Source organism: Mustela putorius, unplaced genomic scaffold, assembly GCF_011764305.1.
Source record: "Mustela putorius furo isolate JIRA1106 unplaced genomic scaffold, ASM1176430v1.1 tig00000228_pilon_pilon_pilon, whole genome shotgun sequence".
NCBI classification, from domain to species: Eukaryota; Metazoa; Chordata; class Mammalia; order Carnivora; family Mustelidae; genus Mustela; species Mustela putorius.
The window spans coordinates 4,894,908-5,003,029 of record NW_025421322.1 but is presented as its reverse complement, the minus strand read 5'-3'; the positions used below and the strand labels follow the sequence as shown (position 1 = coordinate 5,003,029).

The window sequence follows — 108,122 nt, the reverse complement described above, 5'->3', positions numbered from 1 at the left end:
ATTAAACCAACCTCCTGGGATAAACTCCAGTATCAGCGCTTAAGATTGGAATTACATCTTTTATGAATGCTTAGTAGAAATTGCTGTTAAGGCTGTGTGGGCCTTCTGAATTGTTTTTTAATATTACAGAAAGCCAGGTTTTCAGGGTTGAGAAGCAGTTCATCTTCGTAGATATAATATGAGCAGTAAGGAATGACAGCCCCTTTCCCTCTGTAAGAGTTTCCTAATCCTAGAACGTGTAAATTCTCCTAGGTCTATGGTGACAACATAGTTTTCCTCTTACTCTTTTTCTTTTTCTGTCAAGCGTTTTGCCTAATAATTGGAACACCTATTTCTACTACCTTTTATCCAGCATAGAGGAGGTTTAAACTTAGATTTTACATGCCATGTGCACCAGGTGCCTCCAAATTCAGAATTCAGGATACTGGAAAAAAATCTTAGAAAGAAACTTAAGGCTCTTAGGGCAAGGACCTTGTCTTTTCTTTCTGTAAGTATGTACCAATATGTATATACCAAGAAGAGATTGAGGAGGTCCTTGCTATGATGGGACAGAATAACTGAGCCACAGGAATAAGAATGCTTGTGGACTCAGGCCTCAGATTTGGAGCCTAGTCTCTTCATTACACTGTGCACTAGAATAAGCTGTTTGAAACAAGACAGTGACTAAAACAGTCCCTTTTGGTAAGGTTTAATGCCACATATGTTAGGTCATAAATATTGTAGAATGTGTGACAGCCACCGGCACATCATTTTTCAGAGTTGATTTAGCCAAGGCATTTTAATTTTGGTTTTGGGGGGCTTTTTGTTGCATGTTCATTTCAAGGAAATGTGGTACCTTAAGCTAGTAAAGAAATTTGCTTTAGAGAGATAACATGCAAACATGTTTAGAGACAATTACTATTGATAGTTTATAAATAGAATACAAACAAAAGAATTTACTCCCCTTCCCCCTTTTTCGCTTTCTATCCCTTTTTTCTATGCTCCACCTTTTCCTAGACCCTCCTTCCCACCTTAACTTCCTCCATAACCGATGCAAATGAGTATGTACGTATGCTAGCATAGTTTTCTCCGTGTTACTTAGTGACACATGGTGCATATATACATGAATCATTTTCTCAGTTTTCTCAGTATCTTACAGAAATTAATCCAAGTCAAGCGGTATAGCTCCAAATCATTCTTATTTAATGACTGCATATGATGGGCATTCTCTTGGTGTCACTTTTGCGTTTTTTTTCCCCCTACTACAAAACAGTGCAGGAAACATCCTCATATATAAGTCCTATTTTCTGGTAGTTTTCATTACAGGAAATAGTTTCACGGATATCAAATGGCTAGGTTGCAAAGTCTATATAGTTTTAAATTGAATAAGGTTATCAGATTGCCTTTTGAAAAAGGCTGTCAACATTTAGAGTTCCACTAATAATGCATGAGTCCCCTTTCTTCTGCATCCAGCCAAGAGCAAATATTAGAGCTGTACCGTTTTTACAAGACTGATATAATATGTATCACCTGATTTGGTATTTATGCATCCCTGACCATTAGTGAATTTGTACATCTTTTTGTGTGGTTTTCTTTTTTAGAGGAGGAGGGGAATTGGTATTTGATTTGCTGTTTTCTAAACCGAGTATTACATCTTTTGCTTATTTTGCAGGGGGGATTCTCCTTGTGCAGTTTGAAAGAGATCTCTATTGTGGCTATTATATATTAGAACTATTAAATTTTTTAAGGTTTATTTTTAGAAAGAGGGACAGGCAGGAGAGACAGAGGGTGAGGGAGAGAGAATCCCAAGCCGACTCCATGCTGAGCCTGACGCGGGATTCAGCCTCAGGACCCTGAGATCACTACCTGTGCCAAAACCAATGCTTAACCAACTGTGCCACCCAGGTGCCCCATTTTGTAGCTATTATCATAGATATGCATTGTAGATATCATAGTACATGTGCTGCCGAAGCCAGCACAGTTATTATTAGTTGTTTTTTCTTATATTTTTGTTCAAATCCATTATTTGACCATTGACTTTATTAATTTGTTCTGCATTTTATTCTAAACTTTATTTGAAATATTTTTAGACTATAAAGTTGCAAAGATAGTTCAGAAGCTTCCCGAATACACACACACACACACACACACACACACACTCTATCTCACACATTTTGCTATATGAAAACTCTGTTGTCAAATGTATCTGATTTTATAGTTCAGACCTTCTAAGTCATAGTTAAGGTCTGTTTTGTTCCTAAATTATACTTACAGTCTTGTAGGTTTCTTATGAGATTTTTATTTAATTTTTTATATTTGCCTTAATCTGTCTTGAATTTGTTTACTACAATGTAGAGGTCCAATCTTACTTCTTCCAGATGGTAAGCTGTTTGTGATGGTACATTATTTTTAAAATAATCTATCCTTTTCCACTAATGAATGCTGCCCTTATACTGGAATTTCTAGATTTCTGTCAGAAAGCCCACTGGGATTTTTATTGTGATTCTATTGAATCTACAGTAGATCTATTTGGGGGAAATTGGCATTTTAACAATAATGAGCCTTCTGATCCATGAATATGGTGTATGTATAAATGCATACATTTATTGGGTTTTTTAATTTCATAAATGCTTTATAGTTTTCAGTATACAGATACTTTTTAAAATCTCAATTTCTGATTATATAGAAATACAGTTGATTTTTGTAGATCTTGAGTCCTAGAAACTTGTCATTTACTAACTCTAATAGATTCTTAGTAAATCTAGAAGATTTTTCTGCATAGACAATCATGTTTCTGAAAATAGTTTGATTTCCTTCTTTCTGATCTGGATGCCTTTAAGAACTTTTGGAGTGGGGGCTCCTTTTGTACTGACTTTGGTTTTGATACAATCTTAAATAGAGGTGATAAAAGAGACAACCTTACCTTGTTTCCAATCATGGTGTGTAAGTATATAGTCTTTTATCCTCAGCTTTTATTCCTTCTGCTAAATTCTTGACAAGCTTAAAGTGGTTGCCATTTTGGCAAGTAAGTTATTGTTTGAGTTGGGTGGTTTGCTTTTTTTTTCCTTCGGTTTTTAAAGTTGAGATATAGTTCACATATTGTAAAATTCGCCCTTTTTAAAGTGTAAAATTCAGTAATTGCTAATATATTTACAAGGTTATGCAACCATAACCATTACCTAATACTAGAACATCTTCATCACCCCAAAAAGAAACCCTGTATCCATTATCATTAATTCCCATTCCCCTGCCTTCTCAACCCCTGGCAACCACTTACAGCTATTTTCTGTCTGAATAGGTTTGTCTATTCTGGGCATTTTATATAAGAAGAGTCATATAATATGTGTTTTTTGTGTGTGTGTATGGCTTCTTTCACTTAACAGTTTTCAAGGTTCATCTGTGGAGTAGTGTATATCAGTACTTCACGCTTTTTATGGTTCAATAGTATTCTGTTGTATGAATATACCATTTTTATTTATTCATCAGCTGATAGACATTTGGGTTGTTCCCACAGTTTTGGCTATCATAAATGAGGTTGATATCAACATTTGTGAACAGGACATTGTATGAACATATGTTTTCAATTTTATTGGGTATAATGCTAGGAATAGAATTGCTGGGTCATATGATAACACTGTTTACATTTTTTGAAAACTACCAAACTGTTTTCCAAAGCAGCTGCATCAATTTACATTCCCATCAGCAATATGTATTTTTTCTAATTCCTCCATATCCTTGTCAACATTTGTTTTTGTCCTTTTTTAAATTATTACACCCATTCTAGTTAAATCTTTGCCCTTGTTGTAGCACACATGTGAATTAGGATTAAAATTGTATTTGTTGAAGTCTTCCCAACCCACTGCTTAATTATAGTAAATACTTGGTCCTATTTTCGGGTGGGAAACAAATTTTAAAAAGGTCAAATGGCAGCCAGTAAGATTCAATTTTTAGCAATTTGGGGATTTGACAGGTCACTATTAAAACTCTAAGGAAAAAATAGATAACCCAGTTTGTTATGTTCCTGTCTGGTGTCTGCCTGCTACACAGCGAAGCTTACAGTACCAGCATGATTACTACTAAGTTTCTAGTGCGTTGTGATAGTGGAAATTCCATAGTTATTTAATTATACTGAGCTCTCCCATCTCATCCACTGAAGTCTGTTTAAAAACGTGACTTAGATTTTACCTTTTCCTGAAAACATTCTTGATATATTCTACTTGATCCTTTTAGTAACTTTGACAAAAGTTTCACTGATGCTCCCCCCCCCCCACACACACACACTAGAGTCTCTCTCACCCTTTTTTAAAGATGTATTTATTTTAGAGAGAGTGAGCATGAGCAGGAGGGGGAGGAGGGAAAGAGTATCTCAAGGAGACTCGCGCTAAGTGCAAAGCCCAGCATGAGGCATGATCTCACAACCCTGAGATCATGAAACCGAGGGTGGGAACCCAACCAGCTGTGCCACCCAGGTGCCCCCTACTAGAGTCTCTTGAACTTGGTTTTATTTTCTGTTTAAGTTAGTTGTCAGCTCATGAAAAGCAGGAACTATCCTTTTTATCTCTTCCCCATAATACTTTATTCAGAAGGTCATGAATAGTTGAGTTCACTTACAGTGCTTATCAACTCAGATACTAGTTACTGCACACTCGCCTTCTAGGACAGTGGGTCACATATTCCAACCTAAGAATAAAAGAGATATTTTAAAAGTTAGATTCCTAACCCCTGGGACTCAAGATTCCCAAGTGATTCTGATGCTGATATCCTAAGAACTATTTGAGAAATATTTGGGTTTTTAAAAAATATTTTATCTATCTCATAGACCAAGCAGTTGGGAGAGGCAAAGGTTGAAGCAGGCTCTCCATGGAGCAAGGAGCCCAGTGTGGGGCTCATCCCAGGACCCTGGAATCCTGACCTGAGCCAAAGGCAGACGCTTAACCAGCTGAGCCACTCAGGCATCTCTATGTTCCAGGTTTTAAAAATATAGTATCAAAGAATACAGGTGTAGCCCTCACTGCTAAGAAACCAAGTTAAAAAAAAAAATTGTTATAGACTGTGTTAAGTCCTTTTAAGGAATCAAACTTTTATTTCAATCTAAAATAAATTGGCTTGAAATACTCAAAAAAAAGGTCACCACTTCCCAGGATCATGAAGGGAGTTTTCACCAAAATGCATTTCAGAAGTGAAAACGAAAGCTTTCCTGACAAGCATCAAATTATCAGCATGTCCACCCTGTTGTAGTGACAACTTAAAGAGCCCTGTGCTTTCTGAGATCTTGCTCATGAAAGAGTTACTCTCTGAAACGGCCTAGAAACATCGTCCATCATTCTGAGCAGTCAGAGCTAAGATAGCCAATTTAGATTCAGTCTTACAGCTGCTGTTAAGGTTTTTGCTGTTTTCACCTTTCACGTTTCATTTTCTTTGCCCACAATCTCAGCAGAAGGGCAAAAACAGTACAGAGTTTATCAGCATTTCTAACTGCATAGTATTCTATTTTGTTCTTAATTTGGGCTTCAGTATAAATAAAGGGAGTAGATTTAGATGAGATGATCTCTAAAACAAAAGCTTTTTGGGCCACAGTATAACCCAATTCTGTGACTAAGTAAAGGCTTCTGGATTTGACCAAGATTGTTGAGAGTAGTTTGAATACTGATGAGAAATAGAGGTCAAATTTCTTTATTAAAAAAGAGGATTCAGGAGGTGGGAAAAATAGAAAAAGTTATTTTTGAAAACATGATGTAGGAAAGGATGGAAACTTGATTGAAAGGAACTTTTAAGTGGGGAAGAGTTGAGTAGGTTTGTAGGCTAAGAGGAAGGTGGTAATTGAGAGGGACATATGCAAAAGATGGTATTATCGTTGGAGGAAAGTCCTTATAGAGGGGATAGGATGAGGGATCAGCCCTAGTAAGGAGGGGGAAATTACTCTCTAAAAATGAAGGGCAGGGAAAATGTGATGTCAGTAGGAAAGGATGCTGATTGGAGCAGTTGTAGGAGATGGCCTGTTACTTCAGTTAAGGTCAAGAGCTGAGAGTGCTCACAGCTAGTGGCACTCCCATGGCAGTGGACTGTGCGATGATGTAACAGCTACAGAGACTGGACATTAACTGATGGGCCGTAGTTAGGAGATGTTCTATACACGGGAAGTTTTCATAGTGTCCATGAACCAGAAATACTGTATATAGCTTAGGAGGCATTTTCATATGTTGTATCACAACAAAATGCTATCATCCCAGGGGATATTTATCATTTAAAAATATGCAAACTTAAGCCCAGGATTCGTAGATTTCCCCAGGTGTTATACATCTAGTAAATATTGCCATGTTTGCTTTTCATTTGAAAGGCTTTGGGCTTTCCCCCCTTTTTCTGTTTTAATATTTTGTCTTTCATTCTTATGTCTAGAAATTTCCTTATTAGGTCCCTAAGGCATAAGGTCAAACTTTAATGATAAATCACCCTGACTCAGTATAGAATTACTTTCTTTGAGACTTGGCTACTTCTGGATGCATGATTTATAGCAACCTATTAGGTTAAATAAGTGCTCATTCTATTGAAGTATTTTAATATATGCACCCAAAAATATGTTAGTAATGCTTTTTTTAAAAGATTGTATTTGAAAGACAGAGCACGAGCTGGGGAGGGGCAAAGGGAGAAAGACAAGCAGACTCCCTGCTGAGTGGGGAGTCCGACTCAAGGCTCCATCCCAGGACCTTGGGATCATGACCTAAGCCAAAGTCAAGATGCTTAACTAATTGTACACTCAGGCACCCCAGTAATTCTTACTCATTCATTGAGGAGGTATTAAATCTCTATTGTGCCATTTTGCTGAGCGACATGGGGAACAGAACTAAACCAGACATTTTCTGTCACAGACAAATCAACTCAAAATACCAAAACAGTGGGGGTGCCTGGGTGGCTCGGTCAGTTGAGTGTTCAGCTCTTAATTTCAGTTCGGGTCATGATCTTGGGGTCATGGGATTGAGCCCATGTCAGGTTCCACATTTGACACAGAGTCTGCTTGTCCCTCTCCCTCTTCTCCTCCCCTTACTCCCACTCTCTCTCTCTCTCTAATAAATAATCTTAAAACAAAACAAACACACACACACACAAAAAACCAAAACAGTGGTTAGAGCTATGATAGAGCTGTGCACACAGCACTTTGAGAAAATGAAGATCACTTAACTCAGCCAAGGCAGGTAAGGAAGAGCCTCTAGGAGGTGACATTTGAACTGGATTATATTTATTTATTTATTTTATTGATATTATTTATTTACTTGCAAGAAAGCATGAGCTGGGGGTAGGAGTAGAAGGAGAGGGAGAAGCAGACTCCCCACTGAACCAGAAGCCCAATGTGGGACTTAATCCCACGACCCCAGGGTCATGACCTGAGCCAACAGCAGACATTTAACCCACTGAGCCACTGAGGTGGCTGATCAAAGACATGATCAAAGACAGATTGCCCAGGTTTGAATCTGATCAACCACATGTAATATTTGTAATCAGGATTTAAGTTTTCTCTATCTTTTCTGTGCCATGGTTTCCTCATCTATAACAGTGTTGTTATAAGGATTAAATTACACAGCGTATGATAAACTGTGCAGTCAAAACCACTCTCAGTTGTTTAATTGAAATGTATTTGACATATTGTGTAAATGTAACATGTACATCCTGGTTTGGTACACTTATTGTGATATTGTGATTGCCAATTTTGTGCTAGGTAGCATCTTCATCACCTATTTTTTTGTGGTAGGAGTAATTAAGATCAATCTCTTAGCAAGCTTGATGTTTATAATGCCTTGTTATCTATAACCATTAAGCCATGCATTAGATCTCTAGGACTTAGCTTATCTACTAGTTGCTAGTTTGTACACTTAAACATTTCTTCTATCCTCCCAACCTGCAGCCCCCTGGTAACTATTATTTTACTATTTTTAGGAGTTTGGCTTTAAGGTTCCACATATAAGTGATATTATACAGTATTTGTCTCTCTTTGACTTATGTCACTTAGCTGTCCTCGAGGTCTATCCATGTCACAAATGGCAGATTTCCTTATGATTGAAAATATTGCAGTGTGTGTGTGTGTGTGTGTGTGTGTGTGTGTCTTTTTTATCCATTCATCAGCTGACAGGCATACTGAAGCTGTTTCTGTTTCTTGGCTATTGTGAATAATGCTGCAATAAACATGAGATTGCGTATATCTCTTCCATATCCTGTTTTCATTTCCTTGGGATATATACCCACAAGTGGAATTGCTGGATCATGTGGTAGTTCTATTTTTAGGTTTTTTGAGGCGCCTCCATACTGTTTTCCATAGTGGCTGCACTAATTTACATTCCCACCAGTGTACAAGGGCTCCCTTTTCTCCACATCTTCACCGGTGCTGATTTGTTGTCTTCTTGGTGAGAGCCATTCTAATAGGTGTGAGGTGGCATCTCATTGTGGTTTTGATTTGCAGTTCCCTGATTAGTGATGTTGAGCATCTTTTCATGTACCTGTGGGCCATTTTGAGGTCGTCTTTGGGAAAAGGTCTAGTTCCTCTGCCCATTCTTTTAATCAGATTGGTTTTTGTTATCAAGTAGTATGAACTGTTTATATATTTTTACATTTATTTAACAGATTTTTTTTTAAAGATTTTATTTATTTATTTTTCAGAGGGAGAGCGAGAGCGAGCACAGGCAGACAGAGTGGAAGGCAGAGTCAGAGGGAGAAGCAGACTCCCCGTGGAGCAAGGAGCCCGATGTGGGACTCGATCCCAAGACGCTTGGATCATGACCCGAGCCGAAGGCAGCTGCTTAACCAACTGAACCACCCAGGCGTCCCTATTTAACAGATTTTAATCCACTTTATATTTCTTGTATAAAACTATGTACTAGCACAGCTGGGGCCTGGGTCCGTCTGCCTTCAGCTCAGGTCATGATCCAGAAGTCCCAGGATTGAGGCCCACATCAGGTTCCCTGCTCAGCAGGGAGTCCGCTTGTCCCTTTGCCTCTCACCCACTCATGCTCAAACTCTCTCAAATAAATAAAATTTTTTAAAAAATGTTTTACTTCTGGGGTGCCTGGGTGGCTCAGTGGGTTAAGCCGCTGCCTTCGGCTCAGGTCATGATCTCAGGGTCCTGGGATCGAGTCCCGCATAGGGCTCTCTGCTCAGCGGGGAGCCTGCTTCCTCCTCTCTCTCTGCCTGCCTCTCTGCCTGCTTGTCATCTCTCTCTGTCAAATAAATAAATAAAATCTTAAAAAAAAAAAAGTTTTACTTCTTCCTATTCAATTGGATGCCTTTTCTTTGTTTTGCCCAACTGTCCTAGCTAAGATCTCCAACAATTGTATTAAGGTGATGAGAGTGGGCATCTTTGTCTTGTTCCTTATCTTAGAGGAAAGCTTTTGATTTTTCACTGTTGAGTACGTTATATCTATATTTATCAGAGTTATGAGTCTTTAGTTTTATTGTAGGTCCTTATCTGGCTTTGATAGCCAGGTAATGCTGCCTCACAGAATCAGCCTGGAAGTGTTCCCTCCTCAATTTTTTGAGAGTTTGAGAATTGTTAACTCTTCACTCTTTGGTAGAATCTGCCAGTAAACCATCTGGTCCTGAAGTTTTCTGTCTTAGAAAGTTTTTGATTCAGTCTCTTACTGGTCTGTTCAGATTTTGTGTTTCTTCCTGATTGTCTTGGTGAGTTCTGTTTCTAGGAATTCATCGATTTCTTCAAAGGTACCTAATTTGTTCGCATGTAACTATTCATGGTGTAGGCGCTTACGATCCTTATTTCCATAATGTCTCCTTTTTCATTTCTCAATTTGAGTCTTAGTCTAGTGAAGTCTTATCAATTCACTTATTTTTGAAAAAAGTTTTGTTGATCTTTTCTATTTTTTTTTTTCTGGTCTCTATTTTTGCTCTGTTTTATTTCCTTCCTTCTACTAACTTTGAGCTTAGTTTGTTCTTTCTATAGTTCTTTAGGTATAATGTCAGACTGTTTGAGATCTAACCTTTAATATATGCATTTAACCACTATAAACCTCCCTCTCAGAACTGCTCTTGCATAGGTTTGATAAATTTTATTTCCCTTTTAATTTCTTCTTTGACCCACTGGTTGTTCAGAAGTGTTGAATTTTCACATATTTATAGATTTTTACAGCTTTCTGCTTGTTGTAGTTTCATACCATCGTGGTCAGAAAAGATGTTTGGTATGATTTCACTCTTCTTAAATTTGCTTAAGACTTGTTTTGTGTCCTATCATATAATCTATCCTGGAGAAAGTTCCTTGTGTTCCTGAGAATAATATATTGTTGGTATTGGATGGAATGTTCTGTATGTTCGGTCCATTTGGTCCAAAGTATGGTTCAGTTCAAACATTTCCTTACTGATTTTCTGTCTGGATGACTTCTCCATTGCTGTAAGTATAAAAGTCCTCTGCTATTATTCAGTGGTCTGTTCCTCTGTTCAGGTTTGTTAATATTTGCTTCTGTTTAGGTGCTCTAGTGTTGAATGCATACATACCTTTTTGCTGTACTGATCTTCATTATGTCTGAAGGCTTAACAGTTTTGGCTTAAAGTTTGTTTTGTCTGATGTTGAGTATGGCTATCCCTGCTCTTCTGGTTTTCAAGTGCATGTAATTTCTTCTTTCCCTTTACTTGGAGCCTGTGTGTGTTCTTAGAGCTGAAGTCTCTTGTGGGGAGCATATAGTTGTCTTTTTCTATCCAGCCACTCTCTGCCTTTTGATTGGTGAACTCAGTTTACATTTAGAGTAATTATTGATATGTAGGGATTTACAACAACTTAAAATTTCCATCTTACTGATTGCTCTGATTGTTCTGTATTTCCGTTCCTTTTCCCAGGTCCTTCCTCCCCCTACCCCACCCCTTCCTTTTTCCTTCCTGTTTGTTTCACCTTTGTGATTTTCCATGGTGGGTATACACCATGTTTATGTTTCCCCTTTTTAATCTCCTGTGAATCTAGATTTTTGCTTTGTGGTTAACATGAGGCTTACATAAAACATTTCATACATGGAATAGTCCATTTTATGCTGATAGCTTATCTTCATTTGCCTATAAAAGCTCTACTCTTTTACTCCTATATTTTTATTACAATTCATCTTTTTATATTGTGTCCTGTTAGCAAATTATAGTGGTAAGTTCTTTTTAATACTCTTCCTTTAACCTTTATACTATATAGTTAAGTGGCTAATATACTATTCTATTATAGAATTGGAGTTTTCTAAATTTATTTTTCACCTTTACCAGTGTAAAGATGTTTTCATGTCACTGATTAGCATCTTTTCATTTCAGCTTGAAAAACTCCTTTCAGCATTTCTTGCGAGGCAGACCTCGTGGTGATAAATTCCCACAGCTTTTGTCTGTTGGGCAAGCCTTTATAACTCTGGCTGGCAGTTTGTTTTTTGATACTTTGAATATGTCATTCCACTCTCTCCTGGCCTGTAGGGCCTTTTTTTGCTGAGAAATCTGCTGATAGCTTCACGGGGGTTCCTTTGTAAATTACACTCTTTTTACCCCCAGCTGCCTTTAGGATCCTGATTTTCGGTAGTTTCCTTGTAACCTGTCTGGGAGAAGGTATTTCCACATTGAGGTAATAGGGTGATCTACAAACTTTGTGAATTTGGATGTTCAATTCTTTCTCCAGATTTAGGAGAGCTTTCAGTTTTTTTTTTTTTTTTTAATTTCTGCCGCCTTCTTGTCTTCTGGATCGTGGATTCTTTCAAAATTCCTATCTGCTAAGTCATTTATTCTGTCTTCCACCTGCTCTATTCTACTGCAGAGGCTAATGTATTCATTTCATTCACTGAATTCAACTCCAGAATTTAGTTATGTTTTTTCTCTCTCTGATAAATCATTTTGTTTGGGACGCCTGGGTGGCTGAGTCAGTTGAGCATCTGACTCTTGGTTTCAACTTGGGTCATGATCTCAGGGTCCTGGGATCAAGCCCTGCTTTGGGCTCCCTTGTCAGTGAGGAGTCGGCTTTGCCCTGCCCTCTGCTCCCTCACCCCTGCTTATGCACATTCTCTAAAATCATTTTTTACAGAAGTATGTATTATTGTATGTAGTTCCCTTCCTAATTGTATGTATTTTCCTTCCTAATATCATTTTTTTCTTAGTAACTAGTTGTGTCCTTCAAAACAGTTATTCCGAATTCTTCATCAGCTAGATTCGCAATATTGTGTGTCTTTAAGATGAATTGAATTATTGAGATCTTTTGGGGGTGAAAGTTTTGATTTTCGTGTTTGTGGATTTGCATTGCTGTTCTCCCATTTCAAGTCGCCGCCGGCTCCAGAGCCTTTACTGATTACCTTCTGACAGGAGTGCTGCTCCCAGGCCCTGCTACCTTCACTTTTCAGCCACTCCACTCTTCTTGCTCCCTCTAGTGGCAGAATTCTTAAAACTTTATCTTTTCTTATAACTCACCAGGCTGGCTGCTCGACACCTACTTTCCGGAAGGTGGCGCTATAGCTCCAAGGCTCCAGTTGGCGATTCCTCCCTTGCCCACAGACCCTGGTCCCTTTTTCTGAGAACACTGTGATCAGCACACCTGTTCCCACTGCCCCATCAGGAGCATGCACGGGCACCCAGCCACATAGTGGGAGCTGCTGTGAGTTTAGCACTTAGGGCTGCGGGGTGCCTGTGGACCCGGTGGGGCAATGTGGTTGGGAGATCCTTGAGTGGGATACTTCCAGAGGTATATGGGCTGACTTCCTGCTGAAGTCTTGAAGCAGTCCGCAGCAACTGCGTTCTTTTAATGCCCTTTGATATTTTATCTGCTTCCTTCCCTTCCCTTCCCTTCCCCTCACAGTCATGGCGGTCCCACTGCAGTACCCTGGCTGCTGCTGGAGACAAATGGGATTTCTCCCACCATGACCCACAACAGGCACTCACTGCTTTGCACCTCCTCTGAAGGAGAGGTCTGCCACCGCCAGACGGCTTGTGCAGCTAGGTGCTGGGTATGTAACTGTGGACAAAAGAGAAGGTTTCCTTTTAAGGTCTCTGAAGTTTACTAAAACTTTGCTTTGCTTGAAGACTAGAGTCACAGATTTTCATTAATGAACAAAGAACAGTTAAAAAGAAAAATGCCAGAGCTTGAAAATTATCATTTACCCACAGTGATTCTTAAAAATTCTGTAATTCTGAAAGATCTGATACTGAATATGAAAAGAGAACTGACTCTAACAACTACAGGAATAAAGGACAGTACATTGATACAGACCTGAATGTTTTATTTTAAGAAATGCCTTTACTTTGACCAAGTTAACAAAGGAATTTTCAATATGATAAGATCTCTTCACTTCAAGGGAATAAATACGGTCATGCTTAAAGGAGGAGGAAAAGGGACATTTAAACTTGGAGGAAAATGTGGAGGGGACAAAATGCAGGCTTAGTCTGCTTTTATACAGTAGTGATTTTGTTATTTACATAAGCAAGATATTTAATTTAAAATCTAGTAAAAAGTAGTAGAAATTTTTGCCAATTTTTGTTCTGAATGTTTCCATGTTAAAAAATAAGTTCCTCTTAAAGCTCTTAAATTAATAATCACTATTAATCATTTATTATAAGACTTAAGTGTTGCATTTACTCTAGCTTACTGTAATATACAACTAGTACAAAAGGGATTTATATATATATATGTATCATAGCAGGAAATAAAGGTAATATAATAATCACTGTTAATGATTTTTAAAGAAATACATTTCTATCACACTTTAGAGGAATCCTTCATAGTCCAAAGAAATGTAATTCAACTCAAATTTTCAACGAGAGTAATTAAAAGAAAATGTGTACTACAAATTAAAATGTACTTTAAACAAGTTCCAAATATAATTGTTAAATATAAAGATGTTAGGTCTTGGTACGTAAGAAAATATTTACAACTGATAAAAAGCATATTGTAGAATATACATGTTCTATGTATAAAAATAAGTAAAATACTTTATACTCCAGATCAAAGGATCTTTTCTAAACCAGGTTTCATCCATGCAACTCTATTACAATACCATCCCACTAGCATTACTGGAACACATACATGCATGGAAGAAATCTAACAACAGTCTTGACTTAAAGCTCATAGTTCCTTTTTAGGGCCTGTACATCTTCTAAAGTAAAATGCTTGTTAGGTGTGCCTGAGAGGTCATCAAAGAGCTGTTCAATTTGCTCCTTTTGGCCCTTGCTAATTAGTGTCAACATCATCTGGAAGAAAGAGAAAAACTTATTAGCTTAATTAAGAAAAATGAACATTTTTGAGTTACAGAAACCCTGGAAGAAAATCAGGTATTATTAAGTTATTTTGCACTTACCTTGAACCTCTCTGCTTTACTCAGATATAAAAGATGCTGATACACCAATGAGGGATCTTTACCAATAAGATTATTTTTCAGAGACTGAATAAGGAGGAGGAATGTATCCCCTTCAAGTTTGTTACTCAACAACACTGGCAAATCTTTCGGTTCAGTGAGGGTTAAAAGGTGTGCACAGGCTTCTTTATCGTTCCGCATACTGATAGCATTTATAACCTGACCAAACTCATAGGCGTTGTTAGGCTTGGTGATGGGTAGTTTTTCATAGAATTCTGGTGGCCCACTGGTTGTGTCCCCGTTCTCAGAGACAGGGCAGTCAGTGGAGAGCTCCTCCGAGGTCCTTCCAGGCTCCTCTTCCTGGCCTTCGCTCACCTTCATGAAGGAAAAAAATGAAACCGTGACATAACAGCCACTGCACACATCCCAAGATACAATTATTAAAATGGGAAGGAGCTGGAAAACACTAGTAAGCTATATTTTAGTCAAATTCTAAGTGAAAAGTGTGTAATTTATAATAGTAAAATCTACTCATTTTAGGAAAACGTTTTAAATATCCATTCATGAAAGTATTTTGAATTTTTTTTATAGTTTTCCATGAAAGAAGACCCATAACAACTTTATCTTTTTCATGATAAATTTTACGCTTAATTATTTTCTTACATTTAACAGAGACATGAACATGAGACTTTTTTCTTTCCTCCTTAGAGGGACAAGATTTCTGGTTTCTCTCACTTTTTGGCTTTTACTCTATAATGGAAATATAAGGTGATAAATGGGATGATATCAGCATTCGTGAATACACAAGAATTCAGGAACTGGCTTTTTTTGGGTGGAGCGTGCGCGTGCGCACACCCATGGCAGGGAGGAGAGAGCAGCAGAGGGAGAGAGAATCCTAAACCAGACTCCACGATGGCTCAGAGGCTGACGCAGGGCTTGATCTCACAATCCTGAGATCATGACCTGAGCCAAAATCAAGAGGCAGACACTTAACCCACTGAGTCACCCAGGTGCCCCATGAGCTGACATTCTTCAACAAAGGCAAAGCAAAAATCTAGAGCACAAGAAACTGAGTCTGATGAGGCCAGTCCTGTTTCTGAGTGCTAACAAGGCCTAAATCAATCTAAAAATCCCTATTGTGTATGGCAAGGCCACTGAAATTTTCAGGATTTCAGTCCTATCAGGATTCTCCAGGTCTACCCTGAAGCAAAGTTCAATGGCGACAGGTCCCCAGAGCAATCCGGGTGGAAAACCACGCAAACTGTAGGCCAGAGTAGGGGGGAAGGCAGAGAAAGGAGGAACTGCAGTAATGCAGAATCCCAATACCCTCCGTGGACCCAAGCTGGGAAATACAATGGCTAATTATGGCAACGGAAAATTCTGTCTCTGTAACTGGTTAAAATTTCTTCATTGGAGATTAGAATAAAAACAAAACTGAGGACATTTTTTGCTGAACTCCTAGGAATCTGAGTTTAGAATCCAATATAAAATCCCCCGAAGAGTACTTTCAAAGATTATCAAATACCTCTTGAATCTCAATTTTCCTTCTCTCCTTTTCTTTGCTGAATGATGTTGTATTGTCCTTAATGTTAAGGAATCTGGTTACTTCTTCCAGTTCCATCTTTGCCTCAATAATACTTGAATCTAGTAGAAGAACTTTATTGAGATCATTTAAACTTTTCTGATAATCCTGAAAAGAGGAAGGCAAAGAAAACCATTTTCATTATGAAGCACAGATGAGCTCAAGTGGGATTGAGAATGATTAAGCTGAGTAGCACAGAACGTGTGCAGGGGTTCCCTTTAGTAGCCGGAGGATGACGTCAGGCCCACACAGTAGTCTTGAACTAAAATATTAACACCCGTAACACAGAACATCCTCCAGAGAAGAGCGAGCACAGAATCTGGAGCTGGAAGACTCAAGTTCAATTTGGGGTCACCACAGCCTTCACAGTCCTTGGTATACAAGAGGCATGTGTTGCTGCTGAGTGCAGTGAGTGGAAGAATGAAGACCCTCAGGTTAGCAACTACTAATTATGAAACGGGAACAAAATCCTACTTCATCTTTTGAGTTTCTGTTTTCTCATCTTTAAGGATAACAAAAGCTTATCTACTCTGGTTTTCACAAGGCTTGTACCAAGGATAAATGAATTAATAAGGAAAACTTTAAACCTATGTAAAGGCTGCCCAGATGTCACTTGTCACATAATACTCTGCACTTGTGTCAAACCCTTCAAAGTCGTATGCCATTCCAGCGGCTGGCAGCAACATTTGTTCTTCCAGAGAGTCAGACAACACATTGGGAAGGCTGACGGAAAAGAAAAGGAGATCTGAGCTTAACAAAACATAGCAAAGAATCTGGTATAGAGAGAGATACCACAAAATCACAGTCTGATGTGACAAGCCATTTAAGAATTAGAGACTAGAACAATGTTTTGATTAAACCAAAATTAATTCTGTAAGGAGGCAAAGAATTCAGTGATGTGTAGCCTCCCTAAGTATTTACAACCCACTGATCAAGAACACGCACTGGAGGCCGAGGCAGCGAGTGCTTATGGGGCGTTCCTGGGGCGCTGGCCATCAGGCCGCATCCCTCCCCCCCTCCACCCAGCAGGACACAAGAGCAAAAGTGACCTGTTTAAACAGATAAATGTAGATCTGCTCTCGTTCAGTAAAAAAGGTAAATTATTTACAAACCGTAGTCCATCACATTCTATTAGTCACAAACCACATACCTCTGTGCCACAACAGTGCAGCTGGAACCGACTACAGAAAAACAATGACACTGTATGTCCAGCCCAAGTGTTCATCCCAGGAACCAAACTGGAAGGCAAGGAGGAGGGGCAACGGGGCAAGCTACGGTCGTAGTAACTCTGCACTCTTCCCATTCTCTGCATTTAGTATTAGTTTACCCCCAATAGCCCTATACATGCTAACTGCTATCCCCATTTTTAAAAAAGATTTTATTTATTTATTTGACAGACAGCGAAATCACAAGTAGGCAGAGAGGCAGGCAGAGAGGGAGAGAGAGAGAGGGGGAAGCAGTCTCCCTGCTGAGCAGAGAGCCCGGTGCGGGGTTCGATCCCCGAACCCTGGGATCATGACCTGAGCCGAAGGCAGAGGCTTAACCCACTGAGCCACCCAGGCGCCCCTGCTATCCCCATTTTTAAAGATAAGGAAACTGAGGCACAGAGAATCCTTGGGACGATCACGGCAGCAATGCCCACCAAGCGAATGAGAACACAGCTGTGGAATCCCAGTGAGAAGCCTGGAAACAGATTTGTACACTATGGCCTTGGAAATGGAAGAAGTCCCACATCACAGGGGACTTCAACTTACATTTTTGTTTTGTATTTAAAAAAAATCTGTGCCAAAAGAGCGATCTGTCCGGAAGAGACTTAAGAAAACATGAAATGACACTTTGCTAAGAGTTGCAACAGGGGCAAGTAAATGTAAAGAGAGAACGAGAGAGAAGAGTGCGGAGTCCCTCTGCCAGATCCCAAGAACGGTCAGGCAGCTACGGCCCCGTGGAAGCTTCTGTCTTAGGAAGAGAAACAGTTTTTTAAAACGTAAATGAATAAAGTATGGACTAGCACTAATGCAATTAAGAAAGCCAAGGTTTTCCATGGATCCTAATGATGGGGAAGGAGTCTCCTTTTGCTACACTTGTCAGGGAACACAAGCGCTGGAGAGACACAGCGTGCGGCAGAGGGAAGAGCAGAGCCTACACAGAGCAAGTGTGACTCCAGCAAAAAGAAGGAAAAGTTGAAGTCACTAATTACCTCATTAGGCCTTAAAGAAAAAAAGTATAATCCCACATGTTTATGTAAATATATACTTTTTTTTAAAGATTTTATTTATTTATTTATTTGACAGACAGAGATCACAAGTAGCCGGAGAGGCGGGCAGAGAGAGAGGAGGGGAAGCAGGCTCCCTGCTGAACAGAGAGCCCGACGCGGGGCTCGATCCCAGGACCCTGGGATCACGACCTTGGCTGAAGGCAGAGGCCCAACCCACTGAGCCACCCAGGTGCCCCTGTAAATATATACTATTAATAGGTGTGCTTCAACTGTAGTAACAATTCCATTACCATCTGCTAGTCTGGGCCTTACAGCACAGCCCAGTTAATGGGTGCAAATTCCCTACGGGCTCTTCACCACTGCGAGCCACAGCCAGCACAGGAGCGGCACTCGAGCAAGAAAGTCTGAGACAAATACCACCGGACTTGACTCACACGTGAAGCTTACGAAACAAAACAAATGAACATGGGGAGAAAGAAGGGGCGAACCAAGAAACAGACTCTTCTACAGAGAACTGCTCCATCCGGGAGGGGAGGTGGGGCAGGGGGAGGGGCGCCTGTTGGGATGAGTGCTGAGTCCCCGAATTCTCTACCGGAAACGACTAGTGCACTGTATGATAACTGGAATTGATACAAAAATTTGGAAGAAAAAAAAGATTTTAAGTGAAAGCCCTATGATTTTCAAAGTTGCACACAGTTAAAGTCATCTAGAGAACAAAAGACCTAAGAAAGCGGGTGCTGGGCTGGGAACTAGCGGCAGGACACTGGGAGCCTCCTCCCGACAGCCACATGAAGCGGATCCGGCTGTGAGTCCTGACGCATTTTATAGGCAGCTGTCGCCTTTGAGGATCCTGAAATTGTATTTGCTTGGCACATAACTCCAATGACAGGATATATAAATGAAGCTACAAAAACTTAAACCAGAAAAACCAACTGCCAGCCTCAGAACCTAATGGGATAGGATTACTCCAATTTGGGATTATCTTTCTGCATAATACAATTTCTAGAATTCATGCCAAAGAGGTACTTTCATTAAGTACGCCTTCTGCCTTTACGTCAGGGCAACATGCTCCAAGAACCAGGCAGCCAGCATGAGGGAAACCTGCTTTCAGTCTGGACACACCCAAGAGTCGCAGATCTACCCTCACCGGCTGGAATCCACACAACTCCGAAAAAGCGGAGGAAATTTTGAAGCAGCCTCTCTTACTTCAGGGTGCCACACACCAGCAAAGAAACCTTTACTTGAGGTTTAGGAAGGAGCGTGTTGCTAACAGAAGGTGGGGGGGGGCGGGCGCAGGGGTCAGGTCACAAGGGGAGCCAGGGGCCTGCTGGGTAGACAGTAAAGGCCCCCACGCGCAGGGAACGTGGTGCCGCCAGCCTCGCGCGGACGGAGGCTCCCGTGCTCAGGATCCGATTACGTGTGTTCCCGACCCGATTACGTGAGTTCACTCGGCTCTGGATCTGTGTCCTTTACAACATCCCTGAGAACACGCCGGGCACCCCCTCCCCTTCCTGCCCCCCCCGCCCCCGCCCGGCGTGTTCCTGCAGCGCGAGGGCAGCTGGAGCACCACCTCAGTGGATCTAGGATCTAGAAAACAGAAAAGTCTGGGCCCTGGATGTGCACAGCTTGGACTCATTGGCTGTATTACGTAGAAAAAGGGCTGTCCTCTCGCAGCAAAACCCAGGTTTTGTAGAAGATATTTTTAGATATTTCCCTGTCAGTGATGAGTGATGGGCATGAAACTGAAAGAATTCTCTCAAACTCGGTAAGGTTAAACTGAACTATCCCTCTCCCTCCTCCTGAACACCCCCATTATTGCACTGCACCCCTCAGTCCCCAAGCCAGGAAGCAGGGAGCTACCCACTTTGCTCCTTCCCCGGGACATGTTATTCTCAGGTGTTTACCGTTAAACACCTTTGAATTAGCCCCTCACTTCCTGCTACGGGCTAACCTGTGTCCCCCTGAAAATTCTTCTGCTGGGAGGCTTCACCCACAGCACTTCAGAATGCACCACATTCTGAAGAGACAGATTCTTTGAAGAAGTAATCAAGTAATCAAGTTACCATCAGGTCGTCAGGGTGGACCCTAATCCAGCAGGACCAGTGTCCTTACTAGAAGAGGAAGCTGGCAGACAGACGTGTACAGAGAGACGGCAAAGTGAAGACCCGGGGAGGAGACAGCCATCCACAAGCCAAAGACAGGGGCCAAGAATGCGTCCTTCCCTCACAGCCCTCAGAAAGAGCCATCCCGGCTGACAACTTAATCTTAAAATTAAGAACTCTAAGAACCGTAAGAAAACACATTTCTGTCATTTAAGCCACGATGTGTGGGGCTGGAAGTTCCGGCAAACTAATACTCTTCTCTCTTCCCCCATCTATTTGTTACCTTCCTTCATGAAGGCAGGTAACCCTGCTGGGCCCCCGGTGATCCAGCTTTGGCGCTGCGGCCCAATCTGACTCTTCATGTCCCCTTGGCCCTCAGGGGTTCCCACCACCTTCAGCATCAAGCCTGTCCACCACAGCGAGACCTCCCGGGCCCTTCATGATCCGACCATCTCGCCCCATCCCCAGTCCCACCTGCACCTGGCCTCTCGCTGTACCAGTTCATGTGCAACTTCGTAAAAAATGTGGGCAGGAATAATCACAGCACCTTGATTCTTAACAGCCCCAGAATGGAAACATCTAGAAGTAATTAACTGGTAAATATGTGTAAAAAAAAACTGTGATATATTCAGTAATAAAACTCAGTAATAAAAAGAAACAATTCCAGGTACAGAATATAGATAACTCAAATGCTATGCTGAGTTAAAAAAAAAAAAAAAAAGCCAAAGAATACAGTACATTCTATACAATTATACTGTTACCGCCAAAAAGAAGCAAAACTAATCTACAGTGATAGAAACCAGATGAATGGCTACCTGGGGGTGGGCAGAGAAGGAGGGAAATAAAGGAAAAATGGGCACAGGGAACTTTCTGGAAAGATGTGAATGTTATTTACCTTGATTGGAGTGGTGGCTACATGGGGATATATACATTATTCAAAAATCAAAAACTAAATTAAGAAAATTCTACTTATAACTATCAAAAAGAATAAAATATCTCACAATAAATTTAACCAAAAAAGTGAAAGATTTGTACATACTATATATAGTGAAAACTGTAAGACACTGACGAAAGAAACCAAAGATGACAGAAATTAATGGGAAGACAATTCATGCTCATCAGTGGAAAAATTAATACTGTTAAAATGTTTATACTACATGAAGCATCTACAGATTCAATGCAATCCCTATTCAAAATTCCAATGGCCGTTTTCACAGAAATAAAACAAACAATCCTAAAACTTATATGAACTTGGCAACACCCCAAACAGCCAAGCAATCTTGAAAAGGAACAAAGCCGAAGGCATCACAATTCCTGGTTTCAAGATATATTAAAAAACTATAGTAACCTAAATAGTAGAGTACCAGCATAAAAACAAACACAGAGAACAATAAAACAGAATAGAGAGCCCAGAAATAAACCCATGCATATGTGGTCAATTAATTTATGACAAAGGGATCAAGAATTCTCACGGGAAAGGACAGTCTTCAATAAGTGGTGTTGGGAAAACTGGACCACTCTCTTATACTGTACAGAAACAGCAACACAAAATGGGTTAAATCCGAACATAAGACTTAAAACCATAAAAGTCCTAGAAGAAAACATAGGCAATAAATCTCCTTGACACTGGTCTTGGGCTTTGGATTTGACACCAAAAGCACAGGTAACAAAATCAACAAGTCGGACACACCTAGTCTAAAAAGCTTCTGCACAGTGAAGGAAACCATCAACAAAATGAAAAAACTACCAAGTAGGAGAAAATATTTGCAAATCACATATCTGATAAGTAGTTAATATCCAAAATACACAAACAACTCCTATAACTCAGTATCAAAAAAAGAATCCGGTTAGTAAAAGAGCAGAGGAACCGAACAGATTATTTCTCCAAAGATGACACACAGATGGGCAACACGTACATGAAAAGATGCTCAACATCACTGACCATCAGGGAACTGCAAATCAAAGCCACAATGAGTTATCACCTCACACCTGTCAGAATGGCTAAATTCAACAAAAAAGAAACAATGGGTATTACTGAAGATGTGTAGAAAGGGGAACCCTTGTGCACTGGTGGGAATGTATGTTGGTGTGGTTATTACAGAAAACAGCATGGAGGCTCCTCAAAAAACAAAAAATAGAACTACCATCTGATCCAGCAATCCCAGCTCGGGGTATTTACCTGAAGGAAATGAAAATACTAAATCGGAAAGATCCCAGCACTCCCATGGTCACTGCAGCAATATTTACGACAACCAAGACGTGGAAACCACCTAAGTGCCCATCAGTAAATGAACGGATAAAGAAAATGCAGTGTACCTACACAATGGAGGATTATTCAGTTAAACAAAAGGAAATCTACCATTTGCAACAACACGGATGGATCCTGAGGGCATATGCTAAGTGAAATAAGTCAGAGAAAGGCAATTACCATATGACTTCACTTGTACAAGAAACGTAGGGAAAAAACAGAAAACAAAAACAAAACTGAATTCACAGGTACTAAGAACAAACTGGTCATTGTCAGAGGCAAGGCAGGGGGTGCGGAGTGGGTGAAATGGGTCCAAAGGTACAAACCTCCCATTAAAATATTAAGTCATGGGGACATACAATAATGTACTGCACAGTGACAACAGTTAACAACAGTTAATAACAACAGTACTGTAAATGAAAGTTGCTACAACAGAAGAACTTTAAAAGTCCTCATTACAAGAAAAAACAACAGTAATGATGTGCGCGGGTGAGCTGCTAACCAGACTTACCGTGGTGAGCATTTTGCAAATCGATCACTACTCTGTATACCCAAATACCATGCTACATGTCAATTATACCTCAATTTAAAAAAATCTCTGACAGGCTTACAACATGTGAAGTGCACTGTTTTAGACCCTAAAAAAATTGGTTTTAAAGAAATACCATAATTTCAAGAAATGCCAGAGCCCCCTATGTTCTAATTTTTCCTTGTGATGTCATTTTCTACAAACATTAACATTCATTCAAATAGTTCCACACAGAAGAATCAGCCTAAGTAAAAGTGTAACTATACAATACTTCCTCTGGAAATAAGGATGTGGTTCTCTATCACTCTACAGTCACACTGATGACCAGCCAGTTGAAGGCCCAAATCACCATGAGCCTCCCAATCTCCACTATGTCTCTACCAACTTCCACTGAGTCAATCAATCTTCCATTCCAACGCCTTCCTCCCACCCCCATAGACAACCCCAAATCTTTGGTGGAGGAACCAGTGACACCGCTGGTTGCCTTCAGTGATTCAATCTTCCTATTCCTTCAAGTAGACCTATGATAACTAAAAAAATTCCTTAGAAAATCAGGAAATAAATCCTCATTTTTGAGCTGGAAGGAAATCTTAGAAATTACCTAGTTCTACATCAATGGTAGGGGAAATGTGAAGTCTCTTCCAAGGTCGTAAGCCTGATTCGCACAGAACCAGGATTAAATCCAGGATTTATGTTCATAAAATCCACATGCTATTTTCAGAGCGGCAATTTACAGATGAAAATGAAGCTTTCCTCACCTTGAGTCCTTTATAAGCCAGAGCTCGTCTATAGCATGCTTTCACGTTCCCATCATCGATCTGAAGTGCACGATCACAGTCCTGCTTTGCCTCTTCAAACTGGCACAGTTTCAAGTAACAGAGAGCTCTGGTAGAACGTAATTATGAAAGTAATGATGCGTTATGAACAGCAAAAACAACGTATCTGAGAATTCAGACAGCTCATAAAAACCAGAACATAGCTCAGCTTCAACACCACAGCTGTCTCACAGAACCCTAACATTTTACTCCGACCGTGGCATTTTCATGCAATACATGTAATTACGGCATTGGGGATAGAACTGCCAACAAAATAACAGTCCGGGCCCCTCAAGGAGGCTACAGTCTAGTGGAAGAGAGAAACCAGTAAATCGTGCAAACACACTAATATCTAAAACAGAATGCTCTGGGAGCACACAGCTGAGAATCTCACTGCATCTGGTGGGGCTGAGGCAAGGGCAGGAGTCGTCCAGGAACAATTCCCAGAAGAAGTTACATTCAAATTGAATTCCAGAGTAGGAGGTGAGAATTATTCAGGTCCAAGGCACTGGGCTGAGAATTCAGATGTAGGACGGGAGAGTGGTGGCCAAGGGCCCAGCAATAGCAGAGTCTCACAGTGAGAGTGAGAGAGAGAGAGAGAGAGAGAGAGCGCGAGAGCGCATCCGCATGCAGTGCTCTTGATGGGCTAAGAAAAGTGCCATATGGCTGGGTGCAGGGGTGAGGTAGAGGGGAGGCCAGGCCAGATGGTGAAGGGTCCCGTAAATCATGGAAAGAAGGCTGAGCTTTCTCCTGAGCTTCATGGAGGTCCACCGATGGGTTCTCAAACGGGCTAACATGTTTACCGGGTTTCAGAATGATGGCTCCAGCTGCAGCTTGGAGAACGAGACGGAGGGAAGACGACATGCGGGGTGCTACGGAGGGTGCTGCACACATTAGGAGGAGACGTGGTGGCCCAGGACAGCGGCAATGGTGAGGGCGGAGAGAAAGGCTCCCACCAAGGAATTTGGGACGAGGACATCCAAGCTCAGGGACAGCCGGGGAGAGGGAGGAGTCAGTCAGGAGTGCAGACCGGAGTGGACTGCTCAGGTCTGGAGCCCAAGGGGAGGTGGAGGGGGGCAGGGGTTCCCACGGAAAGGCGGTAGTGGGACTGCGGAGAAGATGGACTGGCTCAGAGAGCACGCGGAGTGAAACAGGGATCTACACCTCAGAAGCCTGAGAAGGGCAGGGGAAGGCAGGCCGGTGGAGGGAGGACAGGACAGCCGGGCGGTGAGCTGTCTGCACTGACGCCGAAGGGAGAGACGGTTTCAGGCCCAACTGAGCGGCTGCCAGTGCCCCCCAGCCCGCGCACCGCATGCTGTCAGTCTCTCTGAAAAACACTCACTTAGGACAATATGCTATATAAATTGTCAAAATGATGGGAAAAAAATACTTTGGCAATTAATTTGTCTGTATTTTTTAACCAAAAAAATTAACGTAAGAAATACATAAAGTTACAAAGAACTTGCCTGTTTGTATAAATGGCACATTCCTTGTTGTTAATCTTTAAGCATTCACTGTATTTACTAAGGGCATCTTTATAGTTTTTGTCCTTTACACATTGATTTCCTTCTTCTTTAAGGGTTTTAAACATTTTTTCATCTATGGGACACCCCCCAAGGGGGAAAAGAAAAGAAGGATTCACATAAGCACCTCCACAACATCTTCAGTACATATGTAAGCAGATATTCTCTTGCAAGTTAACCTGACCACTAACTACGCAGAGCTGAAGTTGAAGTGGAATGAAGCTTTGTATACAAATTAAAAAGACAAACTGACTATAAGTAAAAATCATACAATTACAACAATATTTTTTTCAAATTGGAAAATAAAACCTAAGTAATCACATCACTTTACCCATATTGGTATGTCTTCTCTACTGGAGATACAAACATATACAGTGTTTGGTTTAGTAACTATTTCACAAAAAATGCACAAACGAACCTGTTCACAGCTGAGATGGACGTCTGTCCAGTACCCCATCTCCTTGGAAAAACCACACCACACCTCCCTCGTTCTCCGTCCTGCAGTTTAGGTAAAGCGAGCCCTACCCTAGCCCAACTCTTTGGAGTAATCTTTGTGTTACCATCAGCACATTATACTTCCTTGGCCACAGTAATCTAACTCGTCAGGGATGGGCCTATGAGAGCCAATAAGCTACAACCAGATTTTTGTGGTCACTTCTGGTATCACTTGCTCTTTCTCCTAGAATATGAGAAGAGGAGCTACCCTGCCATCTGGTGATTACAAGGGGAGACTCTGTATTTCTAAGATGGGGTCAAAAAAAGCAAGAAAGAGGCCAAGACGGAGAGCTAAAGAAGAACCTCTGAGTCCTGAATCTAGCCATCCATGCAGCTACTCTACCTGCGGACGTTTCCATGATAGGAGCCAAGAGACCACCATTTTCCCTTATACCATAAAAGGCTGGGTTTTCCGTTATCTGCAGTGAAAGAGTCCCAACTATTAACATTTCCTGCCTTGCTCTCCTGCAGTGACCACAGCCAACTCTGCTTAGGGTTCATCTCCCCTTCCTAATGGTGCCTGTATGTCCACTCAGCTATCACCCCCCTCCTACTCAACTTAGGGGTTCAGGAGAAGCTGACCCCACCCATCAGGAACACAGGCCTCAGCCAATCGGGGCACGGCATATCCTTGTCATAGGGACGGCTCAGGAATGGGCACGTGACCCATTAAAGAGGTACCAACAGAACAGGAGTCAAGAAAGTAACAGCATAGATAAAAAAGCTAGGGCTTGGTTACCCTACCCAAAAAGCTAGGGTAACATAGTTTCTCACTTTTAAATTAATGCCACCCAAAGCAGTGGTGTCTCTCTCCCTTTGGACATTCACAGACCTCTACCCACAAAGCCTACAACTGCTAAGGTTCTATTATTTTCAGTCAGGACTGGAGCCCTGCTGAACCTTCAGTTACATGAGCCAAGATATTCCTTAAACCATATTAAGTCAATAGATTTTCTGTACTTGCAACAAGTTTTCTATGACACATAAAGTACGAAAACCTGAAGTTTTAAACCTATGTAATGAAATCTACCTAATGGAGTAACTTGATAGAAAACTGGAATCCATAAATTAAAATTTCAAATATACCTTTAAATTTCCAATCTAAACATCTTGATATCTGAAACTTATAGTATAAACTTGGAATGTAAACAATAATCTTATTTGTCCCCAGCACAAGGGCATAAAATAGTAACTTTTTGCCCTTTATTTCAAATCACAGAGTATTTCTAATGTTTTGTGTTTCAAAAGACCACACGATGGGACCAAATGACACTCCCCATACATCCTGCTGTATGTAGGCCCTAAAATAGAGTATCACAGGGATTCCTCCCTGCCCATTTGCTGAAAAGCTTTCCTTAAGCTTTTCCTCTCCCACTGTATTTAAGCTTTTGGCACCTATTCCAATAACCACATAAATCTGGAGAGAAAGCGCTGATTATACTCATGCTTGTGATTAGCTGACACAGATCTGCAGTGTAGTTAGACGTGCTCTTTGTTAATAAACAACTACACTTAACTGAGCAAATGCTTTGTGGGAGACTCCACTGATAGCCCGCTCTAGAAAACCAGAGAGCTCCAAGGTTTTCTAAGAACTGCCGAATAATCTTAAAGCCTTAGTAGATGTTCCCTGCATTTCCCTTCTATTCAATGAAGAGGATGAGGGTCTAACGGGAGCCACATGATGACTCAGGAATCTCAGGGTCTCTACAAGATAAGCCTCAACCAGGGACCCACATGGAGTCCCTAAGCAGGAAGGAAAAATGGGGCCTCAACCGGCTTTTAGCAGAAAGCAAGAGTGGGGTCCCATTTATTAAAGACTTTGCACAAAGCAATGAGGTAGGTACTATGGGAATGTAGATATGCTAACAACAATGATATAAGGCAGAAAGAAATACCTGCTAGATATTTATGTGGTAGAGCTTTGTTCTTTTATTTCAAACACACCAATCTTATTACTTTAAGCCCTGCCACATACAGGTGTAGGAAAGAACTACATGCTACTTCTTTTTAAAAATAATACTGTTAACTAAACCTTTATTAAGTATTTTGTATGCAAATCTCCATTTATTCCTGAGAACAAGCCACAGGACAGTTATTCTAATCCTCCCCTTTCATACACACTAGACAGTGGATGTGGTAAGCAACTTCTTACAACTGTAGAGGGCAAACAGGGTCTTAACTTAAACCTGGGTCTGATGCCCGAGTGCATGCCCTTATCCTTCTGCTTTCCTGTGAAAACAGACACGCAGCTCAAGATAACTTCGAAAAGAAGGATGTGTAGGCTTCCCCCACCTGCGATGCTGGGCTGGGGCCGGCTGCAGGAATCTCCCCCTTGGTTGGGGGGCGTCTTGGCCACAGGCTGCCAGGCTCGCACATGTGCAGCAGTGGGCACAGCAGGAATGGGTGACAGCTTCTCCCGCCAGCTTGGTCCATCCAGATTCATTAAAATTCTTGTTATTCTAAAAAGAAAAGGAGTTTTCTCTATTGATCATGTCATTTTTTTATATCACTGAAGCTCAAATCAACAGTAAGATTTACAGTGCTGCATTTGTGTACTTCCCTACAGAAAACACAGTCTTAAGCTATCTGCTGTCCCCATAAATGGTCTTTAAAAGGATTTTTAAAAGTTGCCCAAAACTATGTTAACTTTAGATCCTTTTTGTATCAAAAGAAAAAATGAAGGCATTTCTAATTGGTTTAAAAATTTTTAAATGCATATGTGATGTGATAAAAAAGTAAAATATAAAGGTAAAATTTAGGAGGCCTAGCAGAAATGTCCCACATGATTATCTAATGTAATTACTAAACTGATAATGCATTACTCTTGAGAATAATCAAAAACACTTAGAATGTCTATGCCCAAACCATACACCAAAGACAGGTATACAAGACCGCATGAGGGCAAGCTGCTGTATGGAACACTGTTTTTTGTTTCCTTTTTGGAACATTATTTTTTCTTAGAACATTTTTTACATATGAAATAGTCTTACCTTGAAATTTTTTTTGTCTCTACAATTATCCAATTACTGTGCTTTCATATACACAATGATGAAAGGCAGGATACTGGAAGGGCCCTTACGTTATTAATTTACCTAATGGCCATCATCAAGTTCAGATTAACATCCCTGATTACCACTTTGTCATCATTTTAAACATACACATTGTCATATTTAAGTTTAAAGACAAAACTGAATTATGTCTTTCAAATGAAACTGGTTTAAAAAAGGTGTTCCAAGACTGAGAAGATTTACAGGTAATTAGTAGAACACATTCAAGTTAGCTAACTCAGCAGTACTTTTTGTGTGAGTAGTTTTTATATTTATACAGAGACAGATACAACCCACATACTTTTTTTACAGTTTAAACTAAAATTTCAATAGTGATCTTTGGTTATGCAAACCAAATCTCATACATCTTAGTGTAAAGAAACTAATTTCAAAAATAATGTAAGACCACCCACAACTGCAGAAGAAAAAAAAAAGCTTTAGAAAAGAGAATTTTCAAGCAAAACTTGTATTACCAGCAGAGAGGAAGGAAGAAGCAGCTGAAAAGAGATGATGTGTTGCCAGGGAGTAAATAAGTATATGCAGGGAAATTTAACATATAAGATTCCTGGAGAGGAAGAGAGGAATATGGTTAATGGAAGACAGAAACAAAATAAACCCAAATGTTTAAATTAAAAAAAAAAAAAAAAGCTGCTGTTGCTCACATGGAAAAGCAAGCATAAATATGGGATTCATGAAAAAGAACAGTGAAATTTTATGGGTATTGTATAGAAAAATATATATGGCAAACCAGACAAAGCCTCCTCATCTTCTTATACAGTAACAGAAACACTCAATTAAAAAATGAAAGAATCTTAAAACTCAATCTGTATAAAAGAACCTAAGTACATATTAAAAGTGCAACACAATCCTCAAAAAGCTAAACATAGAATTCCCATATGACCCAGCAATTCCACTCCTAGATATACCCCAAGAGGAACTGAAAACAGATGTGCAAACAAAAACTTTACACAAATGCCCACAGCAGACGATTCCCAATAGCCCAAAGACGGAAACAACCTCAACGTCCATCACTGATGAACGGATAAACAAAACGTGCTATCTCCATACAATGGACTGTTATTCAGCTACAAAAAGAAACAAAAGCACTCACGGAGTCTACATACAACATGAACCTTGAAAACGTCACGCTAAGTGAAAGAAGCCAAGCATGAAAGGCACGGACTCTAGGATTCCACTCACAGGGACCGCCCAGGGCAGGTAGAGCCGCAGACAGAGAGCAGATGAGTGGCTGCCAGGGGCTGAGAGAAGGGATGAGTGGCTGTTCATGGGATACAGGGTTTCCTTTGGGGATGATGAATGTTCTGGAACCAGAGAGAGGTGGTAGGTTGTACAAGTGTACGTGTGAACTAAAGGCCACTCACTTGCGTACTTTAAAATAGTCCATTTTATGTTCCGTGAATTTTACTTCAAAATACATAGTGCAGAAGGTTCACAGATAGGAGTAATCACAGCCTCTCAGGTAACTACCCCTCCCTTCAGACCTTCCCGCCTATCACTGTGAACTCGCTTTCCTACAACACCTCCCAAGAGGCCCTTCCTCGCTGTCGGCTACTTCAGCTGTCTTCCCACTTCGTTTCATAGGAAGCCCAAGCTCTGTGAGAAGATCCTTCTTTCCCAATTACCTTGGAGATGACCGGACAGATGATGGCCAAATTAAAAGCCAACCAGAGGAGTGAAGAATGTGTTGAAGAATGAATGAATGAATTCATTCAACACATCTTACTGACGTTATCTACTGTATGAAATACTTCAACTACACAGACGGATAAAACACAATTCCTGACCTCAAGGAACTTCCAGTAGAATGACAGAAAAACAATTTTACAAAAAGGGAGGGACAGAGAATTTACAAATGATATGGAAGCAGGGTAATTAAGAGAAGGCACCGTGTTCCGGGGGAGCTGGGAAAGGCGCCTGAAGTAATGTACACTGGAGTGTAGGTGGGTCTATCGGGGAAAGTCATTTCCTGGAGGAAGCAAGTCCTCTCCTAAAGGACAGGAAGGAATTAACCGGGCCAAAAAGAAGAAAAGTGTCTCCAGGCAGCCGATGACATTTCAGCAAGGCAGCTGTGCCACGGGGCAAATGGTTGAGACTCCCAGGTGACGCTGTCCAAATTTTACAAGCTCAAGATCAAGAAGGTTGTGAAAGCCCAAGGCTCGATGAGGCCCCATTTCAGGTCCAATAACCAATGAATACCCCTTTCAGACATGGGTCAGACAGGTTCTGCGGGATCAGACCAGAACAGACACTCCAGGAAATGGCTGTTGGCTCTACATACAGATCTTTCTAACAGTCCTCTACAAAGTGCAGTGGGACTATGGGGGAGGTAAGGTGTATTTCATCAAATGAATTCATCCAAAACATGCCATTCTCCTCTTGCACAATTTTGCTCAAGGTCTCCTCCTGTCCCAACAGTCCTCTTCAAAGACCTCGTCAGGCGCTCGCTCTCCAACAAATGAAGCCTACACAATGGGGCCCGGCCTCCCTGTGATCTCCCCACCTTACTAACATATTTTCACTGCTGGGGATAATCTGTCTTCTATTTTTTTCCCCTAGCTATATTTGGTTTGCTTAAATACAGAAGCTAGATTATTTTTTCCTTTTTTGTCTTGGGGGGGAGCAGGGCATGGTACACCAGACCAACACAGGGCACAGTGTAACGCACAGAGTAAGGTATATTCTGGACAAATGGGATCAGAAAATAGAAGACATAACTAGCAATATTATCCAACTCAAAATTTTTTAATTTCACTTGAAAGCAATTTATGAAGTCTGGAAATTCTTACCTTCCCATGCTCACTCAGGGGGCAAATAGATCATAATACAAATTAGATCCAAATTCTTTGCTATTTCACCATATAAATTAATACTCATCCTATGATGAGTGTCTATTTAAAGGGCACAGAACACAAAATCTAGCAGGCTCATGAAGACATCCACTCTCCTGAGGAGAAACAATAAGCGGCTATGTTTCCACTGACAGATGTGGTGCAATGAGCATGTGCAAAACCCTGTAGGAGAAGAAGATTCGATATGGCAGTTTTCACTACATTCCTGGATCTTGTCCTAGAATTACTACTGATTTACAACATCACTGAGGACACCTTCCTAATGCCACAGATGTTTACAAATACTGTAAAATTAAATTCTGTGCATTCCGAACAGCAAAGATCTATATCCTAAGCTTAAAAAAAATTTTACTGTAATTAATGGACCAGGACGCAAATATAAAGGTGTCACAGGACAACTCAAAGTGGATTATAGGACAGTTAGAAATTAAGCTAGAGAGAGAACCCTCTGGTTTTGATGGGAGTGAAAACCATGCATACAAAGTGAGTAACTGAGGACATGTCTACACTCTGACAGTGTTCTCAGAGGGGAGAGAGAAAAACATGTAATTCCAGTACAGAACAAGACGCGAGACACCGCCTCAGGCTGGCTTACCTGTTAATACTGTCGTTTGCCAGCTGGATTCTGCAGTCTATCTGCAACACTGTTTTATAATCCACATAAGCTTTCTGATACTGCTCTAAAGTTTCATAGGCCATTGCTCGACGAAGAAGAGGTTTGACTGAGAATGGATGAAGTTCCAGAGCCCTAAGACAAAAACATTATGTCATTTGTTTTGAAAATTACTCAGCTTCTAGTAACTAAATATACACTATAGTACTAGACTTTCAGAAAAGGGTACAGTTGGTATTTCACACCAAGGACACAGGAATACACCAGAAAGACAAACTCAGGGCTAAAGAACAATCAAACTTGCGGTTATTTCCTTTATTTTATTTACTTTGGGTGGGGGGAGAGAGAGAGAAAAAGTCCTAAGCCGGCTCTACTCCCAGTGCAGAGCCTGATGCAGGGGCTTGGTCTCACAACCCTGAGGTCATGACCTGCGCTGAAATAAAGAGTCGGATGTACCAACTGAGCCACCCAGGTGCCTCCAGTTCCTTTATTTTAAACCTGTAGCAAAGCACAGTAGCATTTACTCTTCCCCCACTGAGACAGAGCTCCCTGGCAGCAGAGAGTGCGCCCCACCCTCTCCAATGCCCCATCCCTTCCCTCTGCCCTAACAGAGCCGACCATGGCACCAAATACAGTCAGCTTTCAACAGATTCTTGTTACCTACTGATGGATTAAAAGGAAAATTTTTATTCACACCTGTGTTTAATAAGGCACAGAACAGAACCACAAAAATCTGCATTACATTTTGAAAATCAGCTCCCTTAATTTCAGTTTATTATGATTTACTTGCTGGCAAAGGGCTTCAAAAATGGACCAGAGGGAAGGAAGTAAGTATACGATGATTTCTTGGAAGTCATGAATTTTCATCTTGCATTTTTTTAGGCTATGAAGTATTTCCAACATCACCAGAGATGTATTTCAAAGTTATGTTCCTTGGTTTTGTTTGAAGTAACTGTTTAAAGCTACTTCACAAACAACAGACTTCATTACATTCTGAAACAGAACAATCCAGAGACCATATTTATGAATGAAAACTATCATACACTTCGTTTTTGCAAACATAACTGAAACTGTAAAACATGGCGAGCAGAAATCCTAGGAAAAACCTACTTGCTAAACACCCAGCAGGAAGGGTCTGTGGCCCCGGCCCCCAGTATCAGGGACGGCAGGTCTGCTTCTCAGGGTCACTCTTCTGCTACAAGCAGTTTTCACAGCGGATGTGTAACGGGCTTCAGGGAAAGCACAAGTGAGGGCTGCTTTACTTCTTCTCCAACAGTCGTGGGGATCTGCTGTCTACTCCTGTCTACAGTAATCTGGCAAGGAGGAAGCTGACAGGACACCTGCCACCTGACACATCTGCTGCTGGAGACTCTCACCAAACTGCCCAAGAGGGCAAGTTCAAGTTCATGCTGCAGGTGAGGAGATGGAGGGGAAAGGAGTGTGATCTGCCCACAGGGCAGTTCTTTTGAATTTTGGCTTTGGGAAAGCCAGGACAGTGCCTGTTCCCAGTGCCCAGATCACCACCTGGCCCGTGGGAGGCACTTAGCCAATACCTCCTGAATGAACCTATGCTTTGCCTACCACACACATACAGAAATACCATAAATAAGGGAACTCTGCTGGAGTCATTCACAATTCTCCACATTGTACAGATACTCCATGGCAAAGGTGGGTATGCTCCCAGGCTGGGCACCATAGAGGCTGTCACTGACCAGCTGTAATTAATTTTGTTCTGCCTGGGTGTGTTACCACTGTGGGTTATTTTAAGGATCTCCGCTGTACTACACTGGGTTTAAAAATTTTTTTCTGTAAAATGTGTATTACTTTTATAACTTAGGAAAGTTAAAGCAAAGTAAAACTAAGGGGTGCCTGGGTGGCTCAGTCATTAAACGTCTGCCTTCACTCAGGTCATGTTGGGTCCTGGGATCGAGCACCATGTCAGGCTCCCTGCTCAGTGGGTAGCCTGCTTCTCCCTCTCCCACTCCCCCTGCTTGTGCCCTCTCTCTCACTCTATCTCCGTCAAAGAAATAAAACATTTTTTTTTTAAAAGTAAAACTAAGATCAAGTAAAAACTCTTAAAACACTAGAGAACTGATCTCTGAGCAAAAGAATCTATCACTTTTATTTATTTATTTATTTATTTAAAAGATTTTATTTATTTATTTGACAGACAGAGATCACAAGTAGGTAGAGAAAGAGGAAGCAGGCTCGTTGCTTCGCAGAGAGCCCAATGCGGGGCTCAATCCCAGGACCCTGGGATCATGACCTGAGCCGAAGGCAGAGGCTTTAACCCACTGAGCCACCCAGATGCCCCAAGGATCTATCACTTTTACCATTGCCTTAAATCTAGCTTTGTTTCATACTTAGGGGATATTAACAACATGAACCAAGATGACAAATGTGTATGATACTCCTACAACTACCCAATGTCACCACAATTACCCCATGTCCCCTCAGACTTCCAATACCCAAGGTGCTAGTCAGCCACTGAAGACGGACCCCAGGTAGGCACAGAATATAACACTGAGACGATGCATTCAATTTTCAGCACTCCCAGCCCAGTAAATGCAAGGTTTTTTTTTTTTTCTCTTTAACCACAATCCTGAAAATGAACATGAGCTTATAAATGGAAATTCCACTAAGAAAAAAAAAGGGGGGGGCATTCATTCATAAAAACAGAATTTTTAAGCCAGAGCTCACAAAGGCTTAACTATTCAAGTTAATACAGTTAAGACCCTGCCGAGTTTTAATTTGAAGCCTGTCAGAGAGCAGCAAAAAAGGAGCAAACGCAGAGAATTACCAGGCAACATTCATTTTTAGTCAATCTGTCAAATTATTCTCAATGGAAAGTCATCGGAAGGTTTTTTTTTTTTTTTTTTTTTTTTTTTGGTGTAGTGTAGATAACCTCAAAACGTTCTCTAGCATGGGAAAAGAGGGTTTGTTTTTGTTTTTAGCTGATAAACAATTCTGAAAACATAAAGCAATTTCTAGGACAATGGTTTTAAACTTTTTTCCCTGATTCATGGTTCACCTTGAAGACTAAAACAGAAACATGGAGACGCTGTGGTGTGGAGAGGGGCAAGGCCCAGAGTCCCCTTGAGCTCCTCAGAAGCCCCTTACTCTCCTAACAATGATCCATCCTCTCAGCACACCCCTGGGACACACCTCAGAGGAAGTGTTTCAGAGCAGGCCCCAGGAGTTCAGATGTGTAAAATCAAACACTTTTCCCCCAAACTGTATCAAAAGTTATTCTTCATAGGTCAAGCTATGAAAGTTAATTCACAGGTTCCCCTCTCTCCCTTATTTGAAAGTTTGCCCCCGTGAGTTTATTTTAGTTTTTTCTTGAAGTTTGACTCCTATTACGACTTGTCTTGGAATAAGGGTTCATGGCACACAAAACAACTCTCCAAAGAGGGGAGACAATTCAGTGAAAAACTAAAACATAGGTTTCCATGAAAATGTATGGAATTTTCTTTAAGTGAAAAGGAAATAGTCCTACTTTGGCTACTAAATGACTGCTGGTTCATACAGATTAAAATACATTTATTTCAACATGTTCACAAAAGAAAATCACGGTTTCTAGCATTAAAAGTAGTTTGAGGTTCACTGCTTTGGAGTAAAATCACCTCATGCCCCTTAGGTTGGGACTCACATGCCAGGTATCAAGAAAACACCTAAGTAGGTCGGGCTCCATAGAGGTCAGTACTGACCAGCAAAACAGGATTCCCTGGCCTAGAACACAGCTCTTATCTAAGGACATCTTAACTAAACCACCGCCCATCTCCCTCCCCACCCTAAAGCCAGTCTCCTGCTCTCCTTCCAGACAAACCTCCATTCTAGCCTTCTTAGACACCGGGGCTGGAATCCCGTCTTTGACTTCCTCCCAGATGTACACTGAAACACAACAAATTTTAGCAAGAAAATGCTACCTTAAACCATCTCACTTAAGGTTAAGGTGAGCCCGCTGTTTTGCTGTAGCTCTAACTGTAGGGTTCCCACATTTTAACCGTAGCTCTGAACTCCCTCACTAGGAAGACCCAAGATAAATCTAAAGGTTAACGTTGTTAGCCACAGACACTTGTGCTGCCTATCACAATGTGCTTGATATTCCACAAATTTGTATGGTTTTATTAGTTAAATGCAGTGGTAAATGTTTACCAACCAGCTCTCCTGAGAAGAAAAACCCAGATTTGAGGTGCTTGCCAATTTTCATCCTGTCAGTACTCCAACCATGGCAGATTTCAAGCTACCAATTTAACTTCAACCAGCTCCTAAAAATGTAATAATCAATCTGAGCCAGCCCAACAGTGGATGGGGTCTAGAGTCAGGGCCAAGTGAATATAAATAGTATTTATTTTAAATTTGAATATGTAAAATTTGCAAAAAAAAAAAAAAATCCAAGCCCCTCAACACCTTATTTTTAAAGTTTTTTTTTGTTTTTTGTTTTTTTTTTGACAGACAGAGATCACAGGTAGACAGAGAGGCAGGCAGAGAGAGAGGAGGAAGCAGGCTCCCTGCTGAGCAGAGAGCCCTATGCGGGGCTCGATCCCAGAACCCTGGGACCATGACCTGAGCCGAAGGCAGAGGCTTTAACCCACTGAGCCACCCAGGCGTCCCAACACCTTATATTTAAACTGTAGGCACAGATAGTAGCAAGTTTTTACCCATATCAATACACTGATACTAACACTGAAAAAAAATAATAAATTGTTCATCTTATAATGAGGTTGTCCACACAAGTTATTGTTCAACCTAGGGCTTCTGAGAGTGAAAAGGGGAGATGTTAGTAATTTGCCAGACAAGAAGAGTAAACCAGGACTGTGAGGGTCAAGCCAGAACACACAACTTATTTTTTAGATGCACTACTAGTAGCTTCTTTCCAAAGGATTTCTGAAACAGGCTTACTACTTGATGGTGGAAGAGAACAAATTTTTCATGTAAATACATTCACCAACCTCAGTATGTAACTTGTTGAGTACCATGGTTGCCTACAGTGCTTGAGGGATGCAAAGCTGTCTGAAACATGGGTCCTGACTTCACGGAGCTGAAAATCCAGTGTAGTGGACAACGCAAGTACCCACAGGTGTGAGAGTGATAGTGTACCGGTTAGAGCCATGCAGGGGACCAGGGAGCCTGAGGTGACCAGGAAGGCAAAGAAGAGGCGGCAACTGAGCAGGGATTTCAGAAGGCAAACGTGGGCAGAGGGCATCACAGTGGCCCAAATGAGAGCAGAAAGCTTGGGGCGGGGGGGGGGGGTCAAGTTGTAAGAGGAGCTTATAATTCTCTGCAACACCACACTGAGCCACGGAATACCTGTTTGAACCACAAAAATAATGCTTCAGGAAAAGTTGTTCTGATGCTACAGTGGAGGAGCCAAAGAGACTAGATGCAAGGCTTCTCCAAAATCTAGAACTAACCTGAAAAGAGCATGGATTAAGGTGGTGGCTGTGGAAATGAAAAGAGTTCGCAGTCTTCTATTAATTGTATTCGTATATATGAAGGAGAAAAATTTATCATTTTTATGTAGAATTCAATTAACATGTCTTTAAAGTCTCTAAGAAGTTAGATTCCTGCAGAAAATTCATTAAGCAATGAAATACTGCATTCATTCATCACACTGCTGACAAACCTGAAAACGCGCCGTTTACCTGTTACAGTCTTGAATGCAGCCGCTGCAGTTTCCTTCTTTTAGGTAACACGCCGCTCTATTTGAATATAAGATACTTAGATCCTCTGCATTTCCGCTTCCTAAAATCACAGTTCATTAAACACGGTTAAAATCCATTAGCGCAATCCCGGCTCCGCAGCAGGCGGACGCCTGAGGTCTCCGGGGGGCACTGCGGTCCCACAGGCCGCCCGGTGCCCGCAGTGGCCGCAGAGGGCGAGCCCGCGAGGGACGGACGCAGACGCAGACGCGCCCCGCCCGGGCACGTGCTGCGCGTTCCAGGGTGCCGCTCGCCCGGGGCCGTCCCACCGCGCGCTGGGCCCCGTCCGCACCAGCGCGAGCGCCTGTCATCCGGGCGGCCGCCCCTCGCCTACCTGCGGGCTCCAGCTGCGCGACCGCCGCCGAGTACTTGAGGGCCGCCTCGGCGAACTGGCCGCTTTTGAACAGCTCGTTGCCCTGGCTCTTCAGGTCCGCGGGGCCGAGCGCGGCGGCGGGAACCGGGCCCGCGGGGGCGGCGGCGGCGGCGGCGGCAGCGGGGTCCCCGGCGCCCCGCCCGCTGCCCGCCGCCGCTGGGGCCCGCAGACGGCCCCGCTTGTCCGCGCCGGCCCCGGGCGTCCGACCCCGCCGCGGCGCGCCCTTCTCGGGCCGCTTGCCGCCCTCGCTTTTGCCGGTCAGCTTCTTCTGGATGTTGCCCATGGCGCGCGGCTCGGCGGCGCTCCCGGGTCCCGCCGGCTCCGCGGCCTCTGTGGGAAGTGGATGCGGGAAGCGAGTGTTTGCATCATCAGGAGAAACTACCTACCGCGGCGGCCGCGGGGGAGCCCGGCGCAGACGCGCGTTGCAGCGCTCGCGGGGGCGGGTCGCGGCGGAGGCCCGGCGGGCACCGCCCCCGCGGGCGGGGCAGCGCTGTTCCCGGCACCTCCAGGGGCACGTCTGCCGCGGGGCCGAGTGCGGGGCCTTGCGCTCCCCGGGCCGCGCACCGAGCCACCCCGTAGTTAACTGGTTGAACGCCGATGGGCTTGGGACGCGAGCACGGCTCCTCAGAATCATTCCCTGAGTCCAAGAATCCGTGGCAGGTACAGCTTACAAAAACGTACCTTTCTCCCATTTCCGATTTATGAGTGCATGAAGTTACCAAACCTTGAGTACGATCATTGCACCCAAGAACGGGGTGCCCTTTTTCTTATGTTAAAGAACTGGGAGAAAAAGATAATTTGAAAGTGATATAAAATCCAAGTGAGTTAAGTCTTTTTAAATGAATTTAGCAAAGAAATTACATAATATAGGCCCCAAGTTTTTTAAGTGAGCCTTAAAAAACATCCATTACAATACCTTACTCAAGCTTAAATTCCTTTGATCTTGATCGAAAGACTTCAGGCATTAATCATAGCTTTAATAACTGATTACTGAAACTATTATTTTTAAATATGAAAATGATGTATAAATATTTCACGGATAGGTGTCTTACCAATATTTAAAACAAGGCAGTTATTTCACAGCACTGTTAAAAAACACCTAAGTACATGGGGCACCTGGATGGCTCAGTGCGTTAAAGCCTTTGCCTTTGGCTCAGGTCATGATCTCAGGGTCCTGAAATTGAGCAGCATCAGGCTCTCTGCTCAGCAGGGAACCTGCTTCCCTCTCTCTCTCTGCCTGCCTCTCTGCCTACTTGTGATCCGTCTGTCTGTCAAATAAATAAATAAAATCTTAAAAAAAAAAATACACTTAGGTACAGAGACTGCCAACAAATTCTAATCTGATTTCTTTTTAAAGTAGGCTCCATGCCAAACACAGGGCTTGAATTCAAGACCTGGAGATCAAGAGTGGCAGACCGCACCACTGAGCCCAACTAAGCCAGCCCCTCTAATCTGATTTTTTAGTGGATGTATTTTCCACTGTGTTTCAGGAGTGGTAAAGCCAGGATTTGAACCACAAGGACAAGGAGAATTGAAAACCACCAGTATTTAAATGAAAATCAGTGGATGGTCAACCTAAGGCAATCATTCAATATAAAAACACACAAATTAGTAAATATGAGTTTCTATATAGTGTAATAAACAAAAGAGGCTTCATTATGAAAGCAATAAAAAGATCTTGTTATAACAATAAATCCCCAGATTGGAACCAGTAGGATTATCAGAGCAAGACTCCAGTCTTCTTTGTCTGGTATCTGCTGCTCAAGTCCCCACCCAGCATAAAAACAGATGAAAGCACAGATTCCTGTCAGCAAAAACAATAGACAATTTAGTATTATTCTCCACTCCTTTGTATGTTATCCCCTCACATCTTACCAGTACTGTTACTAAAGAGCTGCAGATCATTTAGAACATCATATGGGTCAAGATCTTTACATATACCATTTTCCATTATACTAGGTGTAATCCTTACACCTAGTATTATCTCCCCCACTTTATAAATGAGGCAACAAAGACAGAAGGGAAAAGCTAAGGGCTGTCCCAGAGCCAAGAGAGCTAGAAATCAGCATAACTGGTTTACGGAATTCAAATGAAATGAACCAAAATTAACTAAAAGCCATACCTCTCTCCTTAAGACTGAGATGTCCTTGAACAACTCTGATAGTCTCTAAAGGTAAGCCAAAGCCTGATCCTGAAAGACCTGTGAGTCCTGGCATGTACTGTACTACCTGTGGGACATTCCAGAAGAGTTGTTCAGAAGGTGGCTCTAAATGCAGTTCAGAGGTGTGGCCTATCTTGAGTCTTCAGATAAGTCTCAGTTGACTTGGGAGTTGCTGATATAAATAGGATCATTAGAGTCTGGGTGTGGAAGAGGTCACTGAGATCTCCGGAAGGATCCCTAAGAAATACTAACACATAAAGAATGATAATAAGAAAAATCTTCAATGGAGATGGAGGAGTATCTAGAAATGAGAGAAAGCCCAGGAGGGAGTACTGCCTCAGAAACCAAGAAAGAATATTTTAGGGAGGAGGGAGTCAACAATAGTTAAGTATCAAAGGAAGGGATGGCCAGCAGCCTCAGCTGCCTAAGGCCTACCAACGACCATTAGATCTAAAGCCATGAGGATTTAGTTCAGTAGGCTTCAGTAGCTTGAGTAGTTGGTAGATGCAAAAATACCCAACAAAACACTAGCAAACTGAATCCAAGAGCATAGTACAAGGACTATACACCATGACCAAGTGGGATTTATCCCAGGAAGTAGTTCAACAGTGCAAAATCATAGAACACACCACATTAATAGAATAAGGGGGGGGGGGAAACCACATGACCTTAACTGACACTGAATAGGCATTTGACAAAAGCCAACACCCTTTCATGATAAAAAACAGAAAACTAGAAACAAGTGAAATTTCTCAACATGATAAACTACATTCATGAAAAACCCAATCAACATCATCATACTCAATGGTAAAATTCCCAAAGCTTTCCCCTAAAGCTCAAGAACAAGACAGGGATGCTGTCTTCACCACTGCAACTCAACATTATACTGGAAGTTGTAGCCTGATCAATTAGGAAGAAAAAAAAATACAATAAAAAAGCATCCATATTGGAAGGGAAGAAGTAAAACTATTTATTAATAGATAACATGATTATTACATATATTTTATATTATATATATGGGTGTGTCTATGTGTATGTGTTTATATTTGGGGGTATATATAATCCTAAAGAATACACATACACACATACACACACACAACTACTACTGCTACTACTACTAGGGCTAAAAAGCAAATTCAGCAGTTTCAGGGTACAAGATACACCAGCAATGAACAATCTGAAAATTACAAAAGCAATTCCATATACAGTAGCATCCAGATGAATAAAATATTTAAGGATACATTTAACCAAGGAGGTGAAAGACTTGTATGTAAAAAACTATAAATTACTGGATAAAAACCAGTAAATGAAAAGATATCTCTTGATCATAGATAGGAAGGCTTAGTGTAAAGATATCCAAAGTGATTTACAGATCTGACATAATCCCCTATCACATTTCTATAGGCTTTTATGCAAAAATGGAAAAGGAGATTCTCAAATTCATATGGAATTTAAGGGGTCCAGAGTAATCAAAACAATCTTGAAAAAGAATAACAAAACCAAAGGATTTACACTTCTGATTTCAAAATTTACTAAAAGCTTCAGTAACCAAAACAGTGTGGTGCTGACCTAAGGATAGACATCAAGGCCAACAGAATAGAACCGAGATTCTATAAGCCCATACATCTATGGCCAGTTGATTCTTGACAAGGATGTCAAGTCCATTCAGTGGGAAAAGCAGAGGCTAACAAATGGTGTTGGGACAACCAGATTTTTACATGCTGAAGAAAAAGCTAAGTTGGACTCCTTCCTACCTCAATCAATCAAAATAAGTCAGTGGCCTAACTATAAGAACTAAAACCACAAAATTCTTAGAAGACAACATGGGGGTAAATCTACATGCCCTTGGATTTGATGATGGATTTTTATTTAGCACACTGAAGTCACAGGCAAGAAAAGAGAAAAATAAACTGAACTCCATCAAATTTTAAAACTTTGCATACATGGATATTATTAAGCAAATAAAAACACAACCCACAGAAAGGGGGAAATTATGTGCAAGTCATATATCTTACCTGCAAGAGTCTAGTATCCAGATTATATAAAGTATATTCATAATGGAACTATAAAAAGACAAGCTAATTCTTAAATGGGCAAAGGACTTGAATAAGCATTCCTCTAAAGAAGATACACAAATAAAAATAATAATACACACATAAAAATGGTTAACGTAATAAGTCATTAGAAAAATGCAAATCAAAACTATAGGAGTTGCCGCTTCACACCCACTATAATGGCTATAATCAAAATGGCAACCCATAGCAAGCATTTGCAAGAATGTGGAGGAATTCAAATCCTCATATATTGTTGGTGGGACTATAAAATGGTGTAGCCATTTTGGAAAACAGCCTGGAAGTTCCTCAAGAAGCTAAACAAGAGTTATTTACCAAATAACCCAGCATTCTACTCCTAGTTATATACCCAAGAAAATTAAAAACATGCACACACACAAAACTTGTACATGAATTTCATAGCCACATTATTCAGAAGAGCCAAAAAAGTGGTGATAAGCCAAGTGTCCATCAACAGATGGAGAAAATGTGGTATTATCCATGCAATGGGGTATTATTTGTCAATAAAAAGGAATAAAGTACCAATACATGCAGCAACATGGATGAACCTTAAAAATATTATGCTTGTGAGGGGTGCCTGGGTTGCTCAGTGGGTTAAAGTCTCTGCCTTTGGCTCAGGTCATGATCCCAGGGTCCTGGGATCGAGCCCCGCATTGGGCTCTCTGCTCAGTGGGGAGCCTGCTTCCCCCTCTCTCTCTGCCTGCCTCTCTGCCTACTTGTGATCTCTGTCAAATAAATAAATAAAATCTTTTTAAAAAATTATGATCAGTTAAAGGAGCCAGACACAAAATGCCTCATATGTTATGTTTCCATTTATATGAGATTCTCAGCAGAGGCAAAGCCACAGAGACAGAAAGTAGATTAAAGGAGGGTGATGGATGTGACGGTTAGTGGGTATGAGATGTCTTTTTGTGATGATAAAAATATCCCAGGATTAGACGGTAGTGATGGTTGTACAACCTTGTGAATATATTAAAATCCACTAAATTTGAAAAGGGTGAATTTATGAAATATGGATTATATCTCAATTAAAAAAAAGAATGCTTATTTTACTTTACTCTTTTTTTTTTCTTTTCTGTTTTTCCATTTTACTCTTGACAACAAAGGATACTTTTTTTTTTTTTTTTTTTTAAAGATTTTATTTATTTATTTGACAGAGAGAGATCACAAGCAGGCAGAGAGGCAGGCAGAGAGAGAGGGGAGGAAGCAGGCTCCCTGCTGAGCAGAGAGCCCCATGCGGGGCTCGATCCCAGGACTCTGAGATCATGACCTGAGCCGAAGGCAGCGGCTTAACCCACTGAGCCACCCAGGCGCCACCAACAAAGGATACTTTACTGTTGTTTGTAGGTTTTTTTTTTTTTTAATCCCCCATCTAGGTCAATTTGATGGGAGAGAAAAAAAAATCTACCTTTAATTTTCTTTTTTTTGTTAGCAATACAAAATTTGTTGATCATTTAATTTCTCCATTAGTGATTAATTGTTCATATGCTTTGTTCATTTTCGTACTGGGCTCTTTTAACATTTTCTTATTATTTTGTAAAAGCTCTTCGTATTTTAAGGTTATTGACCCCTTGCCATTTGTCCTAGTTTATCATTTACCTTTTAATTTTTTTATAGCATCTCACTGATAATGGTTTTTCACTTGTATTTTTTTTTACTTTTTTTTGTTGTTGTTGTTTTATTTTTGTGTGTGTGCTTTTTTTTTTGTAAATGAACTTTTTTTTAAATTTATTTTTTATTTATTTTCAGCATAACAGTATTCATTATTTACTTTTTTTTTTTTTAAGATTTTATTTATTTAACAGAGAGAGAGAGCATAAGCAGGGGGAGCAGCAGGAGAAGCAGGCTCCCTGCGGAGTTCAATCCCAAAATCCTGGGATCACAACCTGAGCCAAAGGAAGATGCCCAACCAACTGAGCCACCCAGAGCGCCCCTGGTTTTTCACTTTTCCAGTCAACATCATTCACCTTTCTTTTCATGATTTTATCTATTTTTTAAAAAGATTTTATTAATTTATTTGACAGAGATCACAAGTAGGCAGAGAGGCCCGCAAAGAGAGAGGAAGGGAAGCAGACTCCCTGCTGAGCAGAAAGCCCAATACAGGGGCTCAATCCCAGGACCCTGGAAACATGACCTGAGCCGAAGGCAGGGGCTTTAACCCACTGAGCCACCCAGGCGCCTGATTTTATCTACTGTTTTAACTCCTGGAAATCCCTACCCTTCCACCTTCCTGATCCCCCCAAAGAATTGACATAGACAAGAGAAATAACTTTATTTTATTCTTCAGCTTGCAAGTTACTACTTAATCTTCTTATATTTCATTTTTAAGTAGGGATTAAGCATCAGCAGAACAAGGGAGGTTAGATGCTTACTTTCCTGTGATTACTTCTCCCAGACTCTGTAAGAAGACAGAATAAACACCAAAGTCTCTGACAGCTAGTGGTACACTGATGCTCTCAGTGCTCTCCACTAGGGAAGGAAAACTCAACGTGATGGGGAGTTCCCAAGAAAGCCCAGGAACTCAAATCCTTGGGTCTAATCAGCCTGGCAAATAGGTATTCCTTCAGATGAGTCCCTAGGAGGACAAGTGTCAGTTGTCTTGTCTCTGTACCTGATACAGAGCCAGGGATCAGTGTCTATTTAACCAACTGTACCGACTACGTCATACCTTAGCCGGGATGAGCTGGGCCTGCCCAGCCCGGGTGGCAGGGGAGCAGCGTGATCAGCTGAGCTCACACAACACTCAAAGCTGCATTTTCCCAGGGGCTTCAGCGCTCCCTGCACCATACCCCATAATGACCAAGAATTCTTTCTTGGAATGTGGTGGGAAGGGGAAACACATGCAAGGACCCCATCCTGATAACCTTCCTCTGGGCTTTAATAGGATTGCCTAAAAGTGACTTGCATTTCTCCTGTCTTGTCCAAGGCTCCAGGACCTCTTTGTACATGTCCTCTAACAATGGACCTTGGTAGAGGTGAGCATGAGACAGTCCTATTGACTTCATTTCGCTTTAAAAGGACTACTTCTGGGCTTCCAGCCATTTATTCCACCTAATTTTGATTTGCTTTCCTGATAAAAGGGAACTAACTAGTCTTAAAATTTATATTCCTATCAAGACATTTTTCTTTTCAGAATCTCACATATTTTTATGTATTCCTTAATCTACAAAATAATTATTGAGGGGCACAAATGCCAAGATCATAAATGATTCGCTTAGGGGCATCTGGGTAGTGCGCAGTTGGTAAAGCATCGGCTCTTGATTTTGCTCAGGGTCAGGAGATGGAGTCCTGTGTTTGGCTCTATGCTGGGGCTGGAGCCTGCTTAAGATTCTCTCTCTCTTCCCCCCTCTGCCGCTCCCCCGATCCCCACCCAGCAACCCAGCAACATGCTCTCCCTCTCAAAAAAAAAAAAGGAAAAAAAGAAATGGTTTTCTTAAAGCTCTGGCTGCTTGGAGATCTGAACAGGAACATTGTTTCTCTGTGGTTTTGATGTTAGGGTTAACACCTGACTCAGAGAGAAACATCAACCTATTAAATGATATTACACAACAATTTTGCTGACTCACTTTTCTAATCACAGAATATTACTCATTGCTTAATGATTAGCCCTTTCCTGTTTATCTGTTTGTGGGAGGAGGGCCTTTAGAATTTCCACCCCCACCTCCAGCTTTGAGATATAAGTGACAGGGAACACTGTATACATTTAAAGGGTACAACTTGGTGATCTGATACAGATATGTATTGTAAAATGATTACCACAGTAAGGTTACCTAGCACACCTATCACCTCACATAACTTTTTTTTGTAATGAGGACATTTAAGATATACTTTCTTAGCAACTTTCCAGTAATCAATATCATAGTGTTAACTGTAGTCACCATGCTGTACATTTCCTTCCCCAAACTTACTCACGGGTGAAAGTTTGTACTCTTTAACCAACTTACTCCCAAAACATCCACCTCTGGCAACCACCATTCTACTCTCTATTTCTACAAGTTTGGATTTTTTTAGATTCTACACATATATAAGATCACACAGTATTCATCTCTCCCTGACTCATTTCACTTAGCATAATGTCCTAAAGGTCCACACATGCTTTTGCAAACAGCAGATTTCCTTCTTTTTTGTCGCCTAATATTCTAGTGTAGGTGAGTATGTGTCTCACATTTTCCGTCTCCATTTATCTGCTGAAGGACACTTAACGGTTGTTACTGATGAACGATAGTTGGAAGAAAGGCAAGAAGAGACAAGGATAGCTCCCCACTCTAAGAGGAAACCACCCATAAAAGGATTTTACACCACACTGGATGGAGCCTTCCACCCTTTCCCATGTGACAGATAGATGACAAAAGCCTGATTGGATGAAAGGCCCAGGTGGAGGGTTAATCAGATTAAAAGAGCCCACCAGCAAGCCCATAAACACCCCTAGACTTAGAAACTCTGGTGGCAACCCTCTCGGGTCCCCTCTCTCTTTGGGAGCTCTCTCTTTGGGAGCTCAATAAACCTTGCTTTGCTGCTCACCACTCTGTCTGGTCTACCCCTTCATAATTCAAAGTGGCATGACCAAGAACCGCGAGCACCAAAGGAAAAGAAATCCTGCACCATTACCATGTCTTGGCTCTTGAGAATGCTGACATGAACACAGGGGTGCAGATATCTCTTTAAGACAGTGTTTTCATTTCTTTTGGACATATACCCAGAAATGGGATGGGTGGACCATAGGGTAGCTCTGCATTTAATCTTGTGAGGGACCCTCTATACTGTTGTTCATAGTGACTGCAAAAGTTTGCATCCCCACCCACAGTGCATGGCGTTAGCTTTTCTCCACATCCTCACCAACACCTGTATCTCCCATCTCCTTGACGATAGCCATTCAAACACATTTGAGGTGATATCTCATTGTGGTTTTGATTTGCATTTTCCTGATGATTAGTGATGTTGAGCACCTTTTTCCTATACCCATGGGCCATGTGAATGTCTTCTTTGGAAAACTGTCTATTCAGTTCCTATGCTCCTTTTTTTTTTTTTTTAAATAAAAAATAATCACAGTAGTCTTTAACTCACTTGCTCTTCAACATAAGTTCAGCTTCTGGTAAGTGTTGTTGGTACAATACCAGTGATCACGAGGGAGATAAACACCAAATTACATGTTTGTTTGACAAGGCAGCCTGGTGACATTCAGTTTGGATTTTATGGAACCTATGCTTTCCTAGTTGGCATCCACTACCCACTTTTATGAGACAGACTTTGAGTCACACAGGTTTAGGCCCATACCCTAGCCATGTGATTAATAGCCCATGAAAATGTGGCAAATAACTGAAACTTTCTAGGCTTTCATTGCCTAATGTATAAAAGTGTGGGCTACAGCTTCCTTGAGGATTAAATAAAATAACCTATTTAAGCAACCTGTAGTTCTTCAAATGTGCTAATCCTTCAAAAAAATAGTAATGAGAAAGGCAGTTATGTCAAAATGGAATAAACACACTCTACCCATCTCTCCCCTTCAATATAACTAGAAACCCGAGACAGAACTGATGGAATAGCCACAGGAGGACCCTGAAAAATAAATGGTAGCAGGCTAGCTGGGAAAAAGGCCTAGAACCTGAAATACCACCAGACCAGCAGTGAGCTGCTCCGTTTTCTTTCCTCTGTCATCTCCTATCCTGGTCCAAAGGCTGTCCAAAACCCAGAGCTGGTGTCAAAATCTTGGTTTCTTTTTTGTTTGTTTTGTTTTTCCTTTCTGTCCAATCCCAACCCCCAGCTAATCCTACATCAGCTGCAGTGGTCATGACAGCCAGTAGGTACATGTAAAATCTGGAGGGAGAGAAACCCTTATCTCTGGTCGGAGAAACTGTGGTCCCGAGAATGTCCCCATTGCTGTTCTTCTCTGTCCTCTTGCTGCTCAATCCTGGAGACACAGGGTCATGGGAAGTGTGCAGTAGAAAGGGGAAAGTAAAAGTCTGCCTTTCTAGCTGGAGGAAGAGGAAGGAAAACCTCTGGGCACCAGAAGGAGTGGGGAAGAATCACAGAGAAGGGGAAACTCAAGATAACAACTGCATATGAACTGGTCTCACCCTCCAGGCAATCCGTCTGCATAGTGACCCTAAACATCATGCTAAATGTTTTGAGAAGTGAATTACAGGGAAAGACCACTGCCCAGACCCTGGCTGGTCCCTGAGTGGTGTACAGATGGGACAGATCCAAATAGCACTGCAGAGGTTCTGAAACTAAACTGACATTAGAATCCCAGTCCACAGAAATCGGGCAGGAAAACTGTTACCCAAACCTAACCAGACTGATTAACTGCCTAAAAAAATTCTCCATAAGATTTAAGTAAGACTGAAAATCGCATATCATAATACTTAAAATTGCTAGTATACAGGACAAAACTATCTAATAAACTAGGAAGAAAGAAAATCTCCACATTTGGCAAGGGAAAAGATGATTAAGAAATACCAGACCCCAGTTAAAACAGATGTGAATTATCAAACCCTTTAAGTGACTATTATAACCATGCTCCAAGAAATAAAGGCAAACACTCCTGAAGTGGATAGAAGGGTTTAAAAACTGCAGAGAATTGAAAGATTAAAAAACAAACAAACAAACAAAAAAAGAACTAAATGGAAATTTTAGAATGGAAAAACACAGTTACCAAAATTTAAAATTCAATGAATAGGAGCAACAGTAGATTTGGGATCAGAGAGTTAAAAAATTGGTGAATTTGAATATAGATCAATAGAAACTTTTCAAGCTTACTAATGGAGAGAGTGAGAAAAAAAAAAAAAGAAATCCCCAAGGACTTCTGGGACAAGTCCTAGGTGGTCTAACAATTGTCATAACAGTCCCTGTGGGAGAAAAATTGTGTTGCCCTCCCAGCCCCCCCAAAATTTGAAGAATTTTGACAGACCAATGGTTACCAAGGTTTCAGGTGGGGAAAGAATTTGGCCATAAGAAGAGCAAGGAGGGGGGCCCTGGGTGGCTCAGTGGGTTAAGCCTCTGCCTTCGGCTCAGGTCACGATTTCAGGTTCCTGGGATTGAGGCCTGCCTTGGGCTCTCTGCTTGGCAGGGAGTCTGCTTCCCCATCTCTCTCTCCTTGCCTCTCTGCCTACTTGTGATCTCTGTCTGTCAAATAAATAAATAAAATCTTTAAAAAAAAAAAAAAAGAGCAAGTAGGAGTCTTTGACATGATGGAATTGTTCTATATCCTGTCATGTGATTTTATACCTGTTAGAACTGTATAGCAAAAGAGTCCACTTTTAGTCTGTGTAAATTTTTAAATAATAATTTACAAATAGGATCAACTGATCTAGTTTATACTGTATTTTGTCCCAGGTAAGATATTAAATGATTTTCTTTAAGATACTTGGCTTGATATCTTAAGATAAAATATAAACCCTTAGAACAATATTTGTTGCCAGAATTTATTTAAAATCTGTCTGAAAGATGAGTTTCAATCCTTGAAAAACTGTTTACTTTAACTTCCCCCTTTTTCATTCCTTTGATGCCCTCTCTTCCTTTCCCATCTCCATGGTGCTCTTACTCTGATTCCTTTTCGCTCTTCCCCCCTTCTTTTCTGTTCCTTTGTCTTTACCCTGATTGCACTGATATTTTGTCTTGAGCTGTATATTTTACATTATATTTCTGTATTAAAAATATTAAAATTTTTACTTTAAGTTGAATGAGCTAAACATTTTATACTTTTCTCTCAAAATTAAAATATTCTGTCAAATTACTTACAAGTTAATTTTTGCCTATGAATAATTTTCAAAACTGTTAGTTTCCCTTTGGTTGCTTGGGAGCTCTCAGAAAAGGGGTAAATTCGTACCCCTGCCCTTGTTATGGGAATAGGTGCATCTTCCCCTTTAAAGGTGATATAACTATCTTTACTATATATTATTAAAATGAAGTTTATCTAGTCTAGATTCTCTTAAAAAATGGTACCAGAAGTGAAATTATACCTATTTCTTTTGCATATTTAAAATTTTTTTGAGAGGCACATAAGCAATTTCCCAACAATGCATTCATCCCTGTGAAGAAAACACATCTGGTTGACAACCAAGTAGCTGGATACAAAACAATCATCTAGGAGAGGGATTTAAGGTTAACTTGCAAATTATCAATAATGTCAACATACCATGATAAACAAGAACTGAATTGAACACTAGAGGAAAGGTGTCAGGTTAAGCAAAAAAATGGGTTGGGGAGATTGTATTAAGAAAAACAGTAAGAAAAAATTTGGGGCGCCTGGGTGGCTCAGTCAATTAAGTGTTTGACTCTTAATTCCAGCTTGGGTCATGATCTCAGGGTTATAAGATCGGTTCTGCTGCTGGTATCGATCGTCTCTCTCCCTCTCCTTCTGCCCCTCCCCTTGTCTCTCTCCCTTTCTAAGAAAAAAGAACAAACTTATTTGTGGATTTACATGGTGCAGCTAGGAAAGTTTTGGCAGACTAAGAATTTTTGTAAAAATAGGAAATTTGAGCCAGCCCATATAAAAAGGGATGTTTTTGCGTAACCAAAAGAGGAAAAATGTTTTACTCTTATCTCCACTGCCGTCTTCCTGGGCTCTTCCGCTGTCCTTCCCACATTCATCCTCTGAGTTTTCTATTTCCTGGATAACCATTCTCTTCCCTTTGGTTTGAGCCCTAGATGCAGGTTCAGAATTTTTCAGATCTCTCTCAACCTCCGACAAGGTCTTCTGCAACATAATCACCATGTTAAAGGAAATGTTTTCCTTTAATTAAAAATACAACCATTCTGTCGGGTAGCTATATGAAAATACTAAAAAATAAATAAAGATGGGGTGCCTGGGTGGCTCAGTGGGTTAAGCCTCTGTCTTCAGCTCAGGTCATGATCTCAGGGTCCTGGGATAGAGCCCTACATCGGGCTCTCTGCTCAACAGGGAGCCTGCTCCCTGCGCCCCCCCCACCTGCCTCTCTGCCTACTTGTGATCTCTCTCTGTTGGATAAATAAATAAAATCTTTTAAAAAAATGAAAGTTAATAAAGATACATAGGACAACACTTTTTATGGGGATTTTTTTTTTCAAATAACTTCACTGCTTTGTCTGATTATAATCATACATGTCCATTACTAAAAAAAAAAAAAGCATAATGAGCATGAAAAAAAGAAATCATCTTAAATTCTGCCACTCTGATAACAGTGTCATTCTGACATATTCTAATATATTTTGACACATACGTACAGAGATAGTTTTATAAAAATAAAATCATACAACACATATTTTTTAGATTAACGTTTAAAGTTTTATGTTTAAAGTTTTATGTTTTATGCCAATTAGAATGAAAAATATGTATATAGCAAAACATTTTCCTTCCCCCCATGCCCATTTTTAACAGCTTTCGGAGGTATAGTTCACAAAGTCTCATGCTTAGAATGCACGTTAATAGATTTTGACATAATATATCCCTCATTCCCAAAAGTTTCTTCCCATTTCTTAAAAGATTTTATTTATTTATTTGAGAGAGAGAGAGATAGAGTGTGAGAGAGCATAAGGAGAGGAGAAGGAAACTGGCTACCAGCTGAGCAGCAGCCCTATGAGGGGCTTGATCCCAGGACCCAGATATCTTGACCTGAGTCAAAGGCAGAGACTTAGCCAACTGAGCCACCCAGGCATTGTGGTTCTAATTTACATTTCCCTAGTGACTAATGATATTGAGTAGCTTTTCATATGCTTATTTCATATTTACATATCTCTTTCGGTGAAGAGTCTGATACTCAAATATTTTGCTTTTTTAAAATGTGCCTGTTTGTGTTCTTATTATTGGGTTTTTAGAGTTCTTTGCAGTTCTTACAGATCTTCCTCAAATTACAACGGGGTTATGCCCTAATTGGAAGGACCTATTTTATATTTTTATATTTTAGCAAGAGGCTTTCATTGAGGTTAAACAAAAACCTCATTGTTTAACACTTAAACTGTCCCTGCTTCCCTTCCCCCAGGGGATTCACTTAAAAACAAGTCCCGGTTAAAAAAAACAAGTCCCGGAAACCAGCTCCAGGTAACAAAGCCCAGATACAAGGGTGGGTCAGGCCAGTGGAGACTTGGATCAGTGGGAGGTTGCATACTGTCTAGGTAGCTACCAACGAGTATGGGCCCCGCCCTTTAGGAGCCTTTTTGGCGCCAATCCTAATCAAGGTGTAACAGGCTGGTTCAACTGTCTACTAGGGGAAATTGTAATTCAGTTGGTCACCTAGCATCACTGTGGAGTTTCCTGTGTGTTACAATCTCATTGGTCACCTGTGCGTGGCCAGGCCCAACCGCATAGCCTTTGCCCTTAAAAGCTAGTCTATGAAACAGAGAAGGGTCGCCCTCTCTTGTAAGAGGTGCGTCCCTGAATATTCAGTTAGATTCTTGATGCTTGGCGCAAAATAAAGCTTTGCTTGACCTTTGCTTTATATCAGTCTCGCTCCTTTAATCACGGACCCGTTATTGGGGCATAACACTAATAACCCCACTGTAAGTTGAAAACGCATTTACCACACCTAACCTACTAAACAGCATAGCTTGCTTAGCCTCGCCTCCCTTAATCGTGCTCAGAACGGCTTATATTAGCCTAAGGTTGGGCAAAATCCTCTAACACAAAACCTGTTCTATAATGAAGTGATGAATATCTCGTGTAACTTATTGAATACTGTACTGAAAGTCAACAACACAATGGTTGCTTGGGCACAGAATGGTTGTGGGTGTATCCGTTTCCCGCTATGAGCGCATGGCTGACTGGGATCTGTGGTTCGCTGCCCCTGCCCAGCATATTGCTAGTCTGGGAAAAAAAAATGAAAATTCGAAGTTAGGTATTCAATAGAAACCAATCACTTTTGTACCATCATAAAGTCAAAAGGTTGTTAAGCCAAGCCATTGTAAGTTGGAGACCGTGTGTATATTCACGATGAAAGTCTTTTTTTGGATATACCATTTGCAAATTTTTTTTTCCCAGTCTATGACTTGTCTTTTTTTTCCTTCTGATAATGTCTTTTAAAGAACAAAATTTTTAAATTTTGATGAAGTCCAATTTACCAATTTTTCCTTTTATGATTGTGCCATTATGTCACATCTAAGGAAGATTTGTCTAATCCAAGGTCATAAAGATTTTATCCTATGTGTCCTTCTAGCACTCTTATATTCCAGGTTTTACCCTGAGGTATATGATCCATTTTGAGTTAATCTTTGCATTGGTTAAGATACAATGGTTAAGTCATTGTGCAGTGACATTAAAGGTGGTTTTCCTTGTTTTAGTTTTTTTTTTTTTTTTTCGAATATTGTCATGTTAACTTTTCAATAAATATACCACTAAAAAATGAAAGTACTATGGGAAAAAGATGTGTTCTTGAGCCAGGCCCTAAACCTAATCCACTGAAATGCTAACTTGACAAATACATAGGAATTCAACTGCCAAAGATGAGAGAGAGACAGATAACCCAATAGGTGTGTGTGGAAACAGAGACAACTCACTGCTGGAAGACAGTTCTCCATGGGTTTCTCACATTTCTAAGTATGTTGTGAGCGGTGGTATAAATAACACTTGTTCTGGACCATCTTTTTTAGGATGTGTTACTAAGAGCAGCCTTGGAAAACAGAGTATTTCTCTTCAGAGAAGAGAGGAGGAGGTGCTTTCCAGTAAAATAATGATATTTCCCTCCATAACAGAATTTTGGGCAGGTTTCCTTGTATCCCATTATAAAAGACAGGGGTGTCTGAGATTTGGGATTCCTCAGCTGTGATACAAACCCAATGAGAGCAGCTCTATCTGGGTCACTCTGCACCACCCCCATGGGACTTGGGGGTCAGGGGAGCTGACACAACCTTGAAGCTCATCAGTTTGCTGTAGTGTGAATGAGAGTCCTTTGTGTCTGACCCAGAAGTCTTTTCTCTTCTGCTAGACCATCTTGTTAATTTGTAAGTAGGGTAAAATCTCACAGCTCACACTTAATTCTAGTCCTTAGGCCTCAAAACAGCCCCCGGGCTGCATACCTCAGTCGGTCTGCTCAGTCAGGCCGTGAATGTCCTCAGTGGCACTACGCTTACCACGCACTCTTCTGTGGCCACGGAGCGCGCGCCTGATCCTACCTAGGAAACTTCCATACCACTCTGCATAATACATTGAGATTGCCTCAGAGAAAGCATTTTCTACAACACTTCAGTAAAGAGACAAATCAAATATTCCTGTTGTATGATATCACCTACTTGTCACATCTAAAAAAGACAGGCTTATAAGAACAGAAAGTAGAATGACTATTACTAGGAGCCAGAAAGGTACAGGCTTAAGGATACAAACTTGTAATTAGTAGTTGATCAAGTCTTGGAGAGCTAAGGTACGGTACAGAGATTGTAGTCAGCAAGACTGTATTCTAAACTTCCAAGTTGCTAAGAGATGAGAACTTAATTTTTCTTACCACGCACACAAAAATAATAATAATTATGTGACGTGACAGAGGTGTTCGCTAAAGCTAAGGTGTGATCGTCCTGCAATACATTAACGTGTCAAATCAACACAAGTACCCTTATACACAATGTTACATATCTGAATAAATAAATGTCCTTCAGAAGTAGGCTTAGAGATTTGGACATTTTCAGAGCCTGCTTTCTTCCACTTCAAATAGCTATTAACACTTTCAGGTATTTCTGGGATATACCTAGTTTTTGTTTTGTTTTGTTTTCTTTTGGATAGACCTAGTTTTTAAAGCAGTAACCTAATTCTCAATATCATTCATCCAACAAGACTGATGTCATTTTAACAAATACAGAAATAATAACTGCGGATGCCTGGGTGGCTCAATGGTTTAAGCCTCTGCTTCAGCTCAGGTCATGATCCCAGGGTCCCGGAATGGAGTCCCGCATCAGGCTCTCTGTTCAGCAGGGAGCCTGCTTCCCCCTCTCTCTCTGCCTGCCTCTCTGCCTGCCTCTCTGCCTACTTGTGATCTCTGTCAAATAAATAAAATCTTTTAAAAAAATAAAATAACTGGGCATCTAGGTGGCTCAGTTGATTAAGCATCTACCTTCAGCTCAGGTCATGATCCCAGGGTCCTGGGATCAAGCCCCAAATTGGGCTCCCTGCTCAGCAGGGAGTCTGCTTCTCCCTCTCCTTCCTTCCCTGCTGCTGTGCTGTCTCGCTCACTAGCTCACTCTCTCTCTCTCAAAGAAATAAAATCTTTTTTTCCTAAGATTTCATTTATTCATTTGACAGAGAGACAGCGAGAGAGGGAACACAAGCAGGGGCAAAGGGAGAGGGAGAAGCAGGCTCCCCGCCCAGCAGGGAGCCCAATTTGGGACTCGATCCCAGGACCCTGGGATCATGACCCAAGAAGAAAGCAGATGCTTAACGACTGAGCCACCCAGGTGCCCCAACATCTTTTTAAAAATTGAAAAAAATAATAATAAAAAAGAACAACTATAGAATTAGGTGAGGAATCACTTTCTGTTACTTACTTTGGCCAACTCATTATCAGGTTCAACATTCAGTACTTTATTCAAATCTTCTATAGCTTCCTGGAGCTTGTTCTGATGTTTATATGTAGTGGCACGGCGCAGAAGAGCTGAAAATTTATCCAAAAAAGTTGTATTTTTAACATGTGGTATCATGGTGAGAGCCTATTTTTCAAGTAGAAGGATACAAATAGAATAGCTTAGTGTGCAATTGGGCAAAGCTTAATTACACCCACTTTCATACTGTTGTGTGTATAGAAAATGATACTGGGGTAAACAGAGGAGGCTGCCTCCGGCAACAGTCCCCTCCCACAACCTGATCCTCCAATAGCCCCAGGCCCTGCCAGCTCCTCCAAGCACTCAGAGACCGGACCCTCACAGGCACCATGCCGGACTGCGATATTGGGAAGCTTTTCAAGAAACAGTAACATTTTCCTCTTAATTATCACCACTAGCATTATTTTGCCTTTTATGAAAATTGAGAAAATCCTTTACTCAAATTTAGTACATTGCTGACCAGCAGATGGCTCAGACTATGAGCCATTAGCAAAGGCTTTATAGCAACCTATAAAATGATTAGAAGAAGGTATTTCACACAGGGAACTGACAGAATCCTGAAGACGAGGTCGGCTCAGTTCAGAAATTGAGCACGTTGGTAATTTATGTCAGATTTTCTGTATATTTCAAATCATTTGACAATTATTTTTTACTATTGAATTATTTTAGTAGTAATACTAATAAGGAATGCCTTTATAGTCCCATCATTATCCCTGTATTATCAGAGAACTTCGTATAGTAAGTTATTATTTTGAAAAGAATGAGGCTTAGAAATTCTGAAAAGCAAGAAATTTATATCCAATATATTTTTTTATGTTTTATATCCAATATATTTTAATATGCTATCTTACAACATAGAATGAGCCATGAAAATCTACAGGATAAATCATTGTCATAAATTTAACCCAAACTGTATACTATACTTTAAGTACAAGTTTAGCTATTACTATTACTACTCAGAAGGGAACATCCATAAAGAAGTAGGCATGATATAACAGTTAGCATTTTTTTAACTTTTAATTTTTGAAATAATTTTAGATGTATGGCAAAGCTGCAAAGATACTACAGAGAGTTTTCACATGCCTTCTTCCAGCTTTCCCTCATGCTAACTTCTTACCTAATTATGGAATATTTGCCAAAACCAAGAAATTAACATTGGTATTTTATTATTAACTAAGCTACAGGCTTGAGTTGCATTTCACTAGCTTCTCCTCTAAAACCTTTTTCTGTTGCAGGCTGAACTAAAATACCACACTGCATTTAGAACAATTATATTTTGAGTTAAACATAAAGTTTTGAGAAGGAAATTATTTATTCACTTAAGCCAACATAAGACTTCTTAATGTTTTCTAGCCCTACTCATTACTAGACTTGGCTCTATCCAGTTATTTATTTTTTTATTTTTTATTTTCATATATTTATTTTTTCAAAGATTTTATTTATTTATTTGACAGAGAGAGAGAGATCACAAGAAGGCAGAGAGGCAGGGGGAAGCAGGCTCCCCGCTGAGCAGAGAGCCCAATGCAGGACTCCATCCCACGACCCTGAGATCATGAGCTAAGCCAAAGGCAGAGGGTTAACCCACGGAGCCACCCAGGAGCCCCAGTTTGTTTTTTAAGTAGTGAAGATTCTGGTGCTTTTGAAATCACTCAAACAAGGAAAAGTGGAAACATAAAGTCATTCTGGTAGCAGATGAGCACTGTGCTTGAGTGTAGGCTCTGGAGTCCACTGCCCAGTGCTGAGTCCTGTCTGCCATTCGCTAGCTGTGTGATTGTGGGTGAAATGCTTAATCTTTCTATGCCTGAGTTCCCACTTTTGTAAACTGAGTGTACTAGCAATAGTATCTGCACCTCTACTCAGCTATTGTGAAATTAGTGGAGTTAATACATGTCAAGAACCTGGCACAGTGCCTAGCACTGTGTTGGTGGGGGCCCATCAGGAGATTGCCAAACTTTTTTGCCACCTCCTAAAACTGGGGAGCCCACCCATACTCTGTGACAGAGACAAATTACAGGCGCAAGAGGATTTTGCTGGCAAAAGGAGGGCAATCCATGGCAATGACTGGGCTGATGTTCCAGGATCTCCCCCCTAAGCATGCCCATGGCTTCTGCACACCCATGTTCACGGGCACACAAGGGTACATTCCGTGTGAAAAAAAGTAAGTGTTTACACTTCCTCAAATCCGTAACATTTAAAGAAATAGAGTGTATTACAAATTATGCTGCTCCCTTGTGGAGTGATTCCTTCTCCATCACAGAGAAAGAGAGCGGAGTCTGACTTGTATAGTCAGGCTTAGACCTGTATAGTCAGGCTCAGACCACAGCAAGGTTGTGCAGCCACTGAGACAGGAAATCCAAACAAAGATATAGTTAGCTTTGGGCACATTTAATTTAAAATGTCTATGGAGGGGCATCTGGGTGACTCAATCAGTTAAGCGGCTGCCTTCGTCTCAGATCATGATCTCAGGGTCTTGGGATCGAGCCCCCCATCAGGCTCCTCGCTCAGCAGGGAATCTGCCTTTCCCTCTGCCCCTCACCCCTCTTGTGTTCACTCTCTCTCAAATAAATAAATAAATAAATAAATAAAAATAAATAAAATGTCTATGGACATGTAGGTGGAAATGCCCAAAACGCTACTGGCAGAAGGTTCTAGACCTCAAGCAAGGGCTTATTATATTAATGTCAGAAATTTTATATTAAATTACACTTAGATATTTTTCAGATAAAAAGATAGTTCAACAAGCCAGTAACAAAAAGATAAATACTGAATCATTCCACTTAGATGAGATACCTAGAACTGTAAAACCATAGAAACAGAAAGGAGAATTGTGGTTGTCAGAGACTGGTGGGAAGGGAAAGTAGAGTATTACTGTTTAACAGGCAGAGCATGTCAGTCATGCAGGATTAAAAAATAAAAAGTTCTGGAAACGGAGGATAGTGAAAACTGCACAACTATATGAATGCATTTAACACCACTGAATTGTACTGACAAATGATAAAGATGATAAGTTTCATGTTATATATATTTTACCACAATAAAAATAACTGAAAGATAAAAAGAAAACCAACAATGGTTCAAATATAAGCTTGAGATCTTTCTCTAAAACCATATATATTTTATTTAATCTCCTGGGATTATTAACTACTTCACACAAATAGCCAGGAATTTAAATTCCAAGTTAAACTTGAAGTTAAAAGTAACTTTATGAAAGTGATGATTCACAGAAATTAGAGTGTATTTGAAGTAGGCTTAATATAATCATAAGGAGTATCTACAAATAGTCTAACAAATCCTGACATAAATTTAAAGCACTCTGTGAATGTTTTTTACCTTTCAAGTTTCCAGGTTCTAACTCCAAGACCTTTTCACAATCCCGGAAAGCACTGTTCCAGTTCTGTAGTTTGAGTTCTGCTTGAGCACGGTTGTTATAGGCCACCACAGTGGGGAGAACGGATATACTCCTACAAAAGAGACACTTATTGGCAAAAATAGACCAGTGGAAAACTTAAGTAGATAGATAAACTCAGCTAAAATTGTGAAAACAATTATAGCCTGTGTTACGGGTACAGCTGTGTCCCCCAAACTCATATGCTGAAGTCCTCACCCCAAGCAGCTCTGAATATAACTATATTTGGAGATTGAGTTTAAAGAGATGATTAAGTTAAAATGAGGTCATGAGGGAATACCCTCATCCATTATGACTGGTGTCCTTATAGAAGGAGGAGATTATGTCAGAGACACATACTGAGGAAAGACCACTTGCAGACAGAGAGAGAAGATGGCTACCTCCAGGCCAAGAAGAGGGGACTCAGAAGATACCAGCCCTATTGACACCTTGATCTCAGATTTGGAGCCTCCACACAGTGAGAAAATAAATTTCTGCTTTTTGAGTCCCTCAGCCTGTGGCACTTTGTAATGGCAGCTCTAGCAAACTATACAGCCGACATCATCAAGTATAATAAAATATAGCTCTGTAGACACACTGAATCAATATTTAGACAGATGCTGAACATTCAGTTAAGCAGTTTAAGGTTGACTCTGGCTATAGAAGTAAGCTACATACCCACAGATCTCATAAAAAAACAGATTAGTTAACATCAAATATCAAATACATTATTTTGACACCTCGGGGACAATTTCCTAGTACCAAAAAAATGGAGCAATCAGCCACAACTAATATCCTATATTAAGTTTATCCTATATTGAGTTTACTTTGTAATCTAAAAAGAACAGTTCAGTTTGTAATCTAAAACTAGACTTAATTCTAAGGAAATGATCACAATTTAATCAGAAAAAGTTAATGGAAGGAGAGAGTATATTTACTGAGGAGTACAGACTTTAAGAAATTTTGTTACATTAAGGGTATGAAAGCCAAATAACTGATGAAAAGAAGGACTTAAAACCTCCCCTGTTATTGCTTAATAAGTTGATTTGGAGTGCTGTGAAATGATGCATTCCTACGTATAGGAAAGATAAGGGGATCAGTACACTGAATTTTATAAAGCTGGAAAAAAAATAGAAAATGAAAAGGGAAAAAAGCCACAAAAAGTAGCAATTTACTAAGATCATTAAAGATGAATATAAAGAAATCATATGGTTGGGTAGAGACCAAAGACAGACAATACAAGAATGACTAATACAAGTACCTGACACTGAGTACCTCCTACATGCCTGGCACAAATACCAGGAGGTATTACTGCTCTTCCTACCTTACAGATGAGAAAAACAGATATGACAGAAAGGCTAAGCAGCATGCCCGAGGCCACAGGCTAGTAAATGAGAGGCAGGACTCAAACCCAGTGTACTCCAGCACCTGCTGTCACTGCCACCAAGTTATCCTGCCTTTGTGTTGTTTTATTAAATCCTCACAGCAGCTCTGAATTAGGCACTGTAACAACCTCATCACATTGAGGAAACCGAGGCCAGAGAGGCAAAGAAACTGCCCAGGGTCAGAAAGTGGCAGTTGAGTTTCCTTACTGCTATGCTGCTTTGACTGCACCACTCTGATTTCTTAAAAGAGGAAAAATTATGCTCCCTGTAATAGACTAAGAGATTCTCTACTGGTGGAAATCTACAAGAGAGAGAACAGCATCAAGCTGATTTCCACCTGCATGAAAAGGGAAGACAAATACTGAGTGAGAGATAGATTAATAGCCTTTTTACCTTGCATGTTCATTTAAATAGGGGAAACAAACTTCTGTAGAGAAGCAACATTGAAGAAAAAAATCTTCCTTCCAAAGGTGAAAAAAAGATCATAGAGAGTTTATTTCTAACATAGCATAAGGGATTCTATAAGCACAATGAGTTTGTAACAATAATTTAGGAAATTAGTCTACTTTTTGTTTCCTGTTAAGAGCTTCAAAAGTACACGTAAGTGGGGCGCCTGGGTGGCTCAGTGGTTTAAGCCGCTGCCTTCAGCTCAGGTCATGGTCTCAGGGTGCTGGGATAGAGTCCCGCATCGGGCTCTCTGCTCAGCGGGGAGCCTGCTTCCCTCTGTCTCTGTCTGCCTCTCCATCTACTTGTGATTTCTCTCTGTCAAATAAATAAATAAATAAAATCTTAAAAAAAAAGTACACGTAAGTGGACACCTGAGTGGCTCAGTCAGTAAAGTGTCTGCCTTCAGCTCAAGTCAGGATCTCAGGGTCCTGGGGTTGAGCCCCACACTGGGCTCTCTGCTCAGCAGGGAAACTGATTCTCCCTCTCCCTCTAACCCTCTCCCCGCTCATGCTCTCCCTCTTTCAAATAAATAAACAAAATGTTTATTTTTAAAAAGTCCATATAAGTATTTATTAAACATCTACTATGAACCAGGTACTTTATTGGGCCTGGGGATACAAAGTTATAAGAAAACTGATAAGGCCACTCTGCTCTGACAGAGTTTATAGTCCAGTTACTATCAAAATACACAAATTTAAACTGTACCTTCAACAAGTACCACAAAGAAGAGGCAAGACTGCTCTAAGAGCCTATAAACTGGGAGTCAGAGGTGGGGAGGAATGGAGTAGGGTGGAGACTTAGCCTTGTCGGGGAGGTAAAGGAAGACTTCCCCAAAGAAGTGAAGCATAGGATGAGACCTTAAGGTAAATGTGAATTAACTAGATAATGAGAAGGGGAAAGAATTTCTACACAGCAGACCCAGCATATGCAAAGGCCCTGTGGTGGGAGGTAGCATCATTAAGTACCAGGATTAGATCCAGGCAATCTAATTGCAGAGCCTGAGTTCTTACGCTCTATACTATATGAACTTTCTGTCACGTTCCATTCAGATGGCTTCTATTTTCTCTGGAAAATGGGAAAGTTGGGACCTCTGTCAAAACTGGGGATCAGGGAGCTTAAGAGGTTGAGAAAAGTATTGAAAAATAAGGCAAACACAAGTGAATTTATGGTAAATAATAATTATAATATCTTCAGTAATTCGGACACAGACTTTTTAACTTATTTATATCATTTCAATGATTAAATATAAACATTATCATGTTTTTTAAATGGCAAGTTTAAACCACAACAAGGGGTTCCTGGCTGGCTCAGTTAGTAAAGCACGTAACTCTTGATCTCCAGGTCCAAGACTCATTTTGGGTGTGAAGCATGCTTAAAAAAAAAGAAAGGTAACAGAAACAACAACAAAAATCTGCTCACCTAGTATAATACATCACAGCCTCTTCATAGTCCCCTGAGTTAAAAGCTTCATTTCCTTTTTCCTTTTCATGAGTAGCAAGAAAAGTCTTTTCCTTCTCAGTTAGACCTAGAAATAAAAATAAAATTGAACAGAATTTTTAAAAAGTTTAAATCCAAAAATGCTTATTTTAACAGAAACAGTCATTTGTGAAGTAAATAAAAGAAACATTTCCTGTTTAGGAAATGTTTCCTTAAATAATTCACAATTTGGGAGGGTTTAGATTTTTTAAATTATTATTGGTTGTATTTTACTTTATCTTTTTTTTTTAAAGATTTAATTTATTTATTTGACAGAGATCACAAGTAGGCACAGAGGCAGGCAGAGAGAGGGGAAGTAGGCCCCATGCTGAGCAGAGAGTCCGACATGGGGCTCGATTCCAGGACCCTGGGATCATGACCTGAGCCAAGGTAAAGGCCCAACCCACTTACCACCCAGGCGCCCCTGTATTTCACTTTAAAGGTGCTATACACCTAAGGACTTCGAGTGAAAACAAATAAATGCCATATCATTTTGTTTTGAGGCCAAAAAAAGGGGGGGGATTTGGAAAAAAAATGATTTGAAAAATATAAAGAAAAATTATAGTTAAAAACTAGATTTATATTTTTGAGTCTTATTAAATTTAAGTAGGGTAACTATTACTCATATAAAATTAAGTAGTTAAAGGATGAAACTGAATTTGCTAGAAGTGGTCAACTCTAGGAGAAAATCCATAAACTTTTAATGGAAATCTATAGCACTTAAAGAGAAGTTTATCTAGTTTGATAGTTTTTATTATAATTTTGAAAATGTGAAAACTATGAAATTATTATTTTTTCCCAATTACCTGCTGTGTCTATTCTTGTCTCAATTTTAGACAAATGTGACTTGTTGTTTACTATAGTTTTTTCTTTGTAATCTTCATCAATTTTTGAACATTCCTTTTCCACATCAAACCTTAATGAAAGAAAAAAAAACAAAGAATGTACAAAACAAGCAAGGAAATTCAATTTATTATTGAAGGTCTTATGTCATACCACTGTGCCTTTAGAGACATATTCTAAAAATGCATAACAGGTTCATATTATAAATCGTCTGTATTTGCTCTTAGAAACCACGTAATTCAAGTGAGGACTTCAAAATTAATCAGAACTTTGTCATTAAAATGTGACTAATTTATCTCGACTTAAAGTTTTTGTTCCTTTTTATTTTTGATGGGCATAGGATTACCTGAATTATTTTTGGTTGCTTTTATAAATGAAAGGATGCTGTAGATATTTATTTAATGAAAAAATAAGATCAAAAGTGCTTATGTTACAGGATTTCTTTTAGCTCCGTGTCCACAGTTCTTGGTCATGCCACTATGAAAAATCAAGGGGTAGACCAGAGGAAGAGTGGTGGGCAGCAAAGCAACATTTATTGAGCTATTGAGGCATAGTACAAAGCTCCTGAAAAGGGAGGGACTTGAGAGGGTTGTAACCTGGAGTGTCTACATCTAGGGATTTTTATGGACTTGCCAGTGGGCTGTTTTAACCTGGTTAACCGAGATGGGTCTTTCATCCAATCAGGTTTTTGTCATCTATCATGGGGGGGCAGGGAACATTGGAGGACTCCTTTTAAGGGTGGTTTCCACTTGGGGGAGCTTGGGGCTTGCTCCTGCCTGCCTTCCTTCCAACTGTTGTTCATTACTTACACCGGATACTCTTAGTACTCTACCAAAAGTAACTTGGCAGTCTTGATATGTTCAGACTTATAAAAATTAAGAAGTTACTATAATATTTTATGGTAGAGAATTTTTCAGTGACAAATTTTGTATTATGAAATATAAAACATACTTATCCCATTCTGCATAATCCCTCGGAATTTTCTTTTTAGGTCGTCTGCTATTAGAATATTTTTCCTGAGAGAATAAAAGAATATTTTATGAGACATATTTAAGATTAGTAGGTTTTATGATAAATACAGTGTGAAGGATTGAATTAAGATATACTAACTGAGTGGATAAGAAAAATAGGTCCTCTTGAAGTTATAACAATTCAAGTACTGTAACTATTAACATATAGCACATTAAAAAGGATTTTAAATCGGTAGTTAATTCTGGGAGCAATCTACTGGACTTTAAGTATGTATGTAAGATTTAAAAACCCACATGTATGAAATGTGATTTTTTAGCAATTTTCTTATAATAAAAACATAACCAACTATCATCCATTCTTTTAAAACCTAGGTATTGGAGGGATGCCTGCGTGGGTCAGTTGGTTAAGGTCTGCTTTTGGCTCAGGTCCTGACCCCAGAGTTCTGGAGGTGAGTCCCACATTGGATTCCATGGTCAGTGGGAAGCCACTACTCCCTCTGCCTGCTGCTCCCACTGCTTGTGCTCTCTCTCTCTCAGACAAATAAATAAAATCTTACAACAAAAACAAAAAACAAACCCAAGCCATTGGAGAAATAAGAATAACTACTTTGCTGTATTGGAGATATTTTGTTTGCAACAAAAGACACCCGACTTGGACTAATCCTATTTAAAAAGAATAAACTAGGACACCCAGGTGGCTCAGTCCATTAAGCATCTGCCTTCAGCTCAGATCATGATTCCAGGGTCCTGGGATCAAGTCCCGAATTGGGCTCCTTTCTCACTGGCAAGCCCGTTTCTCTCTGCCTCCTCTTCCTGCCACTCTGCCTGCCTGTGTGCTCACTCTCTCTCTGACAAATAAATAAAATCTTAAAAAAAAAAAAAAAAACTATTGGCTTACATAACCAAATTGATGAAATTACAGGTGTACTACTAGCTAAAGGATTGTATACTCTCTCTCCCCAGCTCTCCCACTCTCCCCCTGTCCCTAGTGTCTGCTTCTTTCTGCCCACAGATATCACTTTCTCCCCACTGGCTACTTGCTTTTCCCATATAGTAGGCACAGTGGCCACAGGCAGTACAGGATTCTAACCTCACAGGCCTCCCAACCAGAAAGAAGGAGAGTGACTCTTCTCTCCACCTTTAGTTAGAGAAATCTCGGGAAGGACTCGGCATTCCCTAGCTTGGGTCATGCGCCCGTCCCTGACCAAGCACTAGCTTGGTGCTATTCATTGGCCCAGCCTAGGTTGCAGGCCCACTCCAAGCACTTGTGGAAAATGGGAGGAAAGCAAACAAGAGCCATAATGTTCATCAACAGTTTCTTAAATGGTTTCTTAAAAGTCAGTCACAATCTGAAACCAGTTTGAATGGGTTGTTTACTCATGCACAATTTTGTAACACTGGGTGTGGTCATCCAAAGTTACACAGATCTTCCAAACACACATATATTTCATTATACAATTTAAAAGTCTTATCCATTAATATCTTTTTTTTAAAGATTTTATTTATTTGAGAGAGAGAGAGATCACAAATAGGCAGAGAGGCAGGCAGAGAGAGAGAGGGGAAGCAGGCTCTGTGCTGAGCAGAGAGCCTGACGTGGGGCTCAATCCCAGGACGCTGAGACCATGACCTGAGCCGAAGGCAGAGGCTTAACCCACTGAGCTACCGAGGTGCCCCTCCATTAATATCTTCATCAAACTCATCAGAAGAGTCTTTAAGTATACCCTTTAGGGGAAACTTTTTGTTACAAGCAGGTATTTAAGAGCCGCAGAAGAACATGAAATACTCTTAAATTGTGATGAAAAGCTCAGATTTTCTCACTGGGAAAAGACACTGCCAGTTGTTTTCCTTAAAATGACAGGCCCACTTCATTCATTTTCAATACAACGTTTGTCAAAAACCCAAGTCTGAATAACTATAATTTGTCTGTCAGTCGCTCTTTCCGGTTAAACCTGTTCTGGGAAAGAGCTGACTTCAGCTGACAACTCATTTACACGAGTCTTGCCTCTCGAAATAAGTGCCAGGTTTTACCTCACAGTCAAGTGCTTTTTGAATACTTCTGTCACACAGAATATTAGAAAGAGGTGTCCTCAAGACTCAAGACTTAACAATACGTTAAATACGTTTTAAATAAAAACGTTTTAAATACGTTTTATTGTTTCATCAAAGACATTTTTAAGTCAGATTGGAGTTTTTTTACTATAAATAGGGAGCCGTGGAGAAAACAGCGACTACCAGCCCAGTTTGGCGCCACTCACTGCCTTGATTCATGCTAAGGCCCGACAGCTTCACCCTCAATACAAATGTCAATGCAGTGAAAAGAACAAAGCAGTAGCATTATTTTTAAAAATAGCATTGACTTTCCAGACCCTCTGGAAGGATCTCTGGGAGAACCAGGGCCCATAAATTATGCTTTGGGAATCACTGTACCACTATTCTCTCTATCCCATGGAACTATAACCTCCTGTTATATATTCAGGGCACAGACTTAACAAAAAATGGGTGTTCAATAAATAGAAATATATTGATGACAGATAGTGACATCCTTTTTGAGGATTACAGTGTACCTCATTTACATGAGCAATTCTTAATGGGGAGGAAAAAGATGCAGGAAGGTAAATTATTAGCGAGTAGTGTAATGAGGAGCTATGGATTTTATTTTTAAATAAAACTGAGTATTCAAAGAAGAAATGAAAATAAAAAGAGTAAGTTAGCCCAGAATGAAGAGACTTGAATAGGCAATCTTTCAGAAATGATAGGAATAAAAGAAAAAAGTAGGGCAGAGGGAACGGAATGTGGGGTCCACATGAAAGGCCAGAGGCTCCCAATGCCCAGGACACAATGGGTAGATTCTGGAACAACAGGGTCAGGTAGATCTTCTGGCCAGAAGCTCAGTTTTAACTTGAAGTTAAGTATAAATGGACCTGGGACTCCCAACAGGTCCCTTCTCTATGGAACCCATGGGTAAAAAAGGAAAGGTTTACATGACAAAATAGGGATCAGCCACAGAGAAATCGTCATAAGGGGCTGGAATAATATGCAGTAAACAGAGGAATGACATCTTCAGCAGATTCAGAGTATCTGTTTAATACTTTAAATCCCGAGTTCATCAAGTAATAAACTATTTCTTCTACATCTTCACTGGACAGACAAAAGTATTCCCTGAAATTCTTTCCAACTGAATTGGATCTTTTTTTTTTTTTAAAGATTTTATTTATTTATTTCACAGACAGAGATCACAAGTAGACAGAGTCAGGTGGGTGGGGGGCGGCAGGCTCCCCGCCGAGCAGAGAGCTCAGTGCAGGGCTCAATCCCAGGACCCTGGGATCATGACCCGAGCCAAAGGCAGAGGTGTTAACCCACTGAGCCATCCACGTGCCCCCACTAAATTGAATCTTATGTGCTCATCAAAACTGGTCAGAGAAGAACAGAAGTCATAACAAAAGAAAAAATGAGAAAAGGCAGTGAGCCCAAGAAGCAAGCCTTCAAAGGGAAATGCGGTTTCATCTGGATCTCCAAGTGATGAAACACGCCTCCTGGAGAAGACAACAGCATGAGGTCAGTTTCAAGATAATCCCCAGCTCTCGAAGAAGACATCACACTGTGGTTATTCTGATTAAACATTAGCTCTCTTAGCCAAAAACAATCTTCTGCCCCCCCCACACCTCACCCCAAAACAGCCTACCTTACTAACATGAACACAGCTGTTTGAACCACGAACTGGAGGCAAATGATCTTCCATTGCTGGAGATGCTTCAGTTTCATGAAAGTGCATTTTATTTTCGTCTTTTTTAATTTCCGAAACCCAACTCTAAGAAGCAGGAGAAAGAAGATAAACATACAGTTTGAAGTAATTAACCAAGTGTTAGAATTATACATTATCATCATTTCCTATGGGTCCATATTTTGGGTGACAATTTGGTCATGGATTCTACCTGAGATGCCCTTCTACTATGCTTTTAAATTGTGGTAAAATACACAAAACAAAATTGATTATCTTCACCACTTTCAAATGTGCAATTCAGTAAAATTATGCATATCTGTGCTGCCCTTCCTTCTTCTATTATTTTGCAAGTTTACTCTCAACCCTTCCAACAAGCTTTCCCTGAACTGCCTGGTTGGGCTAGAAATGTTCCTCCTCCATGTTTTAACAGAGATTTAAAATAATCCATGTACTATTCATCTCTCTCACATTTCTGTAAGTTCCATGAGGGTAGAACCTATGTCTTAGTCTCCTCTTTGTGATTCAGGAACCTAGCACAGTGTCTGGCACATAATAGGTTCATAATCATGTTTATTAAACTGCATTGTCACAGGTTCTAGGAACAAATTGAGTGAGAGACTTGTTACCTGTGAAATTCTATTATTGTTATTCAGCAGCTATACGGTGAAGGTCTCATTAAATTAGGCGCCATGATACAGCACTAAACTATACTATCTGTCCTAATTGTGCAGGAGGCAGGGGAACAAAATGGGAGCACAGAGGTGAAAGAAGGAGAAAGAACAGAAAAACAGGAAGAGGAGAAAGGTAAAAAGGAAGAGGAGCCATTACAGAGGAGGACAAAGAGTAAGAAAGAGAATGGGGGCAGAGGGAGAAGTGGCAGGGAAAAGCATGAAAGAAAGGGAGAAGAGGCGAAGTCAAGAGGTAACTGGAAAAGAATATGCAACTGGGAAAAAAGCAGCTTCTGCAACTAAAACTATGCTGTTACTCCCCAGACAATAAAGTCAAAGAATTCTGGACACAAACTGTCATTTTAACTTGTAGATTAATTACCAGGTTTCCAATTTCAAGTCAGTAAATAGCAAAATGAGAAAGCAGAAAGTTTATTTTTTTAAAGATTTTACTAATTTATATATTTGACAGAGAGAAAGAGAGAGAGACAGTGTACAAGCAGGGGGAGCAGTACAGGGGAGGGAGAAGCAGGCTCCCTGCTGAGCGAGGAGCCTGATGCAGGGACTCAATCCCAGGACCCTGGGATCATGACCTGAGCCGAAGGCAGACGCTTAACCGACTGAGCCACCCAGGCACCCTGAAAAAGCCAAAAGTTTAAAAAAACATAGCATTCTGGGTTAGAGAATGCATATTCCCCCAAATTGTCTTCAAATGGGGTGCCTGGGTGGCTCAGTGGGTTAAAGCTTCTGACTTCAGCCCAGGTCATGATCCCAGGGTAATAGAATCAGTCCCACACCGGGCTCTCTGATCAGCAGGGAGCCTGCTTCCTCCTCTCTCTCTGCCTGCCTCTCTGCCTACTTGTGAACTCTCTCTCTCCTGTCAAATAAATAAATAAAATCTTAAAAAAAAAAAAAACTGTCTTCAAATGTTTTCAAATGTAATACATTAATAAAGTAAATTAATATATTAATAAAGCAAAGTAAAACAAAAAATTGTTGCTCCAGGGACACCTGGGTGGCTCTGTCGGTTAAGCCACTGTCTCGGCTCAGGTCATGATCCCGGGGTCCTGGGATCGAGTCCCACATCGGGCTCCTTGTCCAGCAGGGAGCCTGCTTCTCTCTCTGCCTCTGCCTGCCACTCTGTCTGCCTGTGCTCTCTCTCTGACAATAAATAAATTAAAAAAACAAACAAACAAAAAACCCCTGTTGCTCCAGAATCTGTTTTAAGAAGTTATTTCTTGGGGCACCTGGATGGCTCAGTCGTTAGGTGTCTGCCTTTGGTTCGGGTCATGATCCCGTGGTCCTGGGATCGAGCCCCACATTGGGCTCCCTGCTCGACGGAGGGGAAGCCTGCTTCCCCCCTCCTACTCCCCCTGCTTGTGTTCCCTTTCTCACTCTGTCTCTGCCAAATAAATAAATAAAAATCTTTTTTAAAAAGGTTATTAAGCAAAATGAAACCACAAAAGAACTCATAAAATATAGGTAAATATGCATCTGGTGGAGAGGAAGCTTTCTCAAGTATAAATGCAAGAAAACATAAGGGATAAAACCAAGGGAAAAAGTTTTTTTTTAATGAATAAACATGAAAAACACCACACACAAGATTTAAAAGACTAATGACAAAGGAAAATTTAGAATATATGCAACAGAACTATTACTCATAAATAAGGAACACATGGACAGAAAAATCAATAAAGGGACCTCTCCTCCTGGTCCTGACAGAGTAATAGGGACTGGATCTGCCATCCTGCTTAAACTCTAGAAAACTGGATAAATATATGAAACTGTGGTTTTCAGACATCGGACAACAGGTAGCACGGGAAAATGATCCTTGAAAGAAAGGAAACAAAGGAGGGATTGGGACCTGCACTGGCCCCAATTTACTGCCCATAATTTCCAGGCTATAGAACAGGGAACAGAAACCCAAACAGCCCTGTGGTCTCACTGAATTCAAAAGAACACAGCTCAGGCTTCAGGGAGGCAAAGATTACAAGGATCTGGGATGCAAAATATCCAAGAGGAGGGAGCCAGAGAGAGAACTCTAAGGAGGACCTAAGCAGCACTGTATCTGTTACGGAAATGTAATTAAGCGTCAAAACATTTCTTACAATGAAAAGGTGAGGCCCAGATGGCATCAGTGGTGAATTCCGGAAAATATTTAAGGAATAAATAATACCAATCACACACAAACTTTCCTAGAAAATTTAAGAAGAGAGAGCACTTCCCAATTCATATTCTATGCTGCCAGCATTACCCCATTACTCAAACCAGACATTACAAGAAAACTACAGGCTAATATCTCTCATGGTTGTATACACAAAAAATCCTTCATAAAATTGTAGCAAATTAAGTCCAGCAATATATAAAAAAGATACAGCACGACTAACTAGAGTTTATCCTCGTAACTAGAGTTTATCCTCGAAGGCAAGCTGGTATAGCATTTGAAAACAGAGTACATAATTTACCTTATTAATGACTACAAAGGAAATCTTATATTCCTCTCAATAAATGCAGGAAAAGCACTTCATAAAACTCTATACCCATTCATGTAAAAATTCTCATCAAACAAGGAATAGAAGGGACACTGCTCCACTTTATAAAGGGTCATGTCATAAAATCTAAAGTATTTACCTTAATAGCGAATGGCTGGGGGCACCTGGGTGGCTCAGTGGGTTACGCCTCTGCTTTCGGCTCAGGTCATAATCTCAGGGTCCTGGGATGGAGCTACATTGGGCTCTCTGCTCAGTGAGGACCCTGCTTCCCCCTCTCTCTCTGCCAGTCTCTCTGCCTACCTGTCATCTCTCTCAGTCAAATAAATAAATAAAATCTTTTTAAAAAAATTAGTTAAAAAAAGAAAACCCAGGGGCGCCTGAGTGGCTCAGTGGGTTAAAGCCTCTGCCTTCGGCTCAGGTCATGATCCCGGTGTCCTGGGATCGAGCCCCGCATCGGTCTCTCTGCTCAGTGGGGAGCCTGCTTCCTCCTCTCTCTCTGCCTGCCTCTCTTCCTACTTGTGATCTGTCTGTCAAGTAAATAAATAAAATCTTTAAAAAAAAAAGAAAACCCAATAAATCTACAAAAAAGCTACTAGAACTAATTTGTAAATTTAAGAAGATCACAGGATACAAGGTCAATATAAAAGATCAATTAGATAACTATAGACTTGCAATATACAAATAAAAATTGAAATTAAACTTCCACTGATATGAGGTATTTAGATTAGCCAAACTTATGAAACAGAAAGTAGAATGGTGGTTGCTAGGAGCTGAGGGGAGGGAGAAATGGAGAACTATTGTTTAATGAGTGTAGAGTTTCAGCTCTATAAGATAAAAAAAAAAGTTCTGGAGATTGGTTGCACAATGATATGAATATAACACTAATGAATTGCACACTTTTTATTATATTCAGAGATTTTTAGTTATATTGACATTATTATATTCAGAGATTTTTGTCAATATAACACTAATGAACTCTACACTTAAAAATGGCTTAGATGGGGTGCCTGGGTGGCTCAGTGGGTTAAAGCCTGTGCCTTCAGCTCTGGTCATGATCCCAGGGTCCTGGGATCAAGCCCCACATCAGGCTCTCTGCTCAGCCGGGAGCCTGCTTCCCTTCCTCACTCTCTGCCTGCTTCTCTGACTTCTTGTGATCTCTGTCTTTCAAATAAATAAATAAAATCTTAAAAAAAAAATGGCTAAAATGAATGCAAGCTGGTGCAACCCCTCTGGAAAACAACATGGATGTTCCTCAAAAAGTTGAAAATAGAGGTACCCTATGACCCAGCAATTGCACTACTGGGTATTTACCCTAAAGATACAAACGTAGGGATCGGAAGGGGCACGTGCACCCAAATGTTTACTGCAGCAATGTCCACAATAGCCAAACTATGGAAAGAACCTAGATGTCCATCAACAGATGAATGGATAAAGAAGATGTGGTATATATACAATGGAATACTATGCAGCCATCAAAAGAAATGAAATCTTGCCATTTGCAACGACGTGGATGGAACTAGAGGGTTTTTTTTTTTTTAAAGATTTTATTTATTAATTTGACAGAGAGAAATCACAAGTAGACGGAGAGGCAGCCAGAGAGAGAGAGAGGGAAGCAGGCTCTCTGCCGAGCAGAGAGCCCGATGCGGGACTCGATCCCAGGACCCTGAGATCATGACCTGAGCCGAAGGCAGCGGCTTAACCCACTGAGCCACCCAGGCGCCCCGGAACTAGAGGGTATTATGCTTAGCGAAATAAGTCAATCAGAGAAGATCTCTGATTGAGATCATATGATCTCCCTGAAATGAGAAAGTAGAGATGCAATGTGGGGGATTGGGAAGTAGGAAAAAGAATAAATGAAACAAGATGGGATCAGAGGGAGACAAACCATAAGGGACTCTTAATATCACAAAAAATTGAGGGGGGGCTGGGGGAAGGGGGTAGGGAGAGGGTGGTTGGGTTATGGACATCAGGAAGAGTATGTGGTATGGTGAGTGCTGTGAAGTGTGTAAACCTGGCGATTCACAGACCTGTACCCCTGGGGCTAATAATACATTATATGTTTATCTTAAAAATTTAAAAATTTTTTAAATGGCTAAGATGGTAAATTTTATGTGATATGTATTTTACCACACCAAAAATAAATACATACATACATACATAAAATTTCATAGTTAGGGTGACTCAGAATGAGCAAAAATAAATGAAATTAAAAAACATTAACTTTTACAATAGCATAAAATAATACTAAATACTTAGGAATAAATTAAACAAAAAATATGCAAGAACTGCACACTGAAAATTACAAGACACTGGCACAAAAAACTACAGAAGACTTAAATGAACAGAAAACATACAAAAGTCCATGAATCAGAAATTTCACTATCGTAAAGATGTCAGTTATTTTGAAATTGATCCATAAATTCAACACAATCCCAACCCAAAGACAAGCAAGTTATTTTGTAACAACTATCAAGCAAAGGACCTAGAATAGCCAAAACAACTATGAAAAAGGGAAACAAAGTTGGAGGACTTTTTCGATCTGATTTTAAGACTTAACCATAATCAAGAGAATGAGGTACTAGACGAAAAGACAGACATTTAGATTAACAAAAGAGAATAGAGAGTCCAGAAATAGACCCATCTATACATGGCCAATTGATTTTTGATGATTATACCAATAAGTTCAATGGGGAAAGGATAATCTTTCATTAAGTGGTACCTGAAACCTTGGATATCTATATTATATGTGTGTGTGTACCCCAAAATTAAAACAGATCCTAGACCTAAATGTAAGAGTTAAAATTAGAAACTTCCTAAATCATACGAATAAACCTGGGGATCTGGGATTAGACAAAGGCTTCCCAAATAGGACACACAGCACACACTGTGAAAGAAAAATTGATTTCATCAAAATTTAACACCTTTATTCTTCCAAAGTCACTGTAAAAAAAAATGAAAAGGCAATCCCCAAAATATTTTTTGCAAAAATATTTGCAAAAGATGTATCTAATGAAAGACATGTATGAAAGACATGTATTTTACAACTCAATAAGAACAAAATACTCCAAATTTTTTTTAATGGGCCAAGTATTTAAAGACTTCTCACAAAAGAGGATATATGGAAGGGAAATAAGCACATGAAAAGACACTCAGCAAAGTTAGTCATTAGAGAAACGGCTATTAAAGCCATGATGAGATACCACTGCATACCCAACAGAACAGCTGAAATTAACAAAACTGGCAGTACTTAGTGTGAACCAAGATGCAGAGCAACAAGAATTTTTATCCATTACTGGCAGGAATGCCATTTTGTTCATCAACTGGTAAGTGGATAAACTGAGATATCCATACAATTCACTACTACTCAGCAATTAAAAGAAACAAACTATGGACATGCAACAACAATGACACATCTCAAAAGCATGATGCTAAGTGAAAGAAAACACAAAAAGACCATATACCGTCTGACTGTATTTATAGAAAAGTCTCAAAAACACAAACCCATAATGGTAGAAAGCAGTTCGGGGTTACCAGGGACCAGGATGTGGGGTCAGCACTGACTGCACAAGGGCATAAGGAAAATTTTCAGAGTAATATAAATGTTTTAGAGCACAGATAGGTGTCAAAACTCAGTGAAATGTAGGCCATTAAATTTTTATTTGAATGTAAATTATGCTTCAATAAAGCAGATTAAAAGAAATCACTGAAGATACAGGCCATTAACAAAAGAAATTCAACTTATGAACAAAAAAATTTAATATTGTAGGGCATCTGGGTGGCTCAGAGGGTTGAGCCTCTGCCTTTGATTCGGGTCATGATCTCGGGGTCCTGGGATCGAGCCCCAAGTCGGGCTCTCTGTTCAGTGGGGAGCCTGCTTTCCCCCCTGTCTCTGCCTGCCCCTCTTCCTACTTGGGCTCTTTCTCTGTCAAATAAATAAAATCTTAAAAAGAAAAAATTAATCAAACAAATACGTAAGCTTTTCAATTATTTAATTGATTAAAAAATGATTATAGAGGGTGCCTGGGTAGCTCAGTGGGTTAAAGCCTCTGCTTTCGGCTCAGGTCATGATCCCGGTGTCCTGGGATCGAGCCCCACATTGGGTTCCCTGCTTGGTGGGGGAGCCTGCTTCCCCCACTCCCCACCCCCACCCCCCGCCTGCCTCTCTGCCTACTTGTGATCTCTGTCAAATAAATAAATAAAATCTTTTTAAAAAAATAATTATAGGGTGGCTTAATCAGGTGAGTGTCTTCCTTCAGCTCAGGTCATGATCCCACCATCCTGAGATGGAGCCCTGCATTGGGCTTCCTGCTCAGCCCAGAATCTGCTTCTCCCTCTTCCTCTCCAACCCCCCACCCCGACTCATGTTTGCGCATGCAGGCATGCACACTCTCTCTCGAATAAATAAAACCTTTAAAATGATTATAGTATCCAATGAAGAATACCTTAAATGGGTACTCCTATATATTGCTGGTGAAAAGAGAACAAAGGTACAACTTTTCTGAGAACATGGTACTGTATTTCAACAGCTTCTGAATTATTCACATCCTTTGATCAAGCAACTTAACTTCCATTAATTTATGCCGAGGAAATAACCAGTGTGGTATAAAAGAAATTACGAACCAGTATGTTTGTATAGCACAATTTATAAAAGCTGAGCGAATTACCTTTCTTTGATAGGAAAGTCATTTAAAATATGCACGTGGATGTCCGGACACAAACATACACATTCATATTATTCTGGGTTTGAGAAGGAACCAATACTACCTAAGTGATTACCACTAAAAGCCCTTCACTGACAAAAAGGAAAGAAGTCTGGGATTTTAGAAAAGTGAAGGAGACACAGATACAACATGAGAATGTCACAAAAACCAGGGTCACTATATACCTTTATATCGCCGTCAATTTTTTCCCATTCTTCTGCTGTAAAACTGGCCGCTGTTGCTGCAGGTTTATCTTTCCTCAAAGCTCTACTTTCAGGAGCCAAGCCTTTAAGACGATTTTCACAGAATTCCGTAAGTTCAGGATAATATCCTTCCTCACCAGACCTTTAAAAAAATTCAGAACTTTGGAGTCACCACTTTCTTTAGAGCCCATGTACATTTGCAGGCTGGGCTCCCTGGAGCAGAGGGGCTCTGCGGAGCTGTCCAGGGCTGCCCCTGCACTGGGAGAGAGGCTGGGCTGTGTGGGGGCGTCCCACTTCCCTTCCTCAACCAGCACAACCTTCATTTTTAGCCGTTAATTTATGGAGTGATGCAGTGAAGGAAAAAATGGAGCTCCAAAAACACCAGCTTCCATCACACACTTTGGAAAGTTGAGTAAATGACATTTTCTCTCCTTTAACATGTGTTCATTTTGTTACACAAGGTAATTTTTAACTTATAAATGAAAATTCAATATTAGAGACAGGCGGAAAGTGAGACTGGATGTTCTTCCCAAGGAGGAGTTTGTGGCTCCTTTTTTCCCCCACAAAGGGATAGGAAGAAAATGGTAGAGGAGTGGTTCAGAACAGCAAGCCTCCAAATTCAACCACTCAAGGAACAGAATTCGTTCCTAGAGAGTTGTGAGGAGAACTCTGTTCTTTGTTTTTGAAGGAAAATCAATCTTTTCCCCTTCTGTTATAGATCTGTTTACCTTTAAACTCTTAGAAAAATAGAAAAAAAAATCCCATTTTCAAATAAATTTTTCTTAAAAATAAATTCTGGGGATGGCTGGGTGGCTCAGTTGGTTAAACGTGTGCCTTCGACTCAGGTCATGGTCCCAAGGTCCTGGGATGGAGTCCCATGGCCGGCTCCCTGCTCAGCGGGGACCTGTATCTCCCTCTCCCCTCCACTTTTGATCTCTCTCACTCTCTAGCTCAAATAAATAAAATCTCTTTTTTAAAAAAGATTTTATTTATTTATTTGACAGACAGAGATCACAAGTAGGCAGAGAGGCAGGCAGAGAGAGAGGAGGAAGCAGACTCCCTGTTGCGCAAAGAGCCCGATGTGGGGCTCCATCCCAGGACCTGGGATCATGACCTGAGCTGAAGGTAGAGGCATTAACCCACTGAGCCACCCAGGTGCCCCAATAAATAAAACCTTTAAAAATAAGTAAATTCTGAATCAATACTATATAAGTGAATTAAGTTCTTCACAGAATTTCTTAGAACCAACAGTGTGGGGCTTGCAAACTCTTCGATCACATAAACTGCTCATTTTCTTTACCAGTTGGCCACACATAAAAGAAAATGTTTTTCTACTGCTGAGAAAAGGAAAAAGAAAAATACGTGTCTCACTCTCCGTTTCGGAAATGAGGAGGTTGTAACATCGACTGTGTCTGGGCACCAGCGGGGATGCTGAGGGAGGACAGGAGGCTGAAAGTGATGAGAGAGAAAAAGGAGAGGACACAGTGATGAGGAAGGGGGTCAGAGGGAAGGAAACAGAGAACCACCATCAAACAGAAGGAGCACTACTGATGCCGGGGGAGGAGGGATTCATGCTCCACAAGGGCTTTCACAGTAACAGGCTACTCTCCAAATGAAAACCCCTCAGGACACCCCAAATGGGGGGTACCCGCTGGGGGGCCCCAGACCAGTGCTGCCTGAAGTGGGCTCCCTTGGCCATCTGCATGTCAGTCAGCCAGGCACTTGTTAAAAAACGAGTGGGCCCCACCCCCAGGTTTCCTGAAGCAGGGTCCCTGGGAATGGGACCCTCAAATCTGCATTTTAAACAACCATATAAAGTTTGACAATCACCACCGTGGGGCCCTTACCCCGAGAAGGTCAGGATTCCCTGCTTTCTGGTCCCACCTCCAGGCCTCCCCACCAGCTCTCAGGAAGTCACCATCCTGGTTGGCAGGTGGTACAGGGTGGTGGGAGTACCAAAGATCTTTATCAACTGTAGCATGGTGAGTTAATCTTATTTCCTAATGGCTACTCTCATGGCTACTTTATCTTTTCTAGGAAATGTGGAGGAAGCAAGAAAAAAAATGTCCTCTTGCATACTGATGAGCCTTAAGCGGCAAGCTTAAGAGAACCTGGAAGTAGACCTAGCCAGGACCTTCTAAACTAACCACGGGATCAAAACAACTATTTTGGAACCTAACGTGGGGCAAACAAAACAAAACAAAAACCTCAACAATCTCAATGTGTGAAAATGTTCTGTAACATTTCTAAGAGTACCAGTTTTCAGAAGGCAACAATGTAATTGGCATACTGAAACATAAAAGGATTTTTGAATGCTTACCTGAGCACATAAAGAATTTTTTCCAAGTGTTTAACATCTGAACATTTTTCAATATACTTAAAATCCAAATGTTCTACAGGAATTTTAAATGTTTTTGTTGTTCCAAAGCCCCATAATGATGGATAATCGTTGGTAGTCATGGCTGAAATGTAGTATAGGAAAATAGTTATGAAGCAAATATGTATAGTAATACTTAAAACTAAATAATAGGAAGCATCTAGGCATTTCTATAACATTTACTTTTTTTTTTCTATGTAAAAGGAGGTGTGTTTTCTCTAAGGAAGAAGTCTACACATTTTTAACTCTCCCTCCTTGATAAAAACAGTTATCAGTCATGGAACTAAATTACTAAGTATCATACTTAGATTACCTCAATCTCCACTTAAGCAAAATTGGAACACAAAGCACATTGTGGTACTACAGAATAGGAAAACACTTTTCCTCTACTCATTTAGGTTCAGTGTCTGAGACTCCCCAGTTAAACTGATAAAAACACATTAACAGGAGAAAAATGTTTATTTCATACACTTAACGCATGGAGGGGCAGGGCTTCATAGAAAAATGAAAACCCAAAGAAACCTCTAGGTTTGGGAGCCTATATACCGTTTTAAAAAAGGGTGGTAAGTTGTGGATAAGTGATTAGACAAAGGAAAAGGGGGGTTGGCTTTTAGGAGAAGGTAAATATATGGGAGAAACTAATGAAAGATAATGGTTTCCTTATTAAGATTTGTTTTTGCAGCCTTATCCCAGTTCTGTGTACTATGATGTGGATTGTTCTCCTCCTGGTAGGAGAGAAGGGGAAGAGGGGACACCTTTACAAAGGGAAATGTATGCCCTGCTATTAAGCAGAAAGGGAGAGGGTGAGAATTCTTCCTGTTGTTTGTTTTCAGTTTGATATATCCTTATGCCTAAATGGCTTATTTGGGGATGGCATATTCTGATCCCCTTAGGTGCTCAAACTGCCTTTTAAGATAGCTTTCAATGTTGATTTCAATGACTTCTGCTTCAGCGGTTTGTTCAAACCCCAAACATGTTGTGATTCAGCACAAACATAAATAATATCCTTTGTCCTTTACATCACCCTCTTTGTCATTCCCTGCAACCCACTCCAGCAAGACACTGAGCCCATACCTTTCTCATAACATATATTTTAATTATGTATTTTTGTCTTCCCTTCTAGATTGTGAGATCTCACTTTATTCATTGTCATATATTCAGGGCTAACAAAGTAGTGCGTTATACCCTTAAGAAACACTTGCTGGGGGCACCTGGGTGGCTCAGTCAGGTAAATCCTCTGCCTTCAGCTCAGGTCATGATCCCAGGGTCCTGGGATGGAGCCCTGCATCGGGCTCTCTGCTCAGTGCGAAGCCTGCTTCCCTTCCTTTCTCTCTGCCTGCCTCTGCCTACTTGTGATCTTTGTCTGTCAAATAAATAAATAAAATCTTTAAAAGAAAAAAAAAAAAAGAAACACTTGCTGGAGTGAATTGGAAATAAGAGGGCCTCAGACTGTTTCGCTTTAGTGATACTGCTGCTAACGATGATGGTAGTAACACCACTGACAGATAATTACACAGTTCTTAATGTGTGCTGGGCATCACCCTAAGAATTTTACATGTATTACTTCATTTAATCTTTCCACTACTATATCAGGTAGGTTTTATTTTAAGCAGAGAGCAGTAATAAGAGTTACCAGTTATGGAGCTAAATTATTGTGTGCCATGGATTATTATCTCACATAATCTTCAAACCTCTCATGACGGGAATTAATAATTACTCCCATTTTACAAAAAGGGAAATGTTTGTGCTTTAAGTAACTTGCTCAAGGTCATATAATTATTAAGTAGTGACTGAGGATTTGAATCTCAGGAGGAAACTGCAGAGCCCACACACTTAGCCATCATACCCAGACTTTTCAAATTATGGGTGGCAACCCCTGAAATGAGTGAGCTGCAATTAGCATTGTTTTTTTAATGATACACACACTAGAACAGCAACACAAAAATCTGACTACTTCACATACTGTGAATACTGTTTTGTAAAAACTTTTATGTCGTGTCTATACAAACAAATGACAAATGTGTGAATATAAATGCACATATTGCAAAATATATTTCTCATCATGAGTCACTGTCAAAAGTGTTTCAAAAACCACTGCAGTAAAACGTATTGGGTTATAAATTTTAAAACAAGAAGTAGCAATGGGCCTAATTGACCAAAAGTATTTCCTTCAGCATATCACTCTCTGGGATTCAGTCATACATCAGATTTCTGCAAAAAAAAAAAAAAAAAGAGAGAGAGAGAGAGAGAGAGAAGGATTGGTGTCAGCTTCTCCTCCATATTCCTGCTAGCTTTAACTGGGCATAGAACACAGAAGACATCAGCTTTCAGATGAGATCCAGTGAAGAAATGAGATTGTGGTTTTCATGCTATACTGGCAGGGCCCAGAATGATAAATGATACAATCATTACAAGGATAGACTTAAGAGTAGAAACTATGGAAAGCAACATGAAGAACTTTTAAATTACGGATGCTGCCCAGAACAGAATGGGTTGCACTAGAATTTTTCTAAAGAGTTGGCGGATCTTTGATGGAAGAACTTAAGCATCCAATGGGATTAAAATAGATGATCTCGAATTTGTCTTGCAACCTCTGAGATTACACGAATTGAATAAAATACAGTGAAAAACATTTTAAATGAGAGCCATCTCTTATCTAAGCAAATGAATTTCATTCTGCACATGGTTTTAACATTTCTCTGAAAATGTTTTTTGAGACTTCCATGTTTGTTTTGCTTTTCCTGGTAAGATGCACATTTCAAGACTACTAAATGTTAACTTTCAAGTTCTAAAAAACGAGTCATACAACAGTTCATTTGCTCACGTTAGAACCCTCCCACATCCGGTTGGAATTTCTTTGATTAGGAAAAGCTTTGATTCTAGTTGGATTTAATCTCTTCTCGGTCATCCTGATCCACATCCATTTCCCATATTCCCTAATCGGCTGACAGAAACACCTCCATCGGAAAATGAGATGGTTAATTAACACGAAGACCTGTTTTCCTCCACTAGGGAACTTTCTATCCAGCAACCACAGGGTCGAGCGCCCCCTGCAGGCCGAAATCGAAAGGAAATGGTTCCCTTTGCCCTAGCAACGGTTTCTGTGTACAGCACCGCCGGGAGCGGCTGGGGGGTTGGGGGGTTGGGTGCGGCCGCGAACCCAGAGTTCTACAGTCAACCCAACTGTCGGGGGGCACTTTGGGACCCTCTGAAATTGCTCCCCACTTCCCAGCTTTGGTCTCCAGGACTGGTCGCCGTCGGCGGACCCCGGCAACCCCCATGTTGCGACCCTGTCCCAACATCCGCTACCCTCTGCCACAGTAAACTAAAGCCCCCCGTTTATTCATCCCAGAACCCGCTCCCTCAGTCGATTCCGACCGTGCATTTGCTTTTCGGGGCCCGCCTTTCACCCCAGTTCCGAAGGGAACTGCGACGGAAGATGTAACTTACTCCTGGCCGGCAGGTACTCACCTGGTTCGTAGACGCCACGCAGAGGATGCCGCCCGGGCACAATTTACCACCCGAGCCGCAGGTGCGCAGCTGGGGGCGTGTCGCCCCGCCTGAGCCCCCACCCGCCAGAGGCCGACCGCCGGGGGCGGGACCAGAGCCTCTGCGGATGATTGGCTGGCCTCGACCAGCTACCTCGCCGATAGGCCTCACAGCCCAGCCTCTTACACAGACGACCATTTAGGCCAGGAAAGGAGTCCAAGTGGGAGAGGCCCCTTTCTCCTTAGCGTTCGTTTCCGATCGAGTTTAAACGCCGTTACTGTTCTGGATTGTTACACCGCCCGCAAGATAAATTGATAACTACTCCTATTTAATTATAGAACTATAATTAAACGTTCAGAGTATCTACAACGTGTTTCAGAAAGAGCAATCTGAAGAGTATGGAGGCAGCAAGCCTAGTAGCTGGGACACTAATCTTCAAACTAATTTTGCGTGGAAAATAATAATACAGCAATGGTGATAATAATTAACATTGATTAGGCTAAGAGTTTTTACGGATTCATTTTATTTTGCAACTAACCTGTGAGGTAAGTGCTATTATTTCCTGCCTACCTTATAAATGAGGAAAGTGTACCCTGGTGAAGTCACACACTGTTAACAAAGGACACTGGATATTTGAAACCAAAGCCTTTCACCGAAGTCTGTACTGTTTACTGGGCTCTTAAAATATTAGCCAAGCCATCACTAAGTCCCATTAGCTCAACTTCAAAATGTTATCTTACGCCAGCCACTACTTAGTCCCTCTATTGCTATCACTCTGGTCTGCCATAATCGTTATCCTGAACTACTGTAGGTGGTCCTTAACTGGCTTCCCCATCCATCCATCCCTACGTTACCCATTCTCACAGAACAGCTCAAGTAATCTTGTCTTAAATCGTGTTATACTCCTGTTTACTCCCATCATGAGACCATAAATAAGCAGGCCTCTGCCTACCTCAAAGTTGGAGTCACATGGGCTTCATTCTAAAGTGGGAACAAGGCAAGCTTGCTTTTTTCACCCCTGAGACATTACACTGGCTATTTCCTCAATTTCAGGAATGCTCCTTCCCCTTGTCTTACTATGTCAGGCTCCTTCTCATCCTTCAGCCTTCTGCTCAAATAACCACTCCCTCCTAATTTTCTACACAGAACTTATTCTAGGAAGTGTGGAGATGTCCACACATTTGTGTATGAGGAGGAAACTTGTTTTTACATATTCTCAGCTTATACCCTTCTCGACTTATAGTCTTATGAATGGCTTTTTTTTTTTTAAAGATTTCTAAGTAATATCTACACCCAACATGGAACTTGAATTCACAACCGTTGAGGATCAAGAGTTGCACGCTCTACTGTCTGAGCTAGGCAGACACTCCTGAGACTATTTTTTGTTTGTTTGTTTTGTCTTTTTTTTTTTTTAAAGATTTTATTTATTTATTTGACAGACAGAGATCACAAGTAGGCAGAGAAGCAGGAAGAGAGATGAGGAAGCAGGCTACCCGCTGAGCAGAGAGCCCGATGCGGGGCTCGATCCCATGACCCTGGGATCATGACCTGAGCCGAAGGCAGAGGCTTTAACCCACTGAGCCACCCAGGCGCCCCTGTTTGTTTTGTCTTTTGTGGGGTTTTTTGGAGAGACAAACACAGGGTGGGGTGGGGTGAGATGTGCAGAGGGAGGAGAGAGAGAACTCTCACCTCACAACCCTGGGTTCACGACCTGAGCCAAAATCAAGAATCCAATGCTTAACTGACTACGCCAACAAGGAGCCCCAAGACTGGCCATTTCTGATTTCAGCTACTGTTTTCACATTTTTCACAACTTTAATCTCTGAAGATTAACTTCAGAGCCACAAAACACCATAATGACCATCATAAATTCCTCCACATTGACCATGAAGCTTACGTTAAGTGAACTGGCTAGTCACTGAGAAGCAGGGCTGGATTTGATTCAATTTCCATGCTTTCCTTATGGACATGCATGTCCATAGTCATTGGTAAACATTTTAAGCAGGGGACAAGTTACGTGTTAACTTTAAGCTCAGATTTACTGATATTTATACTTAAACAAGACTATTTGAAAGTCGTTCTTTTTTTTAAAGATCTGCTGTTATTTGTTTTTGAAAGAGAGAAAGGAGGGGAGGGACAGAGGGAGAGCGCCTCTGTGCTCAGTGCAGAGCTTGACACTGGGCTTGATCCCACAACCCTGAGATCATGACCTGAACTGAAACTAAGAGTTGGATGCTTAACTAACTATGCCACCAAGGCACCCCCCAAATCTTTTAAAGCAATTTTATATCTATTTTACCTTTTTTCCCATTAAAATTGTCCAGGTAGGCAAGAGGTAAAATCACTTCCATTTTTATAGATGAAAGGGACACAAAGAAGTGACTGGTTGAAATGCTGGTCTTGAGTTCCAGTGGTAATACTTTTTCCACTAAACCACTGTCTAGTTAACCAAATAATAATATTCAATTAAACTAATGATACATAAAAGACCTATGATAAAATCAAAACAGCTAAGAGCAATATGTCATCCCAAGTGTTAGGATTTGTTTAGGGGACTGTCATATTTATTGGGACTCTTTTGTCTGAAAAAGACAAGGTCAAGAAGAAACAGAGCAGAATTACAGAAGTTTGAAAGGTATGGCTAAAGGAAAACCGGGACCTAGGAAGCACTCTGAAAAATCTGAGCATGGTAGTACTTTGTATAGCACTTAAAACATTTATAGAACTTAGTATTCAAGGATGGTAATAGAAATACAGGTGCTTTTTTAAAATGGCACAGTTAATTTTTTGAATGTCAGAGATACACACAGCTATTAGTGAAGGTGGAATATACCTATCTTCAAAATGAATGTTAGGTGACATCCCATAATGATGGAATCCTGGAACAGATGGGAGGATGAGTATGGGAGTATCCATATCCCTAAGATCAGGGCAAAACTTTTAAACATTTATCCATAGGCCAGTGTAAACCAGTCCCTATACATATTTTTTTATGTACCCTGAAGGCAGAATTTTTTACCTTCCTGATTACACCTCAGAAACTGCACCAGCCTTAATAATCTGCTTCATCCACTTTACTGCGAGTTGATTTTTCCTTACAGATGCAACCATTAAAGTTTCTCTCCCCTCACCCAAGACTCAAACTACAGTCAAGCCTTATATACAAATACAGAAGGCCTACATCAAGTAAAAAATGAAAAATTTAACTCAAAATAATGCATGCATGCTAAGTACATTGGTATACTCAATACAAAATGATACCGGAGAGTTTACAAAGTTGGTGATGTAAAACAATAGTTTCCAAGGAACTTACTTAATCAGACCTTCACAGGGCCCTAGAAAACATTTTTAACAAGGCCCCCAAAAGATTCTAGGCCTTAATTAGAAGTGTGGTTTAGGGAAGCACTTTAAACTTTCACTCTGTGTCAGATCACATATAAATAAAAGTTATAAATCACGTAATTTTTTTAAAAACTTTATTTATTTATTTATTTATTTAACAGAGAGAAAGAGAGGGAATACAAGCAGGGGTAATGGGAATGGGAGAAGCAGGCTTCCCACTGAGCAGGGAGTCTGATGTGGGGCTCTATCCCAGGACTCTGGGATCGTGACCTGAGCAGAAGCCAGACTGAGCCATCCAGGTGGCCATAAATCACGTAACTGAACAAAAACTTCTTTATAGAAACTATCAAATAAATATCTACATACAAGATGGTTTTTAAAATGAAATGCTATTTGTATTCATAAAGATATATACACTAATCAAAAGCTATATAACATTAATAGCAAATCCAAGTACAAATGAAGATAATCCTCCAAATTCCATATTTCATCGAGCATCAAAAACCACCACTGTATTAAAATGAGTTAAGGACAAAAAAAAATTTAAAAATTGTATGAAGGATTTAACACTTCCAAGTCACTTTTTCTTTGCAATCAGCTAGTTATTTAATCTACAGTGTATAGTAGATTGGAACTCAGTATTTACTATGATATTTGGAAATGAAAAAAAAAAAGACTTCAATTTCTATTAGTCCCCTTTCAATGACACAAAAGACTAATGCACCAAAAAAACACTAAAGCAATGTTATCAAAGTAACTTAGCAGTTTAAAAAATATTTTAATTGTACTATTAATTACCACGTAATAATGTACTTTCAGTCTTGTGGCTAATTTGTAAACCTTACTTTATCCATTAAGTAGCATTCATACACAGTATTTGTATTTATTTCTCTGTATAATTTAGTTTGTCCATAAACTCAAAACCAAGGAGTATAAGTAAAATTCGGATCCTGTAAAACAGACTTATGAGAACTAAAATCAACTAATATTCAGATATTTAATATATGCCTCTACACTAAATTTTTATTATGAACATAAAAATTAAATGATTATGAAAATCCTAATCAAGCCCCTTTTTTGGTAGTTTAAGTTATTACCTTTTTTTAAACACCAGAAATTCGTGTTTGACTAACAACCCAAGCATTATTCTTCACGTCCACCTATTTCATATTTAGCAAGTTAAAAGGATACATCTTTTAGTCCTTTTCTTGTACATTATTCTGTATCCACATTCTCTGCATCTGATTGGATCCCTGGATTTTATTTCATTTTCTGTGTGACATTCTAAAAAAGAAAGCATGTTTATTCAGTGTCTAAAGGGCAAATAGGATAAAAAAGCAAATTATCTTAACTGTATTTTTCACCCAAAGCACTAAAATGTACTCAATCTTAAAAGTAAGGTGCTATGACCGTGCTGAAAAGAAAACCACAGGCCCCAAACAGCCTCATTTAGGTTAAGATGCCAAGTCAGTAAACCCAGTAAACCAAGGCTTAACACTTAACCTAACTGCAGTTTCAACCATGCAGAAATGTAACCTCTGACCAGTCACCATGGGAATTTGTCAGCATTAGGGAATTTACTGCTTTTCTGTTCCTCCTCTTAGAAAGGCCATCTTACCTAAAACAATGGATTCTTTGCTAATAATTTCCTTTTTTCCACTCCTCTCTACCTTTAAAAACCTTTCTTTTTCTGTAGCCCTTTGGCGCTCCTATCTACTTGCTAGATAGGATGCTGCCTGATTCATGAATCCATTAAATAAGCCTATTCCACCTTTAAAATATACTCAGTTGAACTTTTATTATTTAACAACAATATACTAAGGAGGAAAGAAAAAAGAGTTATGGGCAGTGCACTTTTCTTGGACAGAAAATGAATTCTTAATGAGAGAACTCTTTTTTTTTTTTAAACAGTTGATAGTATTCTGCTTTATAAAATTTAAAGATGAGAGACTCATTTAAGACAAAGTTAAATGTAATTACTTCAAAACTCTGAAGTAAAACACTCCTACTTGATGTAAGTTCTATTCTTACCTCCGCAGATATATATCATTGGCTGCTGCTTTGGAGGTTGGACGTCCTTCTGCGTGTCCATTGATAACCCCTGAAATCACAGACTCAAATACTGAGTATCTCAAAAGGCTCCTCACATATCCAACCAGGCCTCATTTTTCTCAGGAAAACCGAAAAAAGTCCCAATTCTTAACCTGTACTTTTTCAAACCCATGGGTAGAGCTAATGGACGAAAAACACAACGTACTGCGTACTCCCAACTGGACACAATAACTTTACACTTACTATTTCACTATAATCTTTACAACAATCCTAGGAGCGATTACTCTTACATTACAGATGAAGAAACCCAGCCTTGTAGAAGTCAACTTGCGCAGAGCTATTCAGCTATTACGAGGTAGGGGGACTGGGATCTGACGGCAAAGCTCGGTTTCGATTTAACCCCAAGTTCTACTTTTCCAAAATTCAGCGGAAGGCAATAAATTATATCCTTCAACACGGGAACGTGCGAACCGAAAATAAGGGGAGAATAACCCCCCAAAGCCAAACAGGGCAAAGGATTAATATCATCTACTCAATCCCCAGCTTCTCCCAATTCTAGTCTCATACCGGACCCTTTTAACCTTGAGGGTCTTAGCTGTTTGGGTTGAAATACTCACGTCTAAATACAACCCACCAACAACCTAACCACGCAGCCCGAAGAAACTCCGTATTCTAAAACTTCCGGCGGATTGTGGCTCCAGGTCGTGTCTCACCCAACTTCCGGCGCGGGCCTATGACGCTTCTAGTCCCCGCCCCTTCCGCCCCGGGCGTGGCAGGGGAACTCGGATTGTTGTATCGCTTGTACACAAGCGATAAAGCCGAGAGCTTTGAGTGTTAGGCTCTGTAGGGAGGGGGTCCGTGTTTCGCCCCAGCTTATTTCGCTTTTCAGGATAGCAGAGCATTTCAGGAGGGAGTCTGCTCTTCTGACTAGTCAGCAGAAAGTAAACTTTTCCAGGAGGGCTGAGGGTTAGAAGAAAAAGCGAAATGACAGCTGCCCCTGGAATCCGAGGCTGACCGTTACTCGGAGGAACACGGAAGGAGCGACTCCATCATTGATTTTCGCTTAAAAAAGCACTTTTCAGATTGTTTTTCCTTGGTACCTGTGCTGGGCCAGTGGAGCAGGCGCCCCCTATCCACATAATTTCATCTTTGCTTTTTGAAACTTTCGTAGGCTCCTGTCGTCCCTCTGACCTTCTCCTTTTACTTGTTTTAAAGGAAAGGCTAGGGGCGCCTGGGTGGCCCAGTTGGTAGAGCTTCCATCTCTTGGTTTCGGCTCAGGTCGTGATCTCAGGGTCCTGCACGGATCCCAGCATCAGGCCCTGCACTCAGCATGGAGTCTGTTTGAGGTTCTCTCTTTCCCTCTGTCTCTCTCTCCCTCTCGCTCCTGCTGTCTCTCTCTCTAACATAAATTAAAAAAAAAAAAAAAAAAAAAACAAAGGCAGTATGAAGGCAGCTACATAAATTAATTCCACTTAAAACTGAGGGATATTGGTAGCAGTCACTATCCATTGATTGACCTTTCCATCGCATGTATTCTTCCGTAGATGAAACAAAACGGTCTGCGCCGTGGAGGTGTGTTTTTTGAAAGATCAAAAAAAGTGAGATTAATAGAAGTTGGATTAACAATGTTTACATTCGTTTGCTCCTTTCACAGCTTTTCACTGATAACAGAAGAAGGAAGAAGAAAATAAAGTAATTAAAATTTAGAAAATGTTTATAGTAATTATAGTTAAGCAGAGAAACAGACTTCTTTCTCCCCAACATGTCTTTGATTTCTTATTAAGCAGAATATACTGCTTTCTAGTCTTCCCTCCAGCAACCTGAGAACTTTCAGCTTCACCTTTCACTTCCAGAAGGAATTCAAATTGATTGCACCTCTACAGACCACGTTGGGAGATTTGACTTCATCTTCTTGGTCTTCCTAGCTGCCAATTTTTTAATTTCCAAGGAAACATAATGGATTTTCTTGCTGCTGCCTTCACAGACCGGCCAACATACAGCCTAAGTATTTTGACCATTAGCTCTCAACCAAAGAGAAGAGGGTAATGCAATAGAACAGTCGACATAGGTTTTCCTACAAAAATTACTAGATAAAACTGTTTTTAAAAGAGAAAGATGATGGAGGGGCGTCTGGGTGGTCAGTCAGGTAAGTGACTGATCATCTTAGGTCATGATCCCAGGGGCCTGGGATTGAGCCCTGCATTTGTCTCCCTCAGCCTCGGAGCCTGCTTCTTTCTCTCCCTCTGCTGCTCTCTCTTGTCAAATAAATAAATAAAAATTAAATTTAAAAAATAGATGATGGAGTGATCCAGAAAGTATAGCTTAAATCAATGCACACGTTATGGGATTCTGACTCTCCAGTTGAGGTATCAAAATGATTCTGGCACATAACACAGTCTATGGAGATCAGACTGGATCAGCACATGTAGGATAGAAATGGATCCTGGGGCCCTGTTGAAGGGTCGGGTAATTAGAAGTGGTATCAAGGAGATCCAGAATTTCAACAAAAGTCCATGTTAATGCTAGTTCCCAATCCAACACCCTCTTTCCTATCAGCGGGATCCAGTAGTTTTAGGATTACTATGGAGCATGGTCAATGGAAATTATTAACACTGGTAACAGCTAACTTTTCTTGAGCACTTACCATGTGCAGATCACTGCATTGCTCTATTCAAATGAAGGCAGTTGTCTTGTTATCTTGGATACTAGTGCTTTTAATTCCTTAAAATATGGTTATGGAGATGTAAGTTGCTATTTTCCTCCCTGAAACTGTTTTTCATATTCCTTCATCTTATTTTTTTAAAGTATATCAGCATAGCTTAAGTTATCGTGATTGGAAAAGACTTTCATTATGTTTTGCTGGATGGTCCCCAAAAGAAGAATTAGATCTTGTGGAAAACAGTTGGGTTTAGAATTCTAAGGTCAGTAATGGGATGACTTCCAATCCAGAAAGGAAGCAAAAAGGCCAAAGACTATGGCGGGCAAAGAATAGGAAAACATGGCTTAGTTACTTGTATTTGGAGTATATGAGTAAAGCCAGGACAAGCAATAGGTAACTAGATTCCTTTTTGCCCTTTTGGTTGGGGGCAGTGGGGAGGAGAGTAAAAATTATTCTTAGGATAGAAGGGAGTTATGTTATACTTTTCTGCTCTTTAGTTATGCTAAAATAAAAATAAATTAACTAGAGAAAGAGAAACCGCAATGTTTCAGTGGTGTTTGGCATTTTGTGGATTTTTTTAAGCCATAGGCAAAATTCCCTGCCCTGTTTACATTATAGTGGGAGTGAGGATCAGACATTAAACAAAATAAGTAAGTAATATGACATTTTTATTTTTTAAATTTTTTTTCTGAGTAGTTTATTTATTTGTCAGAGAGAGAGAGTGGACAAGCAGGGGGAGCGGCAGGCAGAGGGAGAAGCAGGGTCCCTGCTGAGGGGACTTGATCCTAGGACTTGATCCTAGGACCCTGGAATCATGACCTGAGCTAAAGGCAGACACTTAACTGACTGACCCACCCAGGCATCCCAGTAATATGAGATTTTTAGAAGGTGTTAAACTACACAGAGAAAATTCAGCAGAGGACGATGATTGCAAATGCTGTCATGGGGCAAGGGCAAAATGGCTGTAATAGAGATTTGTTTGGTACATGTGGGTGTCTTCTAGAGAGGTGCTATCTTGAAGCATGTATAATTCATCAGTTCCTTACCTTAAGTCCTACAAGTACCTGAAACATAACAACCTCATACTAAATTAATCTTATTTTCTTCCAAATCTGACCTCTGTGCTTCCTCAATCCCTGCCCCCATGCACTTGATTCTGCTAACAGAATATGTTGAGTCTAGGTTCTTCTCCAACCCCACTGGCTTCCAGAGTCATGCAATAGCTCCCACCCTCATGCAATGCAACCACCCTCACCTCTTTTCCTTCCACTCTCCCTTCTCCCACCAGAGTGATCTTTCTAAAATTAAAATGCTCTGCAATGCCTAGAGGATCAACAGACTTTCAAATGCATCTGAAATTCTCCTTGACTTGGCTTCTTCCCCTTCTCAAAAAAACCTTTTTTGCCCCTTTCTTGAAATAAATCTGAATTTCTAGGCAGAACAAACTATTTAGAGTTTGCCCAGCTATTCCAAGTTTCCTGCTCTTGCACATTTTGAAATTGAAATCACCTGTTGTCTGACTTTTACATTGTCATTCATCTCAAAATCCACCTCAAATCATGGTCTTTATAAAGTTAGCCCTATCCCTTCTCCTTCCTTAGGGTTAGTTGATCCTCTTTCCTTGGTGCTACTACATCCCTCTATTACGGTGCTTGTGAGCCCCTTAAGGTCATAACTGTGCTGTGTTCATCTTTGTATTCCCAGTACCTCAAGTAGTGACTGGCAGAACTTAGTGTTAGTGAGTTTGATTTTGGATATATTTCATTTTGGGTAACTAAAGGGCATCCAGACAGAGAAAGAAATATCCAGTCGGAGGACTGTGGTGGTAGCTGCTATTATTGGCTTAAAAGTGATGGGAGAGGTTCTGCATAAGAATTATGTAAGCACATAATGGTAAAGTTAAACAAACAAAAAACAAACAAACAAATGTTGAGGTAGGCCGTCTCATTTAGGGAAAAGGCAGAGAAAAAGAAGCCAGAAAAAGGAGACTAGGAGGAAGCTGCCAAGAGAGCCTTGCATAGAGTAGGTAGGTGTCCGGTGAATAATATAAAATATCCCATCTAGCATAATCAAGCATAACCCCGTGTAGAGATGCTGTAACCAAGTTAGTCATGCCCTTCAGACCTCATCCTGTGTATAGCTCTACTGCTAAAAAGGCGTCATTCGGTTTTTATATCTCAACGAACATTTTCAAGTGAATACTCGCCTGCATTATTATTTTTTTTAAAAGATTTTATTTATTTACTTGAGAGAGAGACAGTGAGAGAGAGCATGAACGAGGAGAAGGTCAGAGAGAGAAGCAGACTCCCCATGGAGCTGGGAGCCCGATGTGGGACTCGATCCCGGGACTCCAGGATCATGACCTGAGCCGAAGGCAGTCGTCCAACCAACTGAGCCACCCAGGCGTCCCTCGCCTGCATTATTTTTAATGCAGGACCCACTACAGGATTAGTGGCCTTTCTATATAATGCTCCCCTGGGTGAGAATGGGGAGAGGCGGAGCCCATGAAGTTAGAAAGCCCGGCTGAGCTTTGGGTAGGGGTGGAAGGGTGGGAAAAGGGAGGACGAGACCTCCTGGGGGAAGCGGGGACCCGGCCTGGGCCTGCGGGTCGCGGGGCGGCCGGCGGGGGGCGCCGCGGAGGCGGAGGAAGGGGCGGCGCGGGGCGGGGCGGCGCGTAGCGGTTACTCAAGGCGGGCAGTTCAAACCGAAGGAGGGAAACGCGGCGGCCCCACGCGAACGTGGCGTGGGGGTTGCCATAGCCGGGCATCCCTGGGGGCGAGGCGGCGGCTCCTGCCCGGCGCTCCCAGCGGCGGCTGCCTGTCTCCCCTCCCTCCTGGCCCCGCCGCCCGGTCGGTGCGGGTGCGTCTCGGTCTCCAGGTGGGCGGGAGTGGAGGGCCCCAGTGTGTGCGGGCTTCCGGGCGGCCCCGGGTCCGGCCCCACTTTGCTTTCCAGGTGCTGGGACTAGAGAGGTGCCCGGAAGCCGATCTCTTACCGGCTCGCTCGGCTCCAGGGGACGCCCACCCACCCTCCGCCTTTCGGTGGCGTTCTGGGTCCTGGAGGCGGAGCCGAGGCGACCCCCCGTTCCCCCGCCAGCTGGGCCTTGGGAAGGTCCAGGAGGGACGAACGGGGCCAAAGGACGCCCTGGTGAGACCGTTAACCCCCCACCCTCTGATAGCACCTTGGGGGAGTAAAGGACAGCGCTGCGGCTTCCACTGCATTTTCAGAAAACCCGAATTTGGGAAGGTTCCTCAGTTCCCAGACTAGCTGGAGAGGACAGGGATATTGAAATTACCGTTAATCTGGAAAGCTGAAAGAAACTCAGAATGATTTAGGCCTTTTCATGTGTTTGGAATAATCCGTGCGGTATGTACTTTACGTACCTTTCAAATCTGAGCGGTCATCACGCTGCTGCACGTTCCAATTGTCCAAACTAGAGTTTTGAATTGGTAATACTTTGGCATGAGTTTTAAAGGCAAAGTGAAAGATTTTCTTGTTTGGAAACTCACCTAACTGACATCTAAGAACTCAAGACTTACTGATGGTAAGATTTTCCACTTTAACAAATGAAAATTTGGTTTTAATATAGTTAAATAGTAAGTATTACATTCTCTAACTTAACAAGTGGTCTTAGATTGAATTATAGTTGACATACAATATTACATTAGTTTCAGGTGACAGCATAGCAATTCTATATTTTTATACATTATGAAATGATCACCTTGATAGGTCTAGTAGTTACCTAGTTATATTTCTAATATGATATATATAATTATTATATAATATATATAAGTACTCTAGTATGATTATCTAGTTATTATCTAAGTTACTACAATATTATTCATTGTATTCCTTATGGTGTATACATTCCCAAGGCTTATTTATTTTTATTTTATATATTTTTTTAAAAGATTTTATTTATTTATTTGACAGAGAGAGATCACAAGTAGATGGAGAGGCAGGCGGGGGGCGGGGGAAGCAGGCTCCCTGCTGAGCAGAGAGCCCGATGTGGGACTTGATCCCAGGACCCTGAGACCATGACCTGAGCCGAAGTTAACCCACTGAGCCACCCAGGCGCCCAAGGCTTATTTATTTTATACCTGGAAGTTTGTACCTCTAATTCCCTTCCCTTATTTTGACCACCCTTTACTCCCATCCCCTCTGGCAACGTTGGATTTGTTCCCTGTATCTATGAGTCTTTTTCTTTTTTGTTTGTTTGTCTGTTTTATTTCTCAGATTCCACAGTAAGTGAAATCATATGGTATTTGTTTTTGTCTGACTTATTTCACTTAACGTAAGACTTTATGAGTCCATTCATGTCACAAAGGGCAAGATTTCATTCTTTTTTTATGGCCGAGTAATATTTCAATGCATATATGTACCGCATTTTTATCAGTTCATCTATCAATGGACACTTAGGTCTCTCCCATATCTTGGCTCTTGTAAATAATGTTGCAATGAACATAGAGGTACATATATCTTTTCAAATTAGTGTTTTCAGGGGCGCCTGGGTGGCTCAGTGGTTTGGGCTGCTGCCTTCGGCTCGGGTCATGATCTCGGGGTCCTGGGATCGAGCCCCGCATCGGGCTCCCTGCTCCGCAGGAAGCCTGCTTCCCTCTCTCTCTCTCTCTCTCTCTGCCTGCCTCTCTGCCTACTTGTGATCTCTGTCTGTCAAATAAATAAATAAAATATTAAAAAAAAAAAAACAAATTAGTGTTTTCATTTTCTTTAGATAAATAGCCAGAAGTGGAATTGTTGGATCATATGATAGTCCTATTTTTAATTTTTAACGAAGCTCCATACAATTTTCCACAGTGACTGCACCGATTTGCATTCCCAGCAGCAGTGCATGAAGGTTCCTGTTTCTCCATATTCTTGCCAATTTTTTCTTTTTTGAGAACAAATAGAGATGTGTTCTCAACACTCAGGAGCCTGGTGTTTAAAATATGAGTACCAAGGAGGCTCATTTGATTAATTAGTGAGCTGTTGAATAAGTAAAATTAAGTAAGTCAATGGTCATTTCAAAATTTTGCACGAGTCTTTTTAAATGATTTAAAAATTAAGTTTTGAAGAATCAAGTTTTGTTTGACCAACGTCTTGGGATAATAAAAAGATGGGCTTGATGACAGAAGAGAAAGCACATTGGAGGTAATTTCAGTTGGATAGATGAACAGAAAAAAATTATTTTTTTTCTTTACATGTGTATGTTTATATTAAGTGGCTTATGGGTGGTAGGGGGAGAGGATTATCTGCCTTCCCATTCTAACAATTTGCTTGTTTCCCAAATTCTAGCATGGTGAGACACCTAGTGGTAAGGTAGAATAGTTACAATTGCTCTAAAATTTAAGGATTTCCCGACCTAATTTTAACTTGCTTTGTAGACTGATTCTCAAAGAAAAGGAAATATTCATGGGTGGAGGTGCAATGTGAAAGCTCATTATATGTCATTAACTTAATATTTGGAAAAAAAAATTGTCTTGAAGCATAATACAAGTTATAGAAAGCAAAGTTTGATTATCTTGGCTGGTAAGCACGTACAGAAGACAGCAGTCATTCTTATGATCTCTGGTGATCTAAATCAGAAAATAACATGTATGAGATTTAGCATAATTGAATATAAGTTTAAAAGGTTGAAAAACACTTAGATATTTTGTCCAGTAGTAATCATCCCATGATTATTTTACCATAAAAAATCTTGTTTTGTGGTTGAAATAGCATTTGTTGTTGTTTTAAAGAACTCATTCACTTAAGCACTTAATTACTATGCATAAATATATTACTCATTCATAAATATAAACTCATTCACTTAGGCACTTATTTAACCTAGGCATAAGTATATTACTTTCCCCATTATAGACAACTAAAATATACTTTCCCAGGATCTTTCAATAGAGAAAAATCATGCATTTGGTCTGGAGAAAACTTTGAAAGAATGACAGTTTTCTTAGTGTTCTTTAAATAATCTGGAGAAATACCAGAAACTATGATAATTTTCTTCCCTTCACACCCTTTAAGATTTGAGTTTTGAAAAAGAAGGAACGTGATAATACTGTTAAGAAAAGGTTGAGGAACAGACCTGTATCCCTGGGGCAAATAATACATTATATGTTAATAAAAATAATTAATAAAAAATTTTAAAAATAAAATACAGGAGTTGACTGCTAAAAAGAACAAAACGCTGAGGAGAAAAAAATCAAAGAGAAAAAGTAAATTAAAAAAAAAGAGAAGGTTGAGGAGGATTTCCTAGTGTTGTTCCTTACACATATAATTACTGGGTAACTCATTAAGTAATTACAAAGTAATTTACTTGAATTCTATGCTTGTAATTTCAAAAATATTATTAAGGGTGAGTTTCCCACAAAGAGTTGTCTGTTACCTGTGAATTCAAGCCTGCAACTGGACCTGATGTCTTAAAATTTAGAAAATGAGACAAGAATAATATGCTAGGTTTGTGATGGCCCTGTATCTCTGAGGCGCTGGTTCATTTTGGTTAGCTCAAGAAGAATGTATTAGTAATTAATCAATCAGCCAAGGAGTCTTTGCAAAGTAATGCATCTGGGAGCTCAGACCTTGAGAATGGTCATGGGGATTGGATATCTGTGAGAGGCCTATGTTAAAAGTATGAATAACATTATCCTGGCATTGCTTGGTCAAGTTGCAGTCAAATCTAGTGGCAGCACTTATGTTCATTAATCCATGAACATGACACATTTCCAAAAACATGTTCAAAAATTGGCATAAAGTTTTTTTTTTTAAGATTTTATTTATTTATAGAGATCACAAGCAGGGACAGAGGCAGGCAGAGAGAGAGGGGGAAGCAGGCTCCCCGCCCAGCAGAGAGCCCGATGCAGGGCTCCGTCCCAGGACCCTGAGACCAGGACCCAAGCCGAAGGCAGAGGCCCAACCCACTGAGACCCCCAACACCCCTGGCATAAAAGTTTTTTAAACAGATTTACTTAAATACCAGAACTTTGAAGGGAAATATCCAGCTGACTAGATATAGGCCAGTATGAATAAGCTAGAATATTGAAACTATTATTATGTACTGTTAAAATCATAAGGTAATAAAATCTAAAAATGATGCAGCCAGATTTTTCTGTAGTTTAAGAAAATATTTGTGCGTAGCACTTAGACTATGTTTAATCGAATTGTCTGTGAATATGTATAACTCCCATATTTTGGTTTTTGTGATGCTAAAAGTTGGGTAAAGTAATATACAAATGAGTATATAGTAGAGTAGATTTATTTTTTATTAATTTTTTAGAAGATATTATATATTTACTTGACCAAGAAAGAGCGTACCATCAGGGGGAGCAGGCAGGGGGAGGAGCAAACTCCCCGCTGAACAGGAACCCCCCATGTGGGGCTCCATCCCAGGACCCTGGGATCATGACCTGAGCTGAAGACAGACACCTAACAACTGAGCCACCCAGGCACCCCCTAGATTTATTTTTTAAAGTAACTTTTCTTATTGCCATACATTTTCTGTTGTTTTTCATATTCCTAACAAGTAATATATTTTGGTATAAGCTGCTAGACTACTCATTTCAAAGGAAGAATAAAATTTGTTTTCCCTTTGTAGAAACAGATTTGAAGATGTCAGAGAGACATTCAAGTCAAGCTTGCCCTGGAGCGGGAAATAAGGTGGACCGTCCTGCTGTCAATTTCAAATACTCCAGCTTCAGAGACTTTTGCTCCACATCTTCATTTCAAGATAGTGGCTACAATGAGCTCTTACAACCTTGTAACTTTGAGAATACAGATAAAGAATTTTTTGGAGAGAAAGAAAAAAGTCCAACATTAATCCAGGAACATCCTGAAACTTCAAATCTGGGCTTAACTCATACTTTAGAATCTCCAACTCAAAAAAAGAGATTTTTCTTTTCTAGGAAGGAGAATGATAAAACTCCAGAACTTTGTGAAACCCCTAAAGTCAGTGGAAAAAAACGTTTACTGCGTAGAAGGTTGGACATATCTTTCTCTCTCCTAAAGGGGGACTTTGAATCACAAAATAGTTCTCTAGAAAATAGTATAAGCCAGGTTCTCCACTTAGAAAAAAATATTCCAGGCAGTGCTTCAAGTTTTCCAAGACAAACCAGTTTTAGTCCTTTAGTTACTAGTTCTTTGAAAACAGAAGAAGCAACCTCCAGCAGTCAAAAATTGAGACTTAATTTTTCTCAACAGAAGACTTCCACAGTTGATGATTCCAAAGATGACTGTAGCCTATTTGAGGTTGAATGTATATCTCCAATTCAGGGTAATAGTTTTAAAGACTCTATCACACATGACCTTAGTGATAGCAGTCTATTTATTAATGATGAGAATATATACCCCAAACTTCTGGGCTCCTCTGCTAGTACAACATCTTATGGAACAAACGAGAACTTATGTGTGACTCCAGTAAGTAGTCTTGTAGCAAACATTAAATTTAATGCAAGTCAAAGGCTCTCTCCTACAGCTGAAGTGAAGGGCAATATTTCAACACCTGAAGATAGTGGTTTTAACTCACTTTGTTTGGATAAATCGGAAGATTCCCTCTCTGACCAGGAGGGTTCTTTTCGAGAACTTTGGAAACAAAAGGGAATGGTCAAAGTGGAGGACACCATAAAAAAGTCAAGACATCTTCGAAGGCTGAGAAGATTGTCCACGCTTCAGGAACAAAGCTCACAATCTGAGACAGAGAGGGACTCTGACTTGGAAGCAACACCAGCAGCTGCTTCAGACACCTCGGAGAGTCAGCTGAGCAGTTACAATGATATTTTAAGCTTTAAGAATTTATCAAAGACCCCAGCCTTGCAGTTAGTGCACGAGCTCTTTATGAGAAACAAAAGAAAAAGATTCCAGCAAACTGGTGCTCATGAATGGTTAGAAGAGAAGGAAGGGGGGCAAATAGCCATACTACAGTGTGTCCTTGCAGGACTGATTGGCAAGAAAATGGGTATAGAAAAGCTGGACATCTTAACAGAATTAAAATACAGAAATTTAAAACATATTCTTGCTATGGTTTTAGGTTCCTTGACTGCAGAAAACCTATGCAGGTAAGAAATAAAAATTTTTTTCTGAAGTAAAACTTCTTGACACTTTTTTTTTTTTAAAGTTGGAAAGCTTTTCTATGAGTTGAGTAGTTATCCTGTTTTTTATTTGTTACGTTTTATTATTTCTGTCTTTATCAAAGTGTTTTGTGAGCTTCCTAAGAGTGGTTTACTGAGCTTCCTAATAGGGTTAGTTCTGTTTAAATTCTTGTTTTAGGGGTGCCTGGGTGGCTCAGTTGGGTAGGGGTCCAACTCCTGGTTTGGGCTGGAGTCAGGTTGTGGGGTGGAGCTCTGTCTTGGGCTTTGATCTCAGTGGGGAGTCTTCTGGGGGATTTTCTCTCCCTGCCCCTCCACTACAACCTCTATTTCTCTCTCTTTTAAAATAAATAAGTAAATCTCTAAAAAAAAATGAAATCCTCTTTTAGAAGCATCAATGTAGTCTTCTGGATAAAGTTCATGTCACTGTCATTTGGGAAGAGTGTTTCTAAATGTTGAACTTTAAATTTGCAAGATGGTAAGCTATATTACACAAAAGTTATTTAATGATTTAACAGTTCATATCTTGATTTCAGATTGCAAATTGTATTAAAGTTATGACACTTGGCCAGAAATAATGCAAAGTATTATGGTAACTAAGAAATGATAACATACAAAAGATACCATTTAATTATTTAATCTAAATTCTAGAATCCAAAATGATGGTTAGCTTTCATTTTAGGGCTTGGTTGTCTCAGAAACCGAGGGAATATGGATTAGTGCATTTTCATTGCTAACAGGGCTGTGTAACGTGGTTACTTTTGGGAATTTCAAGGAATTAGAAACTGAAGAATTTTTGTTAACAAGAATTCTAGTATATTGGATGCTGCTACATGAAGAGAAACAGATATTTTTTTTTTAAAGATTTTATTTATTTATTTGACAGAGAGAAATCACAAGTAGATGGAGAGGCAGGCAGAGAGAGAGAGAGGGAAGCAGGCTCTCTGCTGAGCAGACAGCCCGATGCGGGACTCGATCCCAGGACTCTGAGATCATGACCTGAGCTGAAGGCAGCGGCTTAACCCACTGAGCCACCCAGGCGCCCGAGAAACAGATATTTAGGAGGACTGAGGACAGGAACTAGGGTTACAAAGACTAAAATGAGACTGTGTTCATACTGGCAATTTGGGGGAGTTGCAAGACTATCCGAACACTAGACCCTTGGGAATGCCATGGCTAGTAAGGAGGGAAGTCTGTAGAACAGGACTTCTGCAAGGCAACAGCTGGGGAAGGGTATGCAGGAGCATTTGTGAATTTGATTTTTGATAGAGATATGTCAAGAGTTGGGTCATAGAATCCTTGCTGGTTTTATGGCTACTACTTCTATTAAAGCCCTTCTTCACCTTTCCTCAACAAATTATTTGTAGGCCATTGTAGAGAATTGTAGAATTTCAGAGCTGGAAGTCTTTTGAGACATCTAGTCTAATCACATATTTTGAAGATGAGGAAACTGTGTTCTAGAGAATTTAAGTGACCTGCCAACAGTCATTCAAGGAGATAAGAATATATCTAGGTCTATAATTGAGCCCTCTGATTTTTTTTTTTTTTAAGAGAGGGAGAGGTAGGGGCGGGGGCAGAAAGAGAGAGAATCTTAAGCAGACTTCACACTGGGTGTGGAGCCCAATGCCAGGCTTGATCCCAAGACCCTGAGAGCATGACCTGAGCTGAAATCAAGAGTCAGACACTTAACTGACTGAGCCACCCAGGTGCCCCGAGCCCTCTGTTTTCCAATCTAATACTGTCTCACAAACTCATATTAAGATTTAAGGCCTTTCTAAATAAACTTGATCCAGAATGTACTTGGTGTAATCCAAGTGGGACGTAGTGTACCTGAATGTATATGCCTTTTAAAGAATGTTTGAATGAGAAAAATCAAGGAGAGGGGCGCCTGGGTGCCTCAGTGGGTTAAGCCGCTGCCTTCGGCTCAGGTCATGACCTCGGAGTCCTGGGATCGAGCACCACATTGGGCTCTCTGCTCAGTGGGGAGCCTGCTTCCTCCTCTCTCTCTGCCTGCCTCTCTGCCTGCTTGTGATCTCTGTCTGTCAAATAAATAAATAAAATCTTTAAAAAAAAAAAGAAATCAAGGAGATGGCTGAAATATAGGAAGTTTATTTTTATATGCTGTAGTATTTGGATAGAGACCAGTTAAAAACTTGTGTGATACTTTTGGGTGCTCGCTTGTGGGAACAGGTGATATTCGGTCATATTTTTCTAATTACCTCTTCTCCACAGCCCTCCAAATGCATAGTACTTGTACTGCAGAATGCGTGTATAATGTTAGCAGAGTTGATTCTCAGTAATGTGAGAGATTATGGTCAGTTGAAATAACTGTGGCAAATACCCAATTGCATAGCTCCTTTCTGCCCCATTAACAGGTGACTTTCTGCTTTTTCCTTCCCATCAATCTGATACAAGACACATGTACTGACTTAGGGAGAGGCAAGGCAATTGAAGTGGCCACAGTAACCGGAAGGACAGTATTACCTCCCTAACAGCAAGCGGCCTTTTTGTAATTGTCTGATCTTATTCCCTTTGAATGATTTAAGTTAGAGTAATAAAAAAGACCAGATTAGCAGCTGAGAGATTATCTTTTCTTTCATAATTTGTATAGCCAAAGTTATTGATGGGCAATCACTGGATATAAAATTGAGATTTTCTGTTTGTTTGCTGTTTGTTTGTTTGTTTGTTTTTAAAGATTTTATGTATTTATTTGACAGAGAGAAATCACAAGTAGATGGAGAGGCAGGCAGAGAGAGAGAGAGGAAAGCAGGCTCCCTGCTGAGCAGAGAGCCCGATGCGGGACTCGATCCCAGGACCCTGAGATCATGACCTGAGCCGAAGGCAGCGGCTTAACCCACTGAGCCACCCAGGCGCCCCACTGTCCAAAATCTTTAAAACAAGTTTTTCTTATTAATTTCCATATGCAAAAAATGTTAATTTTGTGGAATATATGCACTATAAAGACCAATGATTTTGTTGTAGTGTTTGGAAAGTGAGCAGAAATTGGCGTGAAATTATTGTTCAAGATAAAAAAGCAAATCGGAGGAGGAAATTCTATATCTCACAACTGAAAGCAGATTCTGAGGTAATGTATACAATACTTTTCTCAAATGGATTTGTAAAAATAATAATCGCAAATTGCCAGACAACCCAATTTGGTTTTCCTGCTATCTTTTAACCATTTTTCATTTAGCAAACATTCACTCATGAATGTTTTACCTCTCCCAAACTCCTTCCAGTCCATAAGTGAAGTAGACTGTCCAGCATCAAGAGCATCCTAGGGTTTGTTGTTGAAGTGTGTGTGCTGTTAGCAGGGTTTGAATACCAGTGCTCTGCTGGATCCTATTTGTAATTAGATGTCCTTATAACATTTTCTATCTAGTCTTTTGAGCGGATACTATGTGCCAATTGCTCAGATTACAATGGTGAACCTTTCTGAAGTGGTGCCCACTCTCTTGGAGCTCATGCCCCCATGGGTGATATAAATAAGCAGGTGATTATAATACAGGTGTGTTAGGGGCAACCCAGAGTTTTTTCTACCGGGACATTTTAAAGGGGCATTTGATACTTGGGAATCAAGAGAATGCTTTTCAGAAGAAGCACAACTCTGCTGAGACCTGAAGGAGGAGTGAGTGCCTTACCGAGTGAAGATGGGGAGGAGCGTTTCCGCAGCATCGAGGAAGGCCTGGAAGTGAGCGAGTGTGGCAGACAAGCACTGGTAAAGCATCATAAGCTTGTATTTTCTTGAAGATTGGAGAACCAGCTTTGAATTGACAGGAAAAGTTCTGCAGAAGCTGATTAATTCTTCCGAGCAACACTACTTTGTGTCCTAGACATCTCATAACTCTGGCAACCATGTGTGCTGTATATGCAACTTTCAGACCTTTCTTGGCCATCAGTATTAAGAGAAACCACAAGAGTTCACTCTCTTCTCCTTGTTTTAGTAAAAAGCATTTCATGACGTAAGTAAATTTCTAATTTGACAAAATATGATAATTGAGCTGACACATAGTTTAAACAAACATTAATACCTAGATACAGATTGGTAGGTTTCTCATTACGATGAAATATCAGGGACTGCACCTAACTAAAATGTTGACTTTCCATTTTACTTTGAAGAAAAGTTTTTACCTTTTTTTACCTATGATATTGCCTTATAGTTTACAGTTCCTGGCCATTTAACTGCTGCAGCTTCTGGCCCTGGGAGCTTATAATCGAGAAAATATAAATTGCCTTCTTAACTTCTGATCTTTTTAGAGTGCTGCTCTATGTGCTAAGGACTTACTTTAAAAAATAATTTTTTAAAAGATTTTATATATTAATTTGAGAGAGAGCAGCAGAGGGAGAGGGAGAAGTAGGCTCCCCATTGGGCAGTGAGCCAGTGGATCACTGGATCCAGGAGCTGGATCCTAGGACCATGGGATCATGACCTAAGCTGAAGGTAGACTTTTACCCAACTGAACCACCCAGAAGCCCCTTAAAAAGATAATTTTTTTTGAAGATTTTATCTCTTTATTTGAGAGAGAGAGAGGGTACAAATGGGGAGAAGCAGGCAGAGAGAGAGGGAGAAGCCAACTGCCTGCTGAGCAGGGAGTCAGAGTGGGGCTGGATCCCAGGATTCTGGGATCATGATGTGAGCCAAAGGCAGATGCTTAACAAACTGAGCCACCCAGGCGCCCCCGAAAAATTTTTAAGCAAGCATCTATTAATATTAAACTGTTAGCTCCATGTCCATTGTACATCCTACAAGGAAAGAAATGTGGTTATGTTTGGCAACACTTAAGGTAATTCTAGATAAAATATTCTGTCTTCATCTCCTGGCCACCACTTCTTTGTTCCAACTTTAAAGGACTATACTTTTTCCTTACTTGAACCTTTTTCTCTTATTATGGTTTGCTTTTTAATTTTTTTTTAAAGTAAAACAAGTACATGGTCTAAGAAGTCAAATTGGGCTACAAGGCTTATAACAAAACACATTCTCTTGCCTGTCTCTTCCTACCTTTGATTCTTGCCCCAAGTTAATCACTTTCAGTTCTTCATTTGTTCCTTTTCAGATTTGCCTCTACATTTCTAAATAGCATGCCTTTCCTGCTATTTCTTGGCTTTTTTTTTTTTTCCTAAGAATTTGTTCTCCAACTTCTCACCACTTATACCACTACCTCCCCACCCACCGACCCGTCTCTCTGAACTCCTTTCTCCTTTTCTCCTGTCTCACTAATGCAACCACACCACTATTCGGGAGTGAATCAGAATTAGGTGCTGACATTATTAAGACTGTGTTGACATGAGTTTTGATAGCTGAAACATGCAGTACACTATGATTACACCTTTTTTCTATATAACTTTTTTTTTCCAGAGTTAATAATTGCCTAGTTTCTTTCTTTTGTTTTGCTTAGTGTTTCTCTGTACAGATCCCCGATTCATCTCCTATTATCCACCAGAACTGGAAAGCTCCTCTGTGTAAGTCCAGACAAATCAGGTATTCTTCCTGTTCCTTCCTCTCCCTAGAGACATCCTTCCTGGTGCACTTTGCCACCCTATTCTGATACGGACCGGTTGCTTTCCACATAAACTATCTTAATGTGTATCATTGACCCAAACAGAAACATTACAAGACAAAGTTGTTTGAGGTTTTCCTCATACTTGTGTAATGTCTCTGAAATCTCCTTATGTATAAAAGTTAGAAGGCAAACACCAGCTAGGTGTCATAGGATCTCAATTTCATCTATTTGCTTTGCAGCCGTAAGAATGAGTGTTAGAATGGGGATACGCCTTTTCCATCGAATTTCTTAATTTACTGTACTCCTCACTGTTCTCTTATAACCATGGAAATGAACAACCATACAGGGACTCCATTTAAATATCTTCCTGTAACATGATGTGACTTTGAAAAATTTTCGCCCTCACGAATATGTGCCTTGGTTGCCTGCTTTGCCTCCTTTGCTCAGAGATGGAAGCACACATTTTAAACTCTAGGAGGCCTGGGTTTAGACTGTTTTATTCACTTGGCACCTTTAGGAGTTCTATAAATATTTGTTAAATAAATGAATATTCTGTAGCTGAAATGTGTTTCAACAATGTATCTCTATTCATTTTGTTGGTTCATACACAATCACTGTGTTTACCAACCACATCGAAATCATCAAAATTTTGGTATGCTGTTGTGTCGTGTTTTTGTGTCCTAGGCTGCAAGTTATTTATACAAATGTCCTATAAAGAGATGTATGGAGTCCTTGAAAAAGTTCATTTGTATTCATTCCATTTTTAGAAAACCAATATTCATCCATTACACTTAATGCCTATGTTGTTTTAACTGTTAATCACAGAATTTTTCACAACCAGCTAATCTTATTTCCTATATTTATCATTCTATAATTTCTCTTATTTTTTTCTCACCTTCCTTTTAGGAGCCAATTGTGGCAAAGGGAAACTATCAAGGGAGAGGAAGCACAGTTTTAGGTAGACACATGAGGAAATTCACTCTCAGTACATTTTATTTTGAGAAATGTTCAAGAATGCCAATTTGTTAAAAAAAAAAAAAAAAAGAAACCAAAACCTTGTATTTTTCCATTATCAACCTGAACAAAATAGAGGGCTTATTGAAAATATTTCTAGGCTGAATATTTAAGTAATGTGGAAATCCAGTTTAGAGAAGAGATACCTTTTTTCTCTTTTTAAAATACCAAAGATTTTTTAATTAAAATGTAAGTATAAAAATGATTCCAGTACTTAAACATATTGTAAAAACTAACTAAAATAATTAGATTTCATGGTCTAATCAGGCCCATTATTCTTCTGACATGTGGCTAAGGTAAGAAACCTTCAAAGAATTCCATGATACCCCATAGCAAACTTTACAAAAATTTGCCCCTTCTTAAACTTAAACAATGAATCTTGGAACACTGAAAAAATAAATCTTAAAAAAAATTAAAAGTTAAAAAAACCCCCAAAACAAAAAAACAAACCTTGACTTAAAAGAGGGGTTTGGCCAACTCCAGTCTGTGGGCCAATCCTGTCCATCATTTCTGTTTTTAAAGTAAGCTGCTTTGGAACACAGCCTTGCCCTTTCATTTACATACCACTACAGCTTCTTTTGCTAAAATGGCAGTTGAGTAGCTGTGACTATCTGGCCTGCAAAATGTAAAATATACACTATTTGGCCTTTTTTTGGAAAAGTTTGCCAACCCATGCCTTAATCAGAAAAATAACCCATCATGCAAGCTTAAAGCTAACATTTATTGTTTTAACGTCGTTCCTCTATATTTCTTTGACATTTAAATGTTAGATGAGAGATTTTTCATCTAAAAAGGAAAGGAAAAAGGAAAGTTTTAGGGAGAAAATTCTAGTAGAATTTAGTGTGAAATCCCTTTCGGTGTTTAAATACACGTGCATCAGAAAACTGTTCTGGAACTTTTGATATTATGGTACTGACCCTTCTTCTCCTTTACTGCAGGGAGCTAGAGTAAATGTTGAGGATGCCGCCACTAGGCTCCATCTTTTAAATCGATCAGCTTTAAGATCCGTGCAAGCTCAGGCTAAGATACCAGGTTTTCAAAAAGGAGAAGTTTCAACATTTTCTCCTTGGGGAGAAGTTTTGACACCTATAGCAAGTTCTTCTGTTACCCCCTTAAGTAGTAAACAGGAAGAATATGTTAAGGTGAGTATTTCTCATAAGTTATTAGAAATAAATATTTAGAGTTTGAAATAAAGTGATTCTCTGGATGAAATTGGAAGATTTAGTGTGTATGCTCTCACTGCAGGTTGCCAAAACACTATTTATTGATGAAGCCTTAAAACCTTGCCCCAGGTGCCAATCCCCTGCTAAGTACCAGCCATATAAGAAAAGGGGACTGTGTAGCCGCACAGCCTGTGGTTTTGACTTTTGTGTGTTATGTTTGTGTGCTTATCATGGGTCTGAAGAATGTAGTAGAGGAGCAGCAAAGCCAAGAACTAGAAAAGATGCTCTTCCAGGAAGTGCCCAGAGTAAGCGGAATTTAAAACGCCTTTAAAGAGACTCTCAAATAAAAGAAGCATTCCCCGTAAACAACGTTTTGTCTGACTTAAAATTATGGCTATTTTGAAAGCATGCAACATTTCCCATTAATAACAGATGGTGATTTATTTCCTCTTTTGTATATATCATAATCTATGTCTGTATTCTTTAAAGTGATGAGTTTGGAAAAAATTTTATTTTGCTGTGTCACATTTTCCCATTTTAGTAAGTGTTTTTAAATAAAGAGTTTTTAATGTTATATATATGTATTTAACTGTTTCATGTAACCTTTGAAAATTGTGCATTTCATCACTCTGTGTTGAAATGTTCTTCAATCACTTTTTACATATAGTTTTCCAAGTAATATTACAAATTTTAAACTTGAGACAGATGGCCTTATAGATTTGGAAAATAAGTATTTGACTGAAATGAAATATAAATAAAATATTTTCAGAAGTTCTATTGAATTTACTCTATAATTTCAATCTTTTAATTTAGTGAAGATCATATGTGAGCAGATTAAGTAAAATTTACTTAATGATTACTAAGAAGACATAAAAGTAACTTCTTAGACATAGGTTGTTATTCAGAATGAGAATCTCAGTCAGTAAATCCTCATAAGTCATGTACTTCATTTAAATACTTTTTAAAATTCCAGAACTATAATCATAGATTCCATTTGTTTTCTTTTTTTTTTAAAGATTTTATTTATTTATTTGAGAGAGAGAGAATGAAAGAGAGAACAT

At 40.3% G+C, this 108,122-nt stretch overlaps 2 protein-coding genes and 1 long non-coding RNA gene across 4 annotated transcripts; 1 reads left to right on the top strand and 2 right to left on the bottom strand.

The window, feature by feature from the left end:
- Window positions 1–13,176: 13,176 nt before the first annotated feature.
- On the bottom strand, window positions 13,177–82,341 carry SPAG1 (sperm associated antigen 1). 2 transcript variants are annotated; one of them, XM_045077989.1, is made up of 20 exons: window positions 82,248–82,341; window positions 78,720–78,861; window positions 77,771–77,848; window positions 76,382–76,541; window positions 68,298–68,423; window positions 64,596–64,660; window positions 63,608–63,717; window positions 62,745–62,850; window positions 59,439–59,569; window positions 56,055–56,161; window positions 51,150–51,309; window positions 38,343–38,711; window positions 37,952–38,051; window positions 32,286–32,438; window positions 28,066–28,232; window positions 25,222–25,354; window positions 23,699–23,825; window positions 15,790–15,954; window positions 14,268–14,639; window positions 13,177–14,160 (listed from the first exon to the last, which is right to left on the bottom strand). In XM_045077989.1, the coding sequence occupies exons 2-20, from the start codon at window positions 78,857–78,859 to the stop codon at window positions 14,029–14,031; spliced, it is 2,901 nt and encodes a 966-aa protein (XP_044933924.1). In that variant the 5' UTR covers window positions 78,860–78,861; window positions 82,248–82,341; the 3' UTR covers window positions 13,177–14,028. The 2 variants fall into 2 exon arrangements, with proteins under 2 accessions (XP_044933924.1, XP_044933925.1); XM_045077990.1 differs by lacking the exon at window positions 77,771–77,848.
- A 3,636-nt stretch (window positions 82,342–85,977) lies between these two features.
- Window positions 85,978–88,400, bottom strand: POLR2K. The gene is made up of 4 exons (XR_001182208.2): window positions 88,277–88,400; window positions 87,639–87,708; window positions 86,799–86,891; window positions 85,978–86,117 (listed from the first exon to the last, which is right to left on the bottom strand). It is a non-coding gene; the product is annotated as an RNA polymerase II, I and III subunit K (long non-coding RNA).
- Window positions 88,401–93,683: 5,283 nt separating this feature from the next.
- Window positions 93,684–107,761, top strand: FBXO43 (F-box protein 43). The gene is given in 7 exon segments (XM_045077939.1): window positions 93,684–93,694; window positions 93,791–93,829; window positions 93,831–93,859; window positions 97,898–99,353; window positions 102,366–102,468; window positions 106,837–107,040; window positions 107,144–107,761. Coding segments are annotated over 7 exon segments (2,091 nt in total). The 3' UTR covers window positions 107,393–107,761.
- The last annotated feature ends 361 nt before the right edge of the window (window positions 107,762–108,122 follow it).

What these genes read in the sequence shown, in the direction of transcription:
- SPAG1 (XM_045077989.1), bottom strand. Translation starts at nt 78,859, where the DNA reads ATGACTACCAACGATTATCCATCATTATGGGGCTTTGGAACAACAAAA. An exon ending in AAATTGACGGCGATATAAAG is followed by an intron (nt 68,424 to 76,381) that starts GTATATAGTGAC and finishes CCTGCTTCTTAG; the next exon opens with AGTTGGGTTTCGGAAATTAA. An exon ending in GCTGTGTTCATGTTAGTAAG is followed by an intron (nt 64,661 to 68,297) that starts GTAGGCTGTTTT and finishes TTATTCTCTCAG; the next exon opens with GAAAAATATTCTAATAGCAG.